We start from the raw sequence: 144,179 nt of genomic DNA, 5'->3' as shown, positions 1-144,179 counted from the left end.
CACACATCACTTTTTTGTTTACTTTATAATATGACTTTCCACATGTCAATACGAATTTTTTTTTGTTTACCTTGTTGCCAAAAAAATGAAATTTTTGACCTCCTATAAAAATTAATGACATAAATGACCCACTTTCATTTCTTTTTTTGTATTTAAAGTTTTTTTTTTTGTCTTTTAGTGGTCATTACCGCCAAATGAGATGGCTGTAATGGCAGAATATGACACCTGTCCTGGGGCAACCGTTTTTCATTTTGTCCTGTAGTGCGTTCCGGGGCAGCCGTTTTTCATTTTGTCCTGTAGTGCGTTCCGAAAATTGAGAAAAAAAATTCATTTTTCGCTGTAGTGCGTTCCGAAAATTGAGAAAAAAATTCATTTTTCATTGACCTTGTTGCCAAAAAAAATGAAATTTTTGACCTCCTATGAAAATTAATGACATAAATGACCCACTTTCATTTCTTTTTTTTAGTTTAAAGTTTTTTTTTTGTCTTTTAGTGGCCATTACCGCCAAATGAGATGGCTGTAATGGCAGAATATGACACCTGTCCTGGGGCAACCGTTTTTCATTTTGTCCTGTAGTGCGTCCCGGGGCAGCCGTTTTTCATTTTGTCCTGTAGTGCGTTCCGAAAATTGAGAAAAGAAAATGTAGTGCGTTCCAAAAATTGAGAAAAAAAATTCATTTTTCGCTGTAGTGCGTTCCGAAAATTGAGAAAAAAAATTCATTTTTCGCGCTCAATGGGAGTCAAACCGGTAACACTCAGGTGAACTTCACACTGCCTTGCCACTATGCTAGAACACGCTTGTTACATATTTCCCATCCGATAATATATATATATATATATATATCATATCTAAAAACAGTTTCACACCTCAATTATGTTTTTTTTTGGTAAAAAAAAATATAAGCCTTATAAAAATTCCTTTTTATAATTTTAATTGAATACTAGATGAAACCGAATATTAGTCAGATAATATTCGTCGGATAATTTTTTAAAATAAAATCTAGATTTTGTTCATATTCGTCGGATAATTTTTTAAAATCAGGATTTTGAAAAATTATCCGACGAATATTTTCTCAAAAATCTATATGGTTCAAATATACCACAACGTTACGTATGAGCAGACATTCGTTCTAACTCCGTGCTTTATACCATAACGCTGCGTATGAGTAGACTAAGGGCCCGTTTGTTACGGATTAAAATAAAAGTGATTTTGACATAAAATAATTTAGAGATTATATTTTAGAGATTTTGTGAAAAATCAGAATCTATTTTGCGTTTGTTTACCATAATAAAAATCACTTTTTTTAAAACAAATAATCTAATTTGTTTGGATACAACTATATAAAAGGGATTTTTTTGTTACAAAATTAGAGCCCGTTTGTTATAACTTTTTTAAGAAAAAAATCACTTATTTTAAAAAAATAATCACTTTTAAGAGTATTGTATCCGTTTGTTACAGATTTTAAAAAAAATCAGAATCTAAAAATAATCTAAAAACAGCTTCAAATGAGAAGCTGTTAGGAGCAGCTTAAAATAAAATAGATTTTTTTTTAGAGGAGAGAGAAAATATAATTTAAAAGATTGTACTAATTTTGTAACAAAAAATCCCTTTTATATAGTTGTTTCCAAATAAACTAGATTATTTGTTTAAAAAAAGTGATTTTTATTACAGTAAACAAACGCAAAATAGATTCTGATTTTTCATATAATCTCTAAATTATTTTATATCAAAATCACTTTTATTTTAATCCGTAACAAACTCCTCTAAAAAAAATCTATTTTTTGAGAAGCTTTTTCTCATTTGAAATTGTTTTTAGATTATTTTTAGATTCTGATTTTTTTAAAAATCTGTAACAAACGGATGCAAAACTCTTAAAAGTGATTATTTTTTTTAAAAAAAGTGATTTTTTTCTTAAAAAAGCTATAACAAACGGGCTCTAAGTTTTTTGGTATTTTAATGCATTTCAGCTTCTTAAAAAAATAAATGTTACTTAATGCGCGAATTAAAAAATTAAAATAATTATAAATCTATTTCGCTTGTTATAAAATAATTTTGTAAAATTATAACAATCGTAATGTGTTCTATTTTATATAACCTGATAAATCTATTTCGTTCGTTATAAAATAATTATGTGAAATTATAACGAGCGCAATGTCTTGTAGATTTGTAAAATAGAACACATTACGATCGTTATAATTTTACAAAATTATTTTATACAATAAATAAATGTTTTAGATTTATAGAATTTTAACATATTTCATATAAATTTATTCTATTTCGCATTGTATATATATAATTCTTAACAATGCAATATCACATCTACATCTCTCGTATAGTGGTAACCTCTTCTCCAAAACCCTCCAAAACCTTGGCAGGTTGCTGGTTCAATTCCTTCCTTGCCAAGGCAATTCCTTGCCAAGGCAATTTTTTGCAAAATATATTAGAACTGCAATTTTTTGCAAAATATATTAGAACAAAAGACACAACACACTCTCCAAAAAAACGAAAAAAAAAAAAAGAAATTATTGGTCATTACCGCCGTTTCAGTTGGCGGTAAAGAAGAGAAAAAAAAATTGGTCAAACCTGCTCCTCCTGTCACACGCCGCCACGTGTCAAATTCTGCCATTACAGCCATTTGAAATGGCAGTAATGAACCCACTAAAAGACAAATGCTCCTCCTGTCACACGCCGCCACGTGTCAAATTCTGCCATTACAGCCATTTGAAATGGCAGTAATGAACCCACTAAAAGACAAAAAAATAAAAAAAAATCTGAAAGTGGGTCATTTTGATATACTCCCTCCGTTTCAAAATGAGTGTCACTTTAGCCCAAAAAATTTGTTTCAAAATGAGTGTCGTTTTACATTTCCAATACAACTTTAATTTTTTCTTCCAACTTTACCCTCTCAAACTTTTCTCTCACACAACTTTCAATGCAACTTTAAGTTTGTCTTTTTCTAATAAAGTAAGGACAATTTAGTAAAAGTGTTATATCCAATGATTATTTCACTCCATTTCTTAATTTATGTGCCAAAGCCTAAAGCGACACTCATTTTGAAACGGAGGGAGTATAATTTTGAAAGGGGATCAAAAGTTCCATTTTTTTTTGGCAACAAGGTTGGGAAAAAAAAATCTCATTATACTCCCCTCTCAAACCAAACTTGCCTCATGTTTTTCTTAGCAAAGTCTTCTTATATTATCTTATAATATAAATGTTTGTAATTATAAACTATTCGATAATAAAAAAAAATGTATAAGTTATAATCTATATTCATAAATTATCTCGTAGAGGTTATGAAAATAAGTTATGAACAACTTATAAACACATCATAAGTTTGATTTTATAAATTCTTCAAAATAAATAGTATTGCATGTATTAATGTCAGTAGTTAAATGTAAATAAGTCAAACAAAACACTAATAAAAAGACAATTAAAACTAAATGTAAAATATAAATAAACATTATTAATAACTTTTCTCATATCTTATGATAATTTCTATAAAACACTTCTCATTTGATTTGGATTTTTTTTATTTATTTTCGAGGAATAAATTTATTAGTTATAATTTTCAAGTGTAAATATATTTTGTGAGGCCCCGTAAGTGTAGCTCAGTTGTTAGCTACCAGGGACAATGTTTGCAGGGACCTGGGTTCGAACCCCGGATTCCCCACTTCTCCACACTTTAAAAGTGTGTGATCTAGCCACTAGGCTATTGAACCAAAAAAATATATATATATTTTGTGAGTTGTGCGTCACGAGGTCAGAAGAAATTATGAGGTGTATTTTCTCGTCGCAACTACCGTTGCGATATGAAGACCTTGCATCGCAGGTCAACTGTTTCAGAAAAGAAGAGAAATACTCGTCTATAAGTAATGAACACATAATTCCTCCATTGTAAATTAGTATAAGTAAATTTAACTTTTTAGATTCATTCAATTAATGATGTAAGTTAAATTTGCTTATAATTAGCGACGGAAGGAGTACGTTAGTGGAAAAAACACCTTTTGACAAGCAGACGAAGGTAGGAACGCGGTGTTGGAAGGTTAGGAGTAATCAGAGCCATTCGGGAGCTAAAGAATCACCAACTGGTGATCCTTTATTTATGTTTTTCTTTTCATATTCAATAGTTTATATTTGGGAAGCATGAGTAGTTAATTTTCTAGGTTAGATCATGAAGAAGAAACTTCTTTGAAATTGTTTGATCGTATAACTTTTAATTGCTTTGATTGCTTTGATTTTATTTGGTTAAATTTATCCATAACGTTTTTTTATGCGTTTATAAATGTCTTTGTCTCGATTACTACTAACTCTTGCTTTAGGGATTGACCTAATTTAATCGTTCAACCTTTATTAGTTTACGAAATATTCTAATAATATATTGTGACAATAATTTGGCTTTTTTTCAAACCACAATTGATTATAAACTCACCTAAGACATTAGGGTTCCATAAGCAGTGTTAGTAACCAAGACATTGACTTAACTATTTTGTTCAAATAACATAAAATTAGGCTACTTTATTTTATTTTTTTTGGTTACAAGGCTACATAAAATTAGGCTATCCGGACAACTGTTTTTATAGTATTTAGTTACCAAATTATTCATTAAAGTGAATCTAACATGACCTAATCCTTTTAACCACTTCAAGTTCATCCATTATCAAACATCCACTAATTTTTTTTATTAAATAAAGTCTTATTTAGAACAAGAGAAGACTGGCAAAGCAGCTGATACAACACAAAAGAAAGAAGGATCTTCTTTCAATCCAAGTCGTATTAGACTCTACAAGAGCGAGAGTTGCTCTTCTCCCATTCAAAATTTGCTCATTCCCTTAAAAAAGTCGAACCATTCAAAATTTGCTCATTCCCTTAAAAAAGTCTAACGTAAGTTAACTCACGTACAAATGGGAGAATAACAATTCTCTACAAGAGCATACTTCGTTAATGAATGGCGTGCATTGTTATCACTTCTACTAATATAAAGAAAAAAAGCTTCTCTTCCTACCCCGATGATTCTTAAATACACTCTTGTCCAAAGTTTTAAAATACCATTGAGAGGCAAAAGTAACTCTAATCAAAATGCTATTGAAGAGGTGAAATTATGTTCCCGATCCCATGTTGCTTGAAACTGAGAAAAAAGTCTGCCGAAATGTAGTTTTCAATAAGATTTTAGAGTAAAAAAAGTACTAAAAGATAGCGTTAGGCAATACAAGGCCGAGAGAGCCTCACACATTGAAGAGATGGCATTGCTTAAACAAGAAAGACAGAAAAAAAATTGTAATTGCTTTATAAGCCTCTCACATCGCATAAAAGCTCATCAGATTTATCGGACCGTAACATCCAATTATATAAAATTTATTCAAAGTTACGACTTGATCGTTTTTTTTAAATCAGATTGTAACTCTTGATCTTCTTATTTTAGAGGTTGAACAATATGAAGGAATATAGGGCAATAAAAAAATGTAACTATTCAAATCACAATAAGTTAGGAGGGAGGTGTTGGAAACTGACTAATGAATCTTTTTAAGATAAGTTGTGATAGGAAGGGGAAGAGACCTATTATAAAATATCTTCTTCTTTTTTGTACCTACATACCCAACTTATCTTAAAAAGAAGAGACTCATTTTACGTCCACACTCTTAATAAAAATTGGAATGTGTTTTATTCGTTATGTAGTCTCGGAAAAGGATTATTTTCATTGAAGTTTTTTTCTTCATTTTCTTGTTACATTTAAATTAAAGTTGTACATGGGTCGATTTGAATCAGATTTGGCTAAAATTGAGACCAAAACTATGTACGGAACTCCGAATCGGATATGGTGGGAGAATCATCCCCTACATCATTAGGTTGGGTTAGATCAAATCATCAATTCTTAAGATTGAATTGGGTGATGAGTACTCGCATTCTTTTTTGTTTTGTTTTGTTTTGTTCTCATTGTAAATTGTGGTTCATCATATTCTCTTTTTAGAGAAAATGACATAATCCTATGTTTTTTATTTTCATTAAATTTAATGGTTAAGATGTAACAATCGAAATAAATAAAGAGGATTTCAACTAAGAAATTCATTCACATATCTTGTCTCTCAATAGATTTTAACACATTTTTGTTGTTTTCATATTTGAATTCTTAAGGGTAAAGTTATCTTGATAATTTAAAATTCAATTGATTGTATGTCCAATCATACATAAGATTGTTCTAGCCATAGTTTGAATTCATGCACTCTTAATATTAAAATTCATTCACTTGTAGACATAACTTGCTCTAATTTTTCACTAAAACTGGTCTATTTTATCAAATAAAATAATCATAATCAGAACTTCAACTTATACAAAATTTTAGCATAAAAAAATATTTTGTGGGATGAAAAAATATATCAATATGAAAATATTATTTTCACAGTATTGAATTAAAAACCTCATGGTAGCTGTGAGCCGAAAGTTGTGTGAACAGAATATGGGCATTGTAGACTTTGATTAAATTTTTCTTATAGGCCTGTTCATAGGCTCTAGCTATAGATATGATTTCCTTTGAAAGTTCAGAGAAAGCCATGCACAAGCGGAATACTAGCCATTATGGTTTGGTACAAATCTGAACGTAGCAACTGCTGCTACTGTTTCTTGATATAGAAAAATTTAAGCTTACTGGCTGTAATAATTTACACAATTTTTAACTATATAAGACAAAATATTATTAAACATAATCATAACCCTTGAGTTGAGACACTGACCTTGTCTAAGGGAAAATACAAATCCATTTAACATTCAATGTTCTGCCCATTTTTTTGTTGAAAAAATCGTACAGTACCAATACCATGTTTTTGTACTCCCTCCGTCCCGGAATAACTGACCCATTTTCTAAAAAAAAGTGTCCCAAAATAACTGACTCATTTCAATTTTCAATACAACTTTCATCATTCCCAATACAATATAACACTAAATAATACTACTTTTATCATTCCCAATACAATATATTCCACTTTCCACTTTATTTATACACTTTTCTTAATCTGTGTGAAAAACCAAAGTAGGTCAATTAAACCGGGACGGAGGGAGTAATATTTATCTTGGAAAACATGAAAACAATTTATGAACATGACATATGTGTGCTTTGATGTTGATTTTGTAAAATTGATTTTAACTAAAAATTAGTTGAACTTAAAGTGATTTGTGTTTGAATATATTTAGGTAAAAGTTATTTAAACTATAATTTGTGTCTTGGTTCTCAAATAAAAAATCACAAATTCTAATTCAAGTAAAATAAATTATTTATCCAAAATCAATTCTATTCAGAAGCAACCAAACATATCAAAATCAATTACATACCTCTAAAATCAATCTTGACCTCTATAGGAGTGGAATCAAACGTATCAAGATCAACTTTTATGTCACATGGTGGACCGTATGAAGGAAAAAGTTCTCTTACTAATAGAGTTTACTCTTGTACAATCAGCTCTTATAGAGATCCCAGACTATAAATTCTTTGGACCACAAAAATAATTACAAATCGTTTAAAAAAAAACTTTGGACCACGTGCATCCCTACTTTTGTTTGTGATGAAGCTAGTAATTTCATTTGGGGTAGTACACTCCCAAGAGAAAATATCACTATTTTTTTTGGGAGAAAATTTGAAACTTGAAAGATACTTTCAACCATACTATTCTTGATCCGCACTTCAACACGATTTTAGGCATGACAACGAGGCCGAGTAGATTTTGTCTCCCCCAAATCCCCGCAAAACAAAAACACACCCGCCCTCATTGCCTCTTACGGTTTGGATGTGGTCTTCATCCTTCCTCTCAATGAAAACAGGTTTCCCAGCCCGCATACGTCCATGCAGTAAGAAGAAAACATTTCACAATGCCATGTGTTCAAAGTTCCAACACGGATCCAAACGGTCTTACAACACTTATTTTTGGATCGATGACTAGAGCTTCATTTTCGCATCTCAAGACAATATTGACGTGAAATCAGAGAAGCTATACAATGCAGCTTCCACGCTAACATGGTTCTTTGTCGCAATTATTCTTAATGTGCCGGAGTACCAACCGCCCTAATAATCTATTAGCATCATCAAATCAATCAGAGAGGATTCAAATGAAAAGCATAGTAGTCCTTCTGAATTTACTGTAAACTGTCCTGAAATTTTCAGTTTCTCTTTTTCTTGTCTGATTTTCAAGTTCGGCGTTCATAATGATAGCTTGAATAATGAGACCACACATTGTACAATGTACAATCATCCTTGAAAATGAAAAAACAAGAGCAGATGTTGTCTGCAAAGTGGGAACGAATACAAGGAGACAACACACAGTACTGATAATCATGTAATAACACATTATGCAAGAAACCTTGCTGTTAATACAACACGTTACCTCTTCTGGCTCTGCACTGTCCTAGTCTCCAACTTGGAAAGAAAATCCTTTACTTTATACTTTCACTTGATTTTATCACACAAATTCAATAATTTCTCATAAACTTAATTGTTTTGAAAATTGTTCATTTCACTTAAGAGTTTAAAAATTATTTTATTTTATTCAATACAATTTTTTGTGATCAAATAGCCTAACTATAAAACTTGTAGACTAAGTGCATGTGTTGGATGGACGGCTGCAAATCACGCTTTGTTTGAAATCACGGTAAAACACAACTTTATCGCAGAAGCTTCAATTCTCAGCTTCTTAAAATCACGGCAGATTTACATCGAACAGTATTGCAGATGTGTTTTTACTTCATCAAACGCCATTTCAAACAGACACCAAGTGACTTTGTTTTAGCGGATGTATAGCTTCTTTAAATTCACGTTAATTTACTATTGGAACGAGAGAAAGCCATTGTAAACACCATTCCAAACATGCTATAAATACAAAGAAAGAGTATTGCCGGTTCGAACCCGCATCTCCGGCATATAAATATCTAGAGTCTTTTACCAACTAAGCAGGAGTCACTAGTCATGTGACATTCAATACAACATTTCTTCTTTTTTTTTTTTTTTTTTTTTTGAGAGAGAATTCAATACAACATTTCTAATACTATCAGATCATATATTAATCAACTGTCATTGGATTACTATTTGCATGCAACATATACTACATTATATCAAAATTCTTCAAGAGCATGTAAATTCATTGACCAATGACTATAATCACTCAATTCACTTTGTACTTTCATACACACGTCAATAATGACAATCCCCTCTGAAAAAACTCATCACAATACGCAAAATTAATAGCTTTTCTTCTTTACTCATTTGATCATGCACCATTTCTCACTATTTTTTACATCATAAACCAAACAAGTACTAATACACCACTAAGTACCTTTTTTAACAAGATTAAATCAAAAGTAACATCACCAGCAAAAACATAATAGTATTATTGTTGTGACCACTATTTGATTTTGAGGCTTAATTGCATATCAGATGGTGTATTGTTGTTGTATTTTCGGACAATATAGCGATAAGCAGCGACTTTTTTCTTCCTAGAAGCAGAGTTATCGACCGAAAGTACCATTATGCCTGCTTCTTTTGTTGTGAATGAATTCTGAATTGCTTCTTCTGATGCATTAACCTTCCTTGCCTTTTCAACTTCTATAGTGTAGCTAGCTTCTGCATTTGGAACAAACTCAGCACTGTATTCCAAATCCCAGCCTCCAACTATAATCTCCCACTTGATTGTTGCACCACTCTAATCAACAAATTGTGAGTAATGATTAACAAAATAAAACTTATATGTAGTAAATTGCTTTAACATTGGATCAGAAATGTTATTTAAGCATCAAACGTTTACACACATAATAACCATTAACACAAAAATCAAACGTTTTAAATAGTTAACGCAATTTACACACATAATAACATAATTTATCCAGCCGAGCATATTTGTTTGCGAGTTTCTTGATCCTGGAAATCTTATACTAAGTGTCACAGATAAAGTTGACTACCTAGCGACGGAGTGGATGACCCCAAGTATGAGTATATCAAAATTGGATAACTTATTAATGATCATCAATTGAATTTCATTAAAAAAAATTGAACGTTATTAACAGAAAATTTGAATTTCGTTTACCACAAATTTGAACGTTACAAACTCCGATTTCAGATGTTTCAACTGTATATAAATCGTAACACCTAAAAATTGTGACTAATCACATTAAAATTTGTAGTTAACGAAATGAAATTCAGTAGCTGGTTAATGAACTGTGACACTTAATATATCTATAAACGAAAGCAAACACTTCATTAGTGTTAACCGTGTAAAATGTAGTTAAATTTCAGTGTCCAAAAGTTCGAACTCAGAACCTTAAACCATAAGTAACCATTATATAGTCTCTAATAAGAGTATATAGAATGAAGCTAATTGTTACCTCAACTCCTTCTATTTGTATGTTCACTTTTTCTCCTCCTTTAACAGTGAACTCAGAAGCTGGTTTTGGGGGACCATTCTGAAAATCACTAGGTCGACTCAATCCACCATATTGAATAGGAATATTCTCAGGCCTTATAAATCTGAACAAAAAAAGACAACATACTCAACATAGAAGCACGATAATAGAAAAATTGTGGGGTGAATAGTCAATTTTGTTTGATACATAGACAGGATCAATTCAGTAAAAGTAAAGCCTAGAATGGAAACAATCCCAAAGCAGTTTAAACAAAAGTTAACATGAAGAATCACAGCCAAAATTTCTAAAATTACATCTTGAAAAACATAAAAATCATTGATGTTTTGGACTTACTTGTATAGTGTTTCTGCAGCATTTCCTTCCTTAGAGATCACAAACTTGCTCTTAGTTCTTTGAGTCAGAAATGGACTGAACATTGAATACAACATGCTGAAATACCATGGCACATTGATGAAAATCTGAAAGCAACAAAATGTGTATTTCATGTCATACTAAATATAGGTGTAAGTCCTATGAAGTACGGATACAGACACGACACCGGACACAGATACTGACACGCCGACACCGCTAATAATATGAGAAAATTGCATATTTCACTGTAATTATATGTGCCAGTGTCGTGTCTGGTGTCGGACACGACACCAGAACATGGCTAATCCGAGGAGTGTCCGTGCTTCATAGGGTGTAACATATATATAATATCATTGATAAAAACCAAATAAACAACACCAAAATAACAAAACAATCCATGTTACTTTCTTCAAATAAAAGCAACAAAAAACAACAGAACAAAAACAATGACATATCAAGGTACCTTGCGAGCAACCATTTCAGGATAGTTATCTTGAAACAATGACATGATTTGATTTGACACAACCCTTAACTCACTCTTAGGCATATCCTTAAGATCAGTAACTTGAATCAAAGAATTCACCCCACCAGGTTTAAACTGTAAAAGCTTGATCCCTCTCTCAAGAACTTGAACCCTCCACCTCAAAAACTTCTTCAACTTTTCATCATCACCAAAAACCTTCTCATACATTTCCTTATCTTTGAACACACCATAATGATTATAACACACGGGGTGACCCTCTCTATCAAACCCATGAGTAAAAGCTACAACACCTTCAAGCTCTTTGAATCCCAAATCTTCATCCACAACATTTTCAGCACCAAATTCTTTTCTCCAAGAAAGACACTTCACAAGCATGGTGTACGCATCATTGACTCTAAAGTCTCTAGCTCTAAGAAACTTCAAGAGTAACACATCAGCAACATCATCACCTTTGATCAAACTAACACCCCACATGGAACCATTGTTGTTGATTTCATCAGAAGCTAAGAGTTTTTCCTTCAACTGTTTCAATGCTTTTTTCTCTGAGGATTTGAGGTTGGAAATGAAATAGGTATCTTCTTTGAAAGAAGAAGATGCGAAAGTTGCAGCTTCCATTAATGTTGTGACTATGGTTCTTTTGTTTGGTTTTGAGGGAGTTTTTCTTGGAGTTTCTAGAAATGGTGTGCTTAGGATTGACATTGAAGATGAAGAGTGATCTTCTTCCATTGATGGTGAATGAGGAATTTGAGAAAGACCCAGATGAAATTTCTGCATGGAAATGGAGAATGAAGGTTGGTTTTGAAATGGGGTTGTTGAAAATCAGAGAAAGTTCAGAGCTTTTTTTTCTGTGTGTTGAAGTGAAGTGAAGACTGAAGAGAGAGAGTAAAGAGACAAAGAAAAGAAACATAGGAAGGTGAGAAAAGACAAGACACACATGAAAAAACATTGTTTTTATTTTTATTTTATTATTATTAATTGTCTGTATTAGTAGTAATTATTAGTACTATTATTTAATGTTAATGGTTTGAAAAAGTTGGCGTGTTGTGATAATAATACTAATCACTTTTCTAGTTGAAGTCAAGTTTAATGTGTGAAAGCAGATTTGAAAGGGGTGAGAGAAAGTGATAGCATGTTTTGTACTCCCTCCGGTCCTATTTATAAGAAAAAGTTGGGTCAACAAAAGTTGATGTATCTGGACTGAATTTTTAACAAGATACATCAACTTTTGTTGACCCAACTTTCTCTTATAAATAGGACCGGAGGGAGTACTGTTTAAAAATAGCAACTTTCACAACTGAGATTGGATATGGATCGAGGAGAAATAATTAATTAGTTAAAGGTCTTGTTAACGAGTGTTTCTGGGGCATTCTTTAAGCATTCTTAATGAAGAAATTATTCTTTAAAAAAAGTAAAGATTTCAATTTCCAATGCAATAAATGCACAAACTTTCATAAAATTTTACTATTTTAGGTGCTTAAAGAGTGCCCTGGAGGCACTCGTTAACATTTTCCATTAGTTAAATATTGTTTGGTTTAGTAGTGACAAAAATTGGTTGTGTTAAAATGATTTTGGATAAAAATGGGGTCATGTTAACTTGTGCCCTTAGGGCACATGTTAAGCAACCTAAATAGAGCAATTTTGCATTGGAAAACACAATATAACAACTTTTAAGAAGTTGAATGCACGCCTTTTGATATGTGTATTTCTATAATGAGTATCTTAACAAGTGTCTTGAGGGCACAAGTTAACATTAGCCATAAAAATGAGTTCATCTATTATCTATTATCTATTATCTATATAAGAAAACAAATGCCTACCAAAATTTCACAACTGTCCCTGTTTCTAAAAAAATTACATAACTATTTTAAAGGGTAATATTGGATATTCAAGTCTCAAGATGCAATGTCAAGTTTTTTACCAACTTCGGACTTACACTACCCCTGACCCAATACCTTTCCAACTTCTATACTAAAGGGCATATTCATAATTTTGGATATGTTAAAAGCTTTTTCTACTTTTCTCTTTCTTAACAACTTTTGAAAATTTGAATTTGAATTTCAAATTCAAATCTCATTCACTCAATTTCCCTCTTATCTTTTTCATTATAATCATCATATTCCTATCTATTTTTCATTTTCTTACTTTTCATCTTTCCTCTTTCTCATCTATTCCTAACAATTTTTCTCATCTATTCCTAACAACTTTTCTTTTTTTGCATTTTTTTTGTTGTTGTAGGTTTAACAGGTTACAAAATAAATACAATCATGATGATTTCCTTTCTTTGAACAATGGTAATATTGTTAACATTCTTTCTTTCTTCATTTACCAATTAATACATTTCATCTAATTTTCATGTGTTGCATATGTTGTTTATCATTGGTAGCAATTACAAATACAATGGCAAACTTATGAAATATCTCTGGAAAAATGTAATGTAAAAGCTCATCAAAGGATGTACTTTCTTTTTCTTTGCATAAATCTAATTTTATCAAAAGTATTTTCTAATATGTTATTTTGGTTTGTTTTCTCTATGTTGAATATTCTACCTGAAAGAAGAAAAGTTATGCAGAGGAAGAAAATTTAGCTTAACAGGTTTGTTCAACTTTATCATTCTAAGTTCAACTATGTTCAAACAAAGAAAGAAATATTTTTGCTTCAAACTCATTCCAGAAACATCACAACTTATGGTACAAATGCATAGCATAACAAACTTTTACTTATGATTTTTTAAACACAACATAATTTCATTTTTGTTAAATGGCTAAAAATAAATCTTTTTTCATTGATCAACAAAAATATCTTATTCTAAAATTTTGCTTTATGGAAAAAAAATCACATTATAAATAACATAGATAATTCTAAGATGAAGAGTTTCCTTATGTTCTTTTATCAACAATAATAAATTCAAAAAACCAACAGAAAAAATACACATGGAGTCTATATAATCTTCATACAAAATGTTTCCTTATTTCTACTGCAAAAAATACTACTGGCTTTTTAATTAAAATTTTATATTAGGATAAACTTTATATTATTATTGTTGAATCATAAATTTCGCTAATTTTTTTTTATGTTAGTAAATAACACAATCTCTTTGCATTTGTCAAAAGAATAACAAATATAATTATTTTTTAATGTTTGTAATAATGTAAATCACACTCTAAATCATGTAAGAGAGCAATGGAATATTTTAATTCAAGTGTGTCAAAAAGTAAACATTTCTGCATAAAAAAAATACAAACAAATAAAAACAAAATATTTGCAGATCCAAAGAAAAAAAATATTTCTTCCTACAAAACAATAAAAATAAAAATAGATCTGCAACAGATCTAACAAATTAAGAGACAAAAACATAAATACCGTAGTTTCTAAATCCAAACTTTGATTTAACTGCATGTTTTACAGAGATTGAGATGACGAAATCTCTCAACTACGAACACTCACACCACATATGAATTTCCAGCATGATGGTGTCCACCAAAGTTGTTCTGATTATAGTTATTTTTGTTTGTTATTATTCAGGATGTGAAAAGGAAGAAGATTATCGATATATTTAGTTAAAATGAGGTCCATATGGATGAGAAAATAAAAGGGAGAAGATGAAGACCCAAAATTTTATCTACTCTAATCTCAAAATAAATTTATGGGTTTTGTAGACGAAAATGAGAGAAAATGAATGGTAATTTCGTTTTTGGTGTCTCATGGTCAGAAATAGTTGAATGCTAGAGAGAAGGTGATGGTTGATTAGAAGTGTTTTGAAGAAGAAAGCAAGAAACGGCGGAACAAAAGAATGTAGAGGGAGTTTGCTGGCTGATAGGTTTATTGGGGGTAGGTTTATTGGGCGGGTAGGGTTTCATGTGGGTTGGGCCTTCTGATTTAGGCATTGGTTTATTTATTTATTTATTTTTACTTCTATCATTGTATAAAGTTTTTTTTAATTATATTTTTTTTTAAGTAATTATAAGGAAAGGAAGTGTTACTTTTAGAGTTTTATCTATGGGTTGGGTTATTTGTGTACATATATGTTTTCATTATTTATTATGATATTGTTTAAAAATAATTATTTATTATGATATATTGTCTGTTTTATTTTTTTAATTTCTTTATTTTAAGTAAAAAAAAATTATATACTCATAACAAAGAATTTTAGAATAAATTTTCCAACAAAAATTTATATTTTTCAATTAAATTATAACACTATTTTTTAGGGAATAAAATTAGTGTTCTTATGTGATATAATTCAGTTTTACTAATAAGTTTTTTTTGAAAGAAACTAACAATTGTTGTTATAGCATAATATGATTTTCTATTTTACAATAACACTATTTTTTTTTCAAAAAAAAAAAATAACACTATTTTTTTTAAAGGAACGATAACACTAATATATAATACGTTAATTATGTTTTTTCACGGGACGTATATTAATATTTTTCACACTCAAACAAATTACTTCATCCGTTCCTTTTTAACTGTCACATTTGGAGTAATATGTCAGTTATACTCTTAACCTCCACTCTTCATTTTTACCGAGGCCACTCATCATTGTTCCAATACATAGTGTTCTTCATTCTTCATATGGAGTAATATGTTCTTCATTCTTCATATGGAGTAATATGTCAGTTATACCCTTAACCTCCACTACTAATTTTTTAAGGAAAAAAAAAAAAAGGCATGTTGTACTGAACGTGTCCCATGCTGTAGTGAAGGTGACCCAGCATTTGGAGTACCAAGGAAAAGTTACCAACTTATTACTATTTTTTTCCCCTAAAAAAAAACTTATTACTATTTTTTAAGCATGTAACATGACAAGGAGTAACGTGAGTCATGCTTTTTGTGCTTCCACTAACATTTGGAGTACTAGGATAGAAAAGGAAAAAGAGAGTTAATTATGCTCAACTTGGTTGGAGCAAATTGAGTAAAAGCGACACATATAAAGGAATAAAGGGAGTAGTAAATAAAATCTATAATAGAATACAAGTGAGTATATGAACTATATATATTAACAAAAATATATCTCATTATATTTGTTTTAGGGGAATATATTACTATATTCTTATTTCTGAAATCTAATGAGAACTATATATTGATAAATATTTATTTTTTGATAAATATATGTGAGTGTATGGATTATATATTCATAAAAATATATCTCATTATATGTTTTTATATGGGAATATGTTAGTACATGTTTATTTGTGAAATGTATTTTCATTTTTTTTAATATCGTCAATACTAAAACAAACAAAAAAATTATAATATACTACGATTAATCATACTTCAACTTTTTCCGTTTTTTTAAATGTATCAATAAAAAACCATTGGAGTGTACATTTGTAACATGGGACCCAAATTAGTAACTATAACGAGTGATCAGTTTTAATTAGTATTTTTAATCTTTCAAAAAAAAAAGTATTTTTTTAATATCATTATTTAAACACCGCGACTGCCTAATTTTTTTTTTTAAAGAACTGCCTAAGTTTTACTAAAAATAAAGTATATGTTGGTGTATGTACTATATATTAATAAAAATATATGAGTATATGTTTGTATGGACTATATATTAACAAAAATATATCTCACTGTATATAATACATTAATTATGATTTTTTATGGGATGCTTATTAGTATTTTTCACGCTAAAACATATTAGTAAATAAAAACTATGATTATTTTTATTTATTAGCTTTTTTAATATCGTCAATACTAAAATTTATTATATATTTGTTCATATTAACATTTAATTATTTTACAATTTTTCATTACTACCGATCAATATATACATTATTATGCTTTAAATACTTTACATATTTTCACTATGGACAAAAAAATACTACGTCAAGCACAACCGAGACAAGACACGCGGCGGAGCCGCGGCCATACAGCGCGGCGAAGCCGCGCTACCCGTGCTCAGCACGGGTATCTCGACTAGTGTAAACTTATTTATGTTTGGATGTTTTATGTAAAAGTGAATTTAAGGATAACTTTAAGGTTAAAATTAATTGTAGAAGTTAAAAAGTATAAATTTTAAATTCAAGTAGAATCAATTTTACAAAGTAAATCATTTCTTATTTAAATTATCCAAACATATAAAATCAATTCTATGATCTCCAAAATTATTTTTGAACCGACAAAATTCAAACGAAACACGTACTTATGTTTGGTTATACGAAGACATAAATTGATTTTTGAATCACTTGAAATTGGTGGTGGAGATGAAGTATATTTGCATATCAAATACCAAATGTGTCGCAGCGGTAGAATAACGCATAACTAAACATACAATGGAGTGTATCTTTAAATTATGAGTAAACATGCGGTGACAAAAGTTAGTTTTGAATGAATTAACTCCGTGAAACTGACTTTCACTAAATGTGAGATGAAAATAAAGTTATTTTTCTTTACACTTATATATTCATAAAATTGAGTTGAACATCACACATTTAAGTTAGAATTTATTCTAAGGGCAGAAACAATTCTACTGAAAAATATTCAAAGCTGTCAAAATCATTTTAATTTTTTACTTCTAGGATAAATTTTAGTACCTCCAATGCATTAGGTGTGTGTTTGTGTAGAATTGACAAACTTTATCTTGAATAAATTTATTTTATAAAATTAATTTAAGTTATAATTAAGTTGAATGTAAAGTGAATTACGTTTAGAGACACTCACGTAGATATCATGTTAACAATTAGTTTTAGTATAAAAATCATATTTAGAGTTGAAACCTATAAATCATAGTGTCATGTTAAAATCAATTCTAGAGACAGATAATTATATTTTTTTAGCAAACAGATAATTATAAGTACTTAACTATATTGAAAAATGTCAGAATCAGTTATACTCTTTTAGAATCAATTGAGCATCATCCAAAAATAAAATTAAATGCACATCATGGTTTATGGAGCATACCTAGAACATGAGTCCCTTAGCAACACAAAGAAACCAATTTTGTTTTGAGTCAAAAAAGAAAAAGACAGCTTTGTTAAAAAAAGAGAGAAAGATATGAAGCCGCTTTGTTTGGTAAAAATAATTGTAAGTTAATTAATGCACAACAGAAAAGATATTGAATAAATGAATATTGGGAAATGTTAACTTGTACCCTTAAGGCACAGGTTAATGTGTCAAATGTAGAAAGTTTTTGTTGGAACTTGAGTATTGAATTCAACTTTTTAACTTTTAATTAATTGAATGCACAAAATTTAAAAGAATATTTCTATTTCTGGGTTTGCTATTGTAGACCAAGATTTTCGGGTGTCAAGCCATTGATTAGACTTGAACCTTCAATCTACCGGACTTGCTCGATTTTATTCTTGGGAAGGGAAAAAGAGATTGAAAAACCCTTTTTGGATCCGGGGGTCGGTTACGATTCGGGAAGGTGTTAGGCACCCGCGTCGTTCACGGTACTCCGTGAGAACCTCTTTCTAACTTTATTTTATTTGAAAATTTATTGATTAAAGTATGAGTGAAAGAATGGAGGGAGAAGAAGTAGGAGTTTTGGTTATTTTTATTTGATCGATTTGAAAGGAATAAAGCCTCTGCCTACGTACCCTTTAAAAGGGATCAAAACCGCCGTAGTTCTCTCTTAAAAATAATTTTTGTGGGTTAGGTTGATTTTAATTTATTTTGAAAAAAGGTTTTAAGAATGGTTGCGAGACCTCAAGGTATAAAAGAATAAAATAGAAGTGAGGTTGTTTCATTTTATTTGAGAAATTTAGTCTAGGTTTAATTAAAGTTCATTTAGGAATTTGATTAAGAAAATAAAGGAAAACAACTTGGATTTGGATCCAAGGTTTATTAAGAAAAATAATTTGACCTTTACTTATTTGAATTTTGAGATAAAAGTGATTTTTCCTAACTAACGGAAAGTTGGCGTACTAACGTGAAAAATAAAGCTAGAGTAAAGCGATAAATAAAATGATAGTGTCGGTGCTTGTGTCGGTGCTTGTGTTACCTACATTATTACAAAAATTCCTAGATACATTCTATGGCCTCTTTGCCAAGCTACAAGCCAATGGTAAAAAATATACACCCATTTCCTGGTTATACACACTAAAATCATGGAATTAAAGTAAAATGCAAGCATAAAGAAAATGCATGAGATCATCTAGAATTAAAGCAATATAGCAAGATAATAAGAAACTCAAAAACATCACATATTAGAATAAAATTCCAAAGCAATGCATGATGTTAAAAATTTTAAAGCAACGCATGAAGTAGAAATTGAAATATTAAAGCAAAGCTAACACAAGATATTATGGAGTGAAAAATTTGAAATGCATGGAACTAGAGTTGAATTTTAAAGCTAGGTTGTAAGAATGTTTGATGAAACCACAAACAAAAGATGCATAAAATGATTTTAAAGCCAAATTAACAATAATGCATGATGTGAACTTTTCAAAAGCCTACGTAAACTAAAAATATGCATGAGGTAAAAATTTAACTACTAAATAAATTAGATAAAAATATGCATTAAAACACTAATCAAAACATATGAAATAAAATCAAAGCACTATATGAGTTTTACAATAAAAATGCATGATATAGAAAATGGTTTGAGCAAACACTCATGGAAGCATGACTAAAATCTGCACAAACTATATAGTAAAACAATGCACAATGCAAGAAAAGATTTGAATGCATGAGATAAGAAAAAAATTAAGTTAACGAATGCATGGTATGAAAATTGAGACACTGATTAAAACGCATGGAATAAAATTAAGAACATTAGATAAGTTTTTTTTCTTTAAAAAATGTGCGTGAGTTTTAAGAAAACGAATACTTAGAAAACTAATGTAAAGGAGGGTGCAACAAGCATATGGTAATCACAAAATGCAAAGTCCAGAAGGAGAAAGGGCCAAGCAGTAGCAGACTGGGTTTAGGATCAAGGTATCATGGGCTGATTCAAAGAGTTGGACCGGTTCAGGAACGGGTCGGTTCAACCGAACCGGTCCAGCAAGGGTAACATAAACCAGTTTGGTAAAAGCTTCTTCTTCTTAAAAATTCAGCAGCATCGCTGCTCTTTCCTTCCTCCTCCATGTTTCCTTTTCACAAAATAACTTCAACATGAATCAAAATTCTTTCTAACTAACATATAGTACAATGAATCGATTCAAACAAACACATATAAACTAACTTACTCCTCTATCTCTTCTCTACTCAATTTTGAAATCAGTTTTTGAAATCAAACAATAACAAGGCGTAGATCTAGGCTTAAAGCATGAACATATGATGAAGAAACAAACACTTATACCTTCTTCAATCTGGACAGTTCAGCTACTGTTCTTTTCTCCTTCTTCTTCTCAAACTGGTTCTATTGCTCCATTATAAATAGCTGCTGAGTCCGATTCTGTTCGTGCCATTATCGAACCGGTTCTGATCTGCTCTACGTTCTTCTCACTTCGAGCTGGACACTTCCTCTTCTTTCACCGAGTTTCAATTCACACTCTTCTCAAATCAGTTTTGTTGAAAAGATGAAGAGTGGGCCGATTTGATAGTGTATTGTGATGTTGATTCTGTTAAGGGTTGTTTGGTATAATGGACATGATTTTGGTTTGAGTTTGGATTGATTTGTTGTTTGAGGACCGATTTGTGTTATTTGTGAAAGGAGGTGTTGGATTCGAATTTGATATTATGTGTGATTGGGAACTTGAAGTCGTTTGGGTTATGGCTTATGTAATTAAAATGGATTTGGAATGGTGAGTTTGTGTAGGTTCAATCCGAAAGTAGAAATGAGCATGTAATTTATGTGATTTTGATATGATGATGATGATGCCTTTGATTTGAACATAATGTTTAACGTTTCTGAAAGTGCTGATGAATATGGATCGGAATTGTTATTTGTGATGGTTGTTGTTATTGTGATAGGAACTATTATTGGAAAAAGCAGTTTAAATGAATTTGTGTGATTGTAGAAAGGGAAGGTCGATGTTTATGAGTGATAGATATGCAAGCTGTTCTTGAGAAAGGTTTAAGAAGAAAGGAGTGTTTAATCTGATTTTTTGGGTCTGCCGATTTTTGACTTGTGTTTGTAAGAATTTCAGTGCAGCCCCCTTCATCAATGATTGGGAGACTATTTATAGCCAAAACTAGGTTAAAAAAAGGATGAATAGACTAAAGACTAAACTACCCTTAATGAAACTTGGAGAGAAAGAAAATGCTTTGGATGCTCTTTGGACCAATAACAATGTAACAAGTGGACTTAAGACAAAACAAATTGTTGATCAAAATAAAAATGACATTAAAAGCAAAAAGAAAAAATGGTAAAAATGAAATAAAATAAAATAGAATTGTAAAATAAAATAAAAGTGATATAAGAGTAATAAATTTTAAAGCTGTCGAAACTTCGACTGAGACGACTAAGACTCGCGGTGTTTTTAAAACACGAACAAAACTTTTTAAACGTTTAATCATACGGACAAAAGGAAATTACCTAAAAAGGTTTATTTATCAAAGAAATGAATAAAAGACTTTAAAAGCACGCGTAAAAAATTTAAAATGCCAAAAAAACAAATAAAGCGATTTCAACTAGATAAAGTGCGAACAAAATTTTACTTGCAAGATAAAAGACTTTAAATTATTAAACAACGTCTGAAGAAATTTTAACCGGTTAAGGCGAAAAGAAGAGAAATTGAGCCGTTTTAAAATACGGACAAAAGTAGGTAAAAACGGAGCAAAGTGGTCAAAATTTGGGGTATGACAGATGCCCCTATTTAAGTTTCTTCGTCACGAAGATTTGAAAGAAGACTTTTAAATCGATGGGTCGAAGAGACTTAAATACTTAAGTACACCAAATTTTGACCAGCTGAAAAGCTAAGAATGCGATGAATACAATAATATGAATGCATGCGATGCGAGTATGAATGCAGAGACGACGGAAATAAACTGACTGGGGAACAAACTGATAGGTATCACTGGGGAGATAAAGCCTGCCTATTACCAACTGCCGTGATAAAGACGAACATACGGAAGATAAAGTTTGAATTTTACCAACTGCTGTGGTAAAGACGAAAATACATAAGATAAAGCTTGGAACGGGCAATAAAGCTTAAGACGGAAAATAAAGCTTGAGACGGGAAGTAAAGCTTGTCTATTACCAACAGCCCGTGGTAAAGACGGAGATACAGAAGATAAAACTGGTCTATTACCAACTGACGCGGTAAAGACGAAAATACAGATGATAAAGCTTGTCTATTACCAACTGACGCGGTAAAGACGAAAATACAGTGATAAAGCTTGTCTATTACCAACTGACGCGGTAAAGACGAAAATACAGATGATAAAGCTTGTCGGAATATAAAGCTTGAACAGACGGTAAAGCTTGGAAAATAAAGCTCAGATAGCCAATAAAGTTTAAGACGGGAAGTAAAGCTTGAGATGGAAAGTAAAGCTTATCAATTACCAACAGCCCGTGGTAAATGACGAAAGTGCGGAAGATAAAGCTTGTCTATTATCAACTGCCCGTGATAAAGAGGAAAATACTGATTAAAGCTTGTCTATTACCAACTGCCCGTGGTAACGACGAAAATGCAGAAGATAAAGCTTGTCTATTACCAACTGCTCGTGGTAAACGATGACAATGCGGAAGATAAAGCTTGGACTGAAGATAAAGCTCAGACGGGAGATAAAGCTTGAGACTGAACATAAAGCTTGAGACAAAAATAAAGCTTGAGGTGGAAAGTAAAGCTTATCAATTACCAACAGCCCGTGGTAAATGATGAAAATGTGGAAGATAAAGCTTGTCTACTACCAACTGCCGTGGTAAAGACGAAAATACTGATTAAAGCTTGTCTATTACCAACTGCCCGTGGTAACGACGAAAATGCCGAAGATAAAGCTTGTCTATTACCAACTTCCCGTGGTAACGACGAAAATACAGAAGATAAAGCTTGTCTATTACCAACTGCTCGTGGTAACGACGAAAATACAGAAGATAAAGCTTGTCTATTACCAACTGCTCGTGGTAACGACGATTAAACAGAAGATAAAGCTTGTCTATTACCAACTGCCCGTGGTAAAGACGAAAGAACGGAAGATAAAGCTTGTCTATTACCAACTGCTCGTGGTAACGACAAAAATACAGAAGATAAAGCTTGTCTATCACCAACTGCTCGTGGTAACGACGATTAAACAGAAGATAAAGCTTGTCTATTACCAACTGCCCGTGGTAAAGACGAAAGAACGGAAGATAAAGCTTGTTTATTACCAACTGCCGTGGTAAAGACGAATATACTGATTGGTATCGGTAAAGTGATTACTTGATGAGACCTGCCACTTGAACACATACTGATTGGTGACATTTATGGATTAGACACTTTGAGATTGACATCTTGTGTATTGGAGTAAGACGCAGGAAAATAATGCAACTATGCATGAATGATATTTGTATGCGTGCTATGTATGCATGGATGAATGAATGCATATGAGACTTATTTGACAGTATAATGGTGAGACTGTTGAGACAAGATTGGGCAGGTCTAAAGAAAGTGGCCCGTCATCACATTACAAGCGTTCATCACCCTTCACTGGGGATAACATTACTGGGGATGAATCAAAACACCGCTGGGGTAAAGCCTTTCCAACCATTGATGGGGTAAAGCCTATATTCAAACCAACTGACGGGGTAAAGCCCATATTCAAACCCAACTGCAGGGTAAAGCCCGTATTCAAACCCAACTGACGGGGTAAAGCCCATATTCAAGCCAACTGATGGGGTCAAGACCCATAATCACCTACTGAAGGGGGGAAGGGTCCAATAACCAATTACTGAAAAGAGAATGCCCCATAATCAAACCGCTTGAAGGGATAACAACCCATTGATCATACTGTTGAGGGGAGAATGCCCCATAATCAAACCACTTGAAGGGAGAACAACCCATTGATCATACTGCTGAAGGGAGAATGTCCCGTAGTCAAACCACTTGGAGGGGTAACAACCCATTGATCATACTGCTGAGGGGAGAATGCCCCATAATCAAAACACTTGAAGAGAGGATGAAACATTGATCGTACCGCGCTGCACGGGGTAACAACACATTAATTATGCCACTGAGGAGATACCAGATACCAACCCATTAATTGAAACACTGAAGAGGTAACAAACTTTTTAATCAGGCCGCTGAAGATGTAACATATCATCAATTCAACCACTGGAGGGGTAACAACCCATTGATCATACTGCAAAAGGGGTAATGACACATTAATTATACCGCTGATGGGATACAACCCAACAAACAAAACTGTTGATGGGAATATGACCCAATATGACGTCTCAGTTGATGGTGAAGTAATCATTCCTTGGGGTAAAGCCCGCCAATCAGAAACCTGACAGAAGTCGCCATTTCTTGAGATAAAAACCCATCAATCAAACCACAGGCAAAAGATGTCATTGATCAAACCACAGGCAGCAGTCACTATCAATCAAAGCATTGGTAGATGACGCCCTTTCTCAAACCACAGACAGAAGTTGTCATTTCTCGGGATAAAAACTCATCAATCAAAGTCTGGCAGAAGTCGCCATTTGTAAGCTAGCACAAAGTGCATTCTTCCATTTAACCCACTTGAAATTGTGATGCCTCTGTCTTTGTGTTTTTTTTTTGTTCATTTTTTGTATTGTTTTTTTTTTTGAATCCCTAATTTTTGCCTGGACCGCCCTTTCGGGCTTTCAATCCACCGGGAATATACTTCTTTTTTGTTTGCCCCTAATTTTTGCCTGGACTGCCCTTTCGGGTTTTCAATCCACCGGGACGCTCATTTTTGCCTAAGCCGCCCTTTCGGGTTTTCAATCCACCGGGACGCTCATTTTTGCCTAAGCCGCCCTTTCGGGTTTTCAACTTAGCGAGCTTTTTTTTTTGTATTCTTCTTTTTTTTTCTCTTTTTTTTTTGACAGAGGTCATCTCACAACTTTTGGTCATGTTTACCTTGCAGAGTTTAACTGTCCTTGAGACGAATGTTGATGTATGTTCCTACTGCTCATAAGTTCAAAGAAGATGTACTGTTGTTTATGCTTTTCAAAAGACAATTAAAAATGTTTTAAATTTTTGCTTTAAGTATTCACATCAAAAATAGAAGAAAATTATGCAAACAGAATAAATGAGAATTTCAAATAAATGGGCACAGGCTCAAATTAGATGTAAAAGAGTGGTGACCTGCCAAAGGCGTGGCTCCACAGATTTTAAAAGTTTGGAAAATGGTAATTATATGGGAAAGGTACATTGAACACAATAACCGCTATGCTCTCTAACAACTTTGAATTTCACTGTTCTGAGTCTTTGATTTTGCAGATGCTTCGTGTCGAAGGTTCTTTTGACAGTTGAAAATGCCCCAGATGAATCATATCTGATTTGATGCAGTTACCTCGCCATAAGTTGGAGATCTTTTGACGGCTGAATTGCCTCAAGTGAGTCATGTCCGAACAGATGCAGTTACTTTGTCATAATCCTTAACTTTTGCATAGGTCGCCCTTGCGGGTTTCAACCTATCAGGATAAACATCATTTTTCATTTCATTTTTTTTTACATGTCTCTAACTTTTGCATGGACCGCCCTTTCAGGTTTTCAATCCATCGAGACGCACTTTTTTGCCTAAGCCACTTTTTCAAGTTTGCGACTTATCGAGCTGATTTTTTATTTTCTTTCTTCATGTCTCTAATTTTTGCATGGACCGCCCTTTCAGGTTTTCAATCCATCGAGACGCTCTTTTTTTGCCTAAGCCGCTTTTTCAAGTTTGCGACTTATCGAGCTTTTCATTTTAACAAAGTATTTCTTGACTGCATTGGCATTCACAGGACATACAAGTTTGTCACTATGCTTTTGTAATTAGCCATTCCTTTGCCCCTGGAATCAGACAACATATTTTTGAGCACAAAGCCACTTTCTTGACATTCACGGGGACGAGCCTTCTTTATCGAATACTTGATATAACTGTCGGTGGCACACAACAATAACACTTTTGAATTCAACCAAGCTTAGCTTTCATTGGAACCTCTATTGACAGGACTTTGACCTCCATGTGGGACACTGCCTTTAAATTGCATACTGAGGGATGGTGGGGGGGTTGCCCCTGCTAAAGTGTGCACTTGAAGTACAATATCCCTGGAAGGCAGATGGAAGCATCTTGTGCCAGTCTTTGTGTATGAAAGTCCTCTTCAGGACGATCTTTCTTTGATATTTGCAGCTTTGATGGCCAAGATGCCCCAGTAGGCGAGAAATCACATTGGAAACTTCTTCATACTCCTCTTCAGTCTCGGATACAAGGAACTCAAAGTTGAGAGAGAGTACAAGGTTTAAGTGTTCAACGGGTTTATTAATGCATGGTTTGATTATTGATATAAACATTATGATTATGCAAATATGTGGAAATGATTTAAAGAAAAGAATTTTTGGTTTTTTGTATTACCATCTTTCCAGAAAAAGCACAAAATAAAAACAAAGTCGGGATCAAAGCGACCTTTTAATTAATGATAAAAATACATAAAGCAAAAAGCCCTAAATAAGTTCACTTCCGTCTCGGGTGGGACGAAAGGATTTTTTTTTTTTGAAAAACATAAAGCAACAAACAAACATATTAATTAAACAGATGAGTAATAGAAATAAACATCAACAAAGACCCAAATGCAGCTAAACATTCCATGTACCAACATCAGGTTCCACGATCCGATAACAGATTAACTTGCACCTTCAAATTCAAAACTCTTCAAAAGGTATGAGATTTTTCTGGATCAACTTCTGAACTTCTTCCTTCAAAGCGTAACATTGCTCGGCGTCATGGCCTGGTGCCCCCTGATGGAAATCACATTTGAGGTCAGGGTGATACCAAGATGGCAGCGGATTCGGCACCCGAGGAGGTGGTCTGGTTTGAACAAGTCTCTTCTTAAGCAAGATAGGAAGCAAAGTTGCGTATTTGATAGGAATTGGGTCAAACTGCGATGCTTTCCGAGTCTGATTTTGAAGAATGAGTTGCTGAGGAACCTGATTTTGAGGGATAAGCTGCTGAGGAGCCTGATTCTGGGAGGTAAATGGCTGAGGAGCCTGATTCTGAGAAGTAAATGGCTGAGGCTGTTGAGGAACCTGTTGTCGAGGTCGTTTCATGCACATTGGCTGACATAAGGGCTGAGACCTTTGCTGAACAAGCGGTGGATTCTTTGCAGCTATCAATGAAGATACTAGGCTAGTTAACTTGTCTACCTCAGCCCGAAGTGTTGTTACCTCTCCACGAAGCTCGTGGACCACTTGCTCAAGCTGATCAATCTTTTGTGTTTGCACGAGTGTTTGCATATGCGAGCTGAACTTGGATGAAGACATCGGACCACTTTACTGATGGATTGACCTTTTGTACATAGAGATAAAGTATGAGACACAGACTAGAACTATGAATGCAACATGATGCATGATATGTTTATGCAAAAAAATGTACAATCTTTTTGTTATCGAAGGATTTATCAAGGTAAATTGTAAACATTGCAGGTGAACATGGTTTCATTTTGAAGATTTGTAAAGATATTGCAATAGGTTCCCTTTTTCAAAAGGTAAGAACGAACCCAAGGAAGAAGTTCTTAACAAAAGCAAAAGCTTAGTTGAGATTGTTGAATTTGTATTGCTTGGTGTTCATTCTTACAAGGCCCATTCCTTTGATGTTTACAAAAAGCTTGGCTAAATCCTTCAATATTTTTTTTTTGATGAAAAAAAAAAAAAGTTTATGGATGAATGCATGTATGCATGATTATGCATGGAAAGTATACAATGTTGGAGCTTAGAGACAACAACGCCATTTGGTAAGAACTATGGTTTCCAATTGCATAAGTAACAAAGGTTCTACCAAGGTTCCCGAATTACAACCGCCACAGAACTTTATCGGATACCGAGACAACACCCGGTCCAACAACGTTCGTAGGAAAGTCTAGTTCGAGTGTAGCATTGCAAGTAGACTAATACCGAGACATCACCCGGCTTAGCCACCGCACTACATCCTAAAAAAAGGCCAAGATGGGTTAAGGGTTACTAAAGGTCCTTAGCGTACAAACGGAAACTTAAAGCAATAGAGTCTAAGCGTGACAACACCCGCCGACATATATCACTTTAAGCTCCTCCGCTAAGTGTGGTTATCTCACGTGTGACAAGACACAAGAATACTCTCGGTATGCCACTATGAGTCTACCACTCCTATCTTATGTTTCACTCGAGTCCGGGTATAGGACTTTGTCTCACCACTCACGTAAAAGTATTTACGAAATATATACAAATGATAAAGCAAAAAATAATAAAGAAAGAAAGGTGGGCTAAACCCGCGTAGGATCCCCAGTGAAGTCGCCATTTTTGTAGACCAAGATTTTCGGGTGTCAAGCCATTGATTAGACTTGAACCTTCAATCTACCGGACTTGCTCGATTTTATTCTTGGGAAGGGAAAAAGAGATTGAAAAACCCTTTTTGGATCCGGGGGTCGGTTACGATTCGGGAAGGTGTTAGGCACCCGCGTCGTTCACGGTACTCCGTGAGAACCTCTTTCTAACTTTATTTTATTTGAAAATTTATTGATTAAAGTATGAGTGAAAGAATGGAGGGAGAAGAAGTAGGAGTTTTGGTTATTTTTATTTGATCGATTTGAAAGGAATAAAGCCTCTGCCTACGTACCCTTTAAAAGGGATCAAAACCGCCGTAGTTCTCTCTTAAAAATAATTTTTGTGGGTTAGGTTGATTTTAATTTATTTTGAAAAAAGGTTTTAAGAATGGTTGCGAGACCTCAAGGTATAAAAGAATAAAATAGAAGTGAGGTTGTTTCATTTTATTTGAGAAATTTAGTCTAGGTTTAATTAAAGTTCATTTAGGAATTTGATTAAGAAAATAAAGGGAAAACAACTTGGATTTGGATCCAAGGTTTATTAAGAAAAATAATTTGACCTTTACTTATTTGAATTTTGAGATAAAAGTGATTTTTCCTAACTAACGGAAAGTTGGCGTACTAACGTGAAAAATAAAGCTAGAGTAAAGCGATAAATAAAATGATAGTGTCGGTGCTTGTGTCGGTGCTTGTGTTACCTACATTATTACAAAAATTCCTAGATACATTCTATGGCCTCTTTGCCAAGCTACAAGCCAATGGTAAAAAATATACACCCATTTCCTGGTTATACACACTAAAATCATGGAATTAAAGTAAAATGCAAGCATAAAGAAAATGCATGAGATCATCTAGAATTAAAGCAATATAGCAAGATAATAAGAAACTCAAAAACATCACATATTAGAATAAAATTCCAAAGCAATGCATGATGTTAAAAATTTTAAAGCAACGCATGAAGTAGAAATTGAAATATTAAAGCAAAGCTAACACAAGATATTATGGAGTGAAAAATTTGAAATGCATGGAACTAGAGTTGAATTTTAAAGCTAGGTTGTAAGAATGTTTGATGAAACCACAAACAAAAGATGCATAAAATGATTTTAAAGCCAAATTAACAATAATGCATGATGTGAACTTTTCAAAAGCCTACGTAAACTAAAAATATGCATGAGGTAAAAATTTAACTACTAAATAAATTAGATAAAAATATGCATTAAAACACTAATCAAAACATATGAAATAAAATCAAAGCACTATATGAGTTTTACAATAAAAATGCATGATATAGAAAATGGTTTGAGCAAACACTCATGGAAGCATGACTAAAATCTGCACAAACTATATAGTAAAACAATGCACAATGCAAGAAAAGATTTGAATGCATGAGATAAGAAAAAAATTAAGTTAACGAATGCATGGTATGAAAATTGAGACACTGATTAAAACGCATGGAATAAAATTAAGAACATTAGATAAGTTTTTTTTCTTTAAAAAATGTGCGTGAGTTTTAAGAAAACGAATACTTAGAAAACTAATGTAAAGGAGGGTGCAACAAGCATATGGTAATCACAAAATGCAAAGTCCAGAAGGAGAAAGGGCCAAGCAGTAGCAGACTGGGTTTAGGATCAAGGTATCATGGGCTGATTCAAAGAGTTGGACCGGTTCAGGAACGGGTCGGTTCAACCGAACCGGTCCAGCAAGGGTAACATAAACCAGTTTGGTAAAAGCTTCTTCTTCTTAAAAATTCAGCAGCATCGCTGCTCTTTCCTTCCTCCTCCATGTTTCCTTTTCACAAAATAACTTCAACATGAATCAAAATTCTTTCTAACTAACATATAGTACAATGAATCGATTCAAACAAACACATATAAACTAACTTACTCCTCTATCTCTTCTCTACTCAATTTTGAAATCAGTTTTTGAAATCAAACAATAACAAGGCGTAGATCTAGGCTTAAAGCATGAACATATGATGAAGAAACAAACACTTATACCTTCTTCAATCTGGACAGTTCAGCTACTGTTCTTTTCTCCTTCTTCTTCTCAAACTGGTTCTATTGCTCCATTATAAATAGCTGCTGAGTCCGATTCTGTTCGTGCCATTATCGAACCGGTTCTGATCTGCTCTACGTTCTTCTCACTTCGAGCTGGACACTTCCTCTTCTTTCACCGAGTTTCAATTCACACTCTTCTCAAATCAGTTTTGTTGAAAAGATGAAGAGTGGGCCGATTTGATAGTGTATTGTGATGTTGATTCTGTTAAGGGTTGTTTGGTATAATGGACATGATTTTGGTTTGAGTTTGGATTGATTTGTTGTTTGAGGACCGATTTGTGTTATTTGTGAAAGGAGGTGTTGGATTCGAATTTGATATTATGTGTGATTGGGAACTTGAAGTCGTTTGGGTTATGGCTTATGTAATTAAAATGGATTTGGAATGGTGAGTTTGTGTAGGTTCAATCCGAAAGTAGAAATGAGCATGTAATTTATGTGATTTTGATATGATGATGATGATGCCTTTGATTTGAACATAATGTTTAACGTTTCTGAAAGTGCTGATGAATATGGATCGGAATTGTTATTTGTGATGGTTGTTGTTATTGTGATAGGAACTATTATTGGAAAAAGCAGTTTAAATGAATTTGTGTGATTGTAGAAAGGGAAGGTCGATGTTTATGAGTGATAGATATGCAAGCTGTTCTTGAGAAAGGTTTAAGAAGAAAGGAGTGTTTAATCTGATTTTTTGGGTCTGCCGATTTTTGACTTGTGTTTGTAAGAATTTCAGTGCAGCCCCCTTCATCAATGATTGGGAGACTATTTATAGCCAAAACTAGGTTAAAAAAAGGATGAATAGACTAAAGACTAAACTACCCTTAATGAAACTTGGAGAGAAAGAAAATGCTTTGGATGCTCTTTGGACCAATAACAATGTAACAAGTGGACTTAAGACAAAACAAATTGTTGATCAAAATAAAAATGACATTAAAAGCAAAAAGAAAAAATGGTAAAAATGAAATAAAATAAAATAGAATTGTAAAATAAAATAAAAGTGATATAAGAGTAATAAATTTTAAAGCTGTCGAAACTTCGACTGAGACGACTAAGACTCGCGGTGTTTTTAAAACACGAACAAAACTTTTTAAACGTTTAATCATACGGACAAAAGGAAATTACCTAAAAAGGTTTATTTATCAAAGAAATGAATAAAAGACTTTAAAAGCACGCGTAAAAAATTTAAAATGCCAAAAAAACAAATAAAGCGATTTCAACTAGATAAAGTGCGAACAAAATTTTACTTGCAAGATAAAAGACTTTAAATTATTAAACAACGTCTGAAGAAATTTTAACCGGTTAAGGCGAAAAGAAGAGAAATTGAGCCGTTTTAAAATACGGACAAAAGTAGGTAAAAACGGAGCAAAGTGGTCAAAATTTGGGGTATGACAGCTATTATTAAAAAATGATGGGTAATGCTAACTTGTTATACTTAAGAATTTAAAAATGGAATTAAATCATAAATATCTTGAAAAGATAAGATTTTAAATTTCTAGATTATTTAATGCACAATTTCCAACAAAATATTTTATCTTTGGTTTTTTAACTTATGTCTTGAGGAGATATGATTCCATCCAGTAAATTTCTCTGCAGCTTTCTCATGTGGAAATCTACACCCTTTAATGATTTATCTCTCATGTGTTTATTAATAACCCTTTTAATTTAAATGGTTAAGATTAATAACCCTTGAGCACCTAAGTTAGCATTTCCCAAAAATGATAAGTTAAAAAGTTAGTTGGTTAGACTCAATTTTGTTTAGTGCTTAAACTATTCAACCAATTGTGTTTTTTTACATAATCCATTGTATTTCGTCGTGATAAACGATTTATATAAATCTCAAAAGAGGGAGAGTTTTATATCTCATTATGATTCTATTTGAAGATCATATTGTTTTTAGGGTCGAATACAAGTTGTTTGACACAATAACAAAAAAAAAGTTAAGTTTAATTTGAAAACATTTTTTTGTATGGTTTTACTTACGACAAATGGACCACTAGCCGAAAAATTAAATAAATTTTTTTATTTACATTTATTATTTATTTTTACTCAGATTTTAATTTTAATTTACATTTATTTGTCCTCTCAAAAAAAATTACATTTATTTTTTAGGAATCATTTTATTTACATTTATTAAAAGGTGCAAGTATTGACTCTCCCTCAAGGGGACCATGCCCTCAAGGGGATGGGTTTTAATTATGTGGGCAACCTTTTGTCCAAATGGTGGAAATCATCGATTTATTTAATTTTTCCCAATTTTGTATTTTGAAATTGTGACAAAATTTTATAGAAAATGTAAATTATTTGAATTTAACAAAAATATCACATGACACTGCCACACTGCCACAAAAACTTTGGCAGATTTTACCATTCCATAATTAAAGGGCACACACCCTATGATTGTCGTATTTTGTGGGAACAATTTTGTCCCATAACTTGAATGGCATTATATGGCATGACTATGCATAATTTCTTTATCACCACATATCACTTTCAAGTGAGTTTCTTTATCATGCATTGGTGTTATAATTTTAAATGTTGAAGTTTTTTTTTTTTTGAAAGAATTTTAAATGTTGAAGTTGGATAGTGTTTTAGTTTTTATTTTTTCCTAGTTACATCATATAAACTTCCAATTACACCCTAAATTGACAAAAATGTCCTTAATTCCTCTCAAAATTTTCAACTATTATCATATTTTAATTTCTTTTTCTATTCCTCTCATTCTATAATTTCTTCACATCTTCCTCTTATTTTTATCTTCATCCATCTCTCTATTCCTATGATTTTGTCACTGGTATGTCCTATTCTCTTTTGTGATATGCTCAGAAATGAAATGAAATCAATTGTTCGATCATAAATCATAATGCTAGATTCTACTTCCTTGACTTCTTTTTGTGTGTTAACATTGAAATAAAACGTAGTACAGAGAAAGTAGATGTCAATTAAAATTAATCGATCATAGAAGTAAAATACATAATATAAATTCCCCATTCTATGTTACTATTGAAATCAATTAATTAATCGACCCATTCAAAAAATAATAGTTAATCGATCATCATGCTGAGTTCTAGTTCTTTCAACAAAATAGCGATTCATTGTGCATGCAATTATCAAGAAGGTATATTTGGGCTGTAACCATGGGTAATTTTGGTATTATGATTATATTTTATATAAATTTGAGTGTAACCATGTATTCTTGGGGTGTTAGTAGAAAAAGTCTTTAGATTTATTACATCGTAATTGATTTTCTGTTAGAAAAATAGTTTGAGTGAAAAATGTTTTATTCTATTTTAAAATTGTAAAATAGAAGTTTCTATCTTACTAACTGTTCGGAAAAAACAGAAGAATAAACTTGAGGAGGATAAAGATACTCACAATAGTGGATCTACGGAAGTGGGTGCTCCGACCGTTGATGGTGGTGCTCTGAGGATGTGGTGGTCGCAACCCCTTGAGAAGAAGGGTGGTGTTGTACTTGGAGATGCTCCGACCCACAAGTTATTGTATTAACAAGAGTGGGGTGAAGCATAGAGAGATACGTACATTGTGAGCTTGTCAAGAGGTGTTTATATAGGTCGAGGAGACCGCTATGGAGTAATAATGTGATAATGGGGCAACCGTTACGAAAGTGTGCCATGACGTTATGAGGCCTCCTTGAGACCGAGAGGATCTGAGGTGATAAGGAGATTCTATTCATTTGGGCCTGTGTAGAAATGGGCCTTAATTTGTGGCGAGCTTGACTTTTGGCTTTTCAAGAACACTAACTTTTTTTTTGTGGTGTCCGGGGTTCGAACCCCAGACCTTGCATATATTATGCATTTTCCTTGTTGTAACTCCATTAACTCTAAAAGCAATAAATTACGCTAATAATACAATCATGTAAAGAATTTAGATGTTGCTTTTTCAATAATTCACCAAGCATGTATAAATAATTATCTCAACATTGCAGCGGAATAAAAACATCATTACATCAACAATTAAATAATTCATCTCAATAGACATCCATAAAATAAATCACCAAGTAGCCATGTCAACATACTACATATATCATCATTAATACATAGTCTCAAAAATCCCCAATAGACATAATAAAGATAAACATCAAAGACCAACCCCTAATCAGAGCCCTAAAGTCTAAGACACTGAAAATGCAGTAAACGAGGTAGCTCCAAGCTATCCTCAAGCAACTCACCAAAGCAAAGCAAAATTATTCCTGCTGCAATGTTGAGATTTCTCAATTAAACGACGACTGGGGGTTAGTTTACATTTCTCAATTAAACATAATCAAATGAAAATAAACAACATAATTAATCTCAAATGATTTAAACAACTCATCGACAACAATAATTTTCAGCAAGCTTACGAGTAAAGTATATTTTCACATCATCACCTACGTCACCAAATTTCACCAAGTATACAATTCAAAAGTATACAATTCACTGATGCAAATATTCACCAAAAACATAAGCAAGTACGAAACCTGTCAATTATGCAATGCGCCTAAGACACGACTCTATATGCATGTAGTACCGGTCACCTCAAGGTTGTCACCTTAGATACATCTGTATCATTTCATCGCCAATATGAATACAAAGTATTCGAGTCATCACCAATATGGATATAAATATCCGGTCATCGCCAATATGGCCATACAGTCTGACTTATGAATGCATGAACATATGACTCACTTAATGCATATGCTCGACAACAATTCATCAACAATCAACATCAACATTTTTCAATACATGCATACACCATCAAAGTCGTCGCCAATAGCATGTAATAGTTCACCCACAATTCATCAACAATTATCATCAACAAACACTTATCACCTCAAAGGAATAATTTTGTATCGTAAGACATAATTTACATAAATGGTATCACATAATCACGACATAATAATCAATTCATCAACACTCAATAATCACGGTTTCAACCTCCCTACATCCTACTATCATGTTTCTATCACCAATTACAAGTTATCAAATCAAGAAAACTCATTCCTATAAAGTTTGTCTAAGTTTATGAAAACTAACATTTTTCAATTAATTCTTCAAAATCAAAGTAAACAAATTCAAATGCCTCAACTAAGTATATCCACAATTCACATATGAGTGCAATAGCATATACATGTACGTTTCATTGGCCAATTCTAGTAAATCCCGAAATTTCACAAAGTTCTTATCGTTTTGAAATTTTTCCAAAGAATTTAATTTTTCAAGCAAAACCAAGTTAAAGCTCATGATTACCATCCAAAACATTTTTATAAATCATAACTACAATGAACAAACTTAGTCATACCCTTTTTCCTTGAGAAAACAAGTTTTTGGAAAATCATACGTTCTTGACATTTTTTCACAAAGTTTGATACGATTTCACAAAACCAAGTTTAATCTAACCCAATTGATGTTTCCAAAGGTTTAGAAAGCTTAAATACAGTTAAGTACATCAAAAGAATCAGTTTTGACGGTCCGGATCGATCCCCCAATGCCCGAAACACCCAAAACACTTACACTAGTTTATAAACATCAAAAGACATTCAAAACAACAACAAGCATCGAATCACAACACCAGTTCACCTCAAATTCATCATCTACCTCATTTTCACCAAAAACCACCATTTTCTCATTTTTCAGTCACACTTCAAAAACAATCGCACCAATTCAGACCCCCATCAACATACAAACATAAACAAACAAACATTTACGGAGTGAATTCAAACATGTTTCAACAACAGTCACTCACCAATTCATAATTTACACTCAATTAATCAAAAATAATCAAAACAACTCAGCAACAACAACAACTGAGAAGTTTAAACTCTTAACACAACAATTTCATGAAGTTTATCATACCCACAAATTCACACGAATTAGGGGCACAAATTTCATCTTTCAAAACCACAAAAAGTCACAATTATCACAAAAGCACTTAAACTCATAATTGAAAAATAATAGATTATGACTTAATTGAAGAAAAGAAACCATCCACCTTACCTATAATCTTCAAGACTCCAAACCCTAGCTTCACTTTAGCTCATAGCCTCCAATCCTAAGCTTTCTCTCTCTAGCTCCTCTTCTATCCCTTCTTGATTCACTTTCTCTCTCTACCTCTCTCTCAAAATGTTTGTAAAATGAGTGAATCAATGTAATGACCTAATTTTCTCACAAGGTCTATGTTCATATAGTCACCACATAATTGGATTAAGTCTCTAATTGTCTTAATGAGCTCAATATTCTTACCAACTAATTCACCAAAGTTACTACACACTTAAAAAATAAAAAATAACGAATAATTACCGTCTCTAAATAATTACCCCAACTTATTAAAAATAATCATTCCCACTTAAAACACCAAAAATAATCCTCCCAATAAAATGACTAATTTACCCTTGCTAACCAAATGACCAAAATACCCCTGAGTCTAAAATCACCAAAATCCACTAATCCCGAATAAAATATACACAGAGACAATTAATCACACACAAGCACATATAAACACACATAATAAATAATTAAAATAATTATAGCGAAAAACGGGCTGTTACACTTATCAACTGAGCTAAGCTCACGGGGACTTCAAGAACACTAACTAACTAAAGGAATGGTTTTCTGTCCAAAAAAAAAACCTAAAGGATTGATATTATTTTTACCAACAATAACTTGTTCTCTTAAAAGTATATTCGTTGCTATGTTAACATAAAATAATTTAAAAAGAAACCATAAAAATAAATTAATTGAAACTTGGTGATAAGTCAATTACTTACTTCTTCTTTGGTCATACAATCAAGTCGCTAGAAATTCATCTTTTATTGAGGTAAATAAATAGGGTGTCTGAGGTTCAAATAATACCACTGTATATATTATATAATGTCTCTGTCAACTGATTTAAGTTCATGGCCACTAATTCAATTAATTTCTAGTTGAAGAAAAACCAACCTCCAAATAATTTTATGTAATGTTGAAAATTTTGTTATTTTTTTTATAATGCATGTGACACTAATTGATACACTCTTTTTTAGAACGTATTCTTCATTTGCTTTCAAGCCTCCATGTTCGTCTATCAAGATTGTTTTCCTAAGAGATATTATCTAACAAAGAACAACAATATCGTAATAACCTGCCACACAAAAAATACAACCTACATACCACTTCAACCTAACCATCTCAGCTACATATACTGTTTGATCAGATGTCATCCCAAATAATTGATGACAAATTTGATAAGTGCACCAATCCAACAAGTAATAAAATAATAAGTTATCGTTTTCATAAAGATCGTCATTCAACTCGATAATTTATTAAACTTGTTGATTAAAAAGCAGTAAAGAGTTTATTGTTTGCAAGTTTGAAGTGTTTGTACAATAAGAGTGGTAGTTTTGATTCTAGAAAATAAATAGTTTGATTTAGAGGCGATTAGGACTCAAATCCTCTCTATCTTCTTTGTTGGACTAACATGTTTCCACCCGGTAAATTCTAGAATCCGTAATAAATTAAGGCTTCTTAAATTCTTACATCTCCATTAAGGTTAAAGCAAGGAAGGTTGTAAATCCATTAACCCTAACCCTGAAGATCAATCATCGAGGAATATCTCACCATATGTTGAAAAGCACTGCAACACCCGAAACATATAAAACGCAGATCATAAAAAAATAATAAATTTCAACAAATAAATAGAGATTCATATTAGAATAATAATTAGAGGGTGTTTAGTTGTTCATATCAACAAAAAACATAAATAAGGAAGAATTACAAAACATACTCAAAGAGAGGTTGGAAATCTCCTTTCTTCTCCTTGATGCTTGCCTTCACCTTGCATTGCCAAGTTTCTGGATGAATAGAAGTGTGTGGAAGGGTCTCTATTTATAAGCAAGTTTCCATCTGGATTAGAACTGAGTTTTTGGGCTTTCTCCATTGATTCAATTTTAAAAGGGTTAATTATGTTTTTGGTCCCTACAAAATGGCGACCTTGTAAGTTTAGTCCTTACTTAATTTTAATAGCATTTTTAATCCCTACAAAAAATTTCTGCACTCAATATTAGTCCTTACTCAATCCAAATTTGTTTAATTTATGCTTAAACTCTTAAGTTTTTCAACAATTTTTTACAGGCGTGTTAAGAACGTTATTAAGAGGTCCTCCGAAAAAAATATCGCAAAAATTTGATTTCTACGTCCATATTTTTGTTACTTATATCTTAAACTTTTTTCGTTTTAAAAAATTCATATTTAATTTATTTCATGTTAAAAAATTATAGATTTTAGTAAATGAACTGTTCATAGTGTTCTAAACTTGTATAAAAAGAATCGTTAAAAAATTTAAGAGTTTAAGGATAATTAAACAAAATTTATTTTAGCAGGGACTAAAATTATAAGTAAATTTTTTTTTGTAGGGATTAAAAGTGCTATTAAAATTAAGTAAGGACTAAACTTACAAGGTTGCAATTTTGTAGGGACCAAAAACATAATTAACCCATTTTAAAAACAAGCAAATAGGCGAAATGTCTTGCAACCATGCACCTGGGCGCATGTGGAAAGGACTTTTGTTTTCATAGGCAGGAAAATGAGTGGAAAATGTCGTGTTTCTTCGTTCTTTAAGTGACCTTCTTCCATGCTCTTGTCTTGGGACTTTGGACATTATTTTCCAACATTATATTGTCTTCAAAAACCATCTTTAACTCCTCTGATCTTCACTCTCACACCTTCATAACTTCAAGTGATGTCTTGATTTGCTGGTTTTGAAAAGAAATAGAATTACAAGTGAAGTAGCAATAATTGTCGCAAGAAAGGGGGGGTTTGAATTGTGACCCTTTTAAAATTTAATTCTGAAAGAAAATAATTACTCAAGAAAATTCTTGGTAAGGGTTAAGCAGTTAATAATATAAATTAATAAATAATTAAGTAATAAATGAACAGGACCAGAGAGCTCTGGATTATATAAATGGAATAAGTAAAATAATACGAGGACCAGAGAATTCTGGAATTAATAACTTAAATAAATAACGTAGTTAAAGTGACCAGAGTACTCTGGATATATAACTTAAATAAATAAAGCGATAGAGTGACCAGAGAACTCTGGATAAGTAACTGAAAATAAACAAAGCGATAAAGTGACCAGAGAACTCTGGATATATAACTGAAATAAATAAAGCGATAAAATGACCAGAGAACTCTGGATATATGACGGAAATAAATAAAGCAATAGAAGGACCAGAGAACTCTGGAGAGTGATTGTGTGTGAGATGTGTTAAACAAAAAATAAAGAGATGAGAGAAGAAAGATCACACAAGAGAATTATCCTGGTTCACCAAAGCCGGCTACTCCAGTCCCCACACTTCGTGTGAGATTATCCACTATAGTATACAGTTGGTAGAAACTTCTAACCAACACTATAAAGTCTTGATCACACCAGATCAGTCCGATTACACTCTGTATTATCAACCTCAGCAGGCTTCTACAATTCTTTGCACACTAGCAAAAGAAAGGTTGGTATTTTCTATCTCAAAACTATTAAGCCCAATAGACTTTGAGAAATACAGCTCACTTTGTATGGTGATTTGTTTTGGTAAAAGAAAAATATCTCAGAAGAGATGTTACAAACACAAACTCAAATTGATAGAGAGACAAATAAATCTAGTGAAAGCTTGAGGAGTTTGTTTATTTTTGTTGAAGAGCTTTAGAGAGAATGAAGGCTTTTTGCTTTGAGAGAGATTGAAAGCTTTGTGTGTAAACTCTTGCCTTCCTTCTTCACAGCCTTCCTGTATTTATAGGGATAGAGAGACTTGATCCCCACTTCATAAAACAGCTGTCATGGCTTTAATTCAAATGTGATTTGCGCTCCAAAATGAAGCTAGGTGAGAAAGTATGAAATTTTGCACTTGCAGAACGTTCTGCAGAACGTTCTCTGCATTCAGTTGTACTTGGCAGAAATATCACACGCTTTTGCTTAGCTGTAATGAGCTGTTGAGAGTTGATAATTGCTTCCAGCAAGTTGATTAGACCTGGTGTGATCATGATGATGTCATCTTGATGATGTCACATGCTTTTCATCCAAGGTTTTCACTTTTCCAAAGATTTCTTCTTTCCTTTTCTTAATGGATCGAAATTCTTTCTTCTTTGGGCTTTTTGCAGATTTGTCTTCTTATGGCTCATGTGCAATTAATATATCCTTTTTGTTGTCTTGCCATTTAAAGCCCTTTTAATCATATAGATCCTTTATGATTATTCTTGGTGAGACAAAGAGAATGACATTTATTCTTTAGCTTTAATATATGCAAGTCTTGACTTTTAGCTCAAAAGCTCATATTTGTTCCTTGCACTGTTTATTGCTTTGATGAAGATATCTTGTTATCATTGTGAGGTCAGAATGTTCTCATAAACGTTCTCATGAAACAATCTCACAAAAAGTATTAGTAGATAACAATTAAAATAAATGTGTTTGTTATAATTAAAACATAGGATGAAGATTTTGTTCTCAACAATCTCCCCCTTTTTGATGATAACAAACATACAAAGATTTATTTTGATTTTAAAAGAGATTTATTTTGATAATATCTTAGACAATAATTTTATCAAATCTCCCCCTCAATTTTAGCATTCAAGACCAATATCTTTAAATTGAGAGCATGAATAATTTTATGAACTAAAATATCTTTTTCATTCATTGCATAATATTTTACAAGATATAGTTCATCAAAAAGATTAAAAGCTAAAAAAGCATAATAATATAAAGTCTGCACTAGCAGATCAAAATAACAGAAGGCAGCAGTAGTAATTTAAACAAAAGAAGGCAGCAGTAGCAATTGATTTCTTTTAAGCTAAAACTAAACCTATATTTGCTACCCTTCTATTACTACCCTTCCATTCCCATTCCCTTTGTTTCTCCCCCTTTGTTTCAGCAAAAAGGAGATGATGCGCAGAAAGCATCAAGTAAAAGGGATAGTTGGAGAGGATGCATCAGAGGAAGAGGATGCATCTGGAATTGGAATGTCAAGCCTTGGAGGTCGATAGGGGCGCACGTTTGGAAGAGGCACTTTAAAGGCATTGCTTAAGGTTTGCGATACCCATTCTCTATGACGCTGATTTTCAGTGGATTCATACTCCATGCGATGGATGATAGCTTGCTGTCCAGCAGAGAGTCTAGCAATTTCCTTCATGATTTTGCTAGAGTCTTCTTCAATTTTAGACCTTTTAGAGGGTCTCTCATTCATTGAAGGAAAAGAAGGACATGTATCATAAAACAAGCCAGGCAAAGTAGGCACAGATGACTGAATAGTCCTAAAAGAGTCCAAAGGCACAGAAGAATCAAATTTTGGAAATTGATTGAAAAATTTGTTCACTGAGTCAGGACGAAAAAGTTCAGAGAAGTTTGTTTTTGGAGGTGAAATGAAAAGGTCTGCAGCCTGTGAGACCCGAATTGGTGGAGAAGGATTTGAGGTGAAACCTCTAAGGACTTCTGTTGCTCCATATGTAGAGAAGGAAGATATTTGATTACCAAATTCTGCAAGCAGGTTCTGATGTTCTTCCAGGACAGGAGAAGGCTGTTGAGAACGTTCTGCAGAACGTTCTGGTAAACATTCTGGAGGAACCTTAGCTGCTTCTGCAGCCACCTTTGCTGGCTCATTTTCTTCCCTTTTTCTCTTAAGTTGATCAGGGGGAGGAGCAGGTTCAGAAGAGAAAGGCTCAGACTTCATATGACTGATATTTTTGGGAGTAAACTTGGTATACTCAAGAATGGATTCTTCCCCATCCAAAGGAACATTCTTTTTCAGAAAGATTTTTGTGAGCATCATACCATAGGGCAGGCAATGATTTTTGTGTGTATCTCTAGCAGCAGCTATCATGTGTTGCATAATCACATGGGGAAGACACAATCGTTTTTTAAAGAACAAATGATAGATGATCATCAAATCATTTTTTGTTACAGCACCATGATTTCCACATCTAGGCACAAGACTGTGTTGACTTAAGAGACTCAACATTTTGGGAATTTTCTGAAGGTTTGAACAAGTGAGTTCAGTAGTTGTTGGTTTGAGAATTTTTTGAAAGATGGATTCTGGATTGATATTCAGATCAGTCATCCATGAATCTCCATAGACACAAGAACCAATGTTTGGAATATTAAAGATTTCAGAGATATCCTTAGGAGTAAGAGAGATTTTAACGCCTTTGATGGTAGAGACAAACAGACTTTTATCAGCATAAGTTTCTGCTTGAGAGTAAAAGGCTCGAATTACTTTTGGATAGTGTTTTTCCCTAATTTGAAGGAATGATGACCAACCTAATTTGTCAGTATACTCCCTAAGGGGAACCTCATCTTGCTCAAGAGCATGGAAATTGACATATCGTCCAACAGCAATGGGACGAGTGGACCATTTGAGTTTGAAATCTTCTTCAAACTCATCATCAAAGAGAGGAATATATTTTGGTTTTGAAATTGACAGATTTTTTGTTATAGGATTTTTTGGAGCAGAATCCTTTTTAGAAGAAACTTTAGGGATATGGACAGCTTTCTGTTTACCTTTATCCTTCAAGGTAGGAGGCGCCTTTTTAGGCTCAACAGTTTTGGAAAGTTTTGATTTTTGAGAGATTTTAGGAGAAGAAGGTGGGTTTGTGATTGGTACATCCTCACGTGTTTCTTCTTCATCAGATACAAGATTGATATTGACAGGAACATCTTCATCTTGAGTTTTGTTTGTTCCTCCACTTGAAATCAGCCTTTGAGACCTTCTTGTTCCAATGGTCTGAGTGGATTTTGATTTTCTAGGTTTTGGTTTTGACTGAGTTTTGATGGATGGAGCGGATTTGGTGGTGGTAGGGAGATTGGTTTGAATAGGTTTGTAGATGACCATTGCTAGATGGTTAGTTTCAACAATGGAGTTTGGAGATGGTGGTGGAGATGAGTTCGGTGGTGATGAAGGAGAGGGTGGAGGAGGTAGGTTGAGGTCAGGAGGTGGTGAGGGTGGTGATGGTGACCGCGGTGGAGAAGAGGAAGGTGAGGGAGAAGATTTTTGACTGAGTGTTTTTGTTCTAGCCATGGTGAGTTTTCTGAATTTTTTGGAGAAGAAGAAGAGTTTGTTTTATAGAAAAATAAGGAGTTGTTTTGAGAAGTAGAAGAGAAAGAAGAAAGGACGGAAAGAGAAGAAGAGAAAGAGTGAAGGGAGCTTTTCAAAGACATGATTGATGGTTGTTTTTGGGAAAAAGTGGTTTTGAGAAAAATAATGATTATTCAGCATTTATGAGTTGTATTTTTCCCTAGAGAGCCGCGAGAGAGAGACCCAAAAGAGGGGACAAGATGTTTCAAAAATTTTTGAATGTGACATCTTAAAATCTTGAGATGCAAGTCTCGTCAGAGAACGTTCTTAAGATTTTTACGGCTTACGAATAATATGTAATTTTTCTTTGATAAAATTAAAACGATCTTCGACTAATGGTTTAGTGAAAATATCTGCTAATTGATTTTCAGTGTCAACGAAAATTAATTCAATTTCCTTTTTATTGACATGATCTCTAATAAAATGATGCTTAATTTCAATATGTTTTGATCTCGAATGTTGAATAGGATTTTTTGATAAATTTATTGCACTTGTATTATCACATAATATAGGGATATTTGTGTACCTGATTGAGAAATCTTCCAGTTGATTTCTTATCCATAATACCTGGGAGCAACAGTTTGCTGCTGACACGTATTCTGCTTCAGTGGTTGATAGAGCAATAGTGTTTTGCTTTCTACACGACCAACTGATAAGTGCATTCCCAAGAAATTGACATGTGCCGCTTGTACTTTTTCTTTCAATTTTATCTCCGGCATAATCAGCATCACAATATGCTGTCAAATCAAAACAAGACCCTTTGCTATACCAAAGGCCAAGATCAGTAGTACCTACTAGATATCTGAAAATTCTTTTTACTGCCGTTAAATGAGATTCTTTTGGAGCAGTTTGAAAACATGCACATAAACCAACTGCAAACACAATATCTGGTCTACTGGCAGTTAAGTATAAAAGGGAACCAATCATTCCTCTATATTCTTTGTCAGAGACATTTTTCCCTTTTTCATCCTTGTCTAAACTTGAGGATGGATGCATGGGAGTAGCCATAATTTTGGCTTCATTCATTTTATATTTTTTAAGAAGATCTTTAATATATTTTTCTTGACAGATAAATATTCCATTTGATTCTTGTTTAATTTGTAATCCAAGAAAAAATCTTAATTCTCCCATCATACTCATTTCAAATTCATTTTGCATGAGACATGAAAATTCTTCACACATTTTTTCATTTGTTGATCCAAATATGATATCATCAACATATATTTGAACGATTAAGAAATTTGATTTATCATCTTTTCTAAAAAGAGTTGTATCAATTTTTCCTCTACAAAAATTATTTTTGATCAAGAATGTACTTAACCTTTCGTACCAGGCTCGTGGAGCTTGTTTTAGACCATATAATGCTTTTGTAAGTTTAAACACATGATTAGGTTTAGAAGGGTTTTCAAAACCGGGTGGTTGGTGCACATAAACTTCTTCATTTAAGAATCCATTTAAAAAGGCACTTTTAACATCCATTTGAAATAATTTAATATTTTTATGAGATGCATATGCAAGAAGAATACGTATTGCTTCTAACCTGGCTACTGGAGCAAAAGTTTCATCGTAGTCAATACCTTCTTGTTGATTGTAGCCTTGTGCAACTAATCTGGCTTTATTTCTGATGACTTTTCCTTCTTCATCTAATTTGTTTCTAAATACCCATCTTGTTCCAATTATAGACTGACCTTGAGGTTTAGAAACAAGATTCCACACTTCATTTTTCTCAAATTGAGAGAGTTCTTCTTGCATGGCTTTTACCCATGATTCTTCACATATTGCTTCATGTATATTTTTTGGTTCAATATGTGAGATCATTGCCATGTTGTTGTCATTATCTTTGAAAGATAGTCTGGTTCTTATTCCATCAAATGTATTTCCAATAATTTGTTCTGGAGGATGATCACCAACAATTTTCCAGCTTTTTGGAGGAGTTTGAGAAGAAGATGCTTGATCTGTATTACTTATAATTTCTTGATTTTTCAAAATTTCCTCATCATCTTCTTTGTTAGTAACCAAATCATCAAACTCATCAAATATAACATGCATGCTTATTTCCATTGTTTGATTTCTTAAATTGTATATTCTATATCCTTTAGAATTTGTTGCATAACCTAAAAAGATTCCTTTGTCTGATTTAGAATCAAATTTTCCTAGGTTTTCTTTATCATTTAAAATATAACAAAAACAACCAAAGATGTGAAAATAAGAAATGTTTGGTTTTCTGTTTTTCCAGAGTTCATACGGGGTTTTGTTTAGAAATTTTCTGATTGAAACTCGATTTATGATATAGCAAGATGTATTAATGGCTTCAGCCCAAAAATATTTTTCGACATTTGATTCATTAATCATTGTTCTTGCCATTTCTTGTAAAGTTCGATTTTTTCTTTCAACAACTCCATTTTGTTGAGGAGTTCTTGCACATGAAAAATTATGTGAAATTCCCTTTTTATCAAAAAAAGTTTTGAATGATAAGTTCTCAAACTCACCTCCATGATCACTTCTTACAGAGATGATATTTGATTCTTTTTCATTTTGAACAAGATTACAAAAATTTTCAAAAGCATTAAAAGCTTCATCTTTGTGTTTTAGAAACAAAACCCATGTGAATCTGGAGTAGTCATCGACAATAACAAAACCATATTGTTTTCCAGCAAGACTTGCAGTTCTAACGGGTCCAAATAAATCTATGTGGAGAAGCTCAAGAGGTTTTTTAGTGGAAACAATGTCATTTGATTTAAAGCTACTTTTGACTTGTTTTCCTCTAGTACATGCTTCACATATTTTATCTTTCTCAAAATTGATTTTTGGAAGACCCCTTACCAAGTCGAGTTGTGAAATTTTTGAAATAGTTTTCATACTTACATGTCCAGCTCTTTTATGCCAAATCCATTTATCTTTGTCAATGGACATAAAACAAGATTCGGCTGGAAGGTCATCTAAGTATAAGACATAAAGATTTTTTATACGAGATGCAGTGAAGAAAATATTTCCTGTGGAAACCTTTTTGACTTCACATATGTTAGGTTTAAAAATTACTTCAAATCCACTATCACATAATTGACTTATGCTTAGTAGATTATGTTTTAAACCTTCAACATATTGAACATCTTCTATTTTAGCAAAATTATTTTTACCAATAATACCTTTACCTTTGATTTGACCTTTGTCATTATTACCAAAGGTTACCGCTCCCCCTTCTCTTTTTATGAAGGAGATAAAGCAGTGTTTGTCACCTGTCATATGTCTAGAACAGCCACTGTCCAAGTACCATGGCTTTCTCCTTGCATTTTGAGAAGATTCCTGCATTTTGATTTAGTGATTTCTTAGGTACCCCAGAGTCTGTGGGTCCTTCATTGTTAGTTTTCAATAGCTCAAGATGTTTAATCTTGAGAAAACAGTTAATGTCTAAATGACCACTTCTTTTACAATATGCACATTCTTTCTTTATAAAAGCATATGAGTGTTCTGGGTTATTTTTTATCATCCTCTTTTTATGAAAACAAAAGGACTCAATGTGTCCATTTTTGTTACAAAATGAACATTTCAATTTGCTTTTTCCTGGTAAGAAAGTATTTTCATATATTTTTTGATGATTAGAGATATCAAAACCTACACCAGTATGATCATTCATTCCTACTTGAGATCCTATAATTTTTTGAAATGTTTCAGTTGATTTAATAAAGAGAGTGAGATCATTTCTTAGACCTTTTACTTCATTTTTCAATAAAGTGTTTTCATTTTTAGAGTTGATAGGATTTTGAGTTTTGCTAAGATCTTTTATTTTTTCAGTTGCTTGAAAATATGAGTCTTGCAAATTTTGAATGATTTTCTTTTGATCATTATTCATAGTTTGAAGTTTCTCTTTTTCTTCTTTTAATTCGTTGATTTCTTTTTGCAAAGAATAACATTTATTTGTTAGAAAGTTTGAATCAAATAATAGACTGTCAATTGTGTTTTCTAATTCTTTGTTTAAAGGAGTTTTGTCAAATAGAATTACCTCTTCGTTATCTGAGTTTGCCATTAGGCATATGTTTGCTTCCTCCCCTTCTTCTGCTTGTGGTTCTTCAAGATCGTCCCACGTAATTAATGCAGATTTTTTGTAAGGAGTTTTTTGACCCTTTTTGTTTAGTGGACATTCATTTTTGTAGTGACCTTGCTTGTTGCATCCATAGCAGGTTACTTGACTCTTATCAACTTCCCTTTTTGAATTGTCTCTTCTGTTTGGGAAGTATCTTTTTATCTGGTCTCTTCTCTTCATCATTCTTTGAATTTTCTTTGAGATTAGAGCTAATTCATCTTCTGCTTCTTCTTGAACAATCTGTTCTTCTTCGGTTTCTTTGTTTTCCTCACTTTGTGAGAATGATTCGTCTGGATTGTCTTGAGTGGCTTGAGATGCTTTGAGGGCAATCATTTTTCCCTTCTTAATTGGTTTGTCTTCTTGAAGTAAGACTTCATGAGCTCTTAGTGTTCCAATAAGATCTTCTAAAGCCAAGGTATTCAAATCTTTGGCTTGAGTGATTGCTGTAACCATAGGTCTCCATGTACTTGGAAGACATCTTAGTATTTTTCTTATTCTGTCATGAGGAGAATATATTTTTCCTAGTGATCTTAATTCATTGACTATGGAAGTGAATCTGGAATACATTTCATCAATGTTTTCCTCTTCATTCATTTCGAAAATTTCAAATTTTCTTACGCCAATATCTATTCTTGTTTCTTTTACATGGCTTGTTCCTTCATGATGTATTTTTAAGGTATCCCAAATTTGTTTTGCTGTATTGCATTCATATATTCTTTCACTCTCTTCCATGGTTAATGAACATTGTAAAAAGAGCTGAGCTTTAGAGTTTAGGAGTACCCTTTTTTTATCATCATCAGTCCATGATGCTTCAGGTTTAATAGATACAATAGCTGTGACTGCATCAGTAGTTTGTGGTACAAAGTTGCCTTCAGTAACAACATTCCACATATTAATATCTTGAGATTTTAGGAATAATTCCATTTTCCCTTTCCAGAAGTAATAGTTCTTTCCATTGAATAATGGAGGTCTTGTGCAGGAGAGTCCTTCTGGTATGTAAGACATTGCTTCTTTCTGAATCTTTTTCTCTAACACGTGTTAAGTGTTTTTATCTTTTCAGAGACCGGGCTCTGATACCAATTGAAGTAGCAATAATTGTCGCAAGAAAGGGGGGGGGGGTTTGAATTGTGACCCTTTTAAAATTTAATTCTGAAAGAAAATAATTACTCAAGAAAATTCTTGGTAAGGGTTAAGCAGTTAATAATATAAATTAATAAATAATTAAGTAATAAATGAACAGGACCAGAGAGCTCTGGATTATATAAATGGAATAAGTAAAATAATACGAGGACCAGAGAATTCTGGAATTAATAACTTAAATAAATAACGTAGTTAAAGTGACCAGAGTACTCTGGATATATAACTTAAATAAATAAAGCGATAGAGTGACCAGAGAACTCTGGATAAGTAACTGAAAATAAACAAAGCGATAAAGTGACCAGAGAACTCTGGATATATAACTGAAATAAATAAAGCGATAAAATGACCAGAGAACTCTGGATATATGACGGAAATAAATAAAGCAATAGAAGGACCAGAGAACTCTGGAGAGTGATTGTGTGTGAGATGTGTTAAACAAAAAATAAAGAGATGAGAGAAGAAAGATCACACAAGAGAATTATCCTGGTTCACCAAAGCCGGCTACTCCAGTCCCCACACTTCGTGTGAGATTATCCACTATAGTATACAGCTGGTAGAAACTTCTAACCAACACTATAAAGTCTTGATCACACCAGATCAGTCCGATTACACTCTGTATTATCAACCTCAGCAGGCTTCTACAATTCTTTGCACACTAGCAAAAGAAAGGTTGGTATTTTCTATCTCAAAACTATTAAGCCCAATAGACTTTGAGAAATACAGCTCACTTTGTATGGTGATTTGTTTTGGTAAAAGAAAAATATCTCAGAAGAGATGTTACAAACACAAACTCAAATTGATAGAGAGACAAATAAATCTAGTGAAAGCTTGAGGAGTTTGTTTATGTTTGTTGAAGAGCTTTAGAGAGAATGAAGGCTTTTTGCTTTGAGAGAGATTGAAAGCTTTGTGTGTAAACTCTTGCCTTCCTTCTTCACAGCCTTCCTGTATTTATAGGGATAGAGAGACTTGATCCCCACTTCATAAAACAGCTGTCATAGCTTTAATTCAAATGTGATTTGCGCTCCAAAATGAAGCTAGGTGAGAAAGTATGAAATTTTGCACTTGCAGAACGTTTTGCAGAACGTTCTCTGCATTCAGTTGTACTTGGCAGAAATATCACACGCTTTTGCTTAGCTGTAATGAGCTGTTGAGAGTTGATAATTGCTTCCAGCAAGTTGATTAGACCTGGTGTGATCATGATGATGTCATCTTGATGATGTCACATGCTTTTCATCCAAGGTTTTCACTTTTCCAAAGATTTCTTCTTTCCTTTTCTTAATGGATCGAAATTCTTTCTTCTTTGGGCTTTTTGCAGATTTGTCTTCTTATGGCCCATGTGCAATTAATATATCCTTTTTGTTGTCTTGCCATTTAAAGCCCTTTTAATCATATAGATCCTTTATGATTATTCTTGGTGAGACAAAGAGAATGACATTTATTCTTTAGCTTTAATATATGCAAGTCTTGACTTTTAGCTCAAAAGCTCATATTTGTTCCTTGCACTGTTTATTGCTTTGATGAAGATATCTTGTTATCATTGTGAGGTCAGAATGTTCTCATAAACGTTCTCATGAAACAATCTCACAAAAAGTATTAGTAGATAACAATTAAAATAAATGTGTTTGTTATAATTAAAACATAGGATGAAGATTTTGTTCTCAACAACAAGGACTCAAATGAAAACAATAAAAAAGTCTCTTAAACCATAAACAACTCAGTTAAAACATATCTAAAAATGTCATCGTGAGCTTAACTCAGTTGATTATGGATAATGCATAATATGTAAGGTCTGAGGTTCGAACTCCAACCACCACAAAAAAAAATCTAAAATAGTCGCAAACTCACCTAAAATGACTCAAAAGTATAGATAAAATATTATCAAATATTCTATCATCAATAACATACTCTAGAAAAAACTTCAACCAAAGATCATACTAGAACTATGTACTTAAAATATTACCAACCAAACGAAACACATGGTTTTCAAACCAATTGCCAAACCGAAACTCACCGTCTCTAAATAAATTGCACATCTTTAAACATCAAATTGACACCTATTACCGGTATATGTAACCACACCCATCTCTTATCCATATTTAGCAGGAAAAACATTAAACAATAAACAACTTTGTTTTGCTCTCATTGTCCAACACCACACTTATCTAAGAATGCATAGTTAAATTCACCCATCCGATGAACCCATAAACCACTTTTTATGCGGTTCAAACAAAATAACATATTTTGCCTCTTTTGAGCCGACCTTTTCTCTTTTTAAAATTGCCATCAACTTTCAATACAAATAACACATATAACAAATAGATAAGAGTAAATTTAAATATTTAAAAAAATGTAACAAACACGATATGAGTATATATATGTCCAGTTTTTTTCCTTTATCTTTTAAAAAGTGTAACAAATTAGATGAGTATATCTGTACTTATTTTTTCATTATCTCAATTATACCCTTAAACAACTTTTTCTATAATAAAGATTGTTGTTAGTGTCATTAAAAAAAAAATAAGAAATTAGATTATTTATTTTTTTGTTATATTTTTGGTGTCATTGAAATAGAATCATGATTAATTTGATTTGTTATAATTTGAAAGCAAAAAATATTTATATTTTTACTTTTAATCAAATTCAAAATTTCATAAAAAAATACCGATCATAATTTTCAAACGTTAATGCAGTAAAAAAAGCGGAAAAACGGACACATGAGGGCCATTCTTTTCACTAGTATTTTAATAAAAATGATACTTTGAAGGATGTTTAATACAATAGGTCGATGGTACGATCATATATGTTTCATTAATTTAATAGTTTTTAAAATATGGGAACTAAAATCGATAAAAAATTAGAGGACCGAATTGCACATAGGTCAAATTATATGGACCAACCTCCGTGAGTTTAGTTAAGTTGATATGGATAATGCTTAAAATATACAAGATTTGAGGTTCGAATCTCGGACACCAAAAAAAAACTATATGGACCAAAAATGTAATTAACTTTTTTATCCTCCAATTGATTACAAAACACAAATAGAATAGTCCTAATATCAAAAAAATAAAAATAAAAATAGAAGTCACAGATTTTTTAGAGAAAAAAAAATAGTCTCTAAGATTTTTCCTATGATTTATTTTGTTCACCATTATAATAATAACTAAAATATTCAAAAGAAATCTTATAAAATATATTTAAATACATTATTTTGCAATTTTTTTTTGAAAAGGATTATTTTGCAATTTAATATATCTATAGCATCAAAGTTGATCGTCTTCACAAATTTCAAGCGGACATCACAATATGGATTCTGGTATAGGAGAACTTGATATGAGAAATATAAGTAGGAAATATCTTAATTTTTATACGGAAAAGCAGTTCTTTCTCTTACAATTGATTTTTTTTTTTAACAAACTATTATAATTAAATTTGAAATCTATTAGATCTATTTGCGAAAAAAAATCTATTAGAAGGAATATTAAATTTCAACAGGATCCAAAATCCAAATCCATAAAAATATTTACTTTTGTTTTTTTTTCTTAGGGGATATACTTCTTTTTTGTAGAGGATCAAAATATATATACTACAATATAGCTATATATATATTGTTTTTTGTGGTTATATACTTGAGCCTCAAGGAACAATAAAATTCTTCTTATACTTTATTTAATGGTATACTTGAGCCTCAAGAACCATCAAGCTATAAAGACCTCGAATTAATAAACGAAAACTATAACCTAGCCACATCAACACGATGCAACCACAAACCTTCATCTGTGAGGATCTTGCAATTGAAATATTCTTACGGCTTCCATTGAAATCCCTTCTTCGATTCCAATGCTTGTCCAAGTTTTTTGAATCCTTAATCTCAAATCAAACTTTTGTGAAATCCCACCTTCAAAGGTCACAAAAATATAACAACCTACTATTCAAATTCCATGATTACTATAGATCCTTTTCTATGGTCAATGATAAATCATTATCCACAATTGTGGAAGATTTTGATTTTGGTTCCAGATTGAAATCAAAGTATATGGTTGTTGGTTCTTGTAACGGTTTGGTTTGTTTGATTGCTGAAGATTATTTCAAGCGTCGTACAAAATATTTAGTTTGTTTCTGGAACCCTTCAACCAAGTCATTATCCTTTAAACCAAGTCTTTTAATCCATTATTGGTCATGGGCCTCTTGTTCTATGTTTGGGTTTGATTACGATAGCTTATCAGACACTTACAAGGTGGTAGTTGTGAATGTCAAGACTCCCAAAAATTATGAATCATTAGAATATGAGGTAAATGTTTACAACAAACGTGACAATTGTTGAAGAAATATTCAAAATTTTCCCGGTTCCGGCATTGTGACGAGAAATCCTGGAATGTATTTGAATGGTACTATTAATTGGTTAGCAACTTCAAAACTTGATTGGGAATGGAACTATACTCTTTATATTGTTTCACTTGATCTTGGGAATGAAACATTTAAACAATTGTCTTTGCCTTCTTGTTTTGATCAAGCCCACCGTTATGGTCATTGTCGAGCTAAGCCAAGTCTTGGGATTTTGAAAGATCTTTTGTGTTTCTCTTATGACGATGTCGAAAGAACTCAATTTGTTTTATGGCAAATGAATGAGTATGGGGTTGAAAGTTCTTGGACTCAATTGTTGAAACTTAGTTATCAAGCTCTTCAAATTGATCAAAAATGTATTTTACCACCATTGGGCACTTTTAAGAATGATTGTTTGATCCTTATTGAGTCGGTGGAAGGAAGATTGCAAGCAACAATTTTGCGTAAGCAAGAAGACAATACTGAAATTCCCATGAATAAGCTTTGGCTCTATACTAAGGATTATGTACCAAGTTTAGTTGCACCATAGTAAAATTAGTTTTTTAATTGTTAGCCGGAACTTGGAGGTGAGTTTTAGGTTTTCTATTTTAAAATCATATATGTTCTTAAGAGAAATTAGTATTTTATATTCTATAAACGTGAAGTGAGTGATGTTTTATAATACATAAATTAATTTTACTATATTAGTTGTAATGTTGATATTAGATCTGGATTCGCGTGTTTTTATTTTTATTTTTAGGCTTAAAGGATTGTCTTGATGGCTTTACCCTTGGCCGGTCTCCTGTCTTCACCTGATCAAATACAAATAAAAATTTGTATTTGAGTAGCCATGCAAGTGGTTTGGACACCACATCCTACCCAACAACTTTAAGGCAACATGTAGATTGTAGATAGATTCTTTGATTTATATGTTGCTCAACATTTATTTCTTTGATATTTCTGTCGCAATGTTGGGACGGAATTAAATAATTGGGATAAAACAATTAATTACATTCCGTCCCAGATTCCGTCCCCAACGTGCGACGGACGATGTAATTCCGTCCCCAAAATATTGCGACAACAAGTATTGCGACGAAAGTATTTTGGCCAAAATTCCATCCCAGATTTCAATTGGAACGGAAATTTACACTAGTGTGCGACGGAAATTTCCGTTCCAAATCAATGTTTCTCTTGTAGTGACTTCTAACTCACACTTCAACAAATTCTATTATTTGCTTATGTTCTGTAAAGTTTTATGCTAAATGTTTTCCTTTTCTTCTGTACCACCTATCTTCTGTACCACCTAGCAAATGAAGCAAGCAACTGATGAAATAACATATATTTGAGACAATAAAGACAGCAGTAAGGTTAAAGTTTCATATCATGTTTTATCCCCATCATCAACAAGCTGAACATAGAAACAATGAAACATATTACATATACGAAAATCAGTATTTTTGTATAAAATAAAAATGTTTACATAAGAAGCAAACTTGAAGTTGCTATTCTGATTCTGAATCCGCCGAAGCATTAAAAAGTGAAGAATATTCATATGATTCTTGAAGAAAATCCTATTCCAGTGTTTTTTTTCTTCGAAGAAGCTAAATTAGCTCACCTAAATTGGCACTGGAGAGAATCGAACCGGAGACCTCAAGGAGGAGCACACTCCTAGGTCCCAAGCCTATTCCAGTGTTAGAGGCACACTAATGAACCTACGGGGGCCGATATTGAAGTGAAAATGTTCAAAATAAAAAAACTGGAAGGAAAATCATGCACCTGAGTGCAAAATATGAATTAAATTTGGTTTTAAAGCTGAGTGCAATGTTGACAATCTGAAAAGCTTTTCCAAGCAAGTGGATGACATTAAAAATCTGATTAGAGTTTCTTCATTTTTAAGAATTCTTACCTACAATAGAAATTGATCACTTACCATACCGAACTCCATTTATTTTCTCATTCCCATTCAGCAAAATAATGTGCTTTTATTCTTTAAACTTTCAAGAACTCATCAGACTACGCACTGTTATGCATAGGATGTTCTAGTCTCTTTTTTTCTTTTTTTTTTTCACTTCCTTTTCAAAATGATGGTTGAATGAATGTAATATTTCTACTGTCGCCATGAGTCTAATATGAAGCAACAAGAAATAGCTTCTGATGTGGTAATGTATTGCGACGCAAGAAATTATCTCCTACCGCAGTTCCAACAAACACGACAATTGTGGCTAGATTTTCACAATGGACTGAACTTGGTGTAAAATATTTCATCTCATGGGGTTTTGTCAGTAAACTAGGTGTTGATACATGAACTGATCATCCTGTATAAAACCAGCAGTGTCACATCCCCCTCACAGTAGCTTCATAATCTATTACAAATTTCTTTTCAAATTACTCTCTTTCAAGTTCAAACTTAGTTCCTATTGTCTCATCATATATGTGTTAACCACTTGAATTACAAACATAAGCTTCATATTATTTTCCCCCTAGTAATTTTTTTAATTATCATGGATTGATGATGATGAGAATATAAGCTTCATCCATATGCTGAAGCTATTTCTTTCCACCTACTTTTTGGATGTAATTAGAGTACAATTTTACAATAATTACCATATATATAGCCTAACATAAGAGTAAAGAAGAGTACATTTTTATGCAATATAATTAGAGTACATTATATTATAGGTATTAGAATAAATCAGAAACTTTCATAAACTTCATATAACCTAACATAATATTTCTAATACAATAACATAAAGTAACTTTTAATTTATTTATTTTTAAATAAAGGAAGCTTGCAAGGTAGGGAACCACTGCAAACCCCTAAAATATATTGAAAAAAGGAAAATACAAAGAGAAGAGGGAGTGGCATGAAACCAAAACCCTAAAGATAGATTAGAAAAACCTAAAATAGGGAAGGCCTAACCTATTTCTAGTAAAGTCTTCCATAATTTGAATATGAAAATTGTTCCACCAAATCAAAGAAGATCAGCTAGCCCTAGCTTTGCAAGCTTATTTGCACAATGGTTTCCGTCTCGCTAAATATGAGAGACAATAAAAGACACAGGAAATTAGCAGCAAACAGTTTTCTCATCCATTTCTTAAATGCCAAGGAACTATCTTGGCTGACTTGAAAGCTAAGGAAATTAACATTGAATTGTTTCAAGCCAAATAAAGCACCAACCTTTTTATAAGTAGTTTTTATAGCAATGATAACACCAGTGAGCTTAGCATTAAGGGCAACAAAAATGTCCATATAGAAAGTAAAAGCAAGCACCTAGGAAGTCTGAGTTCCCATCACTAAATATTTCTGCACAAGATGAGTTACCATGATTTCCCAATGCAGCAACATGTGTGTTGCATTTGGTCCAGTTGTGAAAGGTAAGTTGCCAAATGACTTCCTTGATTATGGTTGGCTTAGGATGATTAATTTTGGTATTGAAATCCTTTAAGATAATAAAATCAACAATTGAAGAAGTGACAGAAATGATGAGATTGACAGCATATCTAGGATTTATTTTAATATCAGAGAATCTTTTTTGATTTCTACAATACCAAATTACACTGAAACAATTGGTGATAACTGCTACGATTACCATATTCTATTACACAGGTGAAAAGCAACATGAACCTTCAAAATGCTATAGTTTAAGTTCAAGGAAGATAAAAGCCATCTCCAAATAAAAATGATATATTCACACTAAAATAATAAGTGAGTGGAGGATTCAGCAACCTCTCATGACAAGATTGTCATATATAGGTAACTTGTTATGCAAGAATATTCTCCAAAGGATATATAAAAGTTTTGGAAGGAGGAATGGCAGCATGCCAAATATCTTTTGCCCAACTAATGTTCTCACCAATTGGACAATGATATAAATAAGCATCCTTGAAAGAGAGAGAACCATCATGAGTTTTTTGAAATCATCTTATCATCTCTAATAGTAAAGAAAATAGTTTATCTGATTCCAAATTTCTTGAAGGGAAGGATAAGCATGAAGGATGCAAATAGGAATTCTCCGATTGGAATTGAATTTGTATTAGAATTTCAAATAGGGATTCAATTTTTTTTATTTTTTATAAAAACAAACATATTCGTTCATTCAAATTGATATAGTAATACACTACAAATTTAAAGTCGCAAAAGAGTATATATGCCTACAAATATGACTATATTCAAGTCTTCGAAATACTCATGTTACCGGATCTGCAACGTTGACGAACCCAAATTCATTGATTTGGATGTGCACTTGCTCAAAGCTAATCTTTCAATCTGAATCAAATAAACATTGTATTTAGACGGAAAACAAAATCACTCCGCACAAAAACGGAGAATCAAAACAAATAGAGTCGTTCAAAGACGATAATCACAATAACAAACAAATGAAGACTGAAAATATGTGGATATCACTTATTTAACTATAATAGAAGGAAAAACTATTCAAATGAGTGATTTTGTATCAAAATTGACCCTATATCACCATCTTCGGTAGATAAAAAAGAAGAAAGGTTGTGACGGCTCGATTTAGTAAGGAGGGAAGAGAGAAAGAGAGGTAGGATCTTATATGTTTTTTTTTTTGAACAAAAGAGGGTTGAGGCCCAAAATTATGAGATATGAATGTTTTAACGGACTCAAACCAATAAGCTCCTACTCACAAAATCTCTATATAGCCACTACGCTACGAATTTATAATAAAAGTGGGTTGAAGGGAATCGAACCTATAAAATAAAATGGGAGGACCGAACTACACATAGCTCAAACTATAATATTGACAAAATGTGGAATTAAGATTTTTTTTTAGCCTTTTCAGCCTTAAGAATTCAAAGATGCTATGTTTTCTATGCATCCGGATAAATGCCCTGGCCCGAATGGATTTAATCCTGGATTTTTTCAACAATTTTGGTCTATTTGTAGTCCCGATATTTTTTAGAAATGTTGTTTGTGGCTCAATAACAATCAATTCCACCTTCACTTAACTCCACTAATATTGCGTTGATTCCAAAGGGGGCAGAACAAAAGTCGATGAAAGATTGGCGGCCGATTTCGTTATGTAATGTTTTGTATAAATTGCTTGCAAAAGTCCTAGCCAATCGGTTGAAGCACATTCCTCACAAATGTATTTCGGCTAACCAATCGGCCTTTGTTCTAGGGAGGTCAATACTTGATCATTCTATGATTGCAATTGAATTCATTTATAGAATATTATAAAATATCAATCACTTCACGTTTATAGAATATAAAATACTAAACCAAATTAGAAATCAAACATGATAATTTCTCCTACGAACATATATGATTCTAAAAAGTAAACTCATAACTCACCTCCAAGTCCCAGCTAACAGTTAAAAAACTAATTTTATTATGGTGCAATTAAACCTGGTACATAATCCTTAGTATAGAGTCAAATCTTAGTCATGGGAATTTCAGCATTGTCTTCTTGTTTATACAAAATTGTTGCCTGCAATGTTCCTTCCACCGATTCAATAAGGATCAAATAATCATTCTTAAAAGTGCCCAATTGTGGTAAAATACATTCTTGATCAATTTGAAGAGCTTGATAACTAAGTTTCAACAATTGAGTCCAAGAACTTTCAACGCCAAACTCATTTAATTGCTATAAAACAAATTGAGTTCTTTTGACATTATCATAAGAGAAACACAAATGATCATAAATCCCAAGATTTGGCTTAACTTGGCAATGACCATAACGGTGGGCTTGATCAAAACAAGAAGGCACATACAATTGCTTATATGTTTCATTCCCAAGATCAAGTGAAACAATATAAAGAGATTGTTATTCCATGATTTCTTGTCAAAATGCCATAACCGATTAAATTTTGAATATTTCTCCAACAATTGTCACGTTTGTTGTAAACATTGACTTCATATTCTAATGATTCATAATTGTTGGAAGTCTTGACATTCACAACTACCACCTTGTAAGTGTCTGATAAGCTATCGTAACCAAACCCAAACATAGAACAAGAGGGATATTGGTTACGATACCTTATCAGACACTTACAAGATGGTATAGCTGTGAATTTCAAGACTTCTAATGATTATGAATCATTAGAATATGAAGTCAATGTTTACAACAAACGTGACAATTGTTGGAGAAATATTCAAAATCTCCTTGGTTCTCACATTTTGCAAGAAATCATGAAATGTACTTGAATGATACAATTAATTGGTTAGCAACTTTTGATCGTGATTGGAACAATCCTCTTTATATTGTTTCACTTGATCTTGGGAATGAAACATATAAGCAATTGTCTGTGCCTTCTTGTTTTGATCAAGTCCACCGTTATGATCATTGTCAAGCTAAGCCAAGTCTTGGGATTTTGAATAATCATTTGTGTTTCTCTTATGATAATGTCAAAAGAACTCAATTTGTTTTATGACAATTGAATGAGTTTGTGGTTGAAAGTTCTTGGACTCAATTGTTGAAACTTAGTTATCAAGCTCTTCAAATTGATCAAGAATGTATTTTACCACCATTGGGTACTTTTAAGAATGATTATTTGATCCTTATTGAATTGGTGGAAGGAACATTGCAGGCAACAATGTTGTATAAACAAGAAGACAATGCTGAAATTCCCAAGACTAAGATTTGACTCTATACTAAGGATTATGTACCAAGTTTAGTTGCACCATAATAAAATTAGTTATTTAACTATTAGACGGGACTTGGAGGTAAGTTATGGGTTTACTTTTTTAGAATCATATATGTTCTTAAGAGAAATTATCATGTTTGATTTCTAATTTGGTTTAGTATTTTATATTCTATAAACGTGAAGTGATTGATGTTTTTTAATATATAAATTAATTTTTCGTATATTAGTTGTTGTGTTGATATTGGGTCTGGATTCGTGTGTATTAAAAAAAAAAATAGGCTTAAACGATTGTATTTATGATCTTACCCTTGGCCGGTCCTGTCTTGACCTGATTAAATACAAATAATTGACTCATAATAGATAAAAATATATAATAGGAAAACTTATCGGATTTGATTGAGGTGTGCAGAAAGCACTGGGCTTAAGATTATTTCGTCGCCACGGATGAGTTACCCGGTGCAATTGACCTCATAGCGTCACTTCTTGCTAGCACCGCACGTGAATTAGCAAAGTCTCAACAACAAATTTTTGGATGCTCAAGAAAACTTGATTTATATTTGTTAATTGTTATTATAGACAAAGTTGAAGCAAGAAAAAAATGGAGAAGATGCATGTATACTTCAGCAACCTATTTGTTCTCTATGTCTCCATTCTCTCTATCTTCTATGTTCAGCAAACTTATCCCATATAAATATAACCCATTAAGGAAAAAATGTTGGCTGTTTCCATAGTTTCTCTCATAAGTAAAACGGAAAATTCCTATTAATTAGGATTAACTTGGTAGTGCAGCATTAATATAGGAATAAAAGAAAAACGTTTAGGCAGCATAACCGTAAATTATCGTAGTATGACCGATTCAAAAACTTAATTGAATATAGTAATTAGATTTTAAATAGATACTAATCAACTTTAAAATAAATTATTAATAAAATTCCAACAGAAACAGATTTGAAGTTGCTATTCTGAATATGAAGCATTAAAAATGAAGAATGTTCATATGATTCTTGAGGAAAATCCTATACCAGTGTTATGCGTTAGAGGCACACTAATGAACCTATGGGAATTATGCGTTAGAGGCACACTAATGAACCTACAGGAAGGAAAATTATGCATGTGCTTGAAAAATGTTAACAATAAAAAAATTATGAATGAAATTTGGTTTTAAACCTGAGTGCAATGTTCACACTTCACAGTCTGAAAAGCTTTCCAAGCAAGTGGATGACATGAAAAATCTGATTAGAGTTTCTTCATTTTTAAGAATTCTTATCTGCGATATAAAATCATCACTTACCATACCCAACTCCATTTATTTTCTCATTCCCATACGGCAAAAAAACGTGCTTTTGTTCTTTCAAGAACTGATCAGACTACACACTGTTATGCTGCCATAATCCAAAGCATCCGGGACGTGTTAGATCGAGATTGAACGGTACAGTCGACTCATACATTTAGAGGGCAATGCTTGAGAGGACTTTTTGCCCAAATAATGTGGAAAAAGGGGGATGCAATTCGTGCATAGGATGTTCTAGTTTCTTTTTCCTTCTTTTCTTTCACTTCCTTTCAAAATGTTGTAACTCTTGATGGTTGAATGAATGTAATATTTCTACTGTCACCATGAGTCTAATATGAAGCAACAAGAGATAGCTTCCGTGGTGGTATAATGTATTGTGATGCCAGAAATTGGCTCCTCACGGCTTCACAGTCAGAGAGTCTATGGGATTTTGTTGGTAAACTAGTGTTGATATGAACTGCTCATTCTGTATAAAACCACGGTGCATGTTGTTTCCTTCCAGCAGTGTCACATCCCTCACAGTAGCTTCATAATCTATAACAAAATTCATTTCAAATTACTCTCTTTCAAGTTCAACTCTGTTCTTATTGTCTCATCATATCATTAGATGCATTATAACTTCCATTTCCTTGTTATCTGGATAGGGACTAATAACCAATTTTCATTGTTATCTGGTAAATGCCAAAGTTTTATCACCGTCATTTGACAAGGTTGGATCTTCAGATGGAGTGTGCATCCTCACTTTGCTTTGTAACTTGTGAAGAATCCTCCATGTCACACAGTCAGGGGCCACTCCATTCTTATTCATCTCTCTAACAATTTGGTAAGCTTCTCTTTTCAAACCTAGATTGCAAGCACGGTTTATCAGAATATTATAGCTATATATATTGGGAGACACCTCAGAATCTACCAATTCATACAAGAAATGACAAGCCTCATTGAACATGCCAGAACTACAGAGCCCTTTCAGAATGGCTGCATAAACAAAATTATCATGGATCCCTGAAGGCCATATAACACTCTGCCAAAAACTCTTTGCCTCTTCTATTTGATCACATTCACATAAACCTTCTACTATAACTGTATAAGTGGTGCTATCTGGAGTAATGCCGTCACCACCCATGTTATTAAAAACCCCGAATGCATCATTCGGTCTTTTAAGTTTGTATAGGCATCTGATAAGAACATTATATGTTACAACACCAGGCTTCAAACCATTTTCAGGCATCACTCTATTGAACAGATATAGAGCTTCATCGACTTTTTCAGCATCCAATAGACCAGAAATCAATGTAGTGAAGGTTACAACATCAGGTGCACAAAATTTACCCAATAACATGTCATTCAACACTTGTAAAGCTTCATCAACCCTCCCCATCTTGCAAAAACCATTAATAACCGTGTTGAGGGTAATCACATCGGTCTGACAATGGCTCTCAAGCATAAACACAAGCACATTTAAAAGCTCTGTTGGATTGTTCACATGACAAAGAGCTCTCAAGTAGATGTTGTAAATCCTAGTCTCGTCAACACCTTCCTTACACAACATGAGTTTAAGAACTTCCCTTGCCTTGTCCACATCCAATACACGACATAGAGCTTCCACCAATACCTTATAAGTATGCTCGCACAGCGAGAATCCAAATTCAGCTCCTTCTTCTAACAACTGATAACCTCGCATACAATCACCGTCCTTGCTTAGTCCATGTATGATATAATTATACGACACGTCACTTGGAACAAACCCTCTCTTCCTCATCAAATAAACAATCCTAGCTGCTCCATGATACCTTCCAACTTTACAGAATGAATCAATCATCTGCCCATAAACAACCTCCTCTGACAAACTACTACCACACGGTAACTCTTCTGCAATCTCAAAAACTTCATTAAAAAACCCTTCTTTACACAAAGAATCAATCAAATTAGCAAAAGCAGCAACCTTCACACCCAATTCATCTTCCACTTTCACCCTCTCCCACAACTTACACATCAACTCTCTCCCACTTTCCAAATCCCTTCCCCTTAGAAACCCGCGAATCAAAACACTATAAGTCATCGAATTCGGCTCCAAACCACTCTCAAGCATTTCATCAAACACCTTAATTGCATCCCTAATTCCACCAACTGAGCAATACCCATTCATCAAAGTGGTATAAGAAACAACATTAGGACAATGCCCACGATTCTTCATATCGAAAAACAATCTATGCGCATCGAACGGTCGATGAATCAAGCAAAACTGGTCCATCAAACGATTGTAATTAACCAAAGAAGGAACAAAACCAGGTTTGTTTTGGATCAATGAGTTAACGAGAGACCATGTTTGAAATGGGGTTTTGGAACGGAGTAACTTAGCGAGGAGGAGGTTGCAGGTTCGGTGATCGGGGATTGAACCGGAGGATAGAAAGAGCGAGAAACGTTGATGGGCTTCTTCGAAACGGTTGGAGTTGCAGAGAGTGTGGAGAATGGTGGAAATTGTGTGTTGTGAAGGTTGAAATGAGAGAGATGAGAATTGAAGAATGAAGGATTTGGATTTGTGAGGAAGAATGAGAAATGTGAGTGATTTCTTCCATTGACAACAAAAGCTTGTTAATGTTGTTTGCATGGTCACACAATGAAGACAACCTCGATATCACTTTTGTTTCGGTGGTTGTATCTTATGAAGCACGAGGCCGAATAGACATTGGACACTGATAAGTCGACACTGTCAATAATATGAGAAAATCTTATAATTCAGTGTAATTTTACACTGGGAACCGAAATGGGACACGTCTAATATGAGTGTCCGTGCTTCATAGATTGTCCCTTCGTAATATGCACTTAGTTAAAATACTATGATAACAAGAGAATTCTTATAAGGATTAATATAACATAAGTATATTGTGAGACTAATTTGACAATATTAACGAAACATTTTAATATTAGAAACTGTTTTGACAAACATAGTGCTTAATCATGAACTATTTTGAAATTTCAATACATTGAGAGACTATTGTGGTTATTCCTTACACATTCAAGACTAAAATGACTAGTATCGCTTGATTGTTATTACTTCAGTGAAAGTGAATCAACACATCTTTTAGATTTAAGGTTTCAAAAGTATTTTGGGGGAAATCGCAAGTATAATCTCTTACATTCATCCTACATAGATTGGTCTGGACAGATCAAACCTAAAGGTTAGTATGTAAACATAAGCTTTGTATGATAGTGATTTGGTGATATTGAATGTCGTTTTTTTAATAGAAAATGTACTTATTGAATAGAAGTCACATCAATAAAGAATTGAGCCACCCAAAAGCAATTTTATGAGACAGTAATTGATCTCTTCTACCGTAGTCAAATGTCCTAAATTTGAATCACTTTGGCATCTTAGTACATGCCATATGATATGTTAGTATTTTCTTTCTATGGCTAGGATTCGAACTACAGATTCTTTAACTCTTAAAACTCATTTAACACCCTAACTGAATCAAGTGGGCTATCATTATGCCCAATGTAGTAATATGAATATGTACATATTGATGATTGGTGAGAATGAAAAATCATGGTGAACCATGGTGATTTTATGACACTACAAAATATAACTTTTGTCTAAATCACATAAGTTCAACATTATTTGCTTAACAAAAATATTATTTTCTGAACCTAAAGTTTATGGGACAAAGTAAGTTTATATTGTCCCTCCACTCTTTCTTTTCATTTTTTTAATATTTTTTCTCCATCTCAGTATGGGTGTCATACTTAAATTTACATGAAACTCATACGGTGTGTATAAGACAACCTTTTATAGTTGTTAAAATAACTTTACTCTTTGTTTAATTCATCGGTCGCCTCTCATCCAAACATGCATAATGAATGTCTCAATAAATTGAATTTTTTTATTTCTGAGAATATTTTCAAGTAGCTAATGAGAAGAAGAATAAAAACATAGGAGAGAGTAATATATAAATTAGTTTTGGTATTATTCGTATTCTCATTCATATCAACCACAAATACACCATATATATGAAAACATAGTACATAATCAATAAGACCTCAAAAGAAGAAAAACCTTAGTACATAATCAATAAATTGCAAAATAATTATCTCCTATGCATAGTACCATAGCATACCATCATTTAATAATGCAACACATAAATATTGTACTCAACTATAGCATCATTTGTCTTGGATGAAAACCAATGAGTTCTAAGTTGAGCATATCCTCTAGCGAATCGGAAAAGACCACTACCACCAATTATAGGCATTTCCCTAACCTTATCATAAACAGGATTCCTCCCCAAAATAGTGATGGTGCTACCATTGTACTTTCCTACAATGATAGCAAAATTCATAGCCATGATAAGGTCTATCTCACTTTGTGATGTTGAGGCATAGAACCCTTGTGCTTTTCCAACCAATTTGGAACTCAATTCAGGTCCTAAGGTTAAAGGGTTCTCAATCATGTTAACTAAACCAAAGGCAGTGGTTGAGTTTTTCAAAGGTGGTGGAACAATTTGCATTGAAGAAGGGTTGTTTCCACTAACTATGTCATGCCAATAGAATTTTAAATGGGTTAGCTTCTCTTGTTTATTCTCTAAATTTAATTCTTTGAGGTCTAATGAACGCATGAAATTGGCATCATCTTGTTTTGCTTTGATTAAAGATGTAAAGGGAGTGGTGAAGAGGAGAAAGAAGATGGAGAATTGGATGAACATTTTGGTTGTGGAGGAATGTGATTCTTGTGTTGAAGCTTAAGGTATTTTAACATGGAAATAAATATACAATGATTTATGATGCATGGAAGGTAGAGAATCAAATGAAAATATCATAAGGAGTGGGTGCGGTGTAATCGTAATCATTCATAGGTTAGAAATAACTTTAATGTGACATACATGCTTTTGCTATTACATTTTAGGTAAGATGTCCATTCTTATCATATTGGACAATTGAATCCTCTCCTAAGTCTTACTTATGATAGTAAGTACTCCCTCCGTCCCGGAATAACTGACTCATTTTTTAAAAAAAAAGTGTCCCAAAATAACTTACACATTTCAATTTTCAATACAACTTTCATCATTCTCAATACAATATAACACTAAATAATACTACTTTTATCATTCCCAATACAATATATTCCACTTTCCCTTTTATTTATACATTTTTCTTAGTATGTGTGAAAAACAAAATTGTGTCAATTAAATTGGGACGGGGGTAGTATAATTTTTTAAATTTCTTTTTTGACAGGTTTTAATATTTCAAACCTTCAACTTGCTTTTCTCATTTATTTTTTATACAAAACTAGTACATTCTGTATAGAAATTTAATTAATCAAACAGAAAAAATATGTCATTAGAAGTCATATGTTAATAGATAAAAAACAATATCACCTTCAACAATAAATGTTCAACTTTCATGGGGAATTAGTCACTTTAGTCCCTGAATGCAGAGAAATTGCAAAACAATCCCTGAATGTAAACTCCGTTGGTCAATTTCATGGACTAAAGTGACTAACGGAGTCTACATTCAATGACTAAATTGACTAACGGAGTCTGCATTTAGGGACTAAATTGACTAACAGAGTCTACATTCAGAGACTATTTTGCAATTTATCTACATTCAAAGACTAAAGTGACGACTCATTTCCTATTCAGGGACTAAAGTGACTAATATTCCCAACTTTCATTTACATACTTTGTTTTTACCTACAGCCGACGACCGTTGATAAAAGTTGAAAATATAGATCAAATATTATTTTAACTTTAATAGACGGGCATATCGCGTAAAAAAAAAAAAAACTTTATACACGAGCATATGACTTTCTATATGATGAATTTTGTATCTCAAATTTCCTTTTTCAATGGCTCTAAAAAATTTCAACATGTTTTAGTCTCATAAATGTCTTTAGTCACGATTTTTTATCTCTGTTTTTTAATCAATTAATATGTATCTTTTACTTTTCGTTCAAAAAAAATGTATCTTTTACTTTTTTGAATGATTTTTACAAAGATGCTTATAATATTATGTATCCCAATTTCTCTTTGATCAAAGTATAACAATCTCTCACACGTAAATTTAGAATTTTTAACAAAATAAGAATTAAATATGAATTTTTAAACACTAATAACTTAAAAATTCATATTACATGCTAAAAAAACAAACTTTTGCAATAGAGATTTTAATAATGTACTAAATACAATTACAAAAAATAATTCAAAATTTCAAATGATGCACGTGAGTTTACTTAAAAGTAGGCACAATGAGAGAACTATACAATCATTTCACTTCAAATAAATCAAAACAATAACTAATGTATCTATTTGGCTCTCGTACTAATTTATGGTATTTAGCGGTATAGTCAATAATTATAAATACAAATTATAGTATCTATATGATAATTGCTTTGAACCATTCATAAACATGAAAATTGCTTTTTTGACATTTAATTTTTCTTAAAAACAATGGAAATGACGTTTTTACCCTCAATAGTAATTAACTATTTAATTTTGTCCAGTAGTAGTTAACTGCCATATTCCACCTATACAACTAAAAAAAAAGTTTCAACGGTATTTAGCTACCGTGAAACATGAAATATAATTTTTTTCTATCAAAACTGGCTACAACTTCAATTGTGTAATTTTTGTCCTATTTCTCTAGTCTCTTCTCTAGCTTGAGCTTGCCTACTGATGTGGACTTTCAACAACATATAAGAAAGGGGTGAATCACTAAATCAATTTACATCATAGATGACATAGTTAGCTAGCGTACTAATACAACAATGTTGACACCACTATTTATCAATGAATGCAAGTGCTATTATGCCATAAACAATTACACAGTAGGAGCTTCGAAGGTGTGCTAGTTTTGATAGGAAAAATTATATTTCATGTTTCACGATAGTTAACTACTGTTGGAGTTTTTTTTTTTTAAGTTGTATAGTAAACTATCGCCTAGGGCAAAAACATTATTTCTATGTGTTTTCAAGAAAATTTGAAAGTCAAAAAAAGCAATTTTCCATAAATATAGCCCGATTAAATAGTTCATCAATCGTTGGTGTTTAAAAAAAAAATTGACCATAATTATGTTCCCTAACGTTCGGAGAGGCGCTCTGGTGCTCTTATATCCGCTATGTTAATTGTGCTAACGCGTATACATTATGAACAGTATTTTTTATGAAATTTTGTTTTTTTATTAAAAATATTTTAATATTGATAAAAAATTATAGGTATAAATGCTTGAGACTTTTAAATTGTATCAAGCATGCTTATCTTTTTCAATCACACCAACAATATCGCAAATGTAATAGAAATTCTTATCGTTTTGAATGATACAAACAATATAGCATTTTTATAGATAATTTTGTTGAAGGATGTAATTGAAATTGAAAAGGCCACATCAAAATCATATATCCCTTTATATATAGGTATAGATAATAATTCATAAATAATTGACTAGGTTTAAACATTTTTTTTTCATTATCTTTATGGCGAGGTTCATATTTGTCTCGTAACTTTGTATTTTGGTGGATGATTCTCTTTTGCACGTCTTGTGCGAGATGAATCACCTTGTGTGATCTATATATTTTCATTTTGGTTTGTTCAAAAAAAAATATATTTGTCTCTTAACAAAAAAAATACATATTGGTCCTTTAATATGATTATATGATAGTAAGTTAGTCTTTTCCATCCACACAAATGTTGACTTTGACTAACAATATGGATGGAAAGATTCAACTTGTTACCATTTAGTGTGTGTTTGGTTGTGCGGTGGAAAAAATTGATTTTGATAGAATTGATTTTGTAGAATTGATTTTGGTTAAAAGTGAGTTGAATGTAAAGTGATTTATGTTTGGATACCTTCAAAACAAAAGTGATTTGTATGAAAAATGTTGTTTGGATGTTTTGAGTCAGAATTGCTTTTAGATGTGTAAAAGACCAAAATGGGCTTTAAAATGTGAATGTGAGTGAGTGTGTGTGTGTGTGTATATATATATATATATATATATATATCAAATTTTACATTTATTTGTTTTTTTCATCCTTCATTTATTTTTGATTAATTGACAAAAAAATTACTAGTATTTCAAAAAAAAAATTACTAGATTAATATAATTTGAAATTCAGCAATTGTCCAATTCTTTCGATACAGTAGTCAACACAAGTATATAATGATTTTGAGCACTGTAAAGAAGAAAGAAAAGGGTACATTAAGGAACAATACAGCACCTAGATGAACAAAATAATCATTTTACAGTTCCACATTGAACCAGAACTAAACAATTTCATTAGAAAGTATTAGCAATCTTGGAAAACACAAAATCCATTGCATCCATTTCTTTGCAAGGGGCAGAATCCTTTGCCTTTTGAAAATAGACAGAACCGTTCTTGATTTCCCATTCAGGGTGCTCCTCCTTAAAACATTACTACAATACTAATGATTTTTCCTGAACTCTATAATTTGATCTCGAACCGAGTTTCGAACATGATTCATCTCAGATGAGGAAGCTATATTTAAATTTTGAGATGAATCCAAATTAACTGGTCTACGATAATCATCATGATCAAGGGTTATGTCTTCATCCTCATACCGATTGAAATCGACGTCCATATCAGCATTCCTTCTAATAAAGTTATGTATAGCCATTGTTGCAACAACGACTTCAACTTGTGTCTTAATTGTGAATTTAGGCATGCGTCGTAGAATTGCAAATCTATTCTTCCATACACCAAAAGTTCTTTCTATTGTGCACCTTAAACTTGAGTGATAATAATTGAATACCTCGTTGTTATTTTCAAACCCATGGGAACGCCGAAAATCAGGGAGGTGATAACGTTCACATCTGTATGGACCAAGATACCCCATCGGTGTTGGATAACCGGCATCCACCAAATAATACATACCTAAAAATAAATTAAATTATAAATTGTAAAGAATAATACTAATAAATAAGTTGTAAAGGATAATATTAATACCTGGAGGAGGATGTGGAAAATTTAGATTTGCATTTGTGAGAGCATGGTCAAAAACACGAGCATCATGGGCAGTACCTTCCCATCCAGCTAAAACAAAAGTGAAGCACATGTTCCAATCACATACAGCCATTACATTTTGTGTCGGATATCCCTTTCTTCCAATAAATCTAGTTTGGTCACTGGCACTAACCACACAGGGAATATGCGTACCATCGATTGCTCCTATAGCATTCTTAAAAAATGGCCAATATCGTGGATCACTTTGAATTTTTGCATGACTATCACTGAACAAAGGATCTTGAGGCTTTATATATTCGATGGACAAACTCAAGCAAGCAACTAACACATCATGAAAACGTCTACTCACAGTTTCACCTGAGTGTTGGAACCTTTCTTGAATCATTCTGTTACCCACTCCATGTCCAACAACAAGTAAGAACATTGCAACTATCTCTTCTACCCCTATGTGATTAGTGGGCTTTAAACCATGATCAACTAATTTAGTGCAAAGTTTATGAAAAATAGGTTTTTCCATTCGAAACATCTCATAACAACGAGTTGGATTCCCTTGTAACACTTCTTTCACCCATGCATGCCCTGTTAGCTCACTAGTTCTACATGGCTCTTTACATAAATGTTTCACGCCATACTCACCCATCAGCGCAGCCACTAAAGAAGCTTGTTCAAAAAAATCATCGTCTTCATTTGATTCTTCATTCCAATAGTTCATTTTGCAATGAGATTTGGCTACTGTCAAAAGTAAACAATTAGTAAGAAAAAACAAAAAAAAAGTTAATTTACTATATCAGGAGCTATCTTAAATGTCACACAATCTAAAATATGCTTTAAAACATAAGAAATCATAAGAAACATGACAATTATCAGAACAATCAGAAATCATGGCATTTGAATCTATTGTGCAGGAGCTTTGTAGAAGAAATCATGACAATTAGACAAATATAGTGCAGGAGCTTTGTAGAAGAAATTAATTATCCTATCAGCCATCTATTGTATTTTTACTCGGATTACATATACTTGTCTGCATTGTTTTTGCATCTTATTTGACATATGTGTCTTTATTGTGTACATTCAGAACTATTTATTTCTGCATTCAGAACTATCCTGTCAGCCATCTTCTGTGTTTTTTATTATGATCTTATCTTTGTAACTATATATTTCTGCATAAGTTACTAGCAAGTGCAGAAATTTACTAGCAAGTGCAGAAGGTACTAGCAAGGTACTAGCAAGTGCAGAAGGTACTAGCAATGTATTATAGACAAATATAGTGCATAATACAGTGCAGAAATCATAACAATGCAAATAACTGCAACCTAAAACAAATATAGTTCAGAATATAGTGACAAATATAGTGCAGAATATAGTGCAGACATCATAACAGTTTTGCAAATAACTATGATCAGGACAACATAAGTGAACCAAAAATACAAGCATAATTATCACACAACATAAGTCTTCATTAAGGGATATAAACATTACATAAGTTACTAGTACTTCATAACAGTACTTCATAGTTACTACCACTTCTTACAATACTTCCTAATTGAAAGGAAAAACATAACAGTACTTCATAGTTACTAGTGCTTCCTAGATTATTTCTTAATTTAAAGACAACAGAACATGACAACATTAAAGACTAAACATAACAGTACTTCATAGTTACTAGTACTTCGTAGATTACTTCTTAATTCATAGTACTTCCTAGCTTAATTCCCATACATCCTAGTCACACAGGTTAGTCATGAATGGCAGTGGGTTATCAATTGTATGCTTAAGCCAATTCAACCTCTTCTCCTCTGAACCTCGTAGGGAAATAAACATCTCCCTTGCAGGCTTAAACATCAGCAAGTTGCAACACCGAGCATGCAAATAAAGATCATTTGAGACTTCATCCATGGTGTGAAGCTCAGCCATCACTTCACCAATAGATGCATTACCCGCAGCATCATTGCGAGAACGACATGTCTCTGCAATTAAACTAACAGCTTCAGCTATCTTTGATGATGCACTTGCTTTTTTCTTACTTGGCTTGTCTGCTCTAACAGCTCTTTTCCTCTTCTCACCACTCTTTTGACCATCAGTTTTTTGTGAAGAATTCAACCCAATATTTCCAAATTCAGTTGTTGCTCCAACACTTGCATCCTCGCTATCGCCAGATCCTTCTACAGCCACTGCCTCATCATCATCATCATTATCATCATTTTCAAACACAGATGGCAATACCCCACATGATGGTGCCCAAGTGTACTCTCCATTAGCCACTACATCCTTGAAAAGTGTGGTTAACTCATTGGCGAATGGAAGCCCCTTGTTCCTAAATTTTTCATAAAGAGGGTTTTCCTGCATTTTCATAACTCACATCATATAAGAAACACGAGTATACATATCTAAGGCTTACGAAATAACAATTTTTTGTATTACATACCAGTTGTTTGGTCTCCCACCACTCATCAGGTGCTACAACAGTGTTGTTCACAGGATCCCACCCTAATCCAGTTTCTCTCCCAAATAAGTTATACCATGCTCTCCAATCCTTTCTCAGACTGTCATACCTATTCTTTAGTTGAGCATTCTCATACTTCAGTCCGGTTAAATTATGAAATCGGACCCTAATATTTGTCCACCCTTTTTTTGAAAAGCTCGTACCAACACGTTCTCCCTTGGAGACTTGCTCCAAACATGCTTTCACAAAGTTTTCAGTTGACTTATAATCCCAATTAGCTTTTGTTTTCTGCCCCCCATCACTAGGTGAGGAGGAACCCACAACATTTTTCTTGGTATTCACCATTCTATGTAAACAAGGTTAAATATAAATCTATTTGAATCAAACCTATATTCAAATAACCACTTATATATGAGGTGAAAAGAGTAACTAAAGTCTGCACCAATCAATGACAGCAAAACACTAATAAAAACTGAACCAAAATATTGGAGAATAAAGTCAAATAACCAAGCATTAATATCATATCTGCATATATCAGGAAAACCTGATATGTTTTGATGAAGTTTCCTACATTAGATGGTTTGTTATTAATTGTATATCATTCTTAAGGTTTACAATCAGTTGCCAACACTTTAAAATATATGTGCAGCGAAATATTTTGCTTCTAGTACACATGCTTTTATCACTGTTGTATATATGTGCAGTTTATTACCTTTGGATTGGAAGTGCTTATTACTTTTATCAACAGAAACATCATAACAGCAAGAAATGCACCAAAAACTAAACCATAATAATAGCAAAACTAAAGAAAAACTTAAAATTTATTTTCAAACTCCATCAATATCATTATCATTTTAAAAGCAAAACAAAGAAGCAATCATAATTAAGTTTAAGGAAAACAAAGAAAAACAATATTTATTCATTCATTCATTTTATCAAACACATCAAATGCATTGTTATCATAACTGAATAAATGGATAAAGAGGAGAATTTGAGCTTACTTTGAGCTATCCAACACTGCTGCTATTTGGAACTTTGCTTAATTTCCTTTTCTTGCGTGCTTGAGAGAATGAAAAGGGTGAGAGATGAGGCAACATATATAAAGAAGTTTTGAGGTAGGTGAACCGATTGATTTTGATCTGTAAAATTAAATATGATGAAAGGAATTAGAGTTTAATGAAGTTATGATATGGTTGAAAAAAACAGCTTTGTCTTTAATTTTTGATAGGAGATTAGGATTCAGATAAGCAAGAAGTTATGATATAGGTGAAAAAAACAGCTTTGTCAAATTCAGATAAACATGAGTTATGCTGTAAGGTGAGAAGTTAGTTGAGAATCAAGGGTAAAAAAGAGAAATTGGAGGAATACAAACCTACGGTTGTGAAAATTGATTTGTAGAAGCTAGGAATTGCAGCTTCTTTGAAAATCGATTCTGATGATGCAAACTTGCGGCGACGGCGGAAGGGTGAGGAGAGCCAAACAACGTGAAAGCGCTTTGAGGAAGTTAGACGTGCGTTTACCCTTTCCCACCGGGTAACCAAACATGTACTTAATCAAATTAAAGGACCCATATACATCTCCTTTTGTCAGACGACCAATATAAAACTTGCAATAAAGATAAGGACCAAAAATATGTTTAAGCTTAACTGATTATGTCAATTCATTGATTAATTAAAAAACACAAGTAGTCTCATTCCAGCATATGGAAACCTCACAAAATGCAAAATGGGCTCACATAATAAATATAATTACAATTATTTTATATTAGCGCGCACACCCACCATATATACAACTAAAAAAAACTTTAACGATAGTTAACTACTGTGGAACATGAAATATAATTTTTTTTTTCTATCAAAACTAGTCGCACCTTCAACTGTGTAATTGATGTCCTATTTCTCTATTCTCTTCTCTAGCTTGGACTTGGCTATTGATGTGGACTTTCAACAACATAGAAGAAAGCGTTCGAATCGATTAATCAATTTACATCATAGATGACATAGTTAGCTAGCGTACTAATACAACAATGTTGACACTATTATTTATCAATGAATGCAAGTGCTATTATGCCATAGACAATAACACAGTTGGAGCTTTGAAGATGTCGCTGGTTTTGATTAAAAAAAATTATATTTCATGCTCTACGGTAGTTAACTACCGTTGTAGCTTTTTTTTTTAGTTGTATAGGTGGAACGGTAGTTAACTACCTCCGAACTAAACCGAACGATAGTAAACTACTGTCGGCGGCAAAAACGTCGTTTCTATGTGTTTTTAAGAAAATTTGAATGTCAAAAAAGCAATTTTCCATAAACATAGCCCGATTAAATAGTTGATCAATTGTTAGTGTTTTAAAAAAAAATTGACCATAATTATAATGGCAATGGGGCGGGGTGGGGACGGGTTTTACATTCCCTATCCTCATAACCGATTCTCATAGACTTACCCGTTACCCTACCCATACCTAACGGGGATGAGAAATTGAACCTCATCCCCGTCCCCGACGGGTTTGGCTATCCCCGCCACATCCCCGTTCCCGCATTGAATAAAAATTTTTTAATAAAAAACAGAAGTTTTTTTGCAACCCTTAGATAAATGTTGTAATGCATTATCCAGCAATATGTTCACTTTAACATTTGTTAGACCGATTGATTTAGCTGCTCCTTTAAATATCAATGATAGTTTTTATAACACGGCAGTTATCAAATAAACATGGCATATCAACATAAAGTAATTTTCTGCATTCGGGACGGGTTTGGGTATGGGTTCGGGGTGGGTACCTATATACCTGCTACCCATCTCATGCCTGTGTTTTGAAATCAGGGAAAACTCAAACTCATACCCAAGTCAAAACGGGGAAAAACCCGTCAAATTGAGTTTGATTCGAACGGGTAACCACGGGTATGGGTTTTGTTCCCATGCCTAATTATGTTAACTAACGTTCGGAAAGGCACTCTCGTGCTCTTATGTCCGCTATTTTAATTGTGCTAACATGTATAAATTATGAACATTACTTTTTATTAAATTTTGTTTTTGATTAAAAATATTTTAGTATTGACAAAAAAATTATAGGTATAAATGTTTGAGACTTTTAAAAACACAAGTAGTCTCGTTCGAGCAAGGAAACCTCACAAATTGCAAAATGGTCCCACAGAAACTATAATTACAATTATTCTATACCAGCGCACGCACGCCCATTAAAAGAGTTAATTGAATTAAAGTCAAAAAGATCTAGAAAAATCATATTTGAGATTTACGAAACAAATATTGATTTTTAAATAGAGCAATGCTATATCTCTAGAAAAATAACATCAAGAATTCTTCAAGAATAAAGAGTAGCCAATCACAATGCACTATTTGCCACAATTCAAGGAGGTGTGGCTGAAAAATAGGAAGTGGACAAATAAATCATCCAATTAAAATTTGCCAACTGTGTCTTGAAAAATTCTTGAAGCTATTTTTCTTGAGAAGTAGCATTTTCCTTTTAAATAACTAGCTTCTTAAAAACAATTTCCCGTGATTATAGTTAAAAAATATATCGTTAAACTTAACTTTGAGTAGATGTTTTAAGGAAATTTGGTTGGAGATTGTTGCAATGGAAACTTCCTACAATAGTAGATATTTGGCAAAGAGGTGTTATAATAGATGTACATAAATAGTGTTGTGTGCTATGCTTTGTGGAAATTGAAACACATTATGTGTTTCTTACTTAGTAGATGTTTTAAGGAAATTTGGTTGGAGATTGTTGCAATGGAAACTTCCTACAATAGTAGATATTTGGCAAAGAGGTGTTATAATAGATGTACATAAATAGTGTTGTGTGCTATGCTTTGTGGAAATTGAAACACATTATGTGTTTCTTACTTGTCCCTAAAGTTAAGGAAATTCATTGAAAGATTGTTTTTTCATGGCTCAATTGGTACCCAACATGTTGGGGGAATGAGGAAATGAAAAATTTCTTAAGCCACACTCTTCGACTCAGAGGAAAAATGCTAAAAAGAAAACTATGTCTCGTAAGTCCTTGATCTTCAAACCTAATAGAATATCGACGGAATATATATCTTTATTTTTTATGTAAATATTATTAGTATTGATGTAGATATTATTATATTTACATAAATAATATAGATATTTTGTTGATATTCTATCTATAAACCCCATTAGTTGCGGCAGGATATCTTGGATACTCTCAAATAGAGGGTGTTTTTTTTTAGGAAAAATAGAGGGTGTTTTAAGAGTCATAGTTAGAACCAAATATTGGTATCCTAATCCTATATCCAATATTAAACATGAACCATCCTCCAAAACATTAAGAGTCTTGAGAGTTACTTTTCATATAGGCGAACCAGGCTTCTCTTTATTTAAGAACATATTGCCTTCAGATAGGTATTTATCTGCCAAGAGTGTGACCCAAAACTTTTGTTTGATTGCACTAAGCTCCAAAGAAGTTTACCAAACAATGCAGTGTTTTGAAAATGGACCGAACGAATTCCTAAACCACCAAACTTTCTAGGTTTGACAATCTTGTACCAACCCACCATATGCATGGCTCGATCACTTGTACCATGCCAAATAAAATTCCTTAAAGTTTTATCCAAGGTCTCACAAAAATACTTAGGGAACCAACAAATTTGCATCTTCTATGTAGGTGACGAGGTAACCTTGGCAAGAGTGATATGATTTGTCTTGTTCAAAATGCCACCTTTCAAATAATCAAGAAGTCCTCTATCTTTATGTGCACGTTATTCATTTTGAAACCCAATTACTTCTCTATTTGATGAGTTAATATGATACCAATGAGTTGTTCAAGTGTCTTTATCCAGACTAACTTTGAGACCTAAAAAAGATCAAAATTTATCTAATTAACAGGTTAGCAATAAACATTGTTTTAGCATGTGTTTGGTTTAGCTTTTTTGTGTTGAAAAACGATTCCCAATGCACATCCCACCGTGATTTTAAGAAGTTTGGATTTGTAGAGTTGGTCAAAACTCGATTTGGTGGGTATTCCACCGTGTTAACAAACAGGCACTTAGAAGACTTAGTGACTTAGGCTTTGTTTGGATGATCAAAGAAAGGAAGAGGAAAGAAAGTAAAAGGAAAGATTGTGATAGGAAGGAATGAGAGTAGAAAGTGAGATGATTGTATTAATTGTTTGGTATAAGAGAAAGAGGAAGGAAAGAAAGATAAAAAATTAAAGATAACAAAATGTTTGAGTTAGTAAGTTACATAACTACCCATATATTAAATTGATATGTATTTACTTATATTAATATTTATAATATCCCTAAGAAAAAAATATTCATAATATAATACAAAAAATAGAACATGATGTCAAAAGATAAATACAAACACTAGAACATAGAAATGGAAATGGTAACAAAAAAATGATGACAACCTGACACAAAAAGAAAAACACTACTTACGTTAAAAGAAAAAGAAAAAGTGTTGGAAAAAATTTGAATGCAAGGGTATTTGTGACTTTTCAACATAAGAATGAGCTTTCTACTCTCTTTCTGTTCAAATCAGCGTGGAAACAATTTTGTGTGTGGGCCCCATCAATAGGCTTCTTTCCCATGCCTTTTTATGTTGCTCCAAACAATGGAAACCTTTCCTTTCCAATGTCTTTCTCTCCTCTCATAATCTTTCCAACCTCTATCTGTGGAAACAAACACACCCTTAGTCTTCGCAAACAAGAGAACATCATCCGCAAAAAGTAAATGAGATATTTTGGGACTGTATGGAGTGATGTGAAGAGGTTGCCGATGACCCTCTTGGATGCTTTTTCAATCAAATCACCAAGTCTTTTCATACATAGAACAAAGAGATAGGAAGATACACGATCTCTTGGTTGAAGGTCATGGAAGTGTTCAGTCCTAGGCGAAATATTGCTCAGAATCAAATAAATGATACTCCCTCTGTCCCGGAATAACTGACCCATTTTCTAAAAAAAAGTGTCCCAAAATAACTGACCCATTTCAATTTTTAATACAACTTTCATCATTCCCAATACAATATAACACTAAATAATACTACTTTTATCATTCCCAATACAATATATTCCACTTTCCCCTTTATTTATACATTTTTCTTAATATGTGTGAAAAACAAAATTGTGTCAATTAAATTGAGACGGAGGTAGTAGTACTTTGTTTTTTAGGGAAAATAAATTATACATTTAGAAACCCAAAATAGTAGAGTGTCACGGAGGAAATTCCAAAATAGGAATAATAAATGGAAAATGCTTCTTATATGTTTTTTTTTTTTTTTTGCTTAAATGCAATTTTGATCCCCTATTTTTGAAATTGTTAACTTTTAATACCCATTTTTCTAAAACATGTTTTTTTATCCCCCTATTTAAAAACATATCTTAGAAATTAGGGTTTTTTGGTTAGTGTGTTGAATAAAGTGGATTCCTTGTACCCACATGTTTTATTCCTTGTTTATTTCATGGTTGAGCATAGGGGGTAGATCTAAAACTGTCCCTTCTATGTGTTTCTGGAGTTGAAAATAGGAGGTATGACTAAAACTGCAAAAACATGATAGTTTAGGGACTATTTTGTTCGATTTGAAAGAGGCAGTACCATTTTCGTGAGCTGTTCAAAATGCGAGGACCAAAAGTGTAATTAAGTCTAAAAGAAATTGTACTAGCGTGAGTTAACCCACGTGGGGTGTAACACCTGCGTGAGTTAACTCACGCGGTGTGACTTAAGTCACGCATGTGTAAAACAAACGAAATTTGAAGTCATGATAATTTTACACTTGCGTTAGTTAACTAACGCAGGGGTATTTTGGTCAGTTTGGCTGGGTGGGAGCGAAACTTGCTGGAAGAAGAGTAGAAATCAATATTTGTAGGCATAGTGTTTTTTTAAATGAGGCATTCCAAGTGTGTGAGTGAGTAACATTTTCCTAAAAAAAAAAGTGTGTGAGTGAGTAACATAAAAAGTGCTGACTTTTCAAATAAAAATTAAACAAACAAAAAAAATTACTAAAAAAAAATTTATAAACAATATTTATTATCTTCTTATTACACCATAAAATAGATAAATAAAATCGAATTCTCACACGAAATATTAAGTATTCAATTTTAGCCAAATAAAGAATTATATGACTGGCTTTTGGGTTGGAAAATCACCTACATTTTTCTATCCGTTCAACACTTAATTTTGTGATTGAACTCTAGCAGAAAAATTTGTATGCATCAGTAATGTCTATCTTGTGAGTGGGAAAGTCACCTATCTTTCTAGCCATTACAACACTAAATGTTGTTATAATTATTTTACAAATTGCTTGATTCAATTAAGAAAGAGAAATATTTTAGAAATCTACTCGGCATTGAGGATTCATGATTTATTAATTAAAGAAAAGATTAAAAAAATACAGTTAATATATCATTAATTTTAAATTAAAAAATAATTTTGAGTATTAGATAAATCACACACAATTGATTTTATGTCGTTTTTATCAATTAAACATGATTATTCGAGTCATTCATTTCAATCACAAACAACAACACAATACATGCACCGAACCACCAATACATCTTTGTATTTAAAACATATTTTCTTCATTGTTCATGTATTTAATATTACTCTTTGAATCATGTAAGTCATGTGATAATGAATATTATATATGTTTGAAATATAAAGTGAGTGTAAAGTTTAACATTTATTATATTTATATATTATGTAAAATACATGGGATGTAAATAGAAAAAAATCTACATTATTTTGTATTTTCTTATGTTTCTTCTTTTTGTATATGCATAAAATAAAAGACGTTTTTGCGAACGCATATGTACCAAAATTAAGTATATCTCTCAATATATTGTTTTTTAAAGAAATCTCTCAATATTTATGCATAATATATGTATTACTAAAAATATCGATTTCCATTTATGTATAGAACGGCCGTTCATTCCGACCATACTCAAAGCCACCACTAGTTACTAAAAAAATATATTGTTTTGAGGAATTTAAATAAAAATGTATAAATAGAAAGAAAAAAAATGGAATGTGTGAGTGAAAAATAAAATGGGTTGTATGAGTATGATATTTTTCTTTTTAGGGTGGGTTATGATATTTTATTTTGTGCAACATATACTGCCAATATAAGTTTTTATAGGAAATAATACCAATAAGTTTGTTTTGGTTGGGAGATTGAAATAATAGAGGGGAAATTATACCAATAAGTTTGTTACCTCTCTTCATAAGACTTCTCAAATTCAAATATTTGTTATTATATGTATAAAGTTTTCTTTTACTTCAATAATGATAAGCCTACTTCTTTTTTTATGCAAGATAATACTACTTTTTTTTTCCAAAGATAAGATTAATGTAAAAATAAATAAAAATAATAAGACTAAGACCAGCTTTTTAAAAATCTAAAAATGCCTGACCGACTACGTCTCCCTATAAATATAAGCAATGGAATCATTCATAGCTTTCAAAATATAATCAAATATTTTCTCAAACCATATGGCTTGCATTCAAAATATTCTCCTCTTGTTTCTCACACTCTTCACATCATTCATTAATCCTACAACCATGTAGCTCATACACTTTTCTAAACAACATTAACTATGAACAATTTACCTGTTTTAGAATCATCTCTGCATTGAAACTACAATTCGAAAATCAGAATAATTGACGTTGCATTCAGGAAAAAAAATGTAAGGATTCTAATTTAATTTTTTTGATCATAAACTCTACTTCAAAGGGTATGTTAGGTTCACAAGCCCTAATCCACTATGAAAATTTTGGAAGCGAAACTTGTTTGGGCCGCCGCGTTCAACCTAGCCGCCGTCGTCCCTTGTGAGTAGTTGTGTTTTCGCCTGGCTAGGTCTTCTTGGTCTGGGCATATGATTTCAGTCTAAATATGGCAGCAATTGTCAGTATTCGCTACAGACTTCTCAGAAGAAAATTCAAACAAAAACCCTAACCTTGATGCAATTTCTGAAACCTGTCAAAACCAGTCCCCATGCACAAAATACTATCGTTTTCTTATTCCTCATCACCTTAAGCTACAAGATCACCATTTTCTCTTGATTGAAGGTCTTACTATTGAGGAGGATGGCGTGACTGTTAACTTACACGAGGCTTATGTCTTCTACTGCAATATTGCAGGAGAATGGTGTTTCAGTGTTTTACAAGAAAATAGTGTAATTGAAGAGAATATAGTGTTGGAACAAAATGTGTTTAACAATGAACCTTAAAGAGTTTTGATGATAACAAGGTATTAAAAATTGTAAATTGGACTAGCTAATATTTGTTCAAGTGTACAGGACCATAATTATAAAGTTACATCATCATTGGTTCTGAATGAGCAAATAAAGAGCAAAGGAAACAACAAAAAATTTGAAGCTTGGACGCTCCTGAAGGCAACTTGTTACTGAAGAGAAAAAGCGCTCCTGAAGTTAAAAGTCGCTTCTGAAGTAAGGATAGTGCTCCTGAAGTTAAGACGCTTCTGAAGCAAGAATAGTGCTCCTGAAGACAAGAAGTCCAGAAGTCATATCATCAGAAGCTGCAGAAGTCATATCATCAGAAGCTGTATCATCAGAAGCTGCCTCATCAGAAGCTATTTCACCAGAAGCTGAATCTCAACTGGATTTGCAAAAGATTCAAGAATTGAAGAATTATCAATGCAAAAGCTGTCTATTGGATTCGAAAACACAAACAAAGGATTAGTGGAACATTGCAACGGTCATTTCAAAGGCGTTTGAAGGCATGTGCTTGCAATTTGGACGAAAGCGTTGACATTGTACTTTGTACGAATTGTACAACCACGTTCTCCACTACTCTGTTTTGTGTCCACGCTACAGGACAAGAAAACAGCTCCAGAATACGGTTTCGCCTGCATAGATGTTCCCTAGGATAAGGAATGGAATTCAAATTTGTTCTTCATAGGACAACAACCAAATCAGGCAAAAGATCATTGGTGAAAGATCAAGCTTCAACAACGACTCTTTGGTGTGCTGGCAATTTCACAACGTCTCTTTCACACCTCTATATAAAGGAGTGAAGACCTAGAGATTTGGTAATGCAAGAACGCTGAACGAAAGACTCACAAGATTTTCACAAGTACCAAACCTCTGTTGAAATTGTTCTGCATTCACTTAGAATTTCTGTGTCTCAAAGTCATATCTTAGAAATTCTTAAGTCCATTGAGTCTGTATCTGATTTGTATTGTGAGCACCTTTGATTGTATATCAAGTGTTCAACCTTAAACAATTTTCTGTGTAATTTTGTTTAGTTAGGAAGTCTCTCGCAGTTGTGCTTGAGCAGGAAGTCTCTTGATTGTGTTCTTGAGCAAAGGAAGTCTTTTGCTTGTGTGCTTGAGCATTGGAAGTCTCTTGCTTGTGTGCTTGAGCATTTGTAATCAGATATTACTCATAGTGAAATCTCCTTGGAAGTGCAAGGGGGACTGGACTACTTCCGGATTGTGGAAGGAACCAGTATAATTGCTTTGTGTCGTTCTTCTTCTCTCTCTCTGTTTTATTCCGCTGCATTTAGATTCTGATTATCACTTCAGAAGCTGTCTCACCTAGCTTCTGATCAGTGTGTTCAGTTTTTAGGAGAAACGAAGAATTTTTCAAAACACAATTCAACCCCCTTCTTGTGTTTTTCTCACCTTCAATTGGTATCTAGAGCCTTGGTCTGTTGTGTAACACTTAACCGTGCAACAGTCAAAGATCTGAGAAAAACATGTCTACTCCTCCTCCTACTGGTCCTAGTGATACTAGCTATAAACATGTCTCACATGATTATAGTGATAGTAAGAAAACCAGTGTTGGAAAAGTTCCAAAGTTCAATGGAGATGCTGAAGAGTTCTCTTGGTGGAAGACCAACTTTTACAGTTACATCATGAGCCTGGATGAAGAATTATGGGATATTCTGGAAGATGGTGTTGGTGATTTAGTCCTTGATGAAGAAGGAGCTGCTGTGGATAGAAAGAAACATACTCCAGAACTGAGGAAACTTTACAAGAAGCATCATATTATCAGAGGAGCCCTTGTCACTGCCATACCCAAAGCAGAGTATATGAAGATGAGTGACAAATCCACTGCTAAAGCTATGTTTGCTTCTCTCTGTTCAAATTATGAAGGGAGCAAGAAGGTCAAAGAAGCAAAGGCTCTCCTGCTTGTACATCAGTATGAGTTATTCAAGATGAAGGATGATGAAACTATTGAGGAGATGTACTCAAGGTTTCAAACCTTAGTTTCTGGGCTACAGATTCTAAAGAAGAGCTATGTTGCTTCTGATCATGTAAGCAAGATACTCAGAAGCTTACCTGCCAGATGGAGACCAAAGGTGACTGCCATTGAGGAAGCTAAAGATTTAAACACTTTAAGTGTCGAAGATCTTGTTAGTTCTCTCAAAGTTCATGAGTTAAGTCTTAATGAACATGAGTCTACTAAGAAGAGTAAATCAATAGCTCTTCCATCCAAAGGCAAGTCATCAAAAGCTCTCAAAGTAGTTGAATCTGAAGAGGAAGAACAGTCAAGTTCAGATTCTGAACCAGATGCTGCTGAAATGGCCATGCTCTCAAACAGACTTCAATATCTGGCCAAGAAGAACAGAAAGTTTCTCTCCAGAAGGGGTAACTCCAGAAGCTCAAAGAAAGAAGATCAGAAGGGATGCTTCAACTGTAAGAAGCCTGGACACTTCATTGCTGAATGCCCTGATCTTCAAAGAGAAAAGTCAAAGGACAAGTCAAAGAGGTCTACATTCAAACCAAGCAAACTCAAGAAGCAGATTAAGCAGAGTTTAATGGCAACCTGGGATGATTTGGGTAGTGAATCTGGATCTGATAAAGAGGAAGCTGATGAAGATGCAAAGGTAGCTGTTGGGTTGGTAGCAACAGCAACTTCAGAAGCTGGATCAGATTCAGACTCAGAAGATGAAAACGAGGTATATTCCAAAATTCCCAGAGATGAACTTGTTGAGTCACTTAAAGAACTTCTTACACATTTTGAAGTGAGAACCAATGAGTTGAAGGATTTAAAAGAAAAATATGCTGATTTGGTTCAACAGCAAAAATCAACTCTATTGGATCTGAAAGCTTCTGAACAAGGACTTAGGGGCTTTGACTTCATGTGTAAAACATATGAAGATCAGCTCAGGTTCTTATGTCAGAAGCTACAAGAAAAGTGTAATGAAAAACCTTTAAGTAACCATGAAATTGCTCTTGAAGATTTTATTATATCTGGCATTGACAGAAGCAGAGTGGCTTCTATGATTTATAGCATTTACAAGAACAACGGCAGAGGAATTGGTTTTCCAGAAGTGAAACTTGAGAAAACCAATCTAAAATCTTGTTGTGAATGCATCAAGGAAGGTCTGAAAACATTTTTTGTACTAGAAGGGGCTGAGTTGGAAACTGTTGTTCAATCAGAACCTGAAGCTTCTAGTTCTAAGGCTAAAATTACTTCAAAGCCAAAGAACTCTAAGTCAAAGGCTATGATCAAATCTGATTCCAAGACTTCAAAGGTCAGGATCCTGAAAAGATCAGAACCTATTCCTCAGAGTCTGGTGAAACCAAAATCTGGGGTTCTGAAGTCTAAGTTTCAGAAGAAGATAGTTACTGCTTCTGAAGTACCAAAACCTAAGGTGATGGTTAATCAGAAGCAACCCAACTCACAGCACAAGGTACAAGAAGTGAAGAGTAAAGCCTTAAGTACTAACCTTCTAGGACCCATAGAACAATGGGTACCTAAAACTAAAAATGTCAATGATGCAGGTATGTCTAAGAGCAGTGCCAAAGCAAAGATCATGGTACCTAGACAGCGGTTGCTCAAGACACATGACAGGAGACAAGTCCATGTTCCTCAGCCTAACAATGAAAGAGGGAGGAAATGTGAAATTTGGAGGCAACCAGTCAGGCAAGATCATAGGTACAGGAACTATTGGTAATTCCTCTACCTCAATTAATAATGTATGGTTTGTAGATGGTCTTGAACATAACCTTTTGAGCATTAGTCAATTTTGTGATAATGGTTATGATGTGCTTTTTGAAAAACCCAACTGTACAGTAATCAACAAGGAAGACAAATCCATTGTGTTCAAGGGAAAGAGAGTTGACAATGTCTATAAAATCAATTTTTCTGAACTGGCTGATCAGAAGGTGGTTTGCCTACTATCAGTGAATGATAAGAAATGGATGTGGCACAGAAGGTTGGGACATGCTAACTGGAGGTTAATCTCTAAGCTTAGTAAGTTACAACTTGTGAAAGGGCTACCAGACATTGACTATCATTCAGATGCACTCTGTGGTGCATGTCAGAGAGGGAAAATTGTGAAATCATCTTTTAAAACCAAAGACATTGTGTCAACCTCAAGACCTTTAGAATTACTCCATATTGATTTATTTGGACCAGTGAGTACTGCATCCCTATATGGAAGTAGATATGGATTAGTCATTATTGATGATTACAGCAGATGGACTTGGGTGAAATTCATAAAGAGTAAAGATGTTGCGTGTGATGTATTCAGTAGCTTCTGCACTCAAATTCAATCTGAAAAAGAATCAAAAATTTTGAAAATCAGAAGTGATCATGGTGGAGAATTTGAAAATGAGCCATTTGAAGCTTTTTGTGAAAAACATGGAATTTTCCATGAATTCTCTTCTCCTAGAACACCACAACAAAATGGGGTTGTAAAGAGAAAGAATAGAACTTTACAAGAAATGGCCAGAACCATGATTCATGAAAACAATTTACCAAAACATTTTTGGGCAGAAGCAGTGAATACAGCATGCTATGTTCAAAACAGGATCTATATTAGACCTATTTTGGAGAAAACAGCATATGAACTCTTTAAAGGAAGAAAACCCAATATCTCTTACTTTCATCAATTTGGATGTACATGTTACATTCTGAACAACAAGCTCTACCTAAAGAAATTTGATGCCAAGGCCCAAAGAGGAATCTTTTTAGGTTACTCTAAAAGGTCAAAGGCATACAGAGTGTATAATGCAGAAACACTTTGTGTTGAAGAATCTATGCACGTTAAATTTGATGACAAGGAGCTTGAAGATAAAACTTCAAAGCAAGGTGAAAGTTCTGCAGAGATACAGGTTCCTGAAGCTACTCCAGAACCTGATCAGATAGCTGAATCTGAAGATAGTCCAGAAGCTGAACCCACATCAGAAGCACAAGATGAAGCTGCTTCTGATGAAGCACAAGATGGCTCACATCAAGCAGATCCTCCCAGAAACACATTCAAACACAAGTCTTCACATCCTGAGGAGCTAATCATTGGAAACAAAGATAGTCCAAGAAGAACAAGATCACATTTCAGACAAGAGGAGTCAATGATTGGACTAATCTCAATGATTGAACCTACAACAGTTGATGAAGCACTTTCAGATGATGGATGGATCCTAGCTATGCAAGAAGAGTTGAATCAATTTCAAAGAAATGATGTGTGGGATCTGGTACCCAAACCTCAGCACAAGAACATTATTGGAACAAAATGGGTATTCAGAAACAAGCTGAATGAGCAAGGTGAAGTAACAAGAAACAAAGCCAGGCTTGTTGCACAAGGGTATAGTCAACAAGAAGGCATTGATTACACTGAAACGTTTGCTCCAGTTGCAAGATTGGAAGCAATCAGGTTACTTCTTTCCTATGCAGTTAATCATGGCATAATATTATATCAAATGGATGTCAAGAGTGCTTTTCTAAATGGTGTCATAGAAGAAGAAGTGTATGTCAAGCAACCTCCTGGATTTGAGGATATTAAATATCCTGACCATGTTTTTAAACTGAAGAAATCACTATATGGCTTGAAACAAGCTCCCAGAGCTTGGTATGATAGACTAAGTAATTTCTTAATCAAAAATGATTTTAAAAGAGGACAGGTTGATACTACACTCTTCAGAAGGACCCTTGAGAAAGATATTCTTGTTGTGCAAATATATGTTGATGATATAATATTTGGTTCTACTAATGCATCTCTTTGCAAGGAATTTTCTGAGTTAATGCAGGATGAATTTGAAATGAGCATGATGGGAGAGCTGAAGTTCTTCCTGGGCATTCAAATCAATCAATGCAAAGATGGAGTCTATGTTCATCAATCAAAGTACACAAAGGAGCTTCTGAAGAAGTTCAAACTTGAAGATTGTAAAGTGATGAACACTCCAATGCACCCTACGTGCACCTTAAGCAAAGAAGATGAAGGAGCTAAAGTAGATCAGAAGCTGTATAGAGGTATGATTGGTTCTTTGTTATACCTCACTGCATCTAGGCCAGATATTTTATTCAGTGTATGCTTGTGTGCAAGATTCCAATCAGATCCTAGAGAATCTCATATGACTGCTGTCAAGAGAATCTTCAGGTATTTGAAAGGAACAACTAATCTTGGACTCCTTTATAGGAAATCCTTAGATTATAAGCTAATTGGATTCTGTGATGCTGATTATGCTGGTGATAGTATTGAAAGAAAGTCAACCAGTGGCAATTGTCAATTTCTGGGTGATAATCTTATATCCTGGGCTAGCAAAAGACAAACAACTATTGCTATGTCTACAGCAGAAGCAGAATACATTTCAGCTGCAAGTTGTTGTACACAACTACTCTGGATGAAACATCAGTTGGAAGATTATCAGATAACTGCTAACAGTATTCCCATTTATTGTGATAATACTGCTGCTATTTGTTTGTCTAAAAATCCAATTTTGCATTCAAGAGCGAAGCACATTGAAATCAAACACCTTTTTATCAGAGATTATGTTAAAAAAGGAATTTTAGATATACAATTCATTGATACTGAAAATCAATGGGCTGATATATTTACTAAGCCTTTAACTGTTGAAAGATTTGATTTTATAAAGAAAAATTTGAACATGCACTTTGTATCTGATTAAATGCTTGCTTGCTCCTGAATAGGATTTTAGGTTCTGAAGTTAGTTCAGAAGCGGTAGTACATCAGAAGCTCTTTATTGAGGTTCTGAGGAAAACTCGCTTCTGATGATGACGTCAGCATCTGAAGTCCAGAAGCTGGATTTGTTGCTTCTGAATAGTTGAATTAGTGGAAACGTTGGAAGTTACCTTTTAAAAAAGTAACTTCTGGCCCATTAACTTGGTAGTTACTCTGTGAACTTCTTACGTGGCCTGTATGTGTTGGTGTATAACTAAAAGGGCAATGATGATTTAATAGCTTTGAAAGTACTTTTCACGCGCCCCCAATTTTGTCATTAATGTTATGTTTGTTTGTCTCTTTTGAATTGCAATCGTTTTACTTTTAACACTTTGACAATTCACACACTACTCACTCACAACAAACACATTTGCTCTCAAACCTCTTGCGAAGTAAGCGCATTCTCTCAAACTTAGAACCCTAAAATCTTCATCTTCTTCAAATCTTCGTCAATCATCAAATGGCATCATCAAGCTCAAAAGTTTCAGAATCTACATCAAACAAGCAAAGCGTATCAGAATCTGGGTCCATCTACAAAGAGAAGACTATGGATATTCCATGGAAATCCTTAATCGTCCAAGTAGAATCACCAGTGGACTTCACTTCACTCAAGAAGTACGAAGTGGACATGGAAGGCTATGTAGAAACTCAGAAACTGTCTGGATACTTCAACATGCTAAATGGGCCAACATATGTGAACTTGGTCAAAGATTTCTGGTTAAGGGCTGAAATCGTCAATGGAAAGCCTGTGAAGGCAGCAGATAAACCAGCTGGGTCGAAGAAAGGAAAGAAGGAGATTGAGTTGAATCCCACTTCCTTCAGTAGCCTTGAGATAAGGTCTGAAGTGATGGGTATTCCCGTAATCATCACAGAGGAGATAGTTGCTAAAGCTTGTAGAATGGATGCAGAAGGAAGGTTTCAAGAAATTGTTAAGAAGGATGATGTCCTGCTGCAAAACTACTACAACACTCTTCTGGGTGGTAACAAAGATGCTAAGCCTTCTGAAATGGAGATTCACAATAGAATGTTGGTGAAATTCAGCAACGATTGCTTCTTTCAAAGAGCAGGTGGGTCTGATCAACCCAACAACCAACAGAAGCTAGCAATCTATTTCATGACCAATCTGGAAAAGATAAACTTTCCAAGATATGTATTGGATCATCTCTGCTGGGCTATTAATGAAAGCACAGTCAAAGGAAGGAAACAAGTGCCCTATGGAAGATTGCTCTCTGAGATCTTTTATCAAGGGAAAGTGCTGGATTTGTTGAGAAGAACAAGGGATGCTTCTGATAAATGCTTCGAAGTTTCTACTGCAGAGAAGACTATCAGTAGCAAGACTTTGCATTCAATGCACTTTTTCAAGACTGCTCCTAAAGATGAGAAATGGTTGGAGTTGACCACAGAAGAATCTGAGATTATCAGGGACTTTCCTTCCTTAGTTAAGGAAAGTAATCCTGAACACTTAGCTAGATTAATAGCTGAGTACATCTTGGAGGTTGATGCAAGTTCTCAGGAGGAAGCTGCTCTTGCTAAAGGGAAAGGCAAGAAGGCCAAAGCAGTTGCTGTGTCAGAAGCTGCTGTTTCTGATGCACCTAAAGGGAAGAGGACCAGAACTAGTTCTGAATCTGATGCTGCTCCTACTAAAGGAAAGAAGGCCAGAACCAGTACTGAGTCAGAAGCTGCTATTGCTAAAGTTGCTAAGTCTGAAGCTAAACCTGTTTCTATCAAGGATAAAGGAAAGATGCAGAAGGTTGGTGCTTCCTCTATTCCTCAGAAAAGAAGAAAAGGTAAGGCAGATTTGGTAATCACCCAAGAGCAGCTGGAGGAAGCTCTTGAAGAAATGGAGAAAGAAGAGGCTGATCCCAAGCTGAAGAAGAAGAAGGCTCCCCTTCAACTTGTGAGTCCTATGGTTGAGATGACTCCAATAAGGAAAAGGATGGCAGATGAGCGTGCTTCTGATCTTATTTCAGACAAAAAGGATCTAAAAGCACAATACACTCATCAAAGAGATGAAAAGCTCAAGGCCTTGGGTATGGAAGATTGTGATAGGTACTTCAAAGAGAAATTGGCTGAAGTAAGAGCCATTGCTGGTAAATCTACTGAAGACAATAAGGATGAAGAAATGATGATATTTATGGAGAATGCTCCAGAAAAGGGAACTTCAGAAGTAGTTCCTCAAACTGCTAGTCCACAGAAGATCACTTCTGAAGCTGGTCCTGTAGTTCAGGAAATCCAGATTCCAGTCACCTCTATCCCCATTTCACCTTCTTCACCATTAGTACCTGAACCAATAGAAGACACTTCTGTCTTAGACAATCTTGCTCTCCACTACTCAGGTGAGTTACCCATAGACAAATCTACTTCAGAAAAGGCCTCTGAAGCAACTCCAGAAGCAGCTGCTTCTGAAAATGTTGTTTCAGAAAACCCCCATCAACAAACACCCGAACCACATAAACCCACAACACCCCCACAATCACCAATAGCTACCATTGACCCCCAACTCAACACTCAAACATCAACTTCACCACAACAACCACCAACTGAAATTGAACACTCCCCAGAACCAACTCCCATGGATGTTGACAACTCTCTAGTCAATGTTCAAGCCTCAACCTCTACCACACACATTGCTTCTGACCAGCCTTCATCTTCAAACACACAAACACACTTTACCATTCCAGTTCCTAACCCTGTTCAAGATTTGGAAATCAGTGATTCTGATCTTGAAATCCTTGAACAACCACCCTCAAACATCCTAGAATCTGGATATATTAATTCTGAGCTTCTCTCAATCCTGAGTCAGATGCATAATCTTGTGGATCAACGAAGGACAATTGATCTCATAAGTGCATATGAAGACTCCTGGGCATCTCTTCAGAACCGGGCAACTGAGCTAATTGAAAGCATAAGGGCTAAGTGCATCAGAAGCAAGGAAGCTTCTGTCAGGAAGTTAATGGAGCATTTGAATCAGAGTCTTAGAGTAAGAAGTTCTACACTGCTCCTGGCAAACCAGCCTTTCTTCTTAGAAACGGATTACTTGACCAGAGAAGCAAGGTTGTGTAAGCTTCTAAAGAAACAGATGGCACAGCAGCAGCAAGAAGCTAGAGAAAGGGAACAGGCTCTTCTCCAGAGGCAACAACAGCTTGAAGAACTGTTGCAGAAGAAGATTGAAGAAATGGAGAAGATGAAGAAACAACAACAAACCAACCCTTAGTTGCACACATTTGTGTTATTTTTTTTGTTGTTTGTTTTAAATTCTTAGTCTTTGCTTCTGAAACCATCCTGCTTTAATTCTTTCTGCTTCTGAATGCTTACTGATTCTGACTGTTTAGCTGCTTCTGAAAATTGAATATTCATGTTCATATACTTTGCTCTGATTTATTTAGTTAATTTCCAATTATACTCTCTCATGTTTGAGTTGTTCTCATATCTTTTTGTCTTTTTTTTTTTTATTTTATTTTTTTGATAATGACAAAAGGGGGAGTATATGTGACAAGTATTTAAAGGCTCTGAGCCCTATATGTGACAAGTATTTAAAGGCTCTGAGCCCCATTAATGGCATTTGAAATTTTTGAAAAACTTCTATCATCTTTTTTACCTTATTGGTATAAGCTATGAACGAACGAAGGAGTATCAAAATTCAAGTAAAATTAATTGAACCATTCTTCTTATCTATAAGTTAATTCTTTCAATGATTCAATTTTTTTTTTTTAAAAAAGCTCTGATAATTTTATTGTGCGAAAAATGAATTTAATTAACCTGGATAGAACTTAGGGGGAGCTTACAAACCTCACCTTAAAGACTATCAGACTCAGGGGGAGTTTGAGCTTACAAACCTCAGACTCTGAGCTTACAAACCTCAGAACCCCAAAGTCAACTTGTTAATTAGATTAACAACAATTGATCAATTTTAAATACTTTTGTTTGTCATCATCAAAAAGGGGGAGATTGTTGGAACAAAATGTGTTTAACAATGAACCTTAAAGAGTTTTGATGATAACAAGGTATTAAAAATTGTAAATTGGACTAGCTAATATTTGTTCAAGTGTACAGGACCATAATTATAAAGTTACATCATCATTGGTTCTGAATGAGCAAATAAAGAGCAAAGGAAACAACAAAAAATTTGAAGCTTGGACGCTCCTGAAGGCAACTTGTTACTGAAGAGAAAAAGCGCTCCTGAAGTTAAAAGTCGCTTCTGAAGTAAGGATAGTGCTCCTGAAGTTAAGACGCTTCTGAAGCAAGAATAGTGCTCCTGAAGACAAGAAGTCCAGAAGTCATATCATCAGAAGCTGCAGAAGTCATATCATCAGAAGCTGTATCATCAGAAGCTGCCTCATCAGAAGCTATTTCACCAGAAGCTGAATCTCAACTGGATTTGTAAAAGATTCAAGAATTGAAGAATTATCAATGCAAAAGCTGTCTATTGGATTCGAAAACACAAACAAAGGATTAGTGGAACATTGCAACGGTCATTTCAAAGGCGTTTGAAGGCATGTGCTTGCAATTTGGACGAAAGCGTTGACATTGTACTTTGTACGAATTGTACAACCACGTTCTCCACTACTCTGTTTTGTGTCCACGCTACAGGACAAGAAAACAGCTCCAGAATACGGTTTCGCCTGCATAGATGTTCCCTAGGATAAGGAATGGAATTCAAATTTGTTCTTCATAGGACAACAACCAAATCAGGCAAAAGATCATTGGTGAAAGATCAAGCTTCAACAACGACTCTTTGGTGTGCTGGCAATTTCACAACGTCTCTTTCACACCTCTATATAAAGGAGTGAAGACCTAGAGATTTGGTAATGCAAGAACGCTGAACGAAAGACTCACAAGATTTTCACAAGTACCAAACCTCTGTTGAAATTGTTCTGCATTCACTTAGAATTTCTGTGTCTCAAAGTCATATCTTAGAAATTCTTAAGTCCATTGAGTCTGTATCTGATTTGTATTGTGAGCACCTCTGATTGTATATCAAGTGTTCAACCTTAAACAATTTTCTGTGTAATTTTGTTTAGTTAGGAAGTCTCTCGCAGTTGTGCTTGAGCAGGAAGTCTCTTGATTGTGTTCTTGAGCAAAGGAAGTCTCTTGCTTGTGTGCTTGAGCATTGGAAGTCTCTTGCTTGTGTGCTTGAGCATTTGTAATCAGATATTACTCATAGTGAAATCTCCTTGGAAGTGCAAGGGGGACTGGACTACTTCCGGATTGTGGAAGGAACCAGTATAATTGCTTTGTGTCGTTCTTCTTCTCTCTCTCTGTTTTATTCCGCTGCATTTAGATTCTGATTATCACTTCAGAAGTTGTCTCACCTAGCTTCTGATCAGTGTGTTCAGTTTTTAGGAGAAACGAAGAATTTTTCAAAACACAATTCAACCCCCCTTCTTGTGTTTTTCTCATCTTCATATAGCAGCTGATAAGAATATGGTGTCTAGTCTTAGAAATAATACTCTTTACGATAACCAAGAGTTAACGGCAGTCTCTGGGGATGTCCAGGACTGCCGACAAAAATGAGTCTAGTTAGTTGGAATTGCCGAGGTCTAGAGAGGCTGGATGCAGTTCCCAATTTGAAATTTTTTGTAGTTCGGTACTATAAACCGGATGCTCTCTTTCTAAGTGAGACTCTAGTCTTTCATAATAAAATTGAGGAGATTCCGTTACATTCTTGGTTTTGATAACTGTTTTGTTGTGGATAGACAAGGTCGCGGTGGTGGCCTAGCTTTATTTTGGCGTAATTATTTTAATTGTAACATTGTGAATTACTCACGAAATCATATTAATGTAACGGTCGACGAAGGAGCACGTGGAAGTTGGCTTTTAACAGGTTACTATGGTTTCCCGGAAGGTAGACGCGGAAGAGAATCATGGAATTTTATTCGTCAGTTGGCAAGGAACAATTCATTACCGTGGTGTATCATCGGTGATTTCAATGATATTCTCCATGTGCATGAAAAGAAGGGCAGAATAGCTAGACCTTCATGGCTTATCAATGATTTTCGTCGAGCAGTTCAAGATGCCGGTTTGGTGGATATTAAGTTGGACGGATATCCGTTTACTTGGTTTAAGAGTCTAGGTACTGATAGAGCAGTGGAAGAGAGACTTGACCGAGCAATGGCAAATGAATCTTGGTATCAGCTGTTTTCAAATGCCACACTGGATAATTTGGTGGTACCAGTTTCAGATCATTATCCTATCCTTCTTAATCGGGTGTCTAGTATCTGTCCCCATAGTACTCGGAAGAATTTTAAATTTGAAAATGCTTGGAGACTTGAACCGAGTCTGACAGATGTGGTTCAGTCTAGTTGGAATCAACTTGCCAGAGAAAGTATAGTTACTAGACTTGCGGGGTGTGCTGATGAATTGACACACTGGAGTAAGTCACACTGTAATAAACTGAAAGTGGATATTGAGGATTGTAGAAGAGACCTTGTAAGGTATAGAGGGTCCATCAACACAGATCACTATGAAATGCTACAAAGGCGAATGACACATTTGTTAGTGCAAGAGGATTTATATTGGAAGCAATGAGCAAAAACTCACTGGTACAAAGACGACGACCTCAATACTAAGTTTTTTCACGCTTCGGCGACCGCAAGAAGAAAGGTAAATACAATTCCTTTTCTAGAGAATGACGCAGGTGTGAGGGTGTCAGATGCCGGAGGTATGGCAAAGGTGGCGAAGGATTATTTTCAGGAATTGTTTCGAGATGTTGAGAGTGTGAGATATCCGGTGCTGCAAGCAATTCGACGATCAGTAACAGAGGAAGACATCAACATTTATAATTTTTTAATAATAATACTTAATAAACACTCATTCACTTCAATTTAGCATCTCTAACAAAAATTCTAAACGTGTCCCACTAATAACTCTTTGTCATTACATTCAAACAATAATTTATTATTTATTAAGTCATTATTACAAGAGGACATTGCAAAAGTGATTAATTTAATGAAAAATATTGTGAATCCCACCTAAGATTAAAGTGCTTCTTTGAGACCTGATCTTATATGAACCCAAAAAAAATCTCTCCAATAAAAATTTCTAATAGGTATCGAGACTTAAAATTTGAGATTTGTCAAGGATGGTCTAAGAAGAGAAATGATATTTTGACAACCACTTTTTGACAATTTTTGGACAACTTTCTCTCTCATACTCACATGATATTGTTATCCTCTCTCTTCCTTTTTCTCTCTCCATTATTTTTGATCAATAAGAAGTGAGAAAAACAAGGTTGTCAACAAAGTTGTCATCAAATGGATGTCAAAATATCATTACTCGTCTAAGAAACTTAACACACTAACATAAATGGTAAATTAAATATTAAATTTGATAATTAGGATTTTTTATTTATCATAAAGCTGCAATGACAAGAATGATTAGGAAGAAGTGTATTGAAATGGTTTTCTCTTCTGTCAGTAGGAAGGATATGATATTTGACATCTTCAGATATTATACTGTTCATGTGACATAAACCACTGTTCAGTAGGTTGCATATACAATATTATACTCTTCTCTCTTGTTCTTATGTTCTTCTCTTCATCACTCGCTTTTCATATTTCACATTCCAAAGAAAGGTATGAACCCAAAATACTCTTCATGATCATGATCATAACAAAACAAAGAATAACTTTTTCCATCAAGTTTTGAAATTTGCATGTCATTTTCATCTTCATGTATTTTTCTTCTGCTTCCAAGTTTCAACTAACTTGTTACTCAGTCATAAGTACTTCTGTAAAAAATTAAGTGTTTTAACTTTGTTACGGTGTTACTTCGTTTCCTTTGATCATTTTTTCTGTTCTAGGAAAATGATTCCATGTAGTTTTTTTATAGCAGCATTTCCATTTTTGGTTAAATGTTTGGTTGTTTTATTTATTACCTTTGTAACGTTATGTACTCAAAACGTGTTTTGAGTAAATGCTCATTAGCTCAAGTAGAGTTTGTACTTTGTATTTAAATTTCACTAACACATTTGTCTGAAAAAAGAAAGAGAAATCATTTTTCCCAACCTAGATTTTCTTCTTGTTTCTGATTAAGATGAAGCATAATCGGAATCTTGATAAGTTAGGTTTGTTTGTTGTTTCATTTTTTGCCATAGCTTGTCAATGAAGTACTAACCCTTTTTACTATTGTTATGCTAGAATGGGGAATTGGAAGAAAACACAAAGTTCTTCTTTAAGTGGCAATCAACTGTATTCTCCAAGTCCTAATCAATCATATGGCAGAAATTTGTCTAAAGAACAACTTGGTGGTGTTATATTTGGAACCAAGAACTCTACCATTAATGAGTGTTTAAACAAACAACTCTTTGGTAAGTCATTTTCATGTGAATGTGTGTTTGTTTTACTTTTAATTTACAGCATGTGTGGTCTTTACTTGAACATGATTACTTATGCTTGCATTTTGTTTTTGATGGCTCAGGATTTTCGGTATTAGTAATTAAGTTTTCGCTTTTTAGGCATTTTAACGAGTGTTGTGAAATCTAACTCATGGAATTTTTATTTGTTTCAACAACAGGCTTGCCTGCTCAACATTTTGCTTATGTGAAGAATATTCGTCCTGGGCTGCCTCTATTTTTGTTTAACTATACTGATAGAACGCTTCATGGAATTTTTGAGGCGGCTGGTCCCGGAAGAATGTTCATAGATCGGTACGGGTGGAGTGCTGACAGTTCAGAAGTGACACGGTTTCCGGCCCAGGTAAATCTTTTTTTTTTCTTGCATAGTATAATTGATATATTGTTATTCAAGACAACTATGGGTTATTATGTATTCATAAAAATATGTTTATATGCTTCTGTTTTTAATGTTGAAGGTGCAAATCCGAGTTCAATCACATTGTCAGCCACTGTCCGAAGATAAATTTAAACATATAATTGCTGATAACTACTACCATCATAACCATTTCTGGTTTGAGCTTGACCTTGGACAAACAAGCCAATTGACTGCTTTGCTAAAACGCTTGGAAATTACCCCTGCTAATTCTGTCCCACAGAATACTAATCGGGTAACTGCATCCCGACCTCTTCCACAACACTGTCCTACATGGAAAGTGGAAATATTTCAAATGCCTGAATCAGAGTTAGAGGAGTATCATTCTACTCGATCAAGTATGAAATCAGGTTCCGAAGAGGAGTATCATTCTACCCAATCAAGTATGAAATCAGGTTCCAACAAGAGTGATTTGTTAGGTGAGTGCTCTCAACCATTGGATCCATCTTGGGAAAACAATGTTTGCGATACTTCTTATGCAAATGAGAATTGGTCCGAAGGAAAGCATTCAGAGGAAGAGGAGAATCCGAGTTCTCCATTCAAGGAGGAGAATACCAATTCTTCATTTGAAAGAGACGAGAATACCAGTTCGCCATTAGAACATAAATACAACATTGCTCAGGTGGTTGAAAATGATCGACAACTGTCTTTATATGTGATATATTAACTTTTTTACAAACAACTAACTTGAAATGTATCTATATTCTATAGTTGGTGCAAGAGCTAACAATTTTCAAGAAAACTCAAGCTGAAAGGAATAACTACCTGGAGCAGAAGCTGGTAATATCTAGAATTTATCATATTTGTCAATCATTTTTTGTATATTAATGGCGTGCGTGCATTGAATTGTATAAATTTATCCCAGAAATTATGAAAGAATTGAAGTACATTGATAATGGATAAGAAGTTTGTGTTGGTTATTTGATGATTTCAATTAGTAGGCCTAAAAAGTTTAAATGACTTTGATCAATTGCCGGATGGAGATTATTTAATTAAAATGATAATTATATTAGTGAAAGTAAAGTCAGAATCATCTTTTGAAGTGCATTTTGTGTCTTTAACTGTACTTGTTTTGTATTTTTTTTCATATCATATGTGATAACACCATTTCCGATATCATTAATGGCTTGTTTCTTTTCCGTTCAGATAACGGCAGAATTGGAAATTCAACTTCTAAAAGATCGTTGTACCTTGTTGGAATCTACAAGAAGGCCATGAGGATAGCTGTTAAAGGACAAATAGATTAAGATGTATATGTTACTTGTATAGCAAGTAACTCTGTTACTTGTATAGAAAGTAACTATGTGTAATTGATCTAGCTTAACAATTGTAACTGAGTTGGTTATTGATGTCAGTTAGTTATAGTTAGTTAAGTAACTATAGTTGAGTTAGAGTTGTGATTCTACACTCTATACATAGCTATAGTAATCCATTGTATCAGTTACACTTTCCAATAATAAATTTTCCTTTTCTCATTTTCTTTTCTTCTTCATAGCTTTGCACATTGCAAGCTTATTTTCTTGCTTTCATGGAGATTGAGATTGCCTCTTAACAATAGTTGAGAAGGAGAGACTGAAGGAAGGTGAAGCAGCTGACGAAGAGCTGAAAAAATTGAAGGAACTAAGGAAAGCACCAAAAAGTCAAGCTCTTCAAGGAAAAATCGAAATGGCTCAGATGAAGATCATACATCTACTTGAAGTCCAGTTGATGAGACGGATAAGGCTGAAGATGATGTACAATGGCAAACAGACACGTCACTGGAGGCTGCTCGACAAAGAATCCAAGAATGGTTAAGTGTTGTGACAGCTGATATGGTCATGGTCTCGACAAATGAACCTAAACGAGAGAAGGAGAAATCAATTAAGAGGAAGAGCAACCTTGCTGCTGCATTTGCTGTGGAAGAGGTTGTGCCTTCGCTGTTGCTACGTGCAATTGAGCAATTTCCAATGCACTTGAGGTCTTAAGGAAGTTTCCTTGTTTCTGAAGGCACTCTACAATGCCAATGCGTTGGAGTAGGAGCATGTATTACAGTGGTGTCAAGAAGTGCTGAAAAGAGTCACCAAGAACTCTCGGATTTGGATTTGGAAGAATGTTATGGTTCAATTAATTTTTATTTGAAATTTGATAGATAAGAAGTGCTGAAAAGAGTCACCAAAATTGAAAGAATTGACTGATAGATAAGAAGAATGGTTCAATTAATTTTTATTTGAAATTTGATACTCCCCCTTTTTGATACACCCCTTTTTAGGTAAAACAAAAAGATAGAAGTTTTTCAAAATTTTCAAATATTATTAATGGGGCTCAGAGCCCTTAAATACTCTCACATATACTCCCCCTTTTGTCATTAGCAAAAAGAATTAAACAAAAGAAGAGATGAGAAAAACATAGGATAAAGGTTCAGAGCATTTAAACCATATAATTAAAGCATATTAACAAAAAAAATAAACTAAACAAAGCATATCAAACAATATAATCAGAGCAAAACTAATACACACATGATATAAACAGTTAATGATATTCAGAAGCGAAAAGAGTTCAGAAGCAGATAATAATTCAGAAGCGAAGACTAAATCAGAGGCAGAAACAAAATATATCAGAAGCCTAAAGAGACAAAAATAAGCTAAAGGTGTGCAACTAAAGGTTAGGCTTATTTTGGCTCTCTAAAATCTTCTTCAAAAGCTCTTGAGTTTCAGCATATTTCTGATTCATATCTGACTTGTTCTTCTCCATTTCAGCTTCAAGTCTTAACAGCTTCTGATCCTGCTCTTGTAGATTCTGCTCCAGCTCTTCATTTCTTTTCTTCAGCACCTTGTTCTCCTGAACTAGAGCCAGGTCAGGTGCAGCATTCTTCAAGTTGATCTTGGAAAGGAGAGTTAAGTCCAGATCCTTGGGATGAATATAATTGGGAAGAAAATCTTCAGGTTTTCTTCCTCTGATGCTCATAGGATGCTTCACCCAAGTTCCAAGGACTTCTATATCTTCCATGTCCTCATCAATCCCATTGATCCAGTTTTCCAACTTCTGCTTGGCCTCCTCTTGAGCTTGTAGACATGAATCATGCAGAGTTGAAATTAGATTGATGACCCTTTCCTTGATCCTCCTCCATTGCTTTTGATAACTGATTTTGTGACCCAAATCACTTCTGCTTTTAATCAGCCTATGCACTTCAGAAGTAATGTCCTCCCACACATCTTGTAATACACGAGAGTCTAGGAAAATGGTGGGTGGTGAAGGTTGTTTTGAAGGTTTAGGAGGGGCTATGGGGAATATGGCTTGACTTGTTGTTGGTTGGTCATTTGTGGTTAAAGGTTGACTGGTTGATGGTTGATCAGCAATGGGATCTATAACCATGTCAGAGGAATGATCATCTTGATCATCCTCAGAATCTAAATCCATATCAGAGGTTAAAGATATACCATCATAGCGGGTTATTTGGATAGTTTGGTCAGGAAGGGAAACTGTTAAAGATTTGGTTGGCTCAGGAACAGGTTTAGAAACTGTTTGTTCAGGAAAAATAGGTTCAGGAACATCTGGTTTAGGACTTGTTGGTTTGGTTATTTTTGGTTCAGCTGGTGTATTTGTTGGTTGTTGTTGTGGGGTGAGGTGGTCTTTACTGGTTCTGGTTGTTGTTGTTGGGGGTCTTCTGAAATGACATTTTCAGAAGCAGTTGCTTCAGAAACCATTTCAGAGGATGTTTGTGAGTTTAACTTAAAGCTAGATTGGGGTAGTTCACCTAGGTAATGGCTTTCTAGGTGATCTAAAAGAGAGGTGTCTTCAGGTGGAATAGAAGATGTGGTACAAGATGTGTGTGAGACTGGAGGTACTTGAGATAACGTTGCTGTGTTATCAGCAGCTTCTGAAGTAGGCTTTGGGATTTTAGATTCTAAAGCATATGCTTTCCTCTTGACAATCTGTTCAGTTTCAGAAGCAATTTCCCTTACTTCAGCCAACTTTTCAGCAACAAAGCCTTCATCCTTGTCTAAGCCAGCTTTCTTTAGCTTAGCATCCCTCTCCAGAACTATTTTGGCTTGTTGTTCCTTCTGTTTTGCTAGCATCTGGTTAGCATAATCAGATGCTGCTTTAGCTTCATCAAAAGTAACTTCAACCATTGGAGTGAAGATAGGTGCAGCTACCTTCTTCTTCTTCTTCTTCTTCTTCTTCTTCTCAGGTTCTTCCTTATCTCCTTCTTCCTTGCCAGGAGTTTGTTCCAGCTTCTCCTTGCTGATGTCAGTTTCTTCTCTACTCCTCTTTCTCGTAGGAATAGAAGCAGCAACAATTTTCTTCTTTTCCTTTCTGTCTGCTATCTCATCAGCAGCATATTCTTTAGCCATTCTGGCCTTAGCAGGGGTCACCTCAACCATAGAAGACATCATCTGTAAAGGTGCCTTCTTCTTTTTAATCTTGGGCTCAGATTCTTCTTGCTCTAGCTCATCCAAAGCTTCATCCACTTTTTCTTGATAGAAAACAGTTTCAGCTTTTCCTCTCTTTCTCTTAGCAACCTTCTGTTGCTTGGCCTTTTCAGCAGCAGCTTCTGATGCAGTAACTCCCTTGACCTTCTTTCCTTTGGCCTTAATAGGAGTAGCTTCCTCCTGAGGGCTTGCATCTGTCTCCATGACATACTCAGCTACTGTTTTAGCTAAGACTTCAGGATTACTTTCCTTAAAGATGGAAGGAAAGTCCCTGATAATCTTAGTTTCTGCTGTGGTCATCTCTATCCACTTCTCATCTTGAGGGGCTTTCTTGATAACCTTCATAGAGTATAAGCTCCTGCTATTGATAGTCCTTTCAACAGTAGAAACTTCGAAGCATTTATCAGATGCATCCCTTGTCTTTTTCAAAGTATCTAGCACTCTTCCTTGATGAAAGATCTCAGACAACAATCTTCCATAGGGCACTTGCTTCCTTCCTTTGACAATGCCTTCATTAATTGCACAGCAAAGATGATCCATGACATATCTTGGGAAATTAATCTTATCAAACATGGCCATGAAGTAGATTGCCAGCTTCTGTTGATTATTGGGTTGATCAGACCCTCCTCCTCTCTGAAAGAAGCAATCAGTGCAGAACTTCACCAACATCCTGTTGTGAATCTCCATTTCTGAAGGCTTGGCTTCTGAGTTTCCACCCAGAAGCAAGTTGTAGTAGCTTTGTAGCAGGATATCATCATTCTTCACTATCTCTTGGAATCTGCCTTCAGCATCCACTCTGCATGCTTTAGCTATAACCTCCTCAGTGATGGTTATAGGAATACCCATCACTTCAGACCTTATTTCTAGGCTATTGAAAGAAGTAGGATTCTTTTCCACCGTCATCTTTCCCTTCTTCGACACAGCTTGTTTACCTTTGACCTTTGCAGGCTTTCCATTGAAGACTTCAGCCCTTACCCAGAAATCTTTGACTTATCATCATTCTTGTGCTGAGATTTGGGTACCAGATCCCACACATCATTTCTTTGAAATTGATTCAACTCTTCTTGCATAGCTAAGATCCATCCATCATCTGAAAGTGCTTCATCAACAGTTGTAGGTTCAATCATTGAGATCAGTCCAATCATTGACTCTTCTTGTCTGAAGTATGATCTTGTTCTTCTTGGACTATCTTTATTTCCATTGATTAGCTCCTCAGGATGTGAAGACTTGTGCTTGAATGTGTTTCTCAGAGGATCTGCTTGATGTGAGCCATCTTGTGCTTCATCAGAAGCAATTTCATCTTGCGCTTCTGATGTGGGTTCAGCTTATGGACTTTCTTCAGATTCAGCTATCTGATCGGGTTCTGAAGTAACTTCAGGAACCTGTATCTCTGCAAAACTTTCACCTTGCTTTGAAGTTTTATCTTCCAGCTCTTTGTCATCAAATTTCACGTGCATAGATTCTTCAATATAAAGTGTTTCTGAATTATACACTCTGTATGCCTTTGACCTTTCAGAGTAACCTAAAAAGATTCCTCTTTGGGCCTTGGCATCAAATTTCTTTAGGTAGAGCTTGTTATTCAGAATGTAACATGTACATCCAAATTGATGATAGTAAGAGATATTGGGTTTTCTTCCTTTAAAGAGTTCATATGCTGTTTTCTCCAAAATAGGTCTGATATAGATCCTGTTTTGAACATAACATGATGTATTCACTGCTTCTGCCCAAAAATGTTTTGGTAAATTGTTTTCATGGATCATGGTTCTGGCCATTTCTTGTAAAGTTCTATTCTTTCTCTCTACAACCCCATTTTGTTGTGGAGTTCTAGGAGAAGAGAATTCATGGACAATTCCATGTTTTTCACAAAAAGCTTCAAATGGATCATTTTCAAATTCTCCACCATGATCACTTCTGACTTTCAAAATCTTTGATTCTTTTTCAGATTGAATTTGAGTGCAGAAGCTACTGAATACATCACAAGCAACATCTTTACTCTTTAGGAATTTTACCCAAGCCCATCTGCTATAATCATCAACAATGACTAATCCATATTTACTTCCATATAAGGATGCAGTACTGACTGGTCCAAATAAATCAATATGGAGTAGTTCTAAGGGTTTGGAGGTTGAAACAATGTCTTTGGTTTTAAAAGAAGATTTCACAATTTTTCCTCTCTGACATGCACCACAGAGTGCATCTGAATGATATTCAATGTATGGTAGGCCTTTGACAAGTTGTAACTTACTAAGCTTAGAGATTAATCTCCAGTTAGCATGTCCCAACCTTCTGTGCCACATCCATTTCTTATCATTCACTGATAGAAGGCAAATCACCTTCTGATCAGCCAGTTCAGAAAAATTGATTTTGTAGACATTATCAACTCTCTTTCCCTTGAACACAATAGATTTGTCTTCCTTGTTGATTACAGTACAGTTGGTTTTCACAAAAAGCACATCATAACCATTATCACAAAATTGACTAATGCTCAAAAGGTTATGTTCAAGACCATCTACCAACCATACATTATTAATCGAGGTAGAGGAATTACCAATAGTTCCTGTACCTATGATCTTGCCAGACTGGTTGCCTCCAAATTTCACACTTCCTCCTTCCTTCATTGTTAGGCTGAGGAAGCTGGACTTTTCTCCTGTCATGTGTCTTGAGGAACCGTTGTCTGGGTACCATGATCTTTGCTTTGGCACTGCTCTTAGACATACCTGCATCATTGACATTTTCAGATTTAGGTACCCATTGTTCTTTGGGTCCTGAAAGGTTAGTACTTGAGGCTTTACTCTTCGCTTCCTGTACCTTGTGTTGTGAGTTGGGTTGCTTCTGATTAACCATCACCTTAGGTTTTGGTACTTCAGAAGCAGTAACTGTCTTCTTCTGAAACTTGGACTTCAGAACCTCAGATTTTGGTTTCACCAGACTCTGAGGTACAGGTTCTGATCTTTTCAGGATCTTTATCTTTGAAGTCTTGGAATCAGATTTGATCATAGCCTTTGGCTTAGAGTTCTTTCGCTTTGAGGTGATCTTAGCCTTAGAGCTAGAAGCTTCAGGTTCTGATTGAACAACAGTTTCCAACTCAGCACCTTCAGGTACAAAGAAGGTTTTCAATCCTTCCTTGATGCATTCACAACATGCTTTGAGACTAATTTCATTTGGTTTCCCTCCTGAAAAGCCATTCCCTTTGCCATTGTTTCTGTAAATGCTATAAATCATAGAAGCCACTCTGCTTCTGTCAATGCCAGATATGATAAAATCTTCAAGAGCAATTTCATGGTTGCTTAAAGGTTTTTCATTACACTTTTCTTGTAGCTTCTGACATAAGAACCTGAGCTGATCTTCATAAGTTTTACACATGAAGTCAAAGCCCCTAAGTCCTTGTTCAGAAGCTTTCAGATCCAATAGAGTGGATTTTTGCTGTTTTACCAAATCAGCATATTTTTCTTTTAAATCCTTCAACTCATTGGTTCTTACTTCAAAATGTGTAAGAAGTTCTTTAAGTGACTCAACAAGTTCATCTCTGGGAATCTTAGAATATACCTCATTTTCATCTTCAGAATCTGATTCTGATCCGGCTTCTGAAGTTGCTGTGGCAACTAACCCAACATCTACCTTTGCATCTTCATCAGCTTCCTCTTTATCAGATCCAGATTCACTTCCCAAATCATCCCAGGTTGCCATTAAACTCTACTTAATCTGCTTCTTGAATTTGCTTGGTTTGAATGTTGACTTCTTTGACTTGTCCTTTGACTTCTCCTTCTGAAGATCAGGGCATTCAGCAATGAAGTGTCCAGGCTTCTTACAGTTGAAGCATCCCTTCTGATCTTCTCTCCTTGAGCTTCTGGAGTTACCCCTTTTGGCTAGAAACTTTATGTTCTTCTTGGCCAGATATTGAAGTCTGTTGGAGAGCATGGTCATTTCAGCAGCATGTGGTTCAGAATCTGAACTTGATTGTTCTACTTCTTCAGATTCAACCACTTTGAGAGCTTTTGATGACTTGCCTTTGGATGGAAGAGCTATTGATTTACTCTTCTTAGTAGACTCATGTTCATTAAGACTTAACTCATGAACTTTGAGAGAACTAACAAGATCTTCGACACTTAAAGTGTTTAAATCTTTAGCTTCCTCAATGGCAGTCACCTTTGGTCTCCATCTAGCCGGCAAGCTTCTGAGTATCTTGCTCACATGGTCAGAAGCAACATAGCTCTTCTTTAGAATTTGTAGCCTAGAGACTAAGGTTTGAAACCTTGAGTACATCTCCTCAATAGTTTCATCATCCTTCATCTTAAATAACTCGTACTGATGTACAAGCATGAGAGCTTTAGCTTCTTTGACCTTCTTGCTGCCTTCGTAGTTTGAACAGAGAGAAGCAAACATAGCTTTAGCAGTGGATTTGTCACTCATCTTCATGTATTCTGCTTTGGGTATGGCAGTGACAAAAGCTCCTCTGATAATATGATGCTTCTTGTAGAGTTTCTTCAACTCAGGAGTATGTTTCTTTCTATCCACAGCAGCTCCTTCTTCATCAAGAACTAAGTCACCAACACCATCTTCTAGTATATCCCATAGTTCTTCATCTAAGCTCATGATATAACTATAGAAGTTGGTTTTCCACCAAGAAAATTCTTCAGCATCTCCGTTGAACTTTGGAATCTTTCCAACACTGGATTTCTTACCATCACTATAATCATGTGAGACATTATTATAGCTAGTTTGACCAGGAGTAGGAGATTCAGTAGACATGTTTTTCTCAGATCTCAGACTGTTACACTGTTAGGTGTTATCAACAGAACCAAGGCTCTAGATACCAATTGAAGGTGAGAAAAACACAAGAAGGGGGGTTGAATTGTGTTTTGAAAAAATTCTTCGTTTCTCTAAAAACTGAACACACTGATCAGAAGCTAAGTGAAACAGCTTCTGAAGTGATAATCAGAATCTGAACGCAGCAGAATAAAACAGAGAGAGAGAAGAAGAAAGGCACAGAGCAATTATACTGGTTCCTTCCACAATCCGGAAGTAGTCCAGTCCCCCTTGCACTTCCAAGGAGATTTCACTAGAATGTAATATCTGATTACAATTGCTCAAGCACACCTGCAAGAGACTTCCTTTGCTCAAGCACACTTTGCAAGAGTCTTCCTATGCTCAAGAACACAATCAAGAGACTTCCCTGCTCAAACACAACTGCAAGAGACTTCTAGCTAAACAAAATTACACAGAAAATTGTTTAAGGTTGAACACTTGATATACAATCAGAGGTGCTCACAATACAAATCAGATACAGACTCAATAACTTAAGAATTTCTAAGATGAAACTTTGAGACACAGAAATTCTAAGTGAATGCAGAACAATTTCAGCAGAGGTTTGGCACTTGTAAAAATGTTGTGAGTTTTTCGTTCAGCATTGCCAAATCTCTAAGTCTTCACTCCTTTATATAGAGGTGTGAAAGAGACGTTGTGAAATTGCCAGCACATCAAAGAGTCGTTGTCGAGGCTTGATCTTTCACCAATGATCTTTTGCCCGATTTGGTTGTTGTCCTATGAAGAACAAATTTGAAATCCATTCCTTATCCAAAGGAACATCTTTGCAGGCGAAGCCGTATTTGCTAAAAAACATCTTTATATGATGTCTTTTTACTTTTTATTCATAAATCTGGACCACACAACACACATTGCCACATAACATCTGGGCCACACAACACAACACCTTTATGTGGCTCAGATTTAATGTCACCCAAGTATTTTCCCTCATGCAGTATGCTATTTCATTTCATAGTATGCTATTTCATTTCATACTTAAAAGATGATATGATTGATGTCCTCCGTCTCTGTTTTTTCCAGAGAGGCCTGACACATAAGTTTAGAGGTATGTCCAAAATATTGTTGAGTTTTGACTTCTCCAAATTACATAAATTTGATTTCATCATTAAATTATAGACTAATACCGGTTCTTGAAGAATATTTGATGGACACTCATAAGGTATGTTAAATTATTGAGAAATGATACTTGAACATCCATTTTGTGATAATTTTTTCTACAACTTTCTCTCTCATACTCACATTATTTTTTACTTTATCTCTCTATTGCTTTGATTTTCGTGCAAATACTTATTCTTTCTTTACAAATTATGGTTGTCCCCATAAGTTGTCAATTAAAGATTGTTCAAATAACACTCCTCTAAATTATATTAGAGATTTTTTAAGTTTTTTTCATATCACTTGTATCTTTAAAGTTAATAAATTGTAATAAGTCGACCTTTTAAAAAAATTGAGTTGGCCTTTTACATTTTTTTCTGTATCAATTAAGTCTATTAAGTTATTTAACTGTAACAATTTGAAGGATTTCAAATCTTAAAAATGTAAATTTTTCAAGGCCTAAACATTACAATTAAATAGCTTGAAGGACCTAAGTGTTACGAAAAATATTCAAAGAGTAAACTTGTAACAATTAAATAATTTAAAGAACGTAAATGGTACGAATTTTTTTTAAAATATCAGTTTATTATAATTAAATAACTTAAAGACCTTCGATGTAATTTAGCCTAGAGCCGTTGAAAATTGACCAGACCAATCCAATAGTCCACAAAATTGTAGGGCTAGGCCATAAAAAAAGAGACATACCTATTTTATAATATCTTTTGTTAACTATTTTGAATTGTTAATGCGATAACCATTTTATTATGTAAGACAGCACTTTATTATTACTTTGAAAATGTGATTTGTGACAAATACTTTATAATTTTGCATACATATTTTTTTTATGAGGTGTGATATTTGAATAATCATTTATGTAACAATTTTTAGAACAACTTATAAATTTACAAAGAATAATAAATGTTGATACGGAAATCAAAACAATAGAGAGAAAGTAAAAACATAATGTGAGCATGAGAGAGAAAGTTGTCACAAAATGGTTGTACAAATATCATTCCTCTTTCTCTATAGATGTTAATTTGATGGATGTTTATGTGATAGATATTTTGAGTTGTTTTCTCTATGGTTGTTTTCTCTATGCATCTTGATTTAATAAACGTTTTATGCGGTAGATATTTTCAGTTGTGTCATTCATCTATTTTCCTGTTGTGAAAAAAAAAAAAACTTTGTTGTATATTTCATGTGATAGTTAATTTCAATAGTGGGGACATGTCTTTGATCGAGATTTGAATAGACTTTAAATAGGTTAAAGTAACACGCGAGCAAATAGGTTAAAGTAACACGCGATTGGAATTGTGAGGTGCAAGTGAACACTTTTTTCAATGTTTCGAAATAGGTTAAAGTAACACGCGAGCAAATAGGTTAAAGTAACACGCGATTGGAATTGTGAGGCGCAAGTAGACACTTTTTTCAATGTTACGAAATAGGTTTTAGTAACACACGAGCACATAAGTTAAAGTAACACGCAATTGGAATTGTGAGAAAGTGGACACTTTTTTCAATGTTACGAAATAGGTTAAAGTAACATGTGATTGGAATGGTGAGTCACAAGTGAACACTTTTTTCATACCCTCTTGGTAACTTGAGTTTGTATCCAAATTGATACAAAATTTGAGCATAGGATCTAACTAATAAAGAGGATATTACAATTCAAATATGTATGAATTAACTTAGGATCTAACTGATAGAGAGGGTATTACCATTCAAACATATATGAATTCAAGTGTTCAACACAACTTGATTGATTTACAACATGATCTAATAACACTCTCAAGTCTCAACTAAGAGGGTATGAAATGAAGCTTTGATCATAAATTCTTGACATTTTCAAAATATATATTTGAACTTGAACTTTGCCTTTCTCAACTCTTTTCTTTCTTTTATCAAATAAACTTTTCATATGATTTTGAATGTTTGGCCTAAAGTTACTTTTCTTGGATTAGTCTGACTCTCGGACTATTTTACTACCATACCAGACAGGCAGATAAGATACAAGTATGTAAAATATAATAATACTATGGAAGAAGTCAATAAACACAAACACACATAACAATTACAAGTTTAAAACAAAAGCTCAATAAAAGACACAAACAAAGCAATAAATATAAAAAAATTCAGCACATTACTCTTCCTCCGACTTTGATTCGCACTCTGAAGCCACTCGACGAAGGGTTTAACATTCTTCCAAATCTGAGAGTTCTTGGTGACTCCTTTCAGCACTTCATGACACCATTGTTATACGCGCTCTTCTTCCAACACGTCAGCATTGTAGAGTGCCTTCAGAAACAAGGCAACTTCCTTGAGACCTCAAGTGCATTGGTAATTCCTCAATTGCACGTAGCAACAGCAAAGGCACAACCTCTTCCACAGAAAATGCAGCAGCAAGGTTGCTCTTCCTCTTAATTGATTTCTCCTTCTCTTGTTTGGGTTCATTTGTCGAGACCACGGCCATATCAGCTGTCACAATACTTAACCATTCATGGATTCTTTGTCGAGCAGCCTCCAGTGACGTGTCTGTTTGCCATTGTACATCATCTTCAGCCTCATCCGTCTCATCAACTGGACTTCAAGTAGATGTATGCTCTTCATCTGAGCCATTTCGATTTTTCCTTGAAGAGCTTGATTTTGTGGTGCTTTCCTTAGTTCCTTCAATTTTTTCAGCTCTTTGTCAGCTGCTTCACCTTCCTTCAGTCTTTCCTTCTCAGCTATTGTTAAGAGGCTATCCTCAATCCTCATGGCCTTCTTGTAGATTCCAACAAGGCACAACAATCTTTTAGAAGTTGAATTTCCAATTCTGCCGTTATCTGAATGGAAAAGAAACAAGCCATTAATGATATCGGAAATGGTGTTATCACAAATGATATGAAAAAAATATACAAAACAAGTGCAGTTAAAGACACACAATGCACTTCAAAAGATGACTCTGACTTCACTTTCACTAAGATAATTAGGCCTACTAATTGAAATCATCAAATAACCAACACAAGCTTCTTATCCATTATTCAATGAACTTCAATTCTTAGTTTTTATTAACTTAAGAAGCCATGTTTTAACTAATGTTGCCCTAAGTGTACTTCCTATAGACCTGTTGTATAGTAAAATGTTACTTTGAATTATGCATCATCAAAATTAAGAGCAAAGAACTATAGGAACCAAAACCTTGTGAATCAGGAAAAGAGTGAAATGAGGAACAAGCATACTTGCAAGTGACATCTTCACAAACTTCTAACATATAAGCATTAGTTCTAAAGGAATGATTACTTGAGAAGAATCTAAAAATATGGTTAGATAGAGAAGTTTCATATCCTTTGATAATTTCTGGGATGAAATTATACAATTTAATGTAGCACGCAAGTAATATACAAAAAAATAATTGACAAATATGATAAGTTCTAGATATTACCAGCTTGTGCTCCAGGTAGTTATTCCTTTCAGCTTGAGTTTCTTTGAAATCTGTCAGCTCTAGCACCAACTATAGAATATAGATACATTACAAGTTAGTTATTTGTAAAAAAGTTACTATATTAACATATAAGACAGTTATCAAACATTCTCAACCACCTGAGCTATGTTGTATTGATGTTCTAATGGCGAACTGGTACTCTCGTGTTCTTCAAATGAAGAACTGGTATTCTCCTCCTCGAATGGAGAACTCGGATTCTCCTCTTTCTCTGAATGCTTTCCTTCGGACCAATTCTCATTTGCACAAGAAGTTCCGCAAACATTTTTTTCCCAAAATGGATATGGCTGAAAGCACTCACCTAACAAATCACTATTGTTGGAACCTGATTTCATACTTGATTGGGTAGAATCATACTCCTCTTCGAAACCTGATTTCATACTTGATTGGGTAGAATGATACTCCTCTTCGAAACCTGATTTCATACTTGATTGAGTAGAATGATACTTCCCTAACTCTGATTCCGGCATTTGAAATGTTTTCACTTTCCAAGTAGGACAGTGCTGTGGAAGAGGTCGGGATGTGGTTACCCGATTAGTATTCGGTGGGACAGAATTATCAGGGGTAATTTCCACGCATTTTAGCAAAGCAATCAATTGGCTTGTTTGTCCTTGGTCAAGCTCAAACCAGAAATGTTATGACAGTAGTAGTTATCAGCAATTATATGTTTAAATCTATCTTCGGACAGTGGCCGGCAATGTGATTGAACTCGGATTTGCACCTTCAAAATTAAAAACAGAAACATGTAAACATAGTTGTATTGAATAACAGTATATCAATTATACTAAGCAAGAAAAAGAAAGTTTTACCTGGGCTGGAAATCGTGTCGCTTCCGAACTGTCAGCACTCCATCCATACCGATCTATGAACATTCTTCCGGGACCAGCCGCCTCAAAAATTCCATGAAGTGTTCTATCAGTATAGTTAAACAAAAAAAATAGAGGCAACCCAGGACGAATGTTCTTCACATAAGAAAAATGCTGAGCATGCAAGCCTGTTATTGAAACAAATAAAAGTTCCATGAATTAGATTTCACAACATTCACTAAATGCCTTAAAAGCAAAAACATAATTACTAATACCGAAAATCCGGAGCCATCAAAAACAAAATGCAAGCATAAGACACAAAAGTAACCATGTTCAAGTATAGATCTAACTTTGTAAGCGTTTCCATGTTATTTAAAGTGAATAACACAGTCAATTTCATAATGCTTTGTAACGTCAGTGTTCTAAGATTCATACTAATAAAAACCACACATGCGTAAAACAAATAAACACATTCACATGAAAATGATTTACCGAAGAGTTGTTTGTTTAAACACTCTTTAATGGTAGAGTTGTTGAAATATAGATAGTTATACTCATTTTAGAGTTAGTTAGGGTACTAGTTTAGTCACACTATATAAGTCACAAGTTGACTCATTTGTAGCTCTCTTTCATTTTTGTATCATTTTCACTATCATCAATACAATAACTTTGTAAGCTTTTTCTCTCTATTTTCATGGATGCCATGTTTCTCAACAAGAGTTCTTGGTTCCAAATATAACACCACCAAATTGTATACAGGTGTAATTACCTCTTTCCTGCAATAGATACTCTCAAATGGAAAGAGGAGCTTGCTTGGCTTACAACCAAACACTTGGAATTCTGGTGGGGAAAGATTCGGTCTATATTGGGAATGGTTAAGAGTAATATAGTAACATTAATATGTATAGGGTGACTCAAGCCCTAGTAAGGATAAGTAGCTAATAGTAGCTAATGCTCATTTGATGACTTTACGGAGTGGCACTATATGAGATTAGTGTTGTTATTATTCGTTTATCAACATGGTTGAATCATAACAATGATTGTGTTATTTTACTTTTTGTCATGTGGCTGTGCTTGTAGGAACATGTTCTAGTATTGGACCACTACACGAAGATTTGGGAACCTAACTCATGACGAGTTCAGTCTACCATCCATAGAAATCTAACCATACTCAGAAAAACTCAATCTCTAGAAGACTGAGTGAGAGCTTACGCAAGTTACGTCTTGGAGGAAGATGACAGTTGGGGAAGTTCTCTCCCCTCATAGAGTTGACATACTAAAATGCTTCCATTCAAGATTGGGATGACACAGTATAAAGATGTCTATAGAAGCAGATGCAAGACAAGAGTCTCCACTATAGGGGTTGTGCCCCTTTTTTCTCATAAAAAAAGACCAACAAGTTGATGCTTAGGTTGCATTCCCACCATTCTCAGCTGGACACAATGTGTTTCATGTTTGTCAACTTCGGATGTATGTTATGTTGTCGTATTTGGCTAACTTCGGTTATTCCTTCTTTTACAACAAAATAGTTTTCATGAAACAACACAAAAATAAGTAATATATGAGAAGTATACGGAAGTATTTTATTTAACTAATAGGGTATTTTAATAATTTTATTCTCCTTCAGAAAAGAAAAAAAACAATTTTATTTAATTTACTAAAAGAAACATATATATACCATTATATTTGCATGTTTTTTTTATAAGGAAAATAGTATGCTTATAGCATTTCATTAATAATAAGAGAGTTTATACAACAAGGTACATGATAATAAATATTGGGAATAACGGATAATGCGGCAACCCCAACAAGGGTGTGAGCTACCTCATTTGCTTTTCACCTGTTGAACTCGACCTTAAAGTTTGAAAAGCATTATATTTGCATTTGTATCAACTAACTAATAAGTAATTAAAAGAGTAATGCTAACAACACTCTCTTTCAAACACCCTCTCTAATACTCACTTTCTTATTGGTTTAAATCATCGTGTGCCTACACTTTGAAAATTGAACTCCCACAAAATGGTGGGACATGCATTGATTTCATCCAATAAATGAGTGAGTGCTAGAGAGTGTTAAAAAGTGAGTGTTACTAGCCTTCCTCGTAATTAAAATATCTTTTTATTTTACTTGTTAAATAAACTATCTGTCTTGTGTTCATCGTAGATTTTATCACATATATCCACAAATACGAACTTCTTTTCCATCTCAATATGAAGGGTATATCTTAGCATATCTTATGTTGAGTTATGCTTATTGATATTAGTTTTCCCTTTTAAAAAAACTGATAACTTTTTCTTTACTTGAAAACAAAACTAACTTATCTAAAGCAACAAGTTCTAAAGGATTAACATGTATTCAATATTTTCGTTAAAAAAAACTTATATTTAATCTTATTAATAATTTAATAGGTTTTAAAAATGAAAACGGTCCTTGGAAATATCAAGAGTTTTGGTATTAGTCCCCGAAACTTTCCATTTTTAAAAAAATTTAGTCCTTACAAATATCCCTCTATTTTCTTTTGATTCTTGGTGTTTTATTTTACTCGTTGCATAATTTATTTATATTAAAATCAGTCCTTATAATATGTCAAATATTTGATTTTAACCCTCAGAATAATGACTAAAATGAATAATACAAAGAGTGATTTCCAAACGATCATATTTTGCAAGGATCAAAAGAAAATTCGAAGTTCGTCAAAGAAAAAAATTCGAAGGACTAAAAACAGAAAGAGATGTATTTGTAAGCACTAAAAATAAAAAAGTATCTTTACAAAGATTAAAACAAACAAAAGATACTACATTTACAAGGACAAAATATATTTCAAATTAAGAATAATTCCCCAATGAAAAAAGAAAATATTTTAAAAGAGAAGAATTTGGTGTTGCGTACCTTGCAAATTTGAGGATAGATGATGGTCTCATCATTCAACATATTAAATAGAATGTGAGACTTCCTGTTGACAAATTGTTAACATTAATTAATTAACAAATATATCAACCCCTAAATATATATGTATGAAGATCTTAAGATAAAGTCTGAAACATATTTTGAAAATGACTCGACAGTTTATATAGTTTGATCTTGCCTTCGAAAAAATATATTAAGTTTGATTATCATACAGTCAGTTTTTTTTAAAGATAAAAGTAACTTATTCAGTGTAAATATAGAAGGCAATATCTCTTTCTCAATTATTACGTCTTAGTATGTTTCTTTAGAATTAATTATAAAAGAAAAAAAGAAGTATATTTCATGAGACTTTTTTAAAAAAAAATAGAAAATGACCTAAAGCCTTTTCATCATTAGATAAATTTGTTTAACAAATTAGATCTCAAACTATTTAGTGATAACATAGAACTAACTATATGGATAGGGAAAACATAGTAGAATGAACAAAAAAACTAATTAATTTAGATATTTAAATTTTCTTTTCAGAAACTTTGAACTTTGTACTAAATCCATAATTAATTTCAAAGTGATTGTCCAAACATGCACCAAATTAATATTGTGAGCCTTGTTTAATTATGTGAATAAAAAGTAAACAATTTTCATAAATAATAATGACATTCTTTACCTTTTCTATGAACATTTGTTCGATAGTTGTGTTAAGATCACCTTTCCAACGCATATTTTCTTCTCCCACTTCAATTTTAGTGAGGCATGGTGCTACTGTGAGTGCAGATGAGAAGATCTTCATTTGAAGACATCCTTTAACAATGAAAAAAATCAAAGATGGGAATATGAGTGCTTGTTTCCCATAGCAGAAGCTTCTCAAACTTGACAACGAAGTAAATTCCAAGTATTCCAGGTTTTCAAATACGATGTTTTCGTCTGCTTTTTCATCATCAATCTTCACAACATCCAACATCTTCTCACAATTCTTTATTTTTAATGATTTGAGTTGAACTAGACTTTTAGCTGTTGAATATGTTATCAAATAAATCAGCTCTTTGCAGTTGTCCACTGTCAAATAGGTTAAATTTGTGAAAGATGTCAATGATGGTAACAAGCATATCAAACTTGGACAATTCACTACACGTAACTCTTCAAGATATTGGAACAGAGGATGATCTAATGGAAAGTCTTCCTGCCAGACAAGCTTGAGCTTTTCCAATTCAAAAAGCCTCAACTTTCTTATTTGATTTGACATTTGCATACTAAGATAACATGTGGTTCCTTTAGCGAGGAACAATGTTTCAAAAGAACTATTACGCACTTGAAGTGTTTCAAGATTAGGAAATATTGTATGGAAATCATTCAGAAGAATAGTTGGAGTTTCATCGAAGCATTGTAAACGAAGAAATTTGACTTTATGAAAGATATTTTCTTGACAACAACCATTCAATATCTCCAACATATCTAAGCCATTTACTGCCAATTCCTCCAGGTTGGGGCTCAACTGAAAAATAAGAATCCAAAAAGAAAATAAATACTAGCACATTATTACACCGACAAACAAAAACAAGGTATGGTTGGATTTACCTTTCCAATACAAAACAGGGTTTGTTGGAATAGCATGTCCTGATTTTCATCAACCGAGTAAGGTTGTTGCACGTCTAAACTGTTGAAAGAAAACATTCTTAATGCTTCACAACGATATACATTCAGAGTCTTCAATGAAGGGGAATCTAAAGTATGTTTTCCTTGATAGAAACTCTTGAGATTTTTCAAATGATACAGCATCATAACTTTCAATTGGGGAAAATTAAAATTAATTTCCAATGATCCAGCTTCTTCCATTGCAACAATTTCCTTGACTCCACAAGACTTTATATTAAGCATTTCAAGATGTCCAAGATCTAGGCATAGTGAACTTGGAAAGATATATAACAAGCTTTGGCACATAGAAACATTCACAGTGCTTAAGTTTCCAAAGCTGATAATTTTATGAGGATCCTCATTCCAAATGTGCTTCAATTTGGGTAAAGTAGACAAAGTCAATCTTTTCAATCGAGTGCTTTCTTTTATCAATATTTCTTGTGATTTCATACCTTTCACATCAAACACTGCTTCTAATGAATCACAATCTTTTACTTCTAGTTCTTCCAATACTTGTAGCACTTTCATTACATTTGATGGAAAAAGTACATGTGATAAAAATTCACACCTTTCCACCACAAGATGTTTCAAATTGCAGAACACATTGTGATGAAGTTGGCCATACCACAAATCCTTTAGCTCAGGATAGTCAGATAAGGCTAAGTACTTGAATTTACCAAATGCAACCTGATCAATGAAATTAGTATATCAGCATACACATCAAAATCACTTTTAAAAATTACTTAAATATTATATATAATATATTTGTCTATTACACTACATTTTTCGACCTTCAAAATGATCGATAAACTAGATAGATAATCTTAAACTAACTGAAAGCAAATAAAAGTTAATTGGTTATGGAGATGAGGAAAATATTAGCAGTTTGGGTTGAATCTATGACCTTTTGCATATCATCCTTTGGTGCAAATAAGTTGAGCTACCTAACCTCCATATCATACATTTTTTATATTATTACAAGCGAAAAGACAGACACTCACATATGTCCGTCTTTCCGCTCTTTTTATTGCGTTAACATGTGCAAATTATTAACGGTATTTTATATGAATTTTTTATTTTGATCAAAATTATAAGTACAAATATTTGTAACTTTCAAATTGTAACAAACCCAAATTTTTTTTTTCAATAACAACATAATTAAACAAATATAATATAAATCCTTATCTTTTTTAATACCACCAACAATATCATATTAATATAGGAAAATTTGTTTAAGGGTATAATTGGAATTATAAAAAATTCAGCCCAAAATCTCTATCTCCTTCATATATAATATGGATAATATTGTTTCTATTATAGTAGGATATTTCCTATTTTAATGGAATTTAATTTTTTTATTTAAAATTTAAAATAATATTATTAAAGGATAAAATAATAAATAAAATAGTTTAAATAAAGGGTAAAATAGGTAATGAAAATGCCAGCCCAAGCCCAAACTCATGTATTTTAAGACTATTTTCTTAATCCTTCAAAAAAAAAAAAGACTATTTTCTTAATATATAGTATAAACTAATAGCAAATTGACCATGAAGCCCGCCATATTAATGAGATTAAGAGTCTAATTGAGGACATTTTAGACATAATGGTGGATGTTAGTTTTATTTATCTCTTATCTATACTATATACTAATAATACTATATTAAGGTAATATCCACCAAATTTCCTTAGTTTACCCGGTTAAACTCATAATTTTCCGCAACAGATGTGGTGCAAATATTTAACGGATTTTTACATATAAAAGAAAAAAATATTGCCTAAAAACATTAAATTAATGGTGATAATTTTCATTTAATATCTAAAACATTTCAGAATATATCAATATAATTAGTTTTATATAATTATCACAATGGTATAGCCCGTGCGAATCAAATGGTCTTTGACTGGTTATCATATTTCTTTTTTTGGTCAAGTAGCCTAGTGGCTAGAATTTGCATTTTTCAAAATGAGGTGTCCGGGATTCGAACTCAAGCCCCTGCATATAACAATGCATGTCCCTACCAACTGAGTTATGCTCACATGAACTACCGGTTATCATATTAGTAATAGCTAATTTGTCTTTCAATTGACGTGTTTTTTGTACGTATAAACATGTTGCCATCCTTGCATCATAGCCCTTCTGACACTAAGATTTTTTTCTTCTTTCGATACTATGTATTTTTTTCTTCTTCCTTTTTTTAGAATATATTGCGATTTTAAAATCTCAAATAGTTGTTTTTCCACAAAGTTTCTAACATTGTAAATTAAAAATAGGCTTAAATGCAATTTTGATCCCCTATTTTCTAAATTGTTAACTTTTGATACCCCTTATTTTAAAACCAACTTTCTCATCCACCTAGTTAGAAAGTCAACAAAAAAATTTGGTCCCCCACCTCTTTGGATAATGTGGCAAGCTCATTAATGATGTGGATTGTCTATGTGGCACATCTTTTGACACATCATTTCCACTTCATTAAAATTTAAATATAACTATAAAATTAAATAACAAATTAATATTAAAATATAAAAAAAGAATTGAGGAATAAAATTAGAAACCTTAAATTGTTCTTTTATTCCCAAATTAAAGAGAAAAAGATCTCAAATTGAAGAACACAAGAACATATCATCGATTTATTGTTTTGCTGCTCTAGCCTTGCCGCTCTTTAATTTATTCCAAAGTCAACCTAGGCCTTTACGATGGAAATTTTATTAAGATCAGAAAATATATGAAGGGAGAAAATAAGAGAGGTTTTCTTATTAGATTTGTATTGAATTACATGATCAAGTTTATATAGGAAGCTGATTAAACCTTGTTACAAATTGAAATCTAAGCTGAAAGAAGTGACAAACCAGTGCAACTTTTTAACTGAGTTAGTGATAATAATTGATCTAATAAAATTTGTGACCGCTAGAAACCCTAAAGTAGCGACAATAAGTACCAATCTATACAAACGAATGAACCACAAAAATAGAAGTTTATTATAATCGAGAGTTTAAAAAAAAAACAGCATGCAAAGAATAAAACAACACATCCTTCAATTTATTGTTCTTGTGTTCTTCAATGTGGGATTTTTTTCTCTTCAATTTGGGAATAAATGAACAATTTAGGGTTTCTAATTTTATTCCTCAATTTTTTTTAAAATTTTAATATTAATTTTATGATTATATTTAAATTTTAATGAAGTGGAAATGATGTGTCAAAAGATGTGCCACATAGACAATCCACGTCATTAATGAGCTTGCCACATCATCCAAAGAGGTGGGGGACCAAATTTTTTTGCTAACTTTCTAACTAGGGGGGATGAGAAAGTTGGTTTTGAAAAAAGGGTATCAAAAGTTAACAATTTGGATGATAGGGGGATCAAAATTGCATTTAAGCCTTAAAAATAACTATTATGCATCCAAAGAAAACAAAAATAGAAACGCAAATCATGATATTGTTAGACAAGAAATGGAATTAAAATGGTAAATCAAACATACCTTATCTTCAAACATGTTGTATATTGTATTGTTTAAGTTTCCCTTCCAAAGCCATTCTGAATTATTTTCTGCAATTTTAACTTTTCGAAGAATTGCTGTACTTGTGTTTCCTGCAGAAAACATCATCATGCGAGGACATTCTCTCACAATTACGTCCTCCAACAATGGAAACTTCATGAAACACTTGCTAGAGCAAAATTTGATTAGGCTTGGTAAACATTCCAACATCAAAACTTGTAAACTAATAAAAGCAATGTCAGCATTTTCTACTCCAGTAATTATTTCTTCAAGTGAATTACAATCTTTTATCTTCAGCACAATGAGCTTGTCCAAACTTCGTGCAGTAGAAGTTTTCATTAAATATTTTAGCCCATTGCATTTTATTATCTCTAAATATGTCAGATGATTAAGGGTGGCAGAGGAAGGCATCAAATTTGTCAGACTGGAACAACCAATAACCTTTAAGTATTCAAGGAACTCAAGAACTGGGTCAATTTGGGATCCTTCCTCACATATATGTTGAAGTTTAGGTAAGTGATTCAATGTCAGTCTTTTGATCTGTGGATGAGTCTTCTCACTTATTTCTCCTTTATCTTGGAATATCTTCTTGAAGGAACTCGACTCAACAGATAGTGACTGAAGAGTATGCACATTTTCAAGAAACCAATAAGGGAATCTAACCTCTTCAGTGTGATAGCTACTCAAGGCAACATCGGTCATTTTGCCGAAGAGGGAACTTGAGTTTTGGGCTTGCATAATCATGTCAGCATCCTTTTGATCTATGCGCAGGTCCTCCAAGTTTGAAATCACCTGTAATATATTTAAACAACAAAGTAAAGGAATTAAACACTTTATTATTGAGTCAAACAATAATTACTATTGACTAAATTTTCTTTTTAATTTTTTGCCAATATCTCTGTACGTTTTCAGTTATTTCCTCAAGAAATTATCAAATACTTTTTTGAACTGGCCCGTGCAAGTAGTTGTTATTTTTGTTATAGAAATACAAGTATAATAATTGTTCGGTATTTCAAAAGAATAACACCAATTCCTTACTGTAAAAATAAAAAATAAAAATTAAAAACATAAGTCCTACAGACATGGTATGTTCATGATATGCATACCTCTTCGGCAATGAAAAGTGGTTGTTGCGTTAAAACAGAGTGTTTGTCATCTTGAAAATTGGAGCTTCTTGTAGATAGAGTTCTAAACAAATTCAACTTTAAACAACCATAAACATTAATTTTCCTCAAAGATGGGCATGTTAGAGTATGATTTCCAGCATAGAAACCATTGAGTTTATGTAAGTTCCAAAGCAATAAAGCATTTAGTTGATTAAACTCAAATATGGGAGCTGCATTCACGCTAGATTCTTTCCCCTCTGCAACAATTTCCTTCATGTTGAAACAATATCTTATCCAAAGTTCCTTGAGATGTGAGCAACGAGTGGCTACGGAGAGTGGTAATAGATACTCCAAACTTGCACAACGAATGACACTTACATAATAAATAGCTTGAAAACTAAGAATTCCTTCAGGATCTCCACTCCATATCTTTTTCAGCTTAAACAAGCCAATTATAACAACCACTTTCAAATGTGATGTTTCCTCTTCACTGTTATTTTCATTCGAAGTCAATTCAAATCTCTCTTCAACTAAAGCACAATTTGTAACCTCCAACGTCTCTAGTTCATTATATGTGTTCTGCATTGAAGAAGGAAAAATCACCACAATTTTCTTACAATTGTTCACTTTCAACATCTTCAATGTTTTAAATTGGGGGTGCCATATTGTCTTCAAGTTGTCCATATCCTTCAATATGATTTTCTCTAATTTCAAAAAATGAACCTATGAATTCGTAAATAACCACTATTAGTATAAATAATTATTTAAATTGCAAGTTAAAATTAATTGAATGTTCCCAACAATAGAATTACCATACCTCTTTTACTGCATTATTTCTATCTTCTTTAGCTATTATCTCCTCCATCATAGAACAATTACTTATTTCAAGGTGTTTGAGGTTCATAAAACTTTCAACCAAAGTAGAGGGGAATAAATACTTCAATCCAACACAATTATCCACAATCAAGCTAGTCAGGTTGCACATAGATTGATGATTGTCATCCCAAATTTGATTCAAATTGAGAAGTGAGCTCAATTTAAGGGTGTCCAAATTAGGAAACTCAACCTACATAAAAACAAACTAACATAAATCATTACTGAAGGCTTATACAATACAAGAGTAATACAATTTCAGAGATGAGTAATACAATTTGATAGATACTTTACGATTGATACGTCTACAAAGATGGACTGTCATGTATCACTAATAGTTTAATTAAACTATGAAACAATGAAACAACTTTTAACTAATAGTTTAATTAAAAAAAAGTAAAAACTAAACAATATGAAATCTTCAAATACAAGAATCTATTTAAACATTTATAGAGTATAAAAACTAACTTTTAACTTTGCCAATCTTGAGCAAGATGTAATTGTTATTATTCTTATCATTCTTGAAATGGCAATATACAGCTACTATTAGCCTTTCTAGTTATTTAGAAAGAATCGCTTTTATTATCACATCTATTATAGTTTTGTAGTGAACAACAAATACTAATCTTGTTCATTTGCTTTTTTTCTTGCTCAATTGTTTTTTCACTAAACTTACCAATTTATTCATTAATTAATTTTTCTGTACATATCACAAAATTAAAAAATGGGTCATGTTAACTTGTGCCCTTAGGGCACATGTTAAGCAACCCAAAAATGGAAACATTTTCTTAAATTTTGTGCATTCAATTATTGAAAAGTAAAAAAGTTAAAGTCAAATGCATTGATTACAATAGAATATTTCTATTTTGAATCATTAACTTGTGCCTTGAGGGCACAAGTTAACATTTCCCTTAAAAAATATATCATTTGTATCTAAAGAAGCTAAAAACAAAACAACATACCTGAGCATTGAAAAATGGTGTAGAAGTGCAAGGCTCTAGACCTTGATACTTTTGCTTACTTCTAAAATGTGTCAAATAATAAGAGGAGAAATTATCAAGTGTCTGCAAATGTTCTAAAGTCAAAGAACGCAATAGAAGAAACTCAATCTTTTCAACGGTGATCTCATTATTTGCACTTGAATTGTTGTCTTCGAACACTATTTCCGTCATAGAATTGCACTGACAAACTTCTATCTTAGAAATGTGGGAAAGTTCTTTAACCATTGCATAGGAGAATAGATATTTTAATTGGACACAATTTTTGACTTTGATAACACTGAGATTTCCAAAAGAAGTATTTGAAAGTTGACCATGACATATGTGCTCCAAGTTTTTAAGACTGTGAAGTACTAGTGTTTCCAAGATGGGAAAGGACGCTTGGATTTGATTCCTCTTATATTTAGAGTCAACAATGTGCTCCATATTTGCATTATTTTGGACGTGGAGATGTTTCAGAAACGGAAATCCTTCCCCATTTAGTTGATAAAGCACATTTTGAATTCCATCTACATCATCCAAGTACAAATTCTCAACACCTTTAATCAATGCTTTAATTCCATGCTCCAAATGTATGTTTGTACCAAGTTTGAGCATCAATGTTTTTAAGGTTCCATCCTTAATGTCAGACCAGTCCCATACATCTCCAATAGCTATTTTATATCTTTCCAGCTTCTCAAACACCAGCTGCAAGTCCCTTGGCAACATCCAAGTCTCGCGAATTTGTAATTCTAAAGCTGTCAAGTTGGGTAGTTTTCGAAGCTCGTCAATGCTAGCATTTTCATTTTGAACCGTTGAATTCACATCTTTCCAATTAATAGAGGTATTTCCCATATACAACTCCTCCAATTTAGTCAGACTTGATATGATGTTGGGTGGGACCACTTCTATTCCTGAATGGTTCAAATCAAGCATTCTCAATTGAGTCAGTTTCCCTATTTCTCTTGGCAACTTGATCATTGAAGATTTCCAGAGGCGAAGAATTTTCAAATTTTGCAAAGCTTCTATTGCTTCCATGTTTTCCAAAATGCAATGATTCAAACACAATGTTTGAAGGCATGTTAGCAACCGAAATGATGTGGGTAATGATGACAAGTTCAAAGACGTTAAATCTAGCGCTCCAAGGCTTCTCATACCCTCAAAAAAGGTATCGGGGATTTCTAAAGATCGATTCTTATTGCACAAATAGAAAAGCTTAACATTTGGACAATCAATCGTTTGAGGAAGCTCGTGCATATCACACCTATCGAGAACGATCTGCGTACACCTTTTCAAAAAATCATTGGTTGGCCATTCCTCATTAGATTGTTTTCTTATAAATACATGTTTGTCCCTACGTGCTATGGAGATAGCAAAATCAAGAACAAAGTCATGCATTTGGATCTTTGCATCTGTTTTTACTTCAAGCAAAAGACAAGTCGCCTCCAAAGATTTGATTATTGTGAAAAGTTTGTTTCTTGAATCATCCACAGTGTGCTTCAATATGTCTAACCCCATGGCAACTTGGAGAAAGTACTCGATATCATTACCTGACAGTGATGCAAAAAGTAAGAAGAGAGCCCTCATTTCATCACTCTGCAATGAGTTGTAACTTAATTCCAAAGCAGAATAAGTTTCCGCATCCATCTGATCTGTATGATCATTACTTTGTAATTGTCTTAATGCATTTTTCCAAGACCGGATATCCCTTTTATTTTTCATTGCACCCGCTACTGTCACTATCCTAAGAGGCAAACCTGCACATTTTTTGGCAACTTGAAATGGTATACCTTTCAAATTGCTATCTTTAACCACATCCCCAACCATAAATTGAAACAAGCTCCATGTCTCGTTTTCACTCATAAGTTCAACTTTGAAAGTGAAATCCTTTGGAACATCCATTTGAAGCAACACATCGTGGTCTCTACTTGTCATCAACAATTTGCAACCTTTATGTTCCTTGCCAAATGGAATCCCTACTATTTTCAAATCAAGTTTGGTCCATACATTATCTAGAATGATAAGGATACTTTTCTCCATCTTGATTCTCTGCCTTAGGCGTTGTGCTCTTCCAAGAATAGACGTCTCTTCGAATCGTAGACTCAAAAAATCTGCAATCTCCTCTTGAATTAATTTGATGTCTGGATTTTTCGATACTTCTGTCTTAACCACATTATCGAACAATTTACGTTGCTTGGCTGTTTGAGCAACTTTCTCCACTAGAGTGGTCTTGCCGACCCCACCCAACCCATAGATCCCAATGTTGCGTGAAATAGGATCTGCTAAAGCCTTCAGAATGTCCTCCTTAAGTGACTCCCTTGTGTCATACTTTTCACCATCTCTTGTTGGGAATGAGGCTACTACATCTAGAGGGGGAAGGTAACCAACTTGATAAAAAATCCCTTTTTCTTGAACTTGAACAACATCTGTTGCAATTTTTGTGGCTTTCCTACTTAGTTGATGAGCACCCAACATTCGGACGGCGAGGATCGTTTTGAAGCCGATTTGCCTTTTCAATGACCTCGTCCACTTTCTGCAACCAATTCAGAACATCTTTTTCAATTTCTTTACCATTTCTCCTTTCACTTTCAACTGAATGGATCATTCTTTCTCTTGCAGCCTGAAGGTCTTCAACATTATCCTTTAACGTCTTGAAGTTACCTTTGTAGAATATCAAGTAACTTGCTTGACGTCCAATAGGCACAACGGTATATTCTGCTATTTTTCCAACAACAGAAATTAAAATTTCCATTGATTTTCTTTTCTTCTCTTCCTTGTGACTTGAGTCAAAATCTGAAAGTGAAAGTTAAAAGATACTATTTATGGATGAGGGCAAAAGAAACAAGGGCAACATTTGGAAATGTGAGGACATTAACACATTACTCTTATATTCGATGAAAAGCCACAATTATCAAATAGAACATATGCTTTGGTTAGAATAAGAAAAATGTAGACAGTAAAATCCAATAATAAAGGTAGACTCTGCAAATTGAATTTCTTTACAATCATGTGTAACCAATCATGACAACCAATAAAAAAATAGATATAAGTATGCTTTAACCAATAATAAAAAATTAAAGATATAAGTAAACAGCATGTAAAATAAAAATGTCTGAATTAATCCAAGAGGCTTAGCCAAGGAATCAAGTTCGACCAACATCCTGGTGGGAGAATTGGCAACATGATTATCTCTACCAGAAGAACCGTATTTGATTCCTAGAGTCGCCCACTTGAGAGGTAGATGAACTGTTGCTGACTCGAAAATTAGTCTCGTAGCCGACCCAAAGGGCCAAAGCCGTTCTGATACATTGGGATATCTATTGTGGTCAAAGATACTAATTACGGTAGGTAAAAAAGAAAAAGTTTCGGGTTCAAACTCGGGTTTGTACATGCAGCTGCGGCGTTTAACTGTTGGTGGGAGTTTTCGCCAAATGATGTTAAAACTTTTAGAGAGAGTTTGCTAACAATTCGGGTCCCACCACAAAACTCCAAGGATTAGTCACCACAGCTACGCGTCATTATTAGTTTGTTATAATATTTGAACAAATAGATTAAATTAAAAAAAATAGAAAAATCATTAGGGGCCTTTTGATAATTTTTTAAGAGCATCGATCTCTTACCTGCTATCAACGGAAAAACTTGTGCTATTGATGGTGCGATCTAACAAGACTGATGCAAAATGGCTTCAAACTGATTTGCAAACAACAACAACAACGTATTAAAACAAACTTCAATCACAAATTGCAAAATTAAGGAAAACAAATTAATTAATTAATTAATGCGTAACTCTAACCACTCAAACCCAACCTTTGAAATGAACGAAGTGAGTACAACAAACTAAGCTGAAGCCAATCTCTTCAAAAATGCAGAAAATATATGAGATAACTTTCCGTCATTATTTTTTAGTTTTGGGTTTATTTTTTCTTTTTTCTTTTTTATTTTTTGCCATAGGAATGGAAAAAATAGCAAAAAACTGAAAGACATTGAGCTTTGGGCCTTTCAGTTTTCGTTTCAGTTCAGTTCAAAAGCAATAAGCTCTCAAGCAGTGATATTGTATCGTCTGCAAGTGGTACACGCTCTCCCATGAGAGAATATGATTGCACTTAAATATACTGCCTCCGTTTCAAAATGAGTGTCGCCTTAGCCAAAAAAATTTGTTTCAAAATGAGCGTCGCTTTCAGTTTCCAATGCAATAATAACTTTTTCTTTTCAATTGTACCCTCCAATTAATACTCTGTACACTACTTCCAAAGTATTACTTTTAAAACTAACCAATAGTTAATAAGAATAATTTGGTAAAATAACTATTCTCTTTCTCTTAATCATTGCATTTCTTAATATGTGTGTAAACACCTAAAACGACACTCATTTTGAAACGGATGGAGTATTACTCTCTCTCGTCCTATTTATAAGAATAAGTTTGGTCAACAAAAATTTATGTATCTGAGTTTTGAATTAGGTACATATTTTTTTGTTGACTCAACTTCTCTTATAAATAAGGCCGGAAGGAGTAATATTAATTGATATATTTAATCAATGGTTTTGGTGCCGTTAACATTATAGATCAAAAAACATGAGTATTTCAGAGACTTGAACATAGTCATATTTGTTGGCATATGTACTTTATCGTTTTATGCTATTAACATGAATGATACGAGTTTGTTTGCAAACTCATTCTTTTTTTAGTGACTTTGAATTTATATTGTATCATGTACTATATCAATTTGAATGAATGAACATAGTTTATTTTCATAAAAAAGAAAAATCTTAAGATTACCCCTGAACCACAACTACCTTTTTTTAGTTAATCACGATTTTTAGGGAAAATTAACCTTTATAATTAGGAGTTAGGTTGGAAGGAAGTAAAACATGATTAAGAATTGTTCAATTCAAGAATAAAACTCGAGTTTTTTTGAACATTTCGTGAGGCTTGGCAAACATCATGGTGGAAAGTTGGCAATATGAAGCAAAAGAATTGTGTTTGAGAGGTGGCCAAACCCTCAAACAAAGAAAAAAGGTAGATGAATTGTTGCCGACTCGAGAATAAGTTTCATAGCGAACCCAGATGGTCAAAGTCGTAGGGATACCTTGGGATATCTACAGTGGTCAAAGATACTAAATAAGGTAAGTAAAATAGAAAAAGTCTAGAGTTCGAACTCAGGTTTGGACATGCAGCACTATTAAAACTGTTAATGTGAGTTTTTTTTGCCAACTGACGTTAAAAAATTTAGGAAGAATCTACCAACAATTTAGATCCCACATTGTCCCACAAAACTCAAGAGTCAAATCTAAAAGATAGTGAGCAAAGCTCTTTTTTAGAGGAGTTTTAAGATTTAGCTTTTGAACATAAATATTATAAATTAAGACAAATGTTAATTTGTGCCCTCAAGGGCACATGTTAAGGAATTTATTATAGAAATATATATATTAAAAGTCGTGCAGTCAACTTCTAAAAAGTTAAAATAATATGTTTTCCAATACAAAATTGCTCTTGTTGGGTTCCTTAACATGTGCCCTTAGGGCACAAGTTAACATGACCCATAAATTAATTGAGTGATTTTTTGGGGTAGTGTTAACTTGTGCCCTTAGGACACATGTTAAGAAACCTAAAAGAAGAAATATATTTTTTTTAGGGAAAATTAATTGAGTTAGTTGGTGAGCAAATTAATTGTACTCTACACGTGATATACTCCCACAAATATAGTTAGGGGGATTAGTCACTTTAGTCTCTGAATAAGAAAGGAGTCGTCACTTTAGTCCCTGAATACATATAAATTGCAAAATAGTCTCTGAATGTAGACTATGTTAGTCAATTTAGTCTCTGAATGCAGACTCCGTTCATCAATTTAGTCCCTGAATGTAGACTTTGTTAGTCACTTTAGTCCCTGAAATTGACCAACAAAGTCTACATTCAGGACTGTTTTGCAATTTTTCTGCATTCAGGGACTTACACACTCTTATTACTATTATAATAAATATTATAAAAAAATTAAATTAATTGAATAATTGATATATCTGGTCTATATTAATTATCCAATAAATTTAATAAAATGTTTCTTACTTATAATAGTGGATTATAATAATGACCCGAGAAAGTATGTGTGAATAAATAGTATGTTCAAATGATTGTGATTGTCAATATCATGATCATGGGTTCAATATTTTAGTATATATTCTCTTCATCGTTTTAGAGTTGCACACAGTTCTTAAGAAAATTATTAGTTGAATTAATTTTAATTGTAAAATTAGTTTAATAAAACATCATTATTAATTGTAATTAGCAGAAAAGTTAACTGAAGTGAAGTTCATTAAATAATGGCATTAGTGAAAAAGAACAATAAATATTGCATTGATATTATAAAGTAACAATTATTTTGATATATAAAAAAAAATACTAAAGTGACAATTAAAATAAGACCGGGAAGTAGCACACTTGAAAATCTGTCAAAACTATAATAATACATAGAAAAAATGAGAGGACCCCAACCCATACAAGAGACATACTTTTTTAACACACCTTTAATTATTGATTCATGTCACCCAATAATATAAAGAGTAATGATATTTTGACATCCATTTGATGACAACTTTGTTGACAACCTTGTTTTTCTCACTTCTTATTGGTCAAAAACAATGGAGAGAGAAAAAGGAAGAGAGAGGATAACAACATCATGTGAGTATGAGAGAGAAAGTTGTCCAAAAGTTGTCAAAAAGTGGTTGTCAAAATATCATTTCTCTAATATAAAATACGGTAAGAAAAACCAAAATTCACTCATTTTACATGAACTCACAACACATTTAATATGAAAACAAATCCTAACTAATAGTAATTTAATATATTTCTTTCCAAAAAAATTAATTTAATATATTATTTATTTTTGTCAAATAATCCAGAGACTACAAATATATACTTTTTTTAGTTAAATATAATATTTTTTTATCATAATCTAGAGACTATAAATATATACCTTTTTTAGTTAAATATAATATTTTTTTATCAAATAATCTAGAGACTAAAAACTCACATCATAGAGTTTTTAGCCCTCTTTATAATAAAAAAAAAAACTCGCCTCATAAAATGAATAAGTGGAGTAATCAAAATTCAAACATCGACTCATGTATATATGTTATGCGATATTTCTATCAACTGAGTTAAATCTTGATGACATTTTATTTTGACAAATGGTCTGGATGACATTTAATTATATTATTATTAGACCTATATTGATAATTTTTGAAGAGCATGGAGTGGACCTCTTACCTGCTGGATTATGAAGACTGATGGCTTCGAAATGAAAAAAAGTTAAATGATCTGCAAAGAACAGCAACAACAACAAAATATTAAAAAAAAAAAAAAAAAAACTTCAATCACAAATTGCAAAATTTTACTATCTATAAGTGAAGGAAAACAAATAAATGCGTACCTGCCTAAGTATTTCTTTTTTTTTTTGAAAGACCTGCCTCTAAAGTATAACCACTTCTTGAAGAAACTTCAATCTTTGGTCTTGGTTTTGGTTTTTTTTTTTCAATAGGAATGGGAAAATAGCAAAAAACTGAAAGACAAAATAATAAAGCAGAAATATAAGAGATTAATTCTGAAAGACAATGAGCAATGGTATTTTTTGTTTCAGCTCAAGAGCAATAAACTAAGGAATTGAGGAACTATGTTTGGATATGGACTGACTCTTTAGATGTGTGAATATGAAGAGATAACATAATAATTCAATTCAATCAGTGGAGTACTTTTTTTCTTTGCTTTATCAATCAGTGGAGTACTGTTGTCGTCTGCTACCGCAAGTGGGACAAACCCAATGAAAATTCTAGGCTAAGTGCAACTTTGGCCCCCTATCTTTCAAAAAGTTGCGATTTTGGCCCCCTAAGTATGAAAACTACAATTTTGGTCCCCCATGTTTAGGGAAATATGCTCTTTTAACCCTCTAACTTAAGGAAAATATGTCTATTGACCCCTTATCTTTTCAAAATGTTGCGATTATGGCCCCTTATCTTTTCAAAATGGCCCCTTTTTTTGGACACGTGTCGCCTTCTCAGCAGTTTTCAAAGTTAGGGGGCCAAAATTGTAGTTTTCAAAGTTAAGGGGCCAAAATTCTACAGAAGAAATAAATTAAATAATCTAGGCAGTGGAGCACGTGGTACATGACTGCACAGCTTCAAATGAATATAATTATTTTTTTGTGAATTTCACGTTAAAGCTAAATAACGTATTATTGCTTACCAAATGAGCTAAGTTTATAAGAACAAATAAATATAATATTAATTGATATATTTCAATCAAAATTAATTAATTTAGACGGTGAGAATATTTCTTCAATAGTTAATAAATTAATAAATGATCTTTCAAAAAAAATTAATAAATAATATATGCAAGGTCCGGGGTTCGAACCCCGACCACAAAAAAAATAATACGTTTTATGTACAAATAATAATGATATTTATATAAACATTTTGAAACAATTTTTGAACAATTTTTATTATTCACATTATCTTCTTACTCTTTCACCATTTTTTTTTATCTCAATTGTTTTCGATAATTGTATAAATATTGATTTGTCCGGTGAGAACGGTTGAGTCGCAATGGTTGTGAAGGATGCTCCGATGACCAGTAACGGCTTTCGGTACGGCGGCGAAGCGTCTTCGGCGGTGGGACGAAAGGTGCCTGCAGGCACACTAGTACTCTGACGATCAAGTCAGTAATAGAACTGAGAGAAAAGTCTTAGAAGTGTTGTGAAAAGTGTTGTGTACCTTGAGGGCGAAGCAAGTTCACCCTTATATGGGCGCGCTCATGGCAAAACCGTCTCCGGGTTATGCGGCGTGTGATTAGGAGATGGAGTGGACACGTGTAGCGTGATCTCGGTAAGTCAATATGAGATATTGGACTTATTCGTTGTTCAATATATTTTGGGATCAAGAAATATAAATATTGATCTATACAAGGATGACAATATCTATGTCTTGTGATCAATATAGATATGAGGACAAATGAGTAATTATACACATGAATATTATCATGGAAAAGGTTTCGTCAGATCACTTGACATTCTTGTCATTTGGGTAGCAATGATGTGTTGCTAGATACCGTTCATTGTTTATAATATTAAATATTAGATTTAATATTATTGTCAACATGACTAGAACATATGGGGTCACACACAATAAACAGTCAAAAGAGAAATATAAGTAAAACTTATATGATGGGTGCATTTAGCAAATAACACTAATTAGTTAGCAAAAGACTAAACTCGTTATTGGGCTTACAGAATCTCAATAGTGACTTCTGACTTGCAAAGCACACCAGGAGTTCTATAAATAAAACCCTTGTACAAAAGTCTTGGTTACACGTTTTTAAGAAACCCTAATTCCCTGAAACTTCTGATTCCTTGGCTAGCACCGAGATTTGGAGGAGCACCGTTCGTGTGGACTTGCTAGAGGCTCTTTGTCTTGCTTAGTTGTGATCGAGATACTAGACTGCACACTTTAAGGTAACAATCGAATCACTGATTCATGTCAAATTTGCGATGATCCAAGGAAAGAAAATCAATTTTTTTTTATTCCGCTGTTTATTCTGTAATTCGATTTTCCTTCATGCGCATCCTACCCTCTCTAATACGCTGTTGCTGCTCGTCCTCCTCCAGACATATCTGTGCAAAAACACAATAAAAAAACATAAATAAATGGACAATGTATTTAGGCAAAGAATCAAAATAAAAAAACATATGCATGACCCTCATTTCTTCTCTTCTTTATATTTGGAGCACAGACATTGCTTTTCAATTTCACAAACATTGCTTATTCAACAAACACATATCTACCATATACTCAAATTGATTCTCTGTCCATATATATTACTAACTTTTTTAAATGGAGTATAAGATTAAGATTTACATATTTATATATATTACTAACTACTTTAACAAGAGAGTTAGGAGATCAAACGTAATAGGAATTGCATTTAATTAACACTAATATATACATTATACAATTTAACATATTTGCAAAGAAATGACAATAAAAATAAGAATATCTCACTTAGGTATTTCATCAAACACATTAAGTGCATTCCAAATTACTAGCACAATTAATGTTAATTCAGCATCAAAACAACTACATTGTACCTAAACCTACTCTAAACAACAATGCCAGCAACAACCATACATTATAACATCAAATTCATACTTAATTTGCAATTTTCTAACCTAACCTAACACTAACAATTTGCTAAATATTAAGGATAATAAAACCCTAAACGACCTACATTGCATGTAAATAGGAAGAAAATGACTTACTTGTGATTTACTCGAAGAGATTTGGCTCAAATTCATGCAATTGAAGTTTGGAGAAATTTGGAAGAGATAGTTGAGTAGTGTTGTGTTTATGGAAAATGGTTATACCGATGCTTCTGTTCTTGTTTAATTCCTTATCGCAAAAACACTTAACTACCGTTGGGGCTAGTTAACTACCTTTGGGGCTCATCTGTAGTTAACTACCACCAGTTTTTCGCAACGGTAATTAATTACCGCTGGGGACAAATTAGTAACTTCCATGTGTTATTAGGAAGTTATTGAAGTCAAAAAAGCAATTTTCATTAATGTTTGTGTAGGGCCCATTTTTTGTAGCTCATTAAGCAATCGGGCCAACCTTATCCTGCCCCTTATACGTGTTGGTCCATCAGGCCAACATCCCATTTGACAGCTCTACAGAGAGGTGTATATACCTTGAAAAAGAAGGAGATAAAAAAAAGTGTAATATGATAAATTTGTTGTGATAAGAAGATGGTAAATAAAGTGTTGAAAGAATATTTAAAATCTTCATGTAAAGAAATGATTTAAGCATGAAGAGGGTTTTTCCTTTAATTCATTTCAACAACCAAACTATTTATTTATTTATTGTTATCAAAATACTTAACTTCAACTAGAATGATTAGATAAAAGTAGAAATTAAATCATAAAGAACTAAGACAAACCAAATAAATAGTGTAAGGAAAGAGAAATGACATTATATTTATACTAGTTCACCATCCAACCAATGGCTAGTCCAATCCACCCCTCAGAGAGAGATTTTGCCTTTATCGACCTGAATGACTCAATCCACTTAAATCTTCAATTATAGGGAGATAAGTATATCATGTCAAAGACTAAAGTCATGATTTTAACCACAAAGAATCTTGCTTGACTCACAGGTCATTTGCTCCTCAAAGATTATGGTTTCACCAAACCCTCCGAGTCTCCCGTAAAAATCACGACTTGACTTGAGTATATTCGGCTTCTCAAAGCTATTGACTGACCAGGGGCGGATCCAGACATTATATTTTGGTGCGGTGAAAATATAAAAGAACCTATGAATTAAATTATACTAAAAATAATAAATAACATTGTTTGATTTAATACATTTACAATAACAATTGTCTATAGATGAAACAACAAATAAAATACAATACAATATAGAGAAAGAAGTTCCTTCAAAAACAAAAAAATATAGAGAAAGAAGTTCTTCCGTCATAATTAGTGAAACCCAAAATTATGAACAGACACAATGAGAGAAATCCAAAATGCAAGTACAATGCAATAGCAAAAATTCATTTCAAATCATGAAGGGAACAAAGACATAACAACAAAACATGTCAAGTGTTATTAGTGTCTTGACATAAAACGGTGACGGAGTCGTGATTTTTTTTACGTGGGTCACTAAAATAAACTAAAACTATAAGATAGAAACACAAAATTTAAGCTGTAATAAACATTACGTTAATTATCAAAAAATTGAACTAAATGCCTTAAATTAATTCTCTACGCACTCCAAGTAACTTAAAATCATCTTTCTTCAAAAAAAAAAAACTTAAAATCATCAATAATACAAAAAAAAATTATAAATAATTCGTCACATGTAAAAATGTATATTTATAATCAAGTATAATAAAAAGAATGATTACAAAAAAAAAGTATAATAAAAAGAATAAAATATATTTTAGTTTAATAAAAAAATATAATATTATTTAAGGACATTTTAAATAAAAAGAAGGATTCCTCCAAAAAATAAATAAAGAGAAAAAGATTGTATTTATTTGATAAAAGAATTTTTTTTATATAAAAAGAATGTGTGCTTTATTTATACAAAAACTAGTGTATTTACTCGGCGTTGCCCGGGTTAGACATATTCAAGAAAGATCAAAAAATTCTATGTATGATATATGCAAATAAAGTTTATCACGGATTGTTATGGTACACCATATTATAAATACTCGTAAATTTATAGATGCACATACAAATAAAATTAACTGGATTTAGTAAAAATATTAACACATATAGAATAAAATTAACTTTTTTAAGTTTTCGGACTCACATAAATTCATATTCGTTATTAAATTAATAAAATTATACAATTGTTGTGTTACATGAAATAATATATAATTGGATCTCTTAATTAATATTTTTGTTTGATTAGTAATTTGTGAATACCTGGTATGAAGTTATTGAACTTCACGAACAACATCATTAATTATTAGTTTTGACTTATTATAGGGTGTGTTTGATACTCCCTTTTTTTCTTTCTAAAACTCCAAAATAAAAAATAAAAAATAAACATTTTCAAACAATCTTTAATATATGAAGTAAACTTTAATTTGAAACACGTAAGAATTTCTTAAGAAAAATACCTCTATACAATTTAAACTTAGCCAATTGCAATATCAACATAATGTGTACATCTGGATTTTCAGACATATAGTCAATAAGTTGATTTGCATATTCTTCTGATAGTGTGCACGTGAGTTTTTCCCATCCTCTGCGTATAATTGGTTGGTTGGACACCACTTTTGTATTCTGTAAGTTCTCCATTTGCAGTTAGAAGGTGTATGTGTTACTTCTTTTAACTGCAAATGGAGAACTTACAAAAGGTGGTTGATATATATATAATATAAAAATCAAAATATAAGTAAAAGAAATAACAAAGAATAGGTGTTTGCCAAACCTGAAGAAGAAAAAAGGTTAGATCAAAAGAATGTTTGTGTTTCGGATTATGTTCAAAATATGTGAATATGTGATTAACAAAAAATCCTTTATTTTTATTTTTTAATTTAAAAACTCCTTTATTTATAGTTAACATTTTTATTAGAATATGTTGTTAAAAGATAATATAATAACTAACTGAAACATTTTTTTCGTGAAAAACTAATTGAATAATATGGTGTTGAAAGATTACATGGTAACTAATTGAAGCTTCTTTTCTAAAAAAAAAAAAAGAAATATTTAATGGATATGAATGAAGGGTATAGTATGCAAAAAAAAAAAAATTAATGGATATGAATGAAGGGTATAGTATGCAATTTGTTGAGATATTTCTGCTACATAAAATATTAGGAATTCAATAAAAAGTTAAGAAAAATATTTAATAGATAAGATCAAAATTTTGTTGAGATATTTAAGGAAAATTAAATATTGGTTTTAAAAAATAATAAAAATATTGCAAATAAAGGTGGAAGTGACACGTGGCATTAAAAACCTTACCTTATATATATACTAGTTTAGAGACCCGGCGTTGCCCGGGTTAGATATTAAATACTACCTCCGTCCCGGAATATCTGACCCATTTTCTAAAAAAAAGTGTCCCAAAATAACAGAGTCATTTCAATTTTCAATACAACTTTCATCATTCCCAATACAATATAACTCTAATTAATACTACTTTCTTCATTCTCAATACAATATATTCCACTTTCCCCTTTATTTATACATTTTTCTTAATCTGTGTGAAAAACTAAATTGGGTCAGATAAATTGGGACGGAGGGAGTAGTAAGTTTTATAACTTTGTGTGCACGACTACAAATGTAAGTATATTAGATTGAATTTATTTAAATTTACAATTATAATAATATCTTAAAAATATATATAAATGATGAGATGAATGTCCAATGCAAGAATAAAAAGTGTAACAAAATCAATAATGAATTAGTCCACGTGGTAAGAGTTTTGGGTCCCTTTAAACATGTGGTCATGAGTTTGTTTCGTGGCCCGTGTGTATGAGAGAAAAAAATCGATTGAAAGGGAATAAAATTGGTGTTTGGCAAACCTGAAAAAGGAAAAATGTTAGATGAAAAGAAGGTCTGGGGTTTCTGCTTGTGCTCAAAATATGTAAATATGTGATTAACAAAAATTTATTTATTTATAATTAACATTTGCATTAGAATATGCTGCTAAAAGATAACATAATAACTAATCGAACCTTTTTTTTTATCAAAAATAAAAACTAATCGAACCCTTTTTTTCCTCAAACATAAAAACTAATTGAATGATACAGTGCTAAAAGATTAGTAATAACTAATTGAAACAAATAAACAAATTGAAGTCTTTTAATCATAAAATAAGATCATATATGTAAACTTTGTTGAAAGTATTATGTGTAGTTTGTTGAGATATTTTTGCTACATAAAATATTAGAAATTCAAAAAAAATAAATAAATAAAATATTGAGTGGATAAGATCAAAATGTTGTTGAGATATTTATGTTAAATAAAATATTGGTTTTTAAAAATAGAAAAAATAATAGAAATATTGAGAATGAATGTGGAAGTGGCATGTGGCATAAAAAACCTTACTTTATATATATACTATTGATTGATACTATTGATTGATTTAGAAATAAGGACCTGAAATAATAGTATAGGTGTTATCATAAAATGATAGTATAGGTGATTAATAATATTAAAACGCTATTGGTGAAATAATATTATTTTAGGACCTGAAATATTATTATTAAAATCAAAACGCTACTGATTAATAATATTGAAACGAAAAGGACCTGAAAAAAATAGTATATGTGATAATAGTATAGGTGATTAATAATATTAAAACGCTACTGTTGAATCGAAAAGAGAAGAAAAAATAGTATAGGTGTTAGTTCAAGGACGTGAAACAAAAACAATAGTATAGGTGTTAGTTCAAGCACCTGAAACTCGTAGGTATTTGTAATGGATGCCAACAACAATAGTTCAAGGACCTGGAAAAAAAACAATCAGTAAACTCACTCGTAGGTGTTAGTTCCCTCTTATATTATATATAAAAATAAAAATCTAAGCATAAGTAAAAGTAAAAGAAACAATAGTATAGGTGTTTGCAAACCTGAAGAAAGAAAAAGCTTAAATCAAAAGAAGGTTTGAGTTTCAGTTTTTGCTCAAAATATGTGATTACGTGATTAAAAAATTATCCTTTATTTATAGTTAAAAAAAAACAAACCGAAGCCTTTTTTTCCTCAATGAAAAAAACTAATTGAATAATATGGTGCTAAAAGAGATAGTAACTAATTGAAACTTCTTTTCGTAAAAAAAGAAATATTTAATGGATAGTATTGAAAATATTATATATAGTTTGTTGAGACATTTTGGTTACATAAAATATTAAAAATTAAATATAAAATTAAATAAAAATATTTCAGGTCTTGAAATATTATTATTAAAATCAAAACGCTACTGATTAATAATATTAAAACGAAAAGGACCTGAAAAAATAGTATAGGTGATAATAGTATAGGTGATTAATAATATTAAAACGCTACTGTTGAAACGAAAGGGAAAAAAAATAGTATAGGTGTTAGTTCAAGGACTTGAAACAGAAACAATAGTATATGTGTTAGTTCAAGGACTTGAAACTCGTAGGTGTTTGTAATGGATGCCAGCAACATTAGTTTAAGGACCTGAAAGAAAAAAAAAACAATTGGTAAACTCACTCGTAGGTGTTAGTTCCCTCTCATATTATATATAAAAATAAAAATCTAAGCATAAGTAAAAGAAACAATAGTATATGTGTTTGTCAAACCTGAAGAAAGAAAAAGCTTAGATCAAAAGAAGGTTTGAGTTTCAGTTTCTGTTCAAAATATGTGTTTACGTGATTAAAAAATTCTCCTTTATTTATAGTTAAAAAAAGGCAAAATTACATGTTTGGTCCCTTAACTTAATTTGAGGTAACAGTTTTGTCCTTTATCTATTTTTTTTCCCATTTTAGTCCTTTATGTTCCAAAATATTAACAATGTTATCCTTTTTAACATAAAAAATAAAATAAAAAATTCAAACTCATCAACAAACCCAGAAATTCATACAAAATGCATATCTTCATGAAAACCCAGCATCCCAGAAAACTTAAATTCATCAAAAAGCCATATTCACGGTAAACCCAACAACCAAAGGCTATTGCACTCATTTATTAAATTGAAAATAATTTACACACTATTTATTATTGATCTATTAATTCATTGATTAAAAAAAACAGCAATAATTTATGTACGGAAGAGAATATCTATTCTTTCTCATTCCTTTATTCAATTTGGCTTTGTTTAGTTATCATTGGTTCAACAAAGCATGTGGACTTGTTGCTGTTCATCAATCTCACTCACATCTCTTAGTAAATGATCTCCTCTATCTTCTTCTCCAACCTCAACTCACTCTTGGTTCTAGTACATTCACGCCAATCACTAATGTATGCGGCAGCGAATCGGCTTAACCGCCTGGAAATCTCAAAAGCAAATCTTACAATCTCATTAAATCTAAAAAATACACCAAGGCTGTTGTACACGGAGGACCTCACACACCTCCAGATCTGCTCCAGTCTTCAATTAGACTATCACAGGAGGGTTGAGGGGAGTTAAGGAAGAAGGTTGATAGGGAAATGGGTTCTTGATTTGTTGATGAGTTTTAAGAACTTTTGAATTTTTTATGTTAAAAGGATAAATAACATTGTTAATATTTTGAAACATAAAGGATTAAAATGGAAAAAAAAATAGATAAAGGACTAAACTGTTACCTCAAATTAAGTTAAGGGACCAAACATGTAATTTAAAAAACAAATCGAAGCCTTTTTTTCCTCAATGAAAAAAACTAATAGAAACTTCTTTTTCTGAAAAAAAGAAAGAAAAATATAAAGGAAGATTTAATGGATAGTATTGAAAGTATTATATATAGTTTGTTGAGATATTTTAGCTACACAAAACATTATGAATTAAATATATAATTAAATAAAATATTTAGTGGATAAGATCAAAAATTTGCTGAGATTTTTATGTCAAATAAGATGTTAAATAAAATATAGAAAAAAATATAAAAATATTGAGAATAAACGTGGAAGCGACACGTGGCATAAAAAACCTTACTTTATATATATACTATTGACTAGTATATTTACCCGGCGTTGCCCGGGTTAGACATATAACTTTGTATACTCGTAAATTTATAGATGCACATACAAATATAATTAACTGTATTTAGTAAAATTATTAACATATATAGAATAAAATAAATAATTTTTAAGTATCCGGACTTGCAAAAATTTAAAAACGACTGTGCGTTCCTATAGACTATTGGATTCACGGTGTCCGCTATAATGACATGCACCAATTATGAATGGATGCCAATACCTATTGCTATAATGGCAACAATATAAAAGATCAACATAAGCAAAAATACCTATTACTAAACTACGGAACTGGTGAAATAATAATAATAATAATAATAATAATAATAATAATAATAATAATAATAATAATAATAATAATAATAATAATAATAATAATAATAAAACAAAATAGGAATGGATGCCACAAACTCAATTATGAATTATGAATAAGAATAGAGAGAAGAGCGGTACTGTTGAATCAAAAAGAAAAAAAAACAATAGTATAAGTGTTAGTTCAAGGACCTGAAACAGAAACAATAGTATAGATGTTAGTTCAAAGACCTGAAACTCATAGGAGTTTGTAATGGATGCCAGAAACAATAGTTCAAAGACTGAAAGAAAAAAAAAATAAGTAAACTCACTCGTAGGTGTTAGTTCCATCTTATATAATATATATAAAAAGAAAAATCTAAGCATAAGTAGAAGAAACAATAGTATATGTGTGTTGTCAAACCTGAAGAAAGAAAAAGCTTAGATCAAAAGAAAGTTTGAGTTTCGGTTTCTGCTCAAAATATGTGATTATGGTGATTAACAAAATCTCATTTATTTATAGTTAAAAAAAAAAACCGAAGCCTTTTTTTCCTCAATGAAAAATCTAATTGAATAATATGGTGTTAAAAGATTAGATAGTAACTAATTGAAACTTTTTTTCCTAAAAAAAGAAAAAATGGAAGATTTAATGGATAGTATTGAAAGTATTATATATAGTTTGTTGAGATATTTTGGCTTCATAAAATATTAGAAATTAAATATAAAATTAAATAAAATATTTAGTGGGTAAGATCAAAAGTTTGTTGAGATATTTATGTCAAATAAAATATAGAAAAAATAATAAAAATATTGAGAATAAACGTGGAAAGTGTTTCGTGGCATAAAAAACCTTACTTTATATATATACTATTGATTGATTGATTGATGGGGAGAAGAGCGGTACTGTTGAATTGAAGAAAGAAAAAATAATAGTATAGGTGTTAGTTCAAGGACCTGAAACTCGTAGGTGTTTGTAATGGATGCCAGAAACAATAGTTCAAGGACCTGAAAGAAAAAGAAAAAAAAAATCAGTAAACTCCTCGTAGGTGTTAGTTCCATCTTATATATATATATATATATATATATATATATATATATATATATATATATATATATATAAATCTAAGCATAAGTAGAAGAAACAATAGTATATTTGTGTTGTCAAACCTGAAGAAAGAAAAAGTTTAGATCAAAAGAAGGTTTGAGTTTGAGTTTCTGCTAAAAATATGTGATTATGGTGATTAACAAAATCTCATTTATTTATAGTAAAAAAAAAACACAAACCGAATCCTTTTTTTCCTCAATGAAAAAACTAATTGAATAATATGGTGTTAACAGATTATATAGTAACTAATTGAAACTTTTTTCCTAAAAAAAAAAAAAAGAAAAAAAATGAATGGATAGTATTGAAAGTATTATATATAGTTTGTTGAGATATTTTGGCTACATAAAATATTTGAAATTAAATAAAATATTTAGTGGATAAGATCAAAAGTTTGTTGAGATATTTATATCAAATAAAATATAGAAAATATAATAAAAATATTGAGAATAAACGTGGAAGTGACACGTGGCATAAAAAACCTTACTTTATATATATACTATTGATATATATATATATATATATATATATATATATATATATATATATATATATATATATATTAGTTTAGAGACCCGGCGTTGCCCGGGTTAGATATTAAATAAGTTTTATAAGTTTGTGTGCACGAATACACGTGTCAGTATATTAGATTGAATTTATTTAAATTTACAATTATAATAATATCTTAAAAATAAATATAAATGATGAGATGAAAGTCCAATGCAAGAATAAAAAGTGTAACCAAATCAATAATGAATTAGTCCAAGTGGTAAGAGTTTTGGCTCCCTTTAAACATGTAGTCATGGGTTTATTTCGTGGCTCATGCGTATGAGAGAGAAAAATCGATTGAAAGGAAAGAAAGTGGTTGAAATATATATATATATATATATATATATATATATATATATATATATATATATATCAAAGTATATGTATGAGAAATAATAAAATTGGTGTTTGGCAAACCTGAAGAAGGAAAAATGTTAGATGAAAAGAAGGTTTGAGGTTTCTACTTGTGCTCAAAATATGTAAATATGTAATTAACGAAAATTTATTTATTTATAGTTAAGATTTGCATTAAAATATGTTGCTAAAAGATAACATAATAACTAATCGATTCTTTTATTATAAAAAAAACTAATGGAACCCTTTTTTCCTCAAACATAAAAACTAATTGAATGATACAGTGCTAAAAGATTAGTAATAACTAATTGAAGCTTCTTTTCCTAAAAACAAATTGGAGTCTTTTAATCATAAAATAAGATCATATATGTAAACTTTGTTGAAAATATTATGTGTAGTTTGTTGAGATATTTCTGCTACAAAAAATATTAAAAATTCAATAAAAATTTAAAGAAAATATTGAGTGGATAAGTTCAAAAGTTTGTTGAAATATTTATGTTAAATAAAATATTGGTTTTTAAAAAATAGAAAAAATAATAAAAATACTGATAATGAATGTGGAAGTGACAGGTGACATAAAAAATCCTTATTTATTAATTTTGTTACGTCTGCAGCAATTTAACCTAATTTTTTCCCGCTCATTTGCTTTATTAGGTTTGCAATTATTTAACCTAACAAATTCCATCTAAAAAAATGCATCGCACCAATTTCTTTCCTATATCCTCTTGCCTTTTTTTTTTTGAAGAAAATATTTTCTACACTTATTTGATGCTGCACGTTTGTTCTAGAAACTATGAGCATATCAATGATCATGTTTGATGCTTTCTATTTTATACTTTTTTTTCGGCTACCATAATTTCCATGTAAACTTGGTTATATATACCTGAATTATTGATAGGATTACCGAATTTTCTTTTATAATATTTTCAGATTTCATACATTTGTCAAAAATCTAGCCTTTTTTTTTGTTGAAGAAAATATTTTCTACACTTATCCTTATTTATTAATTTTGTTACGTCTGCAGCAATTTAACCTAATTTTTCCCGCTCATTTGCTTTATTAGGTTTGCAATTATATAACCTAACAAATTCCATCTAAAAAAATGCATCGCACCAATTTCTTTCCTATATCCTCTTGCCTTTTTTTTTTTGAAGAAAATATTTTCTACACTTATTTGATGCTGCACGTTTGTTCTAGAAACTATGAGCATATCAATGATCACGTTTGATGCTTTCTATTTTATACTTTTTTTTCGGCTACCATAATTTCCATGTAAACTTGGTTATATATACCTGAATTATTGATAGGATTACCGAATTTTCTTTTATAATATTTTCAGATTTAATACATTTTATGAAGTGTTTTATTTTGTCTACTATGGATTATCACGTGTTATTTTTTCACCGTTACTTATTATATATTGCATTTTATTATTCGTATGTCAATCCCTTTACAATAAACCCGAGCGGAGCACGGGTCAAAAATCTAGCCATTTTTTTTTGTTGAAAAAAATATTTTCTACACTTATCCTTATTTATTAATTTTGTTACGTCTCCCTATTTATTAATTTTGTTATGTCTGCAGCAATTTAACCTAATTTTTTCCCGCTCATTTGCTTTATTAGGTTTGCAATTATTTAACCTAACAAATTCCATCTAAAAAAATGCATCGCACCAATTTCTTTCCTATATCCTCTTGCCTTTTTTTTTTGAAGAAAATATTTTCTACACTTATTTGATGCTGCACGTTTGTTCTAGAAACTATGAGCATATCAATGATCATGTTTGATGCTTTCTATTTTATACTTTTTTTTCGGCTACCATAATTTCCATGTAAACTTGGTTATATATACCTGAAT

General features: G+C 32.9%; 8 protein-coding genes, 3 long non-coding RNA genes and 3 pseudogenes across 13 annotated transcripts; 4 read left to right on the top strand and 10 right to left on the bottom strand.

Moving 5' to 3' along the window:
- Positions 1-9,038: 9,038 nt before the first annotated feature.
- On the bottom strand, positions 9,039-12,101 carry LOC146908193 (patellin-6-like). Its single transcript, XM_085727185.1, has 4 exons — positions 11,210-12,101; positions 10,729-10,853; positions 10,357-10,498; positions 9,039-9,677 (listed from the first exon to the last, which is right to left on the bottom strand). Exons 1-4 carry the CDS (start codon positions 12,002-12,004, stop codon positions 9,381-9,383), a joined length of 1,359 nt encoding a protein of 452 aa, XP_085583311.1. The 5' UTR covers positions 12,005-12,101; the 3' UTR covers positions 9,039-9,380.
- A 7,009-nt stretch (positions 12,102-19,110) lies between these two features.
- On the bottom strand, positions 19,111-21,278 carry LOC146908192 (uncharacterized). The gene is made up of 2 exons (XR_015019418.1): positions 20,481-21,278; positions 19,111-20,271 (listed from the first exon to the last, which is right to left on the bottom strand). It is a non-coding gene; the product is annotated as an uncharacterized LOC146908192 (long non-coding RNA).
- Positions 21,279-26,660: 5,382 nt separating this feature from the next.
- Positions 26,661-31,560, bottom strand: LOC146908191 (uncharacterized). Its single transcript, XR_015019417.1, has 2 exons — positions 30,560-31,560; positions 26,661-27,553 (listed from the first exon to the last, which is right to left on the bottom strand). It is a non-coding gene; the product is annotated as an uncharacterized LOC146908191 (long non-coding RNA).
- Positions 31,561-46,947: 15,387 nt separating this feature from the next.
- Positions 46,948-48,786, bottom strand: LOC146908190 (uncharacterized). The gene has a single exon (XM_085729240.1). It carries the CDS (start codon positions 48,784-48,786, stop codon positions 46,948-46,950), a length of 1,839 nt encoding a protein of 612 aa, XP_085585366.1.
- Positions 48,787-52,659: 3,873 nt separating this feature from the next.
- LOC146908189 (F-box/kelch-repeat protein At3g23880-like) lies at positions 52,660-53,903 on the top strand (annotated as a pseudogene).
- Positions 53,904-55,370: 1,467 nt separating this feature from the next.
- Positions 55,371-60,020, top strand: LOC146908188 (uncharacterized; annotated as a pseudogene).
- A 777-nt stretch (positions 60,021-60,797) lies between these two features.
- On the bottom strand, positions 60,798-63,827 carry LOC146908187 (Pentatricopeptide repeat (PPR) superfamily protein). The gene has a single exon (XM_085725940.1). It carries the CDS (start codon positions 63,747-63,749, stop codon positions 61,809-61,811), a length of 1,941 nt encoding a protein of 646 aa, XP_085582066.1. The 5' UTR covers positions 63,750-63,827; the 3' UTR covers positions 60,798-61,808.
- A 1,261-nt stretch (positions 63,828-65,088) lies between these two features.
- LOC146908186 (dirigent protein 22 pseudogene) lies at positions 65,089-65,943 on the bottom strand (annotated as a pseudogene). The gene has a single exon (XR_015019416.1). The product of XR_015019416.1 is annotated as a dirigent protein 22 pseudogene (transcript).
- Positions 65,944-69,284: 3,341 nt separating this feature from the next.
- On the bottom strand, positions 69,285-73,695 carry LOC146908184 (uncharacterized). Its single transcript, XM_085727182.1, has 3 exons — positions 73,558-73,695; positions 70,096-70,845; positions 69,285-70,023 (listed from the first exon to the last, which is right to left on the bottom strand). The coding sequence occupies exons 2-3, from the start codon at positions 70,823-70,825 to the stop codon at positions 69,554-69,556; spliced, it is 1,200 nt and encodes a 399-aa protein (XP_085583308.1). The 5' UTR covers positions 70,826-70,845; positions 73,558-73,695; the 3' UTR covers positions 69,285-69,553.
- On the bottom strand, positions 71,550-73,695 carry LOC146908185 (uncharacterized). Its single transcript, XM_085727183.1, has 3 exons — positions 73,558-73,695; positions 72,539-72,902; positions 71,550-72,453 (listed from the first exon to the last, which is right to left on the bottom strand). Exons 2-3 carry the CDS (start codon positions 72,899-72,901, stop codon positions 71,836-71,838), a joined length of 981 nt encoding a protein of 326 aa, XP_085583309.1. The 5' UTR covers position 72,902; positions 73,558-73,695; the 3' UTR covers positions 71,550-71,835.
- A 20,282-nt stretch (positions 73,696-93,977) lies between these two features.
- LOC146908183 (uncharacterized) lies at positions 93,978-94,995 on the top strand. Its single transcript, XM_085729239.1, has 2 exons — positions 93,978-94,054; positions 94,164-94,995. The coding sequence occupies exons 1-2, from the start codon at positions 93,978-93,980 to the stop codon at positions 94,993-94,995; spliced, it is 909 nt and encodes a 302-aa protein (XP_085585365.1).
- A 922-nt stretch (positions 94,996-95,917) lies between these two features.
- LOC146908182 (uncharacterized) lies at positions 95,918-98,710 on the top strand. 2 transcript variants are annotated; one of them, XM_085727180.1, is made up of 6 exons: positions 95,918-96,041; positions 96,606-96,775; positions 96,982-97,163; positions 97,279-97,857; positions 97,947-98,015; positions 98,382-98,710. In XM_085727180.1, the coding sequence occupies exons 1-6, from the start codon at positions 95,992-95,994 to the stop codon at positions 98,451-98,453; spliced, it is 1,122 nt and encodes a 373-aa protein (XP_085583306.1). In that variant the 5' UTR covers positions 95,918-95,991; the 3' UTR covers positions 98,454-98,710. The 2 variants fall into 2 exon arrangements, with proteins under 2 accessions (XP_085583306.1, XP_085583307.1); XM_085727181.1 differs by lacking the exon at positions 95,918-96,041 and adding an exon at positions 96,464-96,527.
- Positions 98,711-111,281: 12,571 nt separating this feature from the next.
- Positions 111,282-126,911, bottom strand: LOC146908181 (uncharacterized). The gene is made up of 11 exons (XM_085727176.1): positions 126,455-126,911; positions 122,820-125,627; positions 121,802-122,050; positions 120,985-121,707; positions 119,861-120,670; positions 116,327-117,070; positions 115,419-116,243; positions 114,737-114,800; positions 111,851-112,035; positions 111,412-111,762; positions 111,282-111,366 (listed from the first exon to the last, which is right to left on the bottom strand). Exons 2-8 carry the CDS (start codon positions 125,307-125,309, stop codon positions 114,780-114,782), a joined length of 5,862 nt encoding a protein of 1,953 aa, XP_085583302.1. The 5' UTR covers positions 125,310-125,627; positions 126,455-126,911; the 3' UTR covers positions 111,282-111,366; positions 111,412-111,762; positions 111,851-112,035; positions 114,737-114,779.
- A 3,001-nt stretch (positions 126,912-129,912) lies between these two features.
- LOC146908180 (uncharacterized) lies at positions 129,913-130,535 on the bottom strand. The gene is made up of 3 exons (XR_015019415.1): positions 130,326-130,535; positions 130,259-130,295; positions 129,913-130,146 (listed from the first exon to the last, which is right to left on the bottom strand). It is a non-coding gene; the product is annotated as an uncharacterized LOC146908180 (long non-coding RNA).
- Between the last annotated feature and the right edge of the window lie 13,644 nt (positions 130,536-144,179).

The sequence above is a fragment of the Medicago sativa genome, chromosome 7, assembly GCF_051527215.1.
Source record: "Medicago sativa cultivar Bolivia chromosome 7, Bolivia_mono, whole genome shotgun sequence".
NCBI classification, from domain to species: domain Eukaryota; kingdom Viridiplantae; phylum Streptophyta; class Magnoliopsida; order Fabales; family Fabaceae; genus Medicago; species Medicago sativa.
Note: the sequence above shows the minus strand (reverse complement) of the source record. Positions and strands in the feature narration are given on the sequence as shown.

Bases quoted from the DNA above. Each gene is read 5' to 3' on its own strand.
- LOC146908193 (XM_085727185.1), bottom strand. From the start codon at position 12,004: ATGCAGAAATTTCATCTGGGTCTTTCTCAAATTCCTCATTCACCATCA. The intron at 10,854-11,209 runs GTACCTTGATAT...TGTTGCTTTCAG, and splicing joins CTGAAATGGTTGCTCGCAAG to ATTTTCATCAATGTGCCATG. The intron at 9,678-10,356 runs GTAACAATTAGC...TTTGTTGATTAG, and splicing joins TACAAATAGAAGGAGTTGAG to AGTGGTGCAACAATCAAGTG.
- LOC146908190 (XM_085729240.1), bottom strand. From the start codon at position 48,786: ATGTCTTACATACCAGAAGGACTCTCCTGCACAAGACCTCCATTATTC.
- LOC146908187 (XM_085725940.1), bottom strand. From the start codon at position 63,749: ATGCAAACAACATTAACAAGCTTTTGTTGTCAATGGAAGAAATCACTC.
- LOC146908184 (XM_085727182.1), bottom strand. From the start codon at position 70,825: ATGAACTATTGGAATGAAGAATCAAATGAAGACGATGATTTTTTTGAA. The intron at 70,024-70,095 runs GTATTAATATTA...ATTTATTTTTAG, and splicing joins TTTTCCACATCCTCCTCCAG to GTATGTATTATTTGGTGGAT.
- LOC146908185 (XM_085727183.1), bottom strand. From the start codon at position 72,901: ATGGTGAATACCAAGAAAAATGTTGTGGGTTCCTCCTCACCTAGTGAT. The intron at 72,454-72,538 runs GTATGTAATACA...ATGAAAATGCAG, and splicing joins GGTGGGAGACCAAACAACTG to GAAAACCCTCTTTATGAAAA.
- LOC146908183 (XM_085729239.1), top strand. From the start codon at position 93,978: ATGAGTCTAGTTAGTTGGAATTGCCGAGGTCTAGAGAGGCTGGATGCA. The intron at 94,055-94,163 runs GTACTATAAACC...TGTTGTGGATAG, and splicing joins TTGAAATTTTTTGTAGTTCG to ACAAGGTCGCGGTGGTGGCC.
- LOC146908182 (XM_085727180.1), top strand. From the start codon at position 95,992: ATGTTCTTCTCTTCATCACTCGCTTTTCATATTTCACATTCCAAAGAA. The intron at 96,776-96,981 runs GTAAGTCATTTT...TTTCAACAACAG, and splicing joins TTTAAACAAACAACTCTTTG to GCTTGCCTGCTCAACATTTT. The intron at 98,016-98,381 runs GTAATATCTAGA...TTTTCCGTTCAG, and splicing joins ACTACCTGGAGCAGAAGCTG to ATAACGGCAGAATTGGAAAT.
- LOC146908181 (XM_085727176.1), bottom strand. From the start codon at position 125,309: ATGTTGGGTGCTCATCAACTAAGTAGGAAAGCCACAAAAATTGCAACA. The intron at 122,051-122,819 runs GTATGTTGTTTT...GTTTTTATGTAG, and splicing joins CACCATTTTTCAATGCTCAG to GTTGAGTTTCCTAATTTGGA. The intron at 114,801-115,418 runs GTAAAGAATGTC...ATTTGTCAACAG, and splicing joins AACAAATGTTCATAGAAAAG to GAAGTCTCACATTCTATTTA.